At 37.0% G+C, this 114532-nt stretch overlaps 1 protein-coding gene across 3 annotated transcripts; it reads right to left on the bottom strand.

Moving 5' to 3' along the window:
- Nucleotides 1–8952: 8952 nt before the first annotated feature.
- LOC142342876 (vesicle-associated membrane protein 7-like) lies at nt 8953–96426 on the bottom strand. Of its 3 annotated transcripts, none has more exons than XM_075394515.1 (5): nt 95783–96425; nt 92684–92780; nt 86623–86727; nt 52682–52834; nt 8953–9248 (listed from the first exon to the last, which is right to left on the bottom strand). In XM_075394515.1, exons 1-5 carry the CDS (start codon nt 95941–95943, stop codon nt 9087–9089), a joined length of 678 nt encoding a protein of 225 aa, XP_075250630.1. In that variant the 5' UTR covers nt 95944–96425; the 3' UTR covers nt 8953–9086. The 3 variants fall into 3 exon arrangements, with proteins under 3 accessions (XP_075250630.1, XP_075250629.1, XP_075250631.1); XM_075394516.1 differs by lacking the exon at nt 8953–9248 and adding an exon at nt 49005–49183 and having other exon boundaries at nt 95783–96426; XM_075394514.1 differs by lacking the exons at nt 8953–9248; nt 86623–86727; nt 92684–92780; nt 95783–96425 and adding exons at nt 46629–49183; nt 73315–73548.
- Between the last annotated feature and the right edge of the window lie 18106 nt (nt 96427–114532).

Below are 114532 nucleotides of genomic sequence, written 5' to 3'. Positions count from 1 at the left end.
CCAGCAGTCCAAAAAACAATACAACATGCGCTGATAACAGTGAGCTTTGCAAAGCTATCAGAATATTGCTCCCAGTTTTTGGGCGCAAAATCAAAGTAAGCTTTATTGAGAACGATAATTTGAAGGATTCGCTATTTTTTGGACTGTAAAAAATGCATAGTTAAAACAAAATACTGTTCTGTTTGATAGAAAATAATGGTTAACATAGGGGAAATAAGCAAGAACGAATAAAAATCGTGCGTTTTATGTTTTTGAAGGACGAGCTAGTAGCCAACAGAACAAAAAGAAGCATTTAAAGTTAGAAAAATTGTTTGAGCAGACATAACTGCAGATGCAAAGCGTAAGATTGTACAATAAATACAATTTGCTATTGGTTTCTTTTGAAAAAATAAAAGCATCAAAAGCATAAATAACGCTACATGTCACATTACTTTCATTATTTGTGTCTATCACAAGCACATATACATCATAAAAAATAGTTTTCAAAAGGCACCGTTAAAAACGTATTTACTTACAAAAGAAATTTACTTCCTCAGCTTCGTCAATTTAAAAGAAAAGAAAAAAATCATTTCAATGGTGTCAACTTAGAAGAACTAACCGATTGGTGTTTTTTTTAGCCCAATTAGTATTTACAACCTGAAACAGTCACGAGCTCTTGTCATGTATTCGCATCAAGTTTCACGATCGAGTTTAGATCCATTGTTGCAAATTTACGCTCAATTGCCGTCCCGTTTTTCTGCGCATTATGAGAGTTTATGCTTCCGAATAAAAAGACCGTGTTTTTCCTTCCTCTTGACTTTAAACAACAAGATAGCCAAGGAATGTTGCATGCATCATGAAGAAAAAAATTGTCGCAAGATTATTCAAATTTTTATGACTCTTGCAATATAAGAACACAAAAAATAACCAAAAATTGAACAGGCTGTTTACTACTCCAGAAATTGATTGATAGGCGAAACTCCGGTTTAGGACTCATTTTACAACTCTTGAACAACTGCTATCGAGTTTCACAAATATGCAAAAACCTTGCAAGACTCGTAAAGTAACCATGAGCCAACTTTTCGTAATTGAAAACAACTGAACAAGACAAAGATCCACACTTAATGGTCTTCAGAAAATTTGCAAAAATGAAGTAAAATCACGGAAGCATCGTGCAGAATGGATTGACAACTTGTGTGCAGCACAAAACTCAATAAAAACGATTGGAAAATTGCTGGACTGAAAAGGCGTTGATCCACAAAAATTGACACAGAGAAGCTCTGACAGCTCAACAGAATTAATCACCTTAACTCTAATTTTTTGTTCCGGCCCCTTTTATTGGGGGGTGGAAATCTATACTCAACATTATTTATTTTTTCATTGATATTAGAGCAACTCTTTGCTCGTTATGCTGATTCTGTGTCAACACCATTATAGTGAGAGTAAAGTTTGGGACCTTTGTGGGTTGCGACCCCACAATCTCTTAATTGATTGCAAACCTGTGCTCTCCACTGAGCCAACTGGTCCACATTTTGAGAATCTTACTATGCTCTTCTATATTGAGCTATCATTTCAGGCTCCATCTCATGATCACAACTTATTTACTAGAATGTATACTCTAACAAGTAAAATTTCGATATATCGATATTCGATATTCGGCATATCGATATAATTACCGTAGACTGCTGTGAGTGGTGTCAGTAGAAAGCCCGTCGGGCGTTGAATATATAAACGAATAACCTTTTTTCGGAGTTTGTCTTCTGCTGGAAATCATTGGTGTTAATATATCTAGTGAACGTTGTGACTGATTTTTATTATTGTTTTTCAATTTTCGGAAACCAAAAAATATATACCAAAGTGCTCAATGCCTGTAAACGTTCAAATTTTGTCGCTCATTTTATAATTCAGCTGAATTTTTTGCGTGTCAAACGTTATTATATTATAAAAAAGCATTCGTGGTAAAATTTATTATAAGTTGTCAGAGTATGCGTGAAATACTTAACGCAAAAAAAATGACTTTTGCAATGTTTCCTTTAATGTAACTTCAGAATCTGAATATTGTCATCCTGAAAAAAAGACAAATCTTATGTCATGTACCTTCAGGCTAAACGTAATTGAAACAGTTTACAGCTCTCAGTTTCCATCTGATATTTTTTTACTTTGAAAATATTTATTTTAAAATTATAAACTTTATGCGTTTTTGTCGTTGTTGTTTTTTTTGTTTTCTTAATAAAACAGGTTTCAACTCGAAAAAACCTGAACTCAACTGCCCTTCAACATTTTTTCAGTTCATTTTTTGTTTTCAGTTTTTGGATGGTGTTTTGGTTTAGGAGATCATATATATTCAAATAATTTTCAATTACTCTTCTGAACCTTGCCTTTTCTGGCTGTTCATATGTCTTCATAATTTGGTCGTTTTGATGTTTATTGGAATCAAAAAACAACATTAGCAGTTTCTTAGATAAGAATTCTACGAATTGCGTAATGGTTTTGATATGTGATTACAACAGCACTTCTCAAAAAAACTTTGCAACAAAATTTCCCAAAAAACATCTTTGTTTTGGAAATGTCAGTTTCGGTTGTTTTTGTTGCTTGTTTCACAAGGTTGTTGTAAATTCAAGGTTGTTGTAAATTTACTATGAGTACAATTTAGTGCGAATTGCTTGTGATAGTTTTAGCACCCTTTGTTTTTGAAGATAATTTTTAAAAAAAAAAACATTTTTCGTTGTTATTTTTGGGCATGTAGCCATCATGTTGTCATAAATGATACTGATCTCCTTTTGAACTCTTTAATAAATTCAATGACACCTTATATAACTAAAATACAAATAAAACGTTCGGCGTATAATAAATTTGAAAGTCTTTTTTTAAACCTAACCTGCATCACTGTTCTCGTATATAAATCGACCGTGGTTTTTATGAAATTCGCTTGCAAATTATGATAAGTACTCGCCACTGTGACAACAATTCAAGATTTTGCGATAAGGAATTTCTTGTACCAGACGGAAATTTGTTTTTTAAAGTATTCATTTTAGTTTTTGATTAAGTTCCGCAGACAAAACAATGTATTGCAAAATCCTTTGAAAATATTGTGAAATCAGTTAACTCAATTTGTCCCTCTTTCGCTGTCATTTATGCAGTTTTTCTATTCTATTACTCAGCTGCCGTTTCTGGTTTAGTTGGTTGAAAACTTCAAATTCTTGTTCTATTTAACTGTTTCTTAAAAGACAGTCTATTCGACAATATGTGAGAGAATCGAATCTCTGCAAATTTGCATAAACTTGTTAGCAAAGATCACAGACTACATTTAAATATATCATTCTTACAACGATGCTCGTTAATGTGCGTTCGCACATGATGTTCCGACCCGAGTTCATCTACACTTTTGACTTGAACCCATGAACTGTCAACCAAATGAACCCATAATAAAAATAGAAGTTGAGTTTAAAAAAATGTTTAAAAACCTAACTACTTATTGAATTACATAATGCCATGTCTCATTACAGCGCTGAGGAGGACTTTCAAGAAAAACTAAGAAAAAAACAAACAACAAAAGAAGCAAAAACAGAAAATTCACGGCAAAAACTAAGTATCTAAAATTGAAGGCACCTAGTAACAACGCCAAAATGCAATCGTATAAAAACTTAACTGCAAAAGTTTAATTTGTCAATACTATACAACAGATGGTAACTTTCCTTAATGAGACAGAATAGGTAACAAAGTCGACAAAAGGAAATAATAGGGCGAAATTGGAAAAACAATCAATTTTTTTCAAACCAAATAAGTTCTAAAGTCTTAAAAATCATTAGCTTTTAACGAAATAATTATGAATAAATTTACAAAACTTTCATTATGAAACCAACAGGACATATCGTTAGTTAGATGAAGCCATAGGAACGAACCACAGAAGCAGAAAAACTCAAAAAATTAAACAAATTGCGAAAACACAAACTATTGAAGCCATTAAAATCTTTAGCTATTATCTGAATACTATGTATTCTTCCTTCCATTTTCATTCATACTAAAGAAACTAAACTTATACAGAAGGATTACATAAGTGCATTAGGGCAACATTTGAAAATCATTGTGATCTGTTATTACGCGAATGTGCTAAAAGAAGAGAAAAAGAAACACAAGTACTCCACTAAAATTTTATTTAAACGGATATTGTCCACAAATAAAATATCATTTACGACATTATATTATTGGACATTTAAATTTTTCGAAAAAAAAAATATTGTATTAGACTTCTCAATGTTGAAAATAAGATACAAGTTGATGAAAAAATCAACAAAAATTGAATAGTTAAAAAAATTATTGAAAATGTATAATATCACTTTGAGAATATTCGCTATAAAATGACTGCCTCGGGTAACATCAATCATTGAATACTCATTTACAAGCCATTGTGACCAGTCACCATTTTACGCCTACCTCCTCGATACGTCATCGATACGATAAGACATTACAATAAGTCATTGACTAAGAAAACAACAACAAAGACAGGCAAAAACCAAAAATTCAGTAGAAAAGTGCGAAGTTTAGAAAAAAGTGTTGAAGCCATTTAAACCATGAGTTTTTCTTTAAACTGTTATCTATGATCCATTAAACATCTTTTCTAAGCCAATTGGAACTAACTCTAATAGAATAATGTGATCAGATTTCAGAAGAACCACAAATAACCACAATTTTAGTTTTTGATTAAGTTCCGCAGACAAAACAATGTATTGCAAAATCCTTTGAAAATATTGTGAAATCAGTTAACTCAATTTGTCCCTCTTTCAATGTCATTTATGCAGTTTTTCTATTCTATTACTCAGCTTCCGTTTCTGGTTTAGTTGGTTGAAAACTTCAAATTCTTGTTCTATTTAACTGTTTCTTAAAAGACAGTCTATTCGACAATATGTGAGAGAATCGAATCTCTGCAAACTTGCATAAACTCTTTAGCAAAGATCACAGACTACATTTAAATATATCATTCTTACAACGATGCTCGTTAATGTGCGTTCGCACATGATGTTCCGACCCGAGTTCATCTACACTTTTGACTTGAACCCTTGAACTGTCAACCAAATGAACCCATAATAAAAATAGAAGTTGAGTTTAAAAAAAATGTTTAAAAACCTAACTACTTATTGAATTACATAATGCCATGTCTCATTACAGCGCTGAGGAGGACTTTCAAGAAAAACTAAGAAAAAAACAAACAACAAAAGAAGCAAAAACAGAAAATTCACGGCAAAAACTAAGTATCTAAAATTGAAGGCACCTAGTAACAACGCCAAAATGCAATCGTATAAAAACTTAACTGCAAAAGTTTAATTTGTCAATACTATACAACAGATGGTAACTTTCCTTAATGAGACAGAATAGGTAACAAAGTCGACAAAAGGAAATAATAAGGCGAAATTGGAAAAACAATCAATTTTTTTCAAACCAAATAAGAAGGATTACATAAGTGCATTTGGGCAACATTTGAAAATCATTGTGATCTGTTATTACGCGAATGTGCTAAAAGAAGAGAAAAAGAAACACAAGTACTCCACTAAAATTTTATTTAAACGGATATTGTCCACAAATAAAATATCATTTACGACATTATATTATTGGACATTTAAATTTTTCGAAAAAAAAATATTGTATTAGACTTCTCAATGTTGAAAATAAGATACAAGTTGATGAAAAAATCAACAAAAATTGAATAGTTAAAAAAATTATTGAAAATGTATAATATCACTTTGAGAATATTCGCTATAAAATGACTGCCTCGGGTAACATCAATCATTGAATACTCATTTACAAGCCATTGTGACCAGTCACCATTTTACGCCTACCTCGATACGTCATCGATACGATAAGACATTACAATAAGTCATTGACTAAGAAAACAACAACAAAGACAGGCAAAAACCAAAAATTCAGTAGAAAAGTGCGAAGTTTAGAAAAAAGTGTTGAAGCCATTTAAACCATGAGCTTTTCTTTAAACTGTTATCTATGATCCATTAAACATCTTTTCTAAGCCAATTGGAACTAACTCTAATAGAATAATGTGATCAGATTTCAGAAGAACCACAAATAAATACAAAAAATATCCAAATGTCCAAAAAATTTATGAAAACTCGCGCATCGATTTTATTAAAGCAATAGTTAGAAGATAAAGCCGTAAATTAGATTATTTTTGTTTAAGTTGGAAAGAAGGAGTTCCGGTAATTACTGAGGCGTTCGTACAGTTCAAGAAGATAAATTTACGATTGGTTAATGTTCAAAAAACTTTTTCGAAATTATTTTTTGAAGTCTTAACAGCCATAAAGTTCAATAGCTTTCAAAAAAAGTCAACAAATAAGCTCAGGTTTTACTCAATAGAAGAACAAAAATGTTTATCAAGCATGGCTAATCAATGAAATATCACACAATAAGTCTTCTGACTATGGAACAGAAACAAATACAGAAACCAATAATTCATTAGATAAGACCGAGAAGAGAGTGTCGCAGCCATTTAAAACGTATTTTTTATCAAAAAATTTAATCTATGCTCCATTTAACGAATTCTCAAAACCAATGGGAGCTATCAATGTTAGGATTATGTGATAAGATTTCAATAGGAACCAAAAACACAAAAATATCCAAAAAATTAAAATTTTTTTGAAATCTTGTGGCATCGAAGTCAAAAAACCAGGAGTTAGAAAAAAATGGTAAGCAAAATAGTTTAGTTTGCTGTAGAAAGAAAGGAAGGGGATCTGGTCATTACTGAGAAATTCTTACATTTCCTGAAAATAAGATTAAAATTGGTTAATGTTAAAAAATTTTTTTTGAAAAATTGTTTTTAAAGTCTTAACAGACAATAAGATCAATAGCTTTCAACAGAAGTCAACAAAAACGCTCAGTTATGACTTGACAGAAGAACGCAGATGTTTTTCATGCTTTAGTAATCAATAAGAGATCACAATAAATCTTATGACTATGAAAACGACAACAAATACAGGCAAAAACCAAAAAATCAGTAGAAAAGTGAGAGAAGAAAGTGTCGAAGCAATTTAAATCATAAGCTTTTCTCTGAAAACTTTATCTATGATCCATTGAACGTCTTCCCTAAACCAACGGGAGCTATCCAATTTAGGATAATGTGATAACATTTCAAAAGGATTCTAAAATACGAAAATATCCAAAAATTTTAAAAATTTTTTTTGAAATCTTGTGGCATCGAAGTCTTAAAACCAATAAGTAGAAGATAAAACTGCTCAACAGGTTAACTTTGGTTGCACTAGAAAGGATGGGGATCCTCTCAGTACTGAGACTGACTTACAGTTAACAAAATTAAATTTATGATCGGTTAATTTTCAAAAAAAAAATTTCGAAAAATTATATATAAAGGCTTAACAATCATTAGCTGTTCAATCAAAGCACTGAATAGCTTCACTAATGCTCATTACGAAACCCATTGCACTCTTAGTAAACGATTCTATGCCATTCAGTAAAACCTCAAAAAAATCAGTAAAACCTCAAAAAGAAAATCAAAAATTCATTAAAAAATACAAAAGCTCAGAGTCGAAGCCATAAAAAACATGTGCGTTCCTTGAAAACGTGTTTTTTATTCATTAGGCGTCGTTTTACTGTAAATCAGGTTTATTATTAACTAAACATTGATATGAAAAATGACCAGTCTCGAGGTGACCTAAAAATATGAAGTTTTCTAAAAAAAAACAGCTCTCAATTAGAATTCGAATTTTTTTTATAGTAAACCTCCCTATGAGACCAAAACTAGTCTTCTTTATCACCTTTTATAAATTAGTAAGTTGAAATTGATTCCTTTTGTGGCAAGAAATGTAATCTTGAATTAAAAATTTTCAAAGAAAAGATCATAATTTGAAGAAAAATTACACTAAAAGTGAACGAAATCATACCAAATATGACGTGTTCACACAAAACTTCAATCCTCGATAACTCCTCCAAAAATACAAAATTCAAAAAAAATCTTTTTAATTTCAAATTCTAGACTGGACGAGCTTTTTAATGATACCACTCACATTTCTCTACGATGAATATATCGATCGGCCAAAATTGACTGAACAAAAAAAACCTATTTGAGCATATATTTCCTTCCCCCACAAGTGGGGTCGGAACAATAAATTTTGATTATTATAGTTTTTTCCATAACTAACTACCATTAGCAAATTTAGCAGCGGAAATTCTTTATCTAACTAAAAAAAAATAGGAAATTCGATTACTTATAATTACATGAAAAATTAAAGCAGAAACTTGGTTTAAAAAATTACGAAAAAACAAGGGTGCTTCGCAAACTTGGATGTATTTTTCATTACCCAGCAGGGCCTTTAATCAGGCGTCCATAGAAAAACTCCGACGCTTATCTTGCAAGAATCTCACAAGATCGACGCTTATCTTTCAAGATCTTGCAAGCTGGATTGTAGTTTTACAAGTCTCTTGCAAGATTATTGCAAGATTTTTTAAGATAGCCGTCGGTTTTATACTAGGAGTATACAACTTTTTTTGTCAAGTAGACAGTATGGTTGATTTGAATTTTGAAAATTAAACAATTTTTAAAAAATTTTTTGTTGCATCACATCAAAATTAAATGCATTAAAAATTTTGAATGAAATGATTTTTTATTATATAATTAAAAGTTCCTGTCTTACAATTCCTGAAATCAGCTATAGTAATTAACCAAACCATTTGGTTACAAATTATACCAGAAAGCTTGAGAATAGGAAATACTTCATGGATCGTGGTAGAACGAATGGAATTTCTTCCTAATCTTCCTCGCTAAGTTCGCCTAATTTGCCGTTTTTTGGATCAAAACATCAGCCCAATGGCTGCAAAAAATACGTTCGCATATCCGAGATTTCGCTCAATATCCGATTCTCATCTAATTTTTAAAACAATTTTTTCGGTATAAATTAGCCCCCATCACGCCTTTTTCAACCTTAATGGCTCAGTCAACTTTTTTCGAAAACAGAAGCCATTATATAATTTTTTATTAAAGTCTTATATTTGATGTCGATTAGACATACAGACAAGGACTACCAAAAATAACATAACTTTAAACGCCAATTTGAAAATTTCCAATTTTTTTATTTTAATGTTGAGAGATGTTAATTGTTGCCACAGTTGGAAAAGTCAGGATGGCAAACTCCAAACACAACTGCGAACACGATGATAATGGCGAGGACTGCGATCAGGGCGACCCAGAGTTTCATGTTCTGCCAGAAGTACTTCTGTCTCACTTTGCGACTCGTAGCACGGAAAGAAGAGGACTGAAAAAACCCACAATCACGAGTGAAATTGATAATGTAACCCAATATTTGGGATATTATATCCAGGAAAAAATGCAATATTTTCATAGTATTTTTTACACCTCACTCAAATGTTTACGGTTGCGAGTCCTATTCGAGTACGTTCGCATGGTTCCACAGAAGTGAAACATGAACGCACGTTATCGATTTATTTTGCAATAGTTTGCCCCCAATTCGTTCCAATTCTAGTCAAGGCCAGTTTTTGTCCGGATTGTCTAATCACGGCCTGTTTGTTTGGATCGCATGGTTCATTTTTCTACCACTTTACAGGTGTTCTTTATTGGTATCAGAATCAAGGAATTAAAACTCTCGGAAAATTATCTCCAGCTTAAACGAGATAGGGAAAAGTGTACTCGATAGGGAGAAGCATACACAGCCGTTCAAAGTAAAAAATTTAAGATTAGCGTCACATAAAGTGAAATTAAATAAGATAAGCGGCGAGTTCTATTTAAAAAGTACTTGATTTTAGCACCGAGAATGCGAATTTAAAACTAATTTTAGCGCTTGTAAAGCTTACCTATAATCATTGCTTGCAAAGGGAATAAAAAAGTTTTATCCGACAAAACTTATTAAAGGTGAAAACACTCTTTCGTAAGCTGAATTCTTCATCCAAATCGATATAAAGCAGCGTATAGGTTATCGTAAGTACATAGCAACTTTCATCATAAAGTAGCGTGTTAGGCTTAGAACAACGTATTAACTCATCGAAGATAGCAACAACGTGTCAGCATTATCGGTGTACCAAGCAACTTGTTCTGCTAAGCAGAGGTCAACAATTCAACGTAGAAGCTTTAATACGTACATAGCAACAAGTGGAACTTAGACGGCAAGATTTTTGTTGTTCATTTAACAGGTTTTTTCGTCTGATGTCATTGACGTCAAAATCAGTTCGTATTCAATCGGCAATTGTCTAGAAAACCTAAAATATTAAGCCGAAAACCAGCTTATTCGATACATATAGGGGTTATATTTACCTAAAATTAGGTTAAATGAACTTTCTACGTATATTAGAACGTATTTAAATCTTATTTCAAAGTTTAGAATTACTCAATTGTGATTGGCTAAAATTCGTTCATTTACTAAGTAACATCCTCCGGCCCGGAAGAAGATGTTGGGAAAACTGGTACAAGTTTTACAAGCGTACGGACGAGTGAACTGGTCGACGTACGTAAAACGGCGGAGCGCGCGACGCTATCGGAGCCGTAACGGAGTACCACAATCCGAGCGGTTGGGTAGTGACCCCTAGGGTTGGTTTCCTCAACTATCCAAACCAAGTCACCGGTCTTAAGGTGTTGCTCGGCAGGCGTCTGCCACTTAGAGCTTCGGTTCAGCGTCGGTACGTACTCTTTGATCCAACGGGACCAGATCACATTAGCGTACGACTGAGCACGGGCGTAACGTTTACGATGGTAAAAGAAAGTAGTTGGGCGTTAAAGCGTTCAAATTGCACGGATCAGCGCTTACGGGTGTTAAAAAACGCGAATTGAGGGCATTCTCCACGAGACAAAAGTTAGTATGAAGTACCTCATCCATGAGGCGACGCGTGCCAAGAATAGTATACAACACGCGCTTGAAACTGCGTACCAACCTCTCCCAGATGCCACCTCGATGTGGTGCGCTGGGTGGATTGAACCTCCACTTTATACCTTTGTGAGCGAGCTCAGCTGCAATGTTGACAACGTTCTACTTTTCAATACTTTCTCGGAGTTCTTTCTCCGCTCCAATAAAGTTAGTGCGATTGTCTGACCAAATCATGGCAGGTGTACCCCTACGTGACACAAACCGCTCAACTCCCATAACACAAGAACTGGTGTCCATGGATGTAACTATCTCAACATGGAAAGCGCGAGTAGTGAGACATTTGAAGAGGAAACCCCACCTTTTCTCAGTAGTACGGCGGTCAGTAACATAGAATGGCACAAAGTAGTCAACGCCAGTGTTCGTGAAGGGAGGAGACTGGTAAGCAAGTCTCTCCTTGGGTAAGTCAGACATGATTGGTTGCATAGTAACAGCTTGGAATTCTCGGCATCTCAGGCAGTGTGCTTTGATGGAACGCAAGCATGATCTTAGTTTCAGTACTGTGTAGTGTTCCTGCACAATTGATCTTAGGTATTCAACGCCCTGATGATAATGCTTTACGTGCGTGTGTTCAAGGAACAGTTTCACAAACGGATGACGTGCATCTAAGATGATTGGGTACTTTACGTTAAACCCAACTTCAATTAACCGCTTGATGCGGCCCGAGGAACAGATTAGCCCATTTGGACTAATAAACGGTGAATGTGGAGCAATTTGGCTACTCCGTTTAACGAATTTATTGTCAAGAAGATCTTTTCTTTCGGCTTCAAAAGACTCTCCTTGCACCAAATACTGTAGATGACGCTCGGCTTCGTCAAGCTCAGTAGGGTCGGTAATGCTACCATCGGGGTTACGGTAACCGGCATGTTTCGGCAAAAGCCGGAGAACATATGCGGCAATGCGCAAGTGCTTTTGATAAGAACTAAACTTATCAAATGGGAATAACGACGGAACGGGAGTTGTCTGTTTTTTTAACAGATGTAGCGAGAGAAACAGTGTCTTCTAAAATGACTGCTTGGTTGACGCCAAGTTTGATGTTATTTATGACGTCTTTGTTCGGTTCAAACGGGAAACAAGAATAAGTTAAGAAATTTGGACCTTTGACCCAACTGCTTAGTTGCAAAATCTCAGCGGACATTCCACGCGTGCCAGCGTCAGCTGGATTATCCTTAGTTGCGACGTGGTTCCATTGGTCAACTCTGGTATACTCCAAAATTTCGCAAACACCGTTTGCAACAAAGATTGGTTGCTTTTCATTTGAGTTAATCCATTGGAGAACGGTTGTGCTGTCTGTCCACATGAATACAAGGTTAACAGTTACGGTAAGTGCTTGTGTAATTTCTCTTTTAAGTCGAGCGGCAAGTAGAGCTGCTTGTAATTCGAGTTTTGGGACAGTCATTACTTTCATTGGCGCCACGCGCGCTTTCCCCAAAACAAACGCAAGCTCTGTTCTTTCTTGGCCCGTAGGTGTTTTTACTCGGGCTCGCAAGAATGCGACCGCACTGAAAATATCCTGCGAACTGTTACCGAACATATGCAACTCTATATTATCAAAAGGTCCACTAAAGTAACTTCGGGGAATTTTGTTGTTTTCAAACTTTGGTAAGTCCGCACTCCAAACCAAAAATCTTTGAACGATGTCCTGTGGGAGCTCGTCATTCCATTGTTGTCCTGTGACACGCCAGATGTCTTTTAAGAGCAGTCGCGCACCGACCGTAAAAGGTGCGACAAGAACAATGGGGTCAAAGATTTTCGAGACAAAACTTAGGACCAAGCGTTGCGTGAGGGACTTGGCGATAGCGCAGCTTGTACCCCTACTCAAAACTAAAGTGTCATTAGTATGATTCCACTTTAACCCTAGCACATGCGATGAATCCTCCTGACATGAAACAAAAACCTTGGGCTCAGTAGACTGAAAGGAACCATCAATTCGGTCAGCCGGATTTGGTACACTGCGTACGAACTTTGTAAGCTTGAACCCACCGAGATGGAGAAGATGTACCAGTTCCTTCGATCTATTGATGGCTTTCTCTTGAGACTCCACTGAGTCAAGATAATCGTCCATTTAGACGTTTTCAAGGACGGCTTTTGCAGATTCGGGGTAAAACTTGGCATTGTCTCTCGCAGTGCGTTGTAATGCATAGTTGGCGCATGTGGGCGAGTCATTAGCCCCGAATATATGGCGCGTATATTGATACACTACAACGTTAGTTGTGGGTTCCTCCCGCCACAGAAAGCGAAGTGATGGTTGATCTGATGGTAACACGCCAACCTGTAGAAACCTTCCCTCGATGTCGGCGGAGACGGCATATGGATGTTGTCGGAAGCGAAGAAGTACGTAAATAAGATTTTGGAGCAGATCAGGGCCAGTGAGCAAAGATTTATTCAGTGACGCGCCATGAAATTTTGCTGCTCCATTGAGCATCCTACGCACCTTACCTGGTTTGTTCGGGTTTAAAACCGGATGGTGGGGCAGGTACCACTCTTTATCAGACCGGCTCTCAACCTTGTGAGCGTCCGGAAACTCAATTACAAAGCCGTTATTTAGGTCTTCCTTGATGGTACTAGTATACTTCTCTCTGAGGTCTTCATCCTTGGCCAAACGTTTTTCGAGCGATTTTAGTTGCACAAGGGGGGAGAAGTAATTATTTGGGAGCTGGATGTTGTCTGCTGCCCACAGCATTCCAACATCGTATCTCAGGCCATTGTGTATGGTGGTACTCTCAAGGATCTCGTGAGCCCTTGCGTCTGCTGCAGATCTGGAGTCGACCTGCTTGTTTGCCCCGAATGATTCAATGTCGTACCATGACTTTACTTGACTTGCTAACTCATTGTCATGTTCGATATTCACTTTAAAACACGTTGAGGTTAAACAAGAACTTGATGGTAACGGACCGCTTAAGACCCAACCTATGGGTAAGCGTATGGCAATGGGTGAACGCTTCTCATCGGCAGAGAAGTATTCTAACGGGCGGGTGGCATGATAGACATCTTGTCCGAATATCATCTCAATGTCTTTATAGAAATATGTCACGGGGTCAAGGACCGCTAAGCGTGGGTAAGTCTCTTGCAGGGCCTGTACATTAATTATATCAGAGCCGACGTTCAGACTCTCTTTAACGAAAGGGTTGATGGTAAATGGTTCAAAATCTTGATGTTCTCTTGGTCTCACAGTAATTTCAACAACCCTAGTGTCAACTACTTCTTCGGTATTAATACCCTTGACAGTTAGCTTTAGTGTTTTAGCGTGCAAACCGAGTCTATCTGCGAGACTACCGGCCACCCAAGAGTTACTGCAGGCGGTGTCACACAATACTAAAGCCTTGGTATCTAAACCGGACGAATTGACCAACTGCAATTCCGTTACCTGAAGGAGCCCCATAACATCAGTAACAGATGACATTGTTGTGGTCTTATTAGACGGCTGTTGACAAGTAGTTGCTTTACTTTGACCTGTGTTGCCAGAAGACTGGATAGTATTGGGATTTGTTGACTGTTTTGTTGGGAAAACCCTATCTTCTCCATGCAATAGTGAGTTATGCGAACTATTACACCCCTCTGCTCGGCACTTTCTTGGCTGAGGGCACTGGCGGAATGTGTGCTTGTCCCTTAAGCACGAAAAGCAAAGTTTGTTATCCGCCATCAACTTTGCTCTCTGGGTTGGAGTCTTTTCCTTGAAAACTCGACACTCCCATAGCCGGTGGTTACCTTTGCATACAATGCACCAAGAGTAAGTGTTTGTGGAAGAAGATGGAATTTGCTTCTTTGTGTCCCTTTGTTGTGAGTTTGATGCAAACACTTTTGAGGCTGTTTTGGTCTTTGTTACTGAAGTGATGTTCTCTTCAGGTTTGGCCTTGGTTGCGCTTTGTTTCATAAGATCATGGGCCTCAGCCTTTTCTTTAAGCCAATCGTTAAAATCAAGGAGGGTAGGCTTGACCCAGTGCTTCTTAACCGTAAAGAGTGACCATGACTCTTTCATGTTTGGTGGTAACTTCTGTACCGCTTGGTTAAGTAGGGAAGCGCTCTTCAAGTCAGCAACATATGATAGTGACTTGAAAACACCAACCAGGCTGGATATGGCTGCAGAATTGTTAATGATGTTATCACTATTGTGCATTTTAAGAGGCGGAAAGTTGCTTAGTTTATCCAAGTGTGCACTTACGACTGCCTGCGGCTGGCCAAATTTACGTTCCAAAGTCCTTTTTGCATCCTTGTACATTAAACCACAGTAAGCAAACTCGGCGATTGCAATCTTTGCTTTACCAGTGACGAGTGTCTTAAGGTATGTCAATTTAACGCCATCAGTGAGCGTTTGCGAGTCAATCGCGCTTTTGAGTTGACCATACCACTCGTGCCATTGTAATGGATCGCCATTATACTGAGCAAGTTTCCATTCTGGCAAGGGGTCATTTTTCTGGGTGTTTATTGCGTCAGCCAACACCCTAGTCAATGACGCATTGTCCGGTATCGGAGGGGCAGGTGCAGACACCTGAGGACCACTCCAACTCAACGGTGTGGGCCCAACATAAGGGTATGCTGGCTGAAAAACAGGAATGGTTAGACCAGGTACAGCATTACTAGTAGTCGCGATTGGGTTTTCCTGCTGTGCACCTGATGGTGGTTGCATATCAATCAAAAGGGGGTGAATTCGAATATATTCGTTGTGGAATATTAGTGCTTGAGGGTGCGATATGGTTGTGTATATTTGGAGGCAGACTATTCACGGTGGTTGTGTGTTGGTTGACTATTGACGGTCTGTGCTGTGGAAACCGCCAATGACTCATATTTGGCACAAAGTTTTGGCCAAGAGGGATAGTGGACATATTTGGGACAGGCGGAACAACAGAACGTACAACTTTGTGTACTCGGTTATTATTATTTTGAAAAGTTTCGTTGACGAGAGGCTGATTAATCAAAGGGGGTGTAGGATGGGAGCAGTGATGTTAGGTGCGAAGACTGGGTTCGGAATGGGAAGGTCGTTAGGATGAGCGGGTTCGGAGTTGTGCTGTTGAGTGTTTGGACTTGGTGGGGCGCTTGTGTGCGAGGGAACGTTTATTGCGGGGGCTGGATGATTTGTTGACGGAAAAGGAGGAAGAGTGGCGTTTGGTGCTCGGGGGACAAAATTATTTTGTTGTCGGGAGAATATACGCGGGGCCGAATCATTCTTAGGCAGACTTGATGTTTCAGGTCCCCTCGAGAATTGAAGTTGTGCGTTGGGAATTAACTCGTAGGCATTATTTTGATTTACTTGCGGTGCGAACAGCTGTGGTGGAATGGGCTGTTGAATGGGTGGTGAAGAAGCTCCTGGGGCGTGTACAGAAGGCGGGTGACTATCCGCGGTTACTTGGTTGTTTACACCTTGTTGGCCTGTTTGATCCATTTGCGCCCTTAGGTGCGCCTGAAACAACGCCTGTGTTAGCAGCAGCCAAAAATTTTACAGGTGGAGTATAATAGGGGTCGAGTTGCTGCAGGGTCTCAATGCTTAAAAAATAATTGCCTCGACAATTTTTTGGAATCGAATGCCTTGAAATGTCAGTGTTGTGATCTTACATTGCTTCGGCGTTATTGTGGCTAGGGCATTCTGGAGGGTCTTTCGTAACCTCTGGTTCACCAGTTTTCTCGTTGTTATTAAAACTTAAAGCAAGTGAGGTGTTGATCCAATCCTGAACAGCCTTTTCACTTCTCATCGAGCTCCTAGCACTTGCAGTTGTTTCAGATTGGCTACCTTTGGAAACGGCGTCCATCAATTCAAATTCTTGCAGAGAGAGTTGCCTCTGCCGACCGTTTCCTGTTGTTTTCCTCCAATGCATCTATTTCCATTTGCTTTTTCTGTTTAGCAAGGCGAATGGCTGCCTCATACTGTTTTTCAGTTTCTTCACGCTTCATCTTAGCAATTACATAATCATGTTTACGCTGACTGGATGTTTTTGACGATGTCATAATTGGGGGAAGTCTAGAACGAATGGAAGCCCTTGGTTCCTGGAACTCACTCACTTTATCATCAGCGGAGTTGATGTAGTTTCGTGCTGAAGTGAGTATGTTGTCGTTCTTAGTTGTCATTGCCTCCAAGTAAGACTCTAATGAAGGAACAAGAGCACTTGAATCCTCTGTTTTTCCAGCAAATGGAATCAGGTCCTCATTTTTGTCTACAACAGTCATAAATGCTTCGTTGCACTTTGTTACTAGGCGTTCAACTTTCACTCGCCTATTTGACTATTTATACTATGGAGGATGTCTTCATGTATAGCATGCAATTCAGTTTCACGCTTTGACCTGGCCGCGTACAATTTTTTGACATTTCGATCAAGACTATTAGACATCACGATATTATTATTTCCAATGACCAGCAAAACTACCACTGCAAACGGTTATCTATTATAAGCACACTCCAAACAAACCAAATCCACGCAAAACAAACTCAACGCAAAATGCACCAAACATAGCACACTGTAGACAGTCTTTAAAACAAACCGCCCAAGGAACAGAAAAGATCTTCGAGCCCACAGTGCCCGACAAAAACAGAAGTGGAGTGCTTAACGCTATGCACTCAGCGCGGAGGGAAGACAAAAAACACATGGGAAGTCGAGCGAGCAACGCGCGACAAAACGGAGACGTTACGGACGGGAAGTCAAACGAGCAACGCGCAACGCAACAGACGGGACGGAAACGCCGAACAAGCAACGCACGAGCAAACCGGTAACGAGACGGTCGGAACGGAAAAACGAGAAATGGGAAAATGGTACGGACGAGGCGGAAACGTCAGGCGGCGGCGCGCGACGAAAGGGGAAAACGGTACGGACGAGAAGAAGACGTCGGGCTGACGGCGCGCGACGAAACGGGAAAACGGTACGGACGACGCAGGAACGTCGGGCGGACGGCGCCCGACGAAACGGGAATACGGACTATCACGAGAGGGAGGTAGGCCACAAGCGAGGAGAAGTTCAAACGTTAGCAGACCACAGCAACAAACTCTACCAAACAAACTAGCCGTAACTCCAGAATAAACTTAAGTCACACCCTAGAGAGGAGGAGAGATGCTACTGCAAGACACAAACTAGCACAAGTCATTATGGGGCTTAATATATACAAATAACGAACTGATTTACGGCAAAGCAGTAGTATACTAAATGGGTGAAAAGAGCGAGAAATTTACTAGCCGTAACTCCAGAATAAACTTTAGACACACCCTAGCAATATTGAAACCTAAACAGTCGATCAGCATACCAACAATATTAAACAAACTACAGCAAAAGTTAAGTAATATGCAGAGATTTTGTATGTAGTCTATGAAAGCTGGAAAAGTTAAGAAACAATCTAGCCGTAACTCCAGAATAAATTTAAGTCACACCCTAGAAGGCAAAAACCTAAACCAACTAACAGTCATACAGTTACACGCAAACATACGGCAGCAAAAATCAATATATTACAACAGGGCTGCTAGTAAATTAGTGAGTTGGAAAAATCCAGGAACCAACTAGCCGTAACTCTAGAAAAAACTTAAGTCACACCCTAGAAAGCAACAAGACCAAAGCAACTAACCAGCATACTATCCTAATCAACATACTGCAACAAAAACACAACATACTTCATCATATATGACAACATGCTACATCGAAGGAAAAAATTAGGCGGAGAAAAACAACTTTGAAAGCAAGAAAAAACGGAATGATTGGAAACGAAAACGAAAAACAAAATTTTCGGGAGAGCGACGTTGATGAAAAATGAACGGAAATTGTGAATGGCGGAGTTAAGGAACGAAAAAGAAGTGGACGGTACGGTACGAAAACGAGATACTAAGATAATAAGCAGACAATTTTTTTGAGCCAGAGATTGTGAGTTTATATCTCACACCATGGTGGCCATAGAGAGGTCCAATTTCTCTGTCCAATTTTTTCAAATTTTGGTCAATTTTTTTTTGCAAATTCTTGATTACGGAACGTTAATTCTGTAAACTGGACGGTTTTTAGGCTTGAAAGTACGGTTTGTCAATATTCGGTAATGATTTTCTAAATTTTTTGATTTGCCTCGAAATTGACCAAAGATTTTCAAAATTGAACAATTCAGCATTATGTTCTCACATTTTTTCTCATATCTGAGGTCAATTTTTTGCTATTTAGCCATAATGGACCAATTTGTCTGAATTTCCCAACTATCGACCCAAAATATTCAAAATCGATGTTTTTTTCTCTTAAAAAAGTTTCTCAGCTCCCTTCTCAAAAAAAAATATTCTTTTTCGCTGAGATTTGCCAAGATAATACTACTTGCTTTTCTTTACAATCTGGCGGAAAGGGATTTGTGAATATCGGAAGCTTTGCTCAAACTCCGAACCTTGATGTTTTTTAAACTCAAAAAATTCAACTGTGGGGGTTATTGGTGACCGGTTACAAAAAAGATTACAGTCAATTATCCACTCTTATAAATACCAGTGTTTGGGGCCGAACTTGCCGTCTAAACTATCTAAATACTTTACTGCAAAAATAATATAGCATATGTTTCTGTCTTACAATTTTTTTTCTTCCGGCGCGTCCTGACAGCAATTAAAACTTTTTGTTGACTGAGCAGGTGTCACTCATCGTTGCTTTTTGGCTCACACATCTAGTCCCGGGTCGCGGCACCATATTAAAGGTGAAAACACTCTTTCGTAAGCTGAATTCTTTATCCAAATCGATATAAAGCAGCGTATAGGTTATCGTAAGTACATAGCAACTTTCATCATAAAGTAGCGTGTTAGGCTTAGAACAACGTATTAACTCATCGAAGATAGCAACAACGTGTCAGCATTATCGGTGTACCAAGCAACTTTTTCTGCTAAGCAGAGGTCAACAATTCAACGTAGAAGCTTTAAAACGTACATAGCAACAAGTGGAACTTAGACGGCAAGATTTTGTTGTTAATTTAACAGGTTTTTTCGTCTGATGTCATTGACGTCAAAATCAGTTCGTATTCAATCGGCAATTGTCTAGAAAACCTAAAATATTAAGCCGAAAACCAGCTTATTCGATACATATATTGGTTATCTTTACTTAAAATTAGGTTAAATAAACTTTTTCGGAACTTTCTACGTATATTAGAACGTATTTAAATCTTATTTCAAAGTTTAGAAATACTCAATTCTGATTGGCTAAAATTCGTTCATTTACTAAGTAACAAAACTGATCCAGAACCAGTAGTGATTGAAGGATGCGAGAAAAGGGGGGGGGGTGGCAGAACGCAATTCGGAAGAGGTTGAAATGTTTTTGCTCGAATTCGTCCTTGATATCATCAAAATTTGAGACAATCATTTCCGTGTATTATTTCCACCGCTTCCAATGTGTAATATTAAAACGGTAATTGGAACGAAAATCAAGTCTTGATCAGTACTTCTCCAGTGAAATACACGTCTTGAATTGACAAATGAGTACTGATCACGTCATATCTTAAGTCTTAAGACTCTTAAGACTTGTGAAGACATTCCAAGACTTGCTCAAGATTTGTCAATTATGAAAATTGACATAATCAGAGCTCTGATACAGTACTGATCCATGATTTGCAATTTAACTGAATCAGTACTGATTAAGACTTGACGTTCAGTCCGGGTATTCAAGTCTTCCCCAGGTGAGACCGGATGATTATCTTGCAAGATTCTGGTAGAATGAATGGTTATCTTGTAAGATTCTGGCAGAATCTTGCAAGACAACCATTCGAAATTGACTGGGTTTAATTGAGCATTTCAAAAGAATGGCGAGAACTGGTGGCGCATTAACTTTTTAAGTTGCATAAACTAATTGCATTCATGGAACAATCTGGCAATACTAACAGTTTAGGGTTTAGCATTCATGGACTCAATAAATGGACCACATCAACATAGAATTATTTAAGAATTAAAAGGTAACTTTTTTTTAAGATTTCATTGGTTCATATAGCTTGATTGTATACTGAACAAAACTATTTGAAAAGAGTTCTAGAACATTCTAGAACAGAGAAAATTGTTGAACAGATACGTTATCATAAAACAATGTAAATTTTTTAATGTAAATTTTTTCAATGTAAAGATCAATAGTTTTTGAAATCCTCGACTTGTGATTATGTCTTATAAAGGATCTCAACAATGCTATGTGGTTATTGCAGTGTTTTATAATTGTATAATTGCTCATTTTGCAGCTAGGAACACTTTTTGGTCGTAACAAGAAAAAGTAAGTTCATCTCAGCTTTTAATTGTGATAACCGCTCGCAGGAATTTTTCATCATAAAAAATTGGGCCAAAATGCAGCAAAAAATCTGTAACCTCGAAGTTGCAGGAATTTTTTTGTTGTGAAATATTAGTTCTAAAATTACAGAGGCATTGGAGTTACGAAAAAACGTTGAATCTTGAGAAAATTTTCAAAAAATGTCAATTAATTTGCTGCTAAATTTTTTAAAAATTGTGGCCTATGTTGTTATTCTCCTGAATAAAAAGGCTAATTAAAACGTCAAATACAATGTTTTATTTGCCTTGGGGGATGTACTGGAGACCAGAAAAAAAATTAAAATTTAGTTCTCTCGCTGAGCGAGTCATTAAAATGTGTGTCCATAGCATCTTAGATTTCAATGCCACACATTTGTTCAAAACTCTCAGAAAAAATTGAGAATTAGGCTTATTTATTATGAAACAAAACAGAAATGGGAGTATTTTCATCAAAGCCGAGCTGTCCGCAATTTTTTTTTACTCGCTGTGTGCAAAAACAACTAATTTTTGAATGGAATTTTAATTTGAGATTCGTACAAAACAATTACAAACTCTAATTTTAATCTTTTTTCTGTTAAAATAACAGCTTCCAGATTTACGTAGAAACCATTATACTCGTCAAGTGAAGAAGCCATTATCAGTATTTGTTGGTAACGAGTACATCATCTCAGAAATTGTGATACAGAATATGATTAAGTAATTAATTTGGGACTGCAATATTATTTGCATAGACAACACTTGGGTGTCTATGCTATGGGGCCGAAACAATGGGGTATAAATTGATATTTTTACCATGTGGTTCTCCAAATAAGTTACGACAAAAATTTAGCCCTCCTCAAGACTTTTGTCCAGCAATTGAGAGCAAGTGTTCTCGTGTCAGGGTTTCTAAATCTTTGAGCCCCTGAGAGTAAGGTTCTAAAATATGTACTTACTCTGGTTTATTCACCATTAATACTTGCGAGAAAAAAACTGACGAAAAAGAAAATAGTGAAAGTATTATTACCACAAATCAGAGTTCTGACACTTTCACATTTTCACATCAAATAACACGCTAACAAGCCAAATTTTTACAAATTAAGTACATATTATAACATAAGTGTTAGTGGCCTGAAAGACAAAGTGTCTTGGCAGGAGAACGCTGTTTCTCGTGTGTCTGCGTCTAGGTACGGAGGAGGTATACGATTTAGGTTCCAATTGATTTAGTTGTCTGCGAGCGTTTTTTGCTTTTTTATGGAACTTATTTCTTTACATGGGTGATTTGGCTCGGGCTTGGTCTTTTTTAAGTCAAGAGTTCACTCTTGATAATGTATAGGTATATCGTACCTGAACAGTGTACAATATAGATACTGCTGTGTACAATATAAATTTGCCTGCTAAAATTTCTTCAAGAATGCTTACATCCACGGGGTTCAGGTTAATTACGTGCAAAAAATTAATGGAACAATTCGTAGAAAAAAATGTCTAGAGAAATTGCAAGTTCTTTTTATTTCATCAATTTAAGCAGAAAATATGCATTCATAATGCCTAATATGAACTTTCCAAGTTAGAAAGGTATGAACCATTTCAAGGAGGAACAATTTTTTTGATATCCTTTGTTATTTTCAGAGACTCTGTTGTACTTTGTTAGAATTGAATACTAGTTTTGCGTAGCGAGTACAAAACTAGAATTCTGAGATTGGAGTTCGCGGCGCGAAATTCACTTCACTTTTGATTCCTATTTTGAAAAGCACAGCCATTAAATGAACGATTTGGGCAGCTAGTCACGAATTGCAAAACTAAAAGAATAACTAGCTAAGTTGCTGATCGGGATGCCCCGATTAAGATACCACGAAGCGAGAAATGAAAACAGGCATATAAATGAGATGATCTTCAAAGAAGCATGAAATACTTTGACAGCAATTTAAGGTTAAAACAAGAACTAATTTAGGAAAATGGCAACAAAATAAAGCACATGTTAAAATTGTATTTGACCTTCCCCTCAGTAATTGATTAAAACTGATCAACACATGCCTACCAAAATATATGTTATGGATAATAATAGCTACAGTTAATTTTTAAAAAAGTAATGCTTATTGTTTGTCTAGTTACATAAAACCCTTAGCTTGATTTGTCATTCTCTGTCGGTACGACCTCATATACTGTTACTGATAACGTTTCTTCGGAAGACGAAATCCTAGCGTACCATCTTCTTTTACAGGTGGGTGGAGGTGATACTGTTCCAATGACTGGCGACATTTTTGTCTGCCGGATTTTGCAATCCCATATCATATATTACTTCTACTACGGCTGGGATCGGCTGGGTAGAGGGAAGTTCTCGTAATAATTCGGGCTTCGTCGTGTGCAGCCGCTGGTGCTTGAAGTTTAAACTATAACATCTGTATTTGGAGTTGGGAAAGTAAATTTGCTGGTACTTACTGTAATGCTGATTGAGGTGGAGTCAGAACTGCGTAGTGTTCTTTTTGGTGGTACTGCATTTTCAATTGGGCAAATTTGTATTGCCAGAAAGTCTGGCTTTTTAAGTAAACCAACTCGCATTGCGCAGGCGGTAATTGATTTTTTCCACACGCAGCGTCTCTACTCTAGTTTTTTGTTTCCTACTTCTGCTTTCTCATCAACTGTTTAATATAAACCCCTATCTTTTCCTCTGTCAATTTTTAAGAAGTATGTGGCTCTCATCTGACAGTATAGATTTTAAGAGGGTATTTCGCTCCTCAAGTTTTGCAAACTTGCCAATTAAAGGTAATGACTGTTAAGGTTTTTGACTGTTACGATTTGTTTCCAGGCTCTGGTATTTTCGATGTTGTCGGGCTTGTTTTTTTTAGTGTTGATGCGAGAGCTGAGATCTCTTCAAGGGCTCCTAGATTTTTCTTAGACCTTTTACTTCCTTATGTTCTTCGAGTCAAATTTAACTCTATGGATTTCTCGGAGAGGGGTATAGAGCTGCACGGTTTTTGTTCGCTAGAAATCAGGATTTATCATTGCACATTTTGAACAATTTGCGACTACAGAGCCTTGAAGCTTCACTTTATACGCTTCAATATCACTCTTGTAATCGTCTGTCTTTTTTGTCTGATAGAAAAGTTTCCTTAGTCACACTTTCTTCTTCTATATAATAATAATAATAATAATAATAAAAATAATAATAATAATAATAATAATAATAATAATAATAATAATAATAATAATAATAATAATAATAATAATAATAATAATAATAATAATAATAATAATAATAATAATAATAATAATAATAATAATAATAATAATAATAATAATAATAATAATAATAATAATAATAATAATAATAATAATAATAATAATAATAATAATAATAATAATAATAATAATAATAATAATAATAATAATAATAATAATAATAATAATAATAATAATAATAATAATAATAATAATAATAATAATAATAATAATAATAATAATAATAATAATAATAATAATAATAATAATAATAATAATAATAATAATAATAATAATAATAATAATAATAATAATAATAATAATAATAATAATAATAATAATAATAATAATAATAATAATAATAATAATAATAATAATAATAAATTGTTTACGGATTACGCTTGATACAAACGGGCATTTACATAATTTATTTATTTTCAAATGTTACATGCGCTCCGAAAGGACACCATTGACCCCTATGGATCGTTTTCAGGCGCCTTTGTGTATAGCGGATAATTAGATCTTCCGGTGACAATTGTGACTGTTGTGGAGAAGTGTTTATAAATCCTAGCGGAGTATTTTGGTTCTAACACAGTTCGCTTTGACATGTGAAGTCCTCCTTGTTTTTTTTTACGGAATCGAAGCTGGTATATGACATAATTCAATTGCGGATTCCATGATAACTAATTATTGCATAGCTCTTTTTCTTTAATTAATGACGGGTGGTGTTCTTCTACAGTAGGGCTTGTTACACGACTTCTACAGTACCAGTAGGGCAATTGTCATTAGGAGCTTCTCTTAAAGCCACATTTTTTGAGAACAGACAGTTTTAACTTTATTTCCAGTTAAACAACTCGTTTGGTCGAGAAGAATTATACGGGGAACAGCACTTTTAAGATTAGAAATGTCGAGAAATTTGTAATACATTGGGTCAATTTGTCTCATCAATTATTTGAGAATTCGGATGCTTATAAAAACGGTCATTCGTGGCTAAAACAAAATTGATGTCTTTTATTGAAAATTCGACCCGAAAAATATTACTGGTTTTCTTGATTAGGTTCATTGCTTTAACTTGTGCGAAGAATTGCATTGTTGCTTTTATTAGTTTAATGTTGCTGCCAATTGCCGTACAAGGCTTACACTCTAATGCTACGACAATCAAACTTTGAATCATACGTGCTACCAGCAGTACGTGCTAAACTTATCTTTCCCCTTTTCCCTGGTGGCTAGAGTTTAGATCACCGATTAAGGTTTCAGGCAGCGTGTTTGGAATCGCTGCTTTTTGGCGAACACAAAGGTGGAGCTTACATGGAGGTCATTGCAATAGGAAAGTGTAGAATTTGTAAACATTTGTTTGAAGCACAAAAAACGGATGCTAATTGTAGATGAAGTGCCTGGTAAATGTGGTGCATGAGCCAAATGAAGTAACTCTTCTCTAGCTAGAATTTGGACAACAAGGATTGAACTTATTCGTGACCTGTTATTTCTAGAAATGTGACTTACGAAGTTAACAGTTCTAATTACTGAGGGCGGAACGCTAAATTGAGTTGTATTTTGACCTGCGAGTAAGCTATTTACCTGTTTTTACGAGGCGAAAGTTGAGTTCTGGGAATTGATTAAGTTGGAGCGATAATTGTGAGTGGGTATTTGCGTGGCAAAAAACGAACTAATTTTTTTGCACTTCTCAGTGGAAATTTCAATGCAAATGTATGAATTCAACTCAACGCTACTTGTTTTTTTTTCACCGTGCTGTGCAAGTTCCCCGTAAAACGCATGATATTGCGCTGCGCAAGTGCGATCAATCAATTTTTCGTGTTTTGCGGTTAGGACGATTCGGTTTCAATTTGCAACCGAAACTTCCTCATCATGAGTTTTCTAGCTTGCTGATGTGGGTTGCAAGAAATTTAATCAGTTGAACCCATTTTTGCACCTGGCCAGTGATCAATTGAAAATCTGTGAGGAAGAAGTCGGTCCAGCCAACAAGTGAGACGTCTGTTATATGATCTATTTGAAAAGTGATATTTGTGTATTGATAGTAGTACTCATAGTGCTCTATGATCAATGATGCTGCAAATAGTTGGCGATTTGAATCGTTTTTGAAATATTCGATGGAGAAAAATACACCTAATAGCTTTATATTTTGACACTGTAACGTTCCTTGCAAGGGCTCAAAAAAGTTAGGCAAGAGCGTCTGGTTTCCAACCATCAATTGTTAACTGTTCTAACGACACTACAAAACCTCACCGAGAGGCGCCGCACTTTCCGTGAGTTTCGAGTTTCCGGAAAAATTGGAAATTTTTAGTGACGATTTGTAATTTCTATAACATGTTTGCCAGTCTGTGTTTTCCATATAAACTTTTAATATTAATGAACGGACGAAGGAGATCACAAAGTTGAGCCAAGTTTGGCTGAAATTCACTCACCTAGTGTAAGGAGCCGAGAAATGACAAAAAAGTTTGAAGAGTTTTCTGTGGTACGATGGCCAGAATAGCCTAGGTTTTATTTTCGAGTGATAAATTTTTAATTCTTAAAATATTGTATCATAGCCAGCCATTTTAAGTTTTAGCAAAGTAAAATATAGGTAGATTAACACCCAGGTTAATGATTTTCAGTTTTCTAAGCAATCAAATACCTCCTCTTTTTCTGTACCTTTATTTAAAATTATCATTCCATCCAGGAAACAATAGGTATCTTAAAGTACTATAAATCTTTGGTCCGTGTAACAACGTGAAATCCAGTTCTGAAACGATGAGTGCCAGCCATTTGCCCGTTCATTATCTTAAATTTGAACCTGCTCCCTTTATCAGGATGCAAGTTAAGTTGGTTTTATGCATATTTAAGATCGATTGGTTAATTTAGTCAATCTTGCCATGCGAATGAAAATACATCTTGAGAAATTCAATCGAAAGGCCTAACAATGTTTGCCATTTGATACCTATTTTGTGAACTGCTTTAATGAGTACTTTTGAATCTAAAATTAGATTTTTTTCCTATCTGTTTTTTTTTTTTTACTTTTTTGCCGTTACAACCATTGTGAAACAAAATATCAATTCGAACTATTTTGTAAAAGTTCAATTTAATCTCTGTGAGCAAATTCTGTGCCGAAATTTAGCTTCCAACACGACTTTGAATTGAAAATCGTTTTGAAATTTTATTGATTATATTACCTGATGATGGAGACGACTGTGTGAGGGATAGATCTAATTTCTTGAAAAAGTTCTGTCCAATGAGGGGTTTTATTTCGTCTGAAATCATTCCTGTGCCAAAATATGCAACAGGAATGTGGCAGCTATTGCTGAAGATTTGGCTGTCATTCGTCCTTGTGTGGGAATCAGTTTCGCTGAAGAACTTCCTTGGTTCGGGTTGATTAAATTTGCAAACCCTAGTTGCTGTGGATAACTCGATGTGATTCGCATCGCGGGTGATTTGTGTATAATTTTACACGCTTCCGAAGTTCTCGAGGAGCGTAACTGTAACGTTTCCGATATTGTCTCACACTGGTTTTGATTTTCCCGACTTAGTGATTGCCATTATATTGTTGTAAGCACTACTGTATTCGGATTTGCATAGATCCTGTTGCAAGATCAATATGTTGCAAGATCAAGAAAAATTTTCAAACTTTTTCTCAATTCGCGGCTCAGTACACTAAGTAAAATTCGAACAAACCTGGCTTTGAATTTGATAATTCGAGGACGGATAAGTGCTTCTTCCACGCGATGGCAAATTATGATGTAGTTATATTATTAACAATGCAGATGGGGTTTTGCTAGCAAAAATTGTCCTTCCGTCTATCCAGATGCTAAGGACACTGGTTTCCGGTCCTAGTGCGGCCATTGTTTCTCTTGGCATAGCATTCCGGTTCCCACTATCCTTTGCAATTGTTTTTTCAGTAGAGTTTGTTGAGCTTTTTTGCGTTCTCGTTCAAAGTGGACCGATGCTCCTTGAATTGTTTCATTTTAGATAGGTTACAGTGGCATTTGAACTGCATCTGGTTACGGTACAAGTATAGTCACCTTTGGCTGGCAGTTGGATCTTAGACTGTAGTCTCTACTTGGAAAATTGAACTAACCGTATTAGGATGACCATAAACATGAAGGCCAACGGAGTTGTTGATGAACCAACAATAACGCAAATTTGCTGAGTTGTTTACTTAACACCAAAACCCACCATAATCTGATTTGTAATATTGCTATCCAGTAAACTGCCATTGAAACGTTAAAATGAAAAAAGGTGCTCGAAGAGGAGCTAAGATTATGAAGGTGTTAGTGACGAGTCGGGAAAGGAAGTTAGCAGACCGGGAACTAAAGCGGAGGATGAAATTGTTAGATATGGAAGTACGCGTGCTGATCCGTATGAAGCAGATAGCACAGGGAAGGTTGTTTGCTGCGAGGGGAGAAGAATCAAATAGCGGAAATGAATCGGAAGAGGAATGGCTAAGGATAATGAGGGCGGAAGAAAGTAAAAACTAAAACTGTATAGACTAAACTTAAACTATTATCATCATCATATCATCATCGCATCATCATCGTTATCGTGTTGTATATTTGTGCCTTAGAATTTAGTTTATTGTGGTTTCGGGACAACTTTCCGCACCGGGCTAACATGACCCGTTCCGTCGTCCGTGACCGAAAAAGCAAGATAGATCGCGGGAACCGATGGGCCAGCGTGCGTGCCCGTGTAACATTCCCAATGACCCTCTGATTGTCCGGGGGAACTAATATACACGTAAATATTAGCTGACAGCGACCGGGCAATCATCCGTAGGTCGGTCGAACTCAGCTCGGTAACGTCCTCGGTCGATTCACTCGAACGAACCCCATCGGGGAGATCAAACAAATAACGGTCTGGTCCCGATTTTCGCAGGCGTTTCACCCAGTCCTCGATAATTCCGCCAGAGTTGCGGGAACCCGTTAGAAATACTGATGGAGCAGAGCACACGCAGTTGTACCTATGATGACCAGTACGCAGAGTCTCGATTCGGAACTGGGTAACGTCAAGAGACTCGGAACTGAAACAATACGGTTACTTAATTATCATCGTATTTAAACGTAGTACGTGCAAAATACTATAATACTCACTTTTTGAACGCTGGAGAGAGCAAGTGGGTACCGTTAGAAGGTATCCCCAATCGTTTGCACAGCCGTTCTACCCGCCGCTTGTCAAGGTGAACCATAGGTCCGGTCCTACGAACGTCGACACGCTGTTGGCACTTCCGACAGCTCGCCACCACCTTCCTGCAGAATTGTCGTAACCGCTCGACGTGGCACTTCGTGCGGATAAAACTTTCCAGCTGTAAACGATCAGGGTGATCTCTATCTTGATGTTCCATGATCAAAGTAGGGAGCGCGTCTTCGCTATGGAGGACTCGTCTTCCATCTCGGTAGAGTTTCCCATCGCGAACTGTGAATAGTCGAAGCTTTGTTCGGACATGTCGTTCTTTGCGAGTAAGAAGCTTTGAAGATGTCATGGAGAGCTTTTTGTAGTGTAGTAACTTGTTATATTCATTGACATCCATTATAACTGAAAGAAAACAGAGTTTTACAAAATTCGTAATTTTGGCCAAATCTGAAAACTTTTACAAGTTGGGACCGAAAATTTGTCCACCCCCCCCCCCGGATTTTTTGAAGCCGATATGGCTGAACCAAGCTGGGGTCACCATCACCCTAGGGCAGCCCTAAGCTATTTGTAAACCAGGATTGGTAGTGCCAGCTTTACCCAGTCCGGAGCTATTAACACTTATGAGGGGAAAAAGTGATAATTTTGGGGAAAAATCCGAAATTCGCAATTTTGGAGTTTAATGAACACTAGTCATACTAGGGTGCAATAAGGCCCTGAGCCTACGCTTGATTCGGCGGAATACGAATCATACCCCCCAAACCGCCCTAAGTAAACAAAAGACCCGGAAACACATAATTCGTAAAGCAACTAAGTATAAGTCGACTTGCCGGGCAATTTGAACTTTATGCTTGTTACGGACGTACGGCGCAACCGGACCGTAACCCTACAGCACATAAGCGAACGTGCGGACGGTACCCTAGGAATTCTCCTATGTAAACAAATTGCACGTGAGAACAGAAAAATCCGGAGTTCGCATATATGTAAATTTGGCAGCCATCTTGACTGATATCTATTAGGTAAGTTTGGTATTCGACACGTTGAAGTTTTACGGCATTGGTATGACGGATTGTAAACAAAGTAGCCAATAGCATTATGGCAAGTGGAAACGTGGTGCAATAATGACGGTTATTTGGTTTGAGTAAACAAACTGTTTGCTCGGCTCAGTATAAAATCGGCTTACACTATAGGCGCAGCGCAGAAGTTGCAAATCGTGAACGAGTTAATTATCGATTGTTTCGCATAGTTTGTCGGTATTATTGAGCGAGAGGCTCTGGTTAATCGTTATTAAGCGTCGTTGCGTTTAACTTTGCCGGAGCGATTGAGCGAGAAGCTCTGAATAGTCGCTGTTACAGAATTAGAGTTATTTAGCGAGTTTTGCCTGATTTGATTGAGCGAGAAGCTCTGAGCAGTCTTTGCGGTTTAGTTACGTTACTTATCACCGATCGCTGTTGCAAGTGAGCGAGAGGTTCTGGAACTTGCGTTATTCGATCGAGCAAGCGGCTCGGATTAGTTATAGTTGGCAGAGTTGCCTGTACCGTTGAGCATTGAGCTCGGATTGGGGTCTAGCGTGTTTAAAATCGCTAGACGGTTAGTTAGGTAATAGAGCGATCGCTCTGATAGTTTGCGGGATTACCGACGTTTATAGCGGGTAGATAAGCGTGTAGAATCGTATCGTTCCGCGGGAATTTGGTTAAACGTAGAGTTTGTTGTGCTTAAGGATTACCAGTCAGTACTCTGAGTAGTTCTTAAGTGTATTCTAGTTAGTGCTGTAAACTGGTACTATAGTTGGATTACCATTGTATAGTTTGATTGTTTGTTGTTATATTTACTATTATTCCGTTAGTTACTTACGTATTTGGTTTATTAATTGAATAGTTGCACTAACTGTTTTGATCGAGCCGGAAGAGCAAATAAACGGACAAATAACAAGAACGAACCACCAAATAAAAACCTTTCGAATTGTGAGATCTAGGCGCTAGTTCCCGTTCTAGGCTGCCTAATAAAGTTCAGAATCTTACACTACTGTTCCTTACTAAGAGGGGGATCCGATGTCGGTTTGTCCCTACAACATCGATTCCTAGATGGGAAAGTTTTTTGACTGCTAGTTGCGGAGAGGATAGGCCACTACAATTATGATATTGGATTTAGCAACGCAAATTTCACTTTCCACTTTGAATGCCTGTTTTGAAAAGTAAAGCTTTAACAAGAGATATCACGGATCGGGAAATCAAACGGACACAAAAGTGAAGTAATCTGCAAAGAAGTATGAATTAGTTTGAAATGAGTTGAAGGTTAAAAATAAAAACCTTTCGAATTGTGATATCTAGGCGCTAGTTCCCGTTCTAGGCTGCCTAATAAAGTTCAGAATCTTACAGTGGCGCTCCTGGGTGGGCTTTCTTGTTAGTTATTTGAGTTACTATTTACCTTGCGTTACCTTGTTATCAATTACGAATCGATTACCAGTGGTGAGTTACTACTCCAATGGCAGAAGCAGGTGAACGAAATGCTGTCGACGAAGACGAGATCGCTAGATTTGCGGAGTTCTTCGCAGCAGCGATGAGAAGAAACAACAACACCCTGTACTCGGGTGGAGCAGTGAGACCTGAGAAATTTCCATCGAACGGTTACCCAAATTGGGAGGACTGGAAAACTCACTTTGGGCACATCGCGACAGCCAACGGGTGGGACGACGAGCAATGTCGAGTGGCACTACCGACGTGTCTCACCAGTTGGGCGTTGGACGAGTTCTCCGCGATGCCCCAATGGTACAAGACCCAGCAGGATGGACAGCCGGCCCCGACGTTGCCGAGGATGCTGGGCTACCTAGATGGCAGGATGAGCGGTTTCCACGACCGAACAACTAGCAGGTTAGAGTTTAAGGCAATGGTGCAGGGTGAGAAAGAGAGCATTAAAGACTTTGCTCGCAGACTAAGATCCATGTGCGACATAGCCTTTGCGACGTACAATGCTGCCACTACGGATGAATTCAACAGGGATCAGTTCATCGAGGGGTTGCTGGACGACGAACTGCACGACCTTCTGATGAGGGAGCAGCCACGCACCTTCCTGGAGGCACAGAATCAAGCATTGAGTTGGGAAGCTATTGGCAAGAACTCGCGGAAAAGGAGCCGCCGCCACATCGCGTCAGTGCGGTCTGCCGACGAAGTGAGGCAAACCAACTACGCTGGCCCAAGCAGGCAACCTAACGATGGAGATTATTCAAGGGACCGCAGACATACAGCCAGGGACGAGGCGGAGAGTGAGGAATAAAAATTCCCGAAGATGCATAATCGGATGCAGGCGATGGAGTCCTCGCTCAAAGAGGTACAGACGAGCATGAGTAAGATGCTGAGTTCAATTCTACCTAAACCACGGGAGGAACCCCGATCGGGCGCAGCAGCGGGGGCTGCCCCGCAGTTGTTCAACCCCTACCCCCCCCCCCCCCCCGACAGTCGTCACAGGAAGCCGTTTCAGAGAGTGAACAACCAGAACAGACAGTGGGCGAGCTGGAACAAACCTCGTGGTAGTGACTGTTGGCATTGTGGTCAAGAAGGGCACGTGAGGCGGAACTGGCCCCAGTATCGCGCTCCTTTAAACTAGGAGGGGCCGGGTCTCTGGGCGGATTCCACCCGGAGGGGTTTGTCCCGGCCGAATTCAGAAACAAGCCACAAAACTCAGGGAGCGGGCATAAGAAATACGGGAGCAAGTTTAACAGTAAACCCCAGCCCCAGCTCCATCAAGATCAAGCAAACGTCTGCTCCTACGACCCAACGCCAGCCGAAATTGCAGGGACGGTTGTGACAAGGAGACAAGCCAACAACGATGAGGATCCGGACGAAATTGATAAACCGGGTTTGTCACCCATGGTCGATGTCATAGCAGGAGGGATGGCCGTAAGGGCGCTGATTGACAGCGGTGCCACAACGAATCTACTGCACATAGGGGCTTACAAGAGGATGCCGAATCCGCCGTTGATGACGAGCTTCGCCGGGAATTTACTACTAACGAACGGCAAGAAAACACCTGTGGTCGGAAGCACGAAACTCAAAGTGAAAGTAGGCTCTATAAACGATGAACTACCCGTGTTGGTGCTAGACGAAATGAACCCGGAGCTAATCATTGGGTCGCGGACAATGGAGGAGTTCAGATGCTCACTGGACTTTGACTCAAACCAGTTTTGGACCGGGAAAGGCGACGGCTCGGCAATTCCCGTCGAAATGATCCCGCTGCAGGATCCCACACGCCTTGAAAAATGTCAAACTGCTACAGACGCAGACGATGGTCACCGGCACGACCAAACTCGTTCAGCTGACTGCCTGTTAACTTCTGCGCATGCCACACGAGGTGCCCAGCATTACCCATTCCAACCAGTCGGTAGCCCTAAAGTACCTGGAGAACAACAGGAGACCACAACTCCGACGGTGACCCAGACTGTGCAGTCAGTAGGTTGGGAGTACGACAGTGACGTGGAAAGGATCCTCCAACTTACCGACCCAGACATGGAAGATGGACCCCGAGAGCGACTCCGGGAGCTGGTCTGTAAATACCGAGATGTCTTTGCACTAAGAGACTCAGAGTTGGGGACAACCGATCTGGTCGAACACCACATCGTCACTACGGACAGCAAGCCGATTAAAATACCGGCACATAGAATTTCCCCAGCTAAACTTCACATAGTAGAAGAAGAAGTGACCTCGATGCTTGAGAGAGGGGTCATACAGCCGTCGAGCAGCCCGTATAGCGCGCCTATTGTTCTGGTGAAGAAGAAAGACGGGAGTACGCGGTTCTGTGTGGATTACCGGGCACTCAACAGCGTGACGATCAAGGACGCTTTCCCAATCCCGAAGATTGCTCAGACGTTCGACGTTCTGAGAGGAGCCAAGTTCTTCTCGTCGATGGACCTGGCAAGCGGATACTGGCAAGTGCCCATTGCCGAAGAGGATCGACACAAGACGGCGTTCGTAACCCCTGACGGTGGTCTGTACGAATACCTCAAGATGCCTTTTGAATTGTCCAACGCTCCCGGGACTTTTCAGAGGCTGATGAATGAACTCTTTAGACGACACTTGTGGAAATAGGTGCTGATTTTCCTGGACGATGTACTGGTCTACAGTGAAAATGAGGACGATCACCTACAGCGCCTTGAGATGGTGTTCCAAACACTGCGCCTAGCCAACTTGAAACTGAAACCCAAAAAGTGTCGACTGTTCCAGAAGCAAGTGATATTCTTGAGCCATGCGATTTCCGCAGACGGCGTGTCCCCCGACCCCGAGAAGGTCTCCGCCGTCAGTGACTGGCCTGTACCCAAGACCGTGAAACAAGTTGGATCTTTCGTTGGTTTCTGTAATAATTACAGGCGGTCCATTAAAGACTTCGCAAAGATTGCTCAGCCTTTGCATGAGCTGACAAAGAAGCAGGCCCGGTTCAACTGGACGGTTGAATGCCAACTAGCGTTCGATCGCCTGAGGTTTGAGCTAACAACCGCACCCATGTTGCAGTTCCCGAAATACGATAGTCCCTTCATCGTGGACACGGACGCAAGCAATGTGAGCCTAGGGGCGGTACTATCCAACATAGTGGACGGCGTGGAACAACCCATCGTCTACGCAAGCCGAACCTTGAGTCGAACAGAAGCGAACTACTCGACGACGAAAAGAGAGGCACTGGCAGTGGTCCAAGCGCTGAAGTGGTTCCGACCTTACGTCTGGGGTTTGAAATTCATTGTACGAACGGACCACGCTAGCCTGCACTGGCTGTTCAGGCAGAACTCAGATGGGCAGACATTTCGGATGTTGCAGCACCTGCAAGAGTATTATTTTCAAGTGGTGCACCGAGCGAGAAACCGCCACGTAAACGCTGACAGACTATCGAGAATGTTGGAGGACGAGCTCCCAGAGTGGCAACCAGGCGAACTGGAGGAGGCACTCGGAACTTGTCCGGTGCCAAAGTCCCTCGAGAAAGCGCTAAAAGACTTGGGGCACGATGCCGAACCTACACAGGCCGTGCGGTCAGGCGGCACTACCGGTCCGGAGGAAGCTAGGATCACATGGAGTAGGACGCAAAGCAATGTGCGGGAACTCCAGGAGAAGGACGAAGCCATCTCCCAAATCCTCTACTGGGTACAGGATGGGACCAACAAAGACCGCCCAAGCTTAGGAACCAACCTTGTGACCAGGGCAGAGGCCACCAAATATGGAGAAGAAGTACTGGCGTACTGGTCTCACTGGGACGAGCTCCTCATAAAGGATGGACTCCTGTATCGACGGAAGGAGAACGCCGAGGGAGACCTCCTGCAGCTGGTAGTACCGGGTTTTTGCAGGAAAGAGATCCTGGATCAACTGCACGCATCACCGGTCAGTGGAGGGCACCTGCACCTGGAGAAAACTCTAGGACGAGTCAAGCAACGATTCTGGTGGCCAAGGGTACGGTTTGACGTGGAGCGCAGATTAAAGGTCTGCCTGGAGTGTGCTGCTCGCACTAAAGGGGGAAAGCGCCGAAAGGCAGATCTACAAACTTTTGTAGTAGGGATACGCTTCCACACAGTGGCCGCCGACATCATGGGCCCCGTAACTCGAGCAAAGGCCACTGGTGCAAAGTATGTTCTCGCCCTAACTGAATACTTTACCAAGTATGTGGTTACAGTGCCTTCAGTGCACACCGAAGCAAGGGACGTAGCCAAAGCGATTGTGGAGAACTGGGTCCTGCAGTTCGGGGTACCCGACGTCCTACACACTGATCAGGGTAAGAACTTTGGTAGTGAATTAATCGCCGAGATGTGTAAGCTGTTAAAGATTGATAAGTCAGGCACTTCACCCTACCACCCAGAGGGAAACGGCCAGGTGGAAAGATTCAATCGCTCCATGGCCGACATGCTCTCAAAATACTGTGCCGAGTGCCCAGGCGATTGGGACGAGCTTCTCCCGTACATCACGTCACGTCCGTACATAAGACAACGAATGCGACACCCTTCAGCCTTGTTTAACGCCAAGGGTCCCAATACCCCATCGACCTCTTTTACCCGAAGTCGGACGACGGAAACCCGACCACCCCTTTCGTCGAGTGGTTAGACGGACAGTTCCGGGAAGCTCACATGCACGCCCGTGAGTTCTTAGGACACAACCAGAAGAGGCAGAAAGACCGGTTCCACAAAAAAGTGTTCGGAGAACCCTATAGGGTCGAAGACAAAGTTTGGATGTTTGCAAAACACAAACAGAAATCCAACAAATTCTACAACAATTGAGAAGGGCCCTATGTGATCCTAAAGCGCGTCTCGGAAGTGAACTATAAGATAGCGAAACCGACAGCGAAGACCAAGTGGAAAGTTGTTCACTTCAACAACCTAAAACCGTACGTTGACGAGGACAGCGACGCGAATAGGCAGCTAAGACCTCGTGGTGCAGCGACTGAACAGGACCGGATCGGAAACAAGGACCCAGCCGATGACGACGGAGCAGATGACGAGGAAGACCGCGAACCGGCGATTAGGGGAGCGCCCCCGGAAATCTCTCCCGGCCTGGCCAATGCAAAGCTCCAAGTGGAGGAGAGGCCAACAACGGGCCTTACTAGACTACGGAACGGAGTTGAGGGAATTGTTCGAAGAAGAGGAGGAAATGGCCGGCTCTGAGGTGACTCCTAACCCAAAAGCAATGGCACTGGACACCCCGCTCCCCACCAATAGGGAGCCATCAGGACTTGGAATTGGCTCAAACATACTCGTAGACCCAGACCCTAGTGCCCAACCCCTGGAAGCAGCAATAGGAGGGGAAGCAACCCCTCAGGCGACACCTAGGAAGTCAGTCGAGGACAAGACTCCCAATGTCAACGATCAACGAAATTATGCAGAGGATAAGGACACAGACGGGGAACCTTCCGAGACCCCTATTTCGCAGCCAGTCCCCAACGACTTGACACCAGAGCGAGTAGCGCTGCCAGCCCAGCCCACAACACCCCCGTCAGCCCCTATACCACCAGAAGCTGGAAATCCAATTCGGAAGCGAAACGAGCCGCGGCGAGGCACACGTGTGCGACCCCCAGTCTGACGGTTAGGGATAAACGATCGATAAAGGTCAGACTTAAACTTAAACAAACTGTATGTACTCGAACTGTAAGTTGGCAAATATCAAACCGGCGTGACCATTAGGTTAAGTTTTGGTTCTCAATTTCTATGACATTGCCAGACAGTAGGTAAACAATGAAAAGGTCATTGATTATTCGGTTATAAACTAACTCGATTTGAGCCAGTTTGATACTTGACATACTTGAAATTCAGTAACTCATCTTGATGCTAAATTTTCTGAAACTTTTGCTATTGGGAGCCGTGTTTCGGCTGACGAATCCGGAGAGCAATCACACGGCCGGAGTTGTTTTCATCGCGGAAGACCCGACCATCCTACCATAGGCCTACGAATCGATCTGGTTGCCGCTCCCGTACCCTGAAGCTCTCCCTTTCAACGAGAGTCTTCTAAGTTCCGCGCATGTTGACTTCCGGATTGGCCTAGCAGAGCAGTGGAAAGACCACGGAGGCAACATTTGTGCCGATGGACAGTTAACGGAACGAGTGCGCAATCTCACGCAGCATTACGTAGAGGACGTGGCTGAGGTAGCGCGACAAATCAACTCAATGGTGAAGCACCTCAAGGAGACCACGGCTACCACCGTCAATCACGACCAAGCGCACCAGGCACGGTCCAAACGCTGGGTGCTACCTCTTCTCGCGGGAATCGGGACAGCTTTGGTCCTGTCGCCGGTACTCAAAGATGAATTCTGTCACCTGACCACTTCCCTGGGTTTCTGCGGCGAGACAAAACACATGCGACAGCTACAGAAAGAGAATCGCCAGCTGAACGAACAGCTTAAGAGTGTCACTCTAGCCACGGGTGAGAGACTCCATCTGATTGCAAGTTCTCTGAACCGTACCCAACACCAACTCCAACGGACAACACAGGGATCCAATGGGAACTTTCGGCGAATCCAGGCCGCAATCAACCAGCTGCTGGATCACACGCACACAAAGACAGGGAACGACTACTGCGTCAGTGTGAAACCGCACACCCTCTACACGGACTTGTGGGCCCTGTCCCTATCAGCTTCGAACTTCTCGAGTGAACTCTATGATATACGGGAAGAACTGGTCACCTATCGAGCATCACTGACCGAGGTGGTTCACCAATGGCACCGAGCCATCAATGAGCTTACAGAGGGCAATCTGGCTAGCGACCTTGTAACCCCGGGAACGTTGAGGAAAGTTTTGGCCAACACCGACTATCGCCGAGGAAAACCTGTTATCCCGCCAAATTTCGTGAGTCTCTACTACCGGCTGGAGCTAGTGGGAGCCAGCTGGGCCGCCGAAGACGGTCTGTTCATTCGGCTGACAATACCGACCGCAGAGCGTCAAGGGTTGTACCAGAGCTATCGTGCGGTTGGCATACCGCAACCCATACCATCAACTGAGACAGCGAGGATCTATGCATTGACGAACGAAATCCTCCTGACCACAGACGAGCGACGAGTTTTTGTAGGAATGACGATGTCTAATTTCGTGACCCAATGCCCGCTCAGTGGCAGAGTCCGGCTCTGCAAACGCCCATTTCTCTGGAACAAACTAACGAAGGATGACTGCTTGACAAACCTCCACTTGGGTCGAGAAGACGCAGCCATCCGAACGTGTCACCACACAGTAGTGGATTTACCAAAGGAAGTCACCGCCGAGTACCTCGAAGACTCCGTGTACCTAGTTACTGCCGGATCGGACAATTACAGTTTCAGAAACTAATCCGCCACATCAAGGAAACCAGTGATAGTGCCCGGCTGTCGTAGCTGTCTGATTCAACCGCCGTGTGATGGCCACACCGAGAATTACAGCGGAAGCATGGAGTTGCGAGCCGACTGGCGTAGTTGCGGACACGGCAACGGATCCATAATTCACATCCGACAACCCAGTTTGCTAACCGCCATTTTGGGCGAACTCGACCAAGCGGAAAGACGTCTACTGGAGAGACCCGCGCCACCTCACCTGAAGCAAGACCTACAACAGCGAGTGATGGAAGTCAGTCGCTTGAAGCTGGTGACCCTACCCGAGGAGGTGGTGGACAACCGCCGCATGAAAGAGCTAGCGAAACCCCTTGCAGAGGAGGTGGTGACCAGTCACGTGAGACATGAACCTTTCAGACGCAGCACAGCTTTCGCGGGGCTAGTGACAATAGTGACAATGACTGTGATGGGCCTCAGAGTCTTAGCAGCGGCTCAGTTTGGACCTCTGACGTACCTTCAGAAGTGGTGCCGAGACCACCTGTCAAATTGTAGAAGGGAGGACTAACCGGGAGAAGTAACGGAACCGACGCCTCGTGGCCTAAAACGAGGAAAGAAAGAGACTCTACCTCAGGAGGATGACGATTGCCATGAAATGCAATGCAACGAAGGTCAAAGCTCTTCTCGGACAGGGACCAATCAACCAGACGCACCGAAGACTCCAACCCAGGGATCAGGGAAGTCGAAAGGGCCCAATAACAAGAAGCAGCCGATGACCACAGATGAAGCGATAACCTTCGTTAAGAACAGCATGAAAGGCGCTGGGGCGACTCCGAGGACTCCAGAGCATACATCCCTTTGAGCTAAGTCTGATCAAACTTCTCATTTATTTTGACCTCTAGTGATCTGTGCATCCCACAGAGGTAGGTGCTATGTAGATTATGCCTATTAACGTATAATTGCTTGTGTGTCATCGTGTACTCTAGTGCTAATCACTGACTGGTAGTCTAATATTAAGAGACCTCGAACATGATCGAACGTGCGCAACCCGTTAAGTAAGACCGGATATAACGACCTTAGTAAAACGCATTCCGTTAGGTATGGTTAGTAAACAAGCGTACACCTAGGTTCGACGAGCAAATATAACGCCGCGCAAAAGTCAACAAACGGAAACCGTACGGTCATTCTGATTACTTTTGTTACCGCGAATAGTCGAGCTAATTCACAAGAAGCGAAGTAGAAAACGGCAGATTTTAACATTCGAGAGACGTTGGAGGTGTTCCTCCACCCGATAGACTTGGACGAGGACATGCAGTATGTGCGCGACGGATTTGGGAGAGAGATCGAGCTGGACGCTGATCCGGTTGTGTTGTCACGCAAGAGGGTGCTGCTTCAACAGCACTTCTTGTCAGATCCGAGCTTCCTGGGCTCGGAGGCATTGCTCTTCATGGACCGGAGTTATGTAGGGACCTCGATGCTGACCAGCGACGAGGTCGATGCGCTGGAGTCGATAGATGATGCGAAGTACTGGAACCACCGGATGAACCTCATCGGACGTGTCACCTGGGAGACGCTGGAGCTTCAGTCTTTCTTTCGACTGACAAGTAAGGAGGAGGACATGAAGACCCTCGTCGACCTCTCGACCGCCTGGTGTAGCCCGAAGTATGGATCTCCCTTCCGCACCTTCTACTGGGACTTACGTGGACTGGGACTGCCCAGCATTGACTTGAAGGCCAAGACTCTTCGGACCCTTGTCCTGCAGGGAGTCATCAAAGCAGCGATAGAGGAGTTGCGAGAACATTACTTGCCCTTGGTGCAAGTCGGATTCGGACGGGATGACAACTAGGATAGAGTAATTGAACTAGAGAGACCATTTAGTGTAGGTTTGTGTGTTCACCTTGGACCGAAACCACAATGAACAAACATCTTACATCTAAGCTAAAAATAAGCTATCTATCATTCATTTTGATCATTACTGTTGAACTGACTGCTTGTTTCATAAAATTTCATCGATAAACATGGTGGCACTTTATTGGGAATCGAAATAGTTAGGGGACGGGTGCTTTGTGGTTACCTCTATCAGATATGAATTATTGGGAGATATAATACTGACTTCGGAACATGGAGATCAACTGAGGCTCCTGTGCTGGTCCCCAGCAAGGGGTGAGTTTCTTACACACTTGCGCCGTCATCACTTTAGCCATGGGGAAAAGAAACTGTTTCCGGTGGCTATGCATCTTGCAGAGAGGCACGGGAACGAGAATGCAAAAAGACTAAACCAACTAGTGGCACGTATGCTAAACTAAACTGACTAGCTCAAAGATTAGACTGTTATCATGAGACTGCTATCATAAGACTGTTATCACCTAGACAGTACCCTTAAAGAACTAGGGAAGTCCTCATTGTTCAATTTTCCTTTTCCGAATTCAGACCGAATTATTATCCAGGAGGATAAATGATCTAGAAGGGAGGCCTGTAAAATTGAACTAGCCGTATTAGGATGACCATAAACATAAAGGCCAACGGAGTTGTTGATGAACCAACAATAACGCAAATTTGCTGAGTTGTTTACTTAACACCAAAACCCACCATAATCTGATTTGTAATATTGCTATCCAGTAAACTGCCATTGAAACGTTAAAATGAATAAAGGTGCTCGAAGAGGAGCTAAGATTATGAAGGTGTTAGTGACGAGTCGGGAAAGGAAGTTAGCAGACCGGGAACTAAAGCGGAGGATGAAATTGTTAGATATGGAAGTACGCGTGCTGATCCGTATGAAGCAGATAGCACAGGGAAGGTTGTTTGCTGCGAGGGGAGAAGAATCAAATAGCGGAAATGAATCGGAAGAAGAATGGCTAAGGATAATGAGGGCGGAAAAAAGTAAAAACTAAAACTCTATAGACCAAACTTAAACTATTATCATCATCATATCATCATCGCATCATCATCGTTATCGTGTTGTATATTTGTGCCTTAGAATTTAGTTTATTGTGGTTTCGGGACAACTTTCCGCACCGGGCTAACATGACCCGTTCCGTCGTCCGTGACCGAAAAAGCAAGATAGATCGCGGGAACCGATGGGCCAGCGTGCGTGCCCGTGTAACATTCCCAATGACCCTCTGATTGTCCGGGGGAACTAATATACACGTAAATATTAGCTGACAGCGACCGGGCAATCATCCGTAGGTCGGTCGAACTCAGCTCGGTAACGTCCTCGGTCGATTCACTCGAACGAACCCCATCGGGGAGATCAAACAAATAACGGTCTGGTCCCGATTTTCGCAGGCGTTTCACCCAGTCCTCGATAATTCCGCCAGAGTTGCGGGAACCCGTTAGAAATACTGATAGAGCAGAGCACACGCAGTTATACCTATGATGACCAGTACGCAGAGTCTCGATTCGGAACTGGGTAAGGTCAAGAGACTCGGAACTGAAACAATACGGTTACTTAATTATCATCGTATTTAAACGTAGTACGTGCAAAATACTATAATACTCACTTTTTGAACGCTGGAGAGAGCAAGTGGGTACCGTTAGAAGGTATCCCCAATCGTTTGCACAGCCGTTCTACCCGCCGCTTGTCAAGGTGAACCATAGGTCCGGTCCTACGAACGTCGACACGCTGTTGGCACTTCCGACAGCTCGCCACCACCTTCCTGCAGAATTGTCGTAACCGCTCGACGTGGCACTTCGTGCGGATAAAACTTTCCAGCTGTAAACGATCAGGGTGATCTCTATCTTGATGTTCCATGATCAAAGTAGGGAGCGCGTCTTCGCTATGGAGGACTCGTCTTCCATCTCGGTAGAGTTTCCCATCGCGAACTGTGAATAGTCGAAGCTTTGTTCGGACATGTCGTTCTTTGCGAGTAAGAAGCTTTGAAGATGTCATGGAGAGCTTTTTGTAGTGTAGTAACTTGTTATATTCATTGACATCCATTATAACTGAAAGAAAACAGAGTTTTACAAAATTCGTAATTTTGGCCAAATCTGAAAACTTTTACAAGTTGGGACCGAAAATTTGTCCACCCCCCCCCCGATTTTTTGAAGCCGATATGGCTGAACCAAGCTGGGGTCACCGTCACCCTAGGGCAGCCCTAAGCTATTTGTAAACCAGGATTGGTAGTGCCAGCTTTACCCAGTCCGGAGCTATTAACACTTATGAGGGGAAAAAGTGATAATTTTGGGGAAAAATCCGAAATTCGCAATTTTGGAGTTTAATGAACACTAGTCATACTAGGGTGCAATAAGGCCCTGAGCCTACGCTTGATTCGGCGGAATACGAATCATACCCCCCAAACCGCACTAAGTAAACAAAAGACCCGGAAACACATAATTCGTAAAGCAACTAAGTATAAGTCGACTTGCCGGCCAATTTGAACTTTATGCTTGTTACGGACGTACGGCGCAACCGGACCGTAACCCTACAGCACATAAGCGGACGTGCGGACGGTACCCTAGGAATTCTATTATGTAAACAAATTGCACGTGAGAACAGAAAAATCCGGAGTTCGCATATATGTAAATTTGGCAGCCATCTTGACTGATATCTATTAGGTAAGTTTGGTATTCGACACGTTGAAGTTTTACGGCATTGGTATGACGGATTGTAAACAAAGTAGCCAATAGCATTATGGCAAGTGGAAACGTGGTGCAATAATGACGGTTATTTGGTTTGAGTAAACAAACTGTTTGCTCGGCTCAGTATAAAATCGGCTTACACTATAAGCGCAGCGCAGAAGTTGCAAATCGTGAACGAGTTAATTATCGATTGTTTGGCATAGTTTGCCGGTATTATTGAGCGAGAGGCTCTGGTTAATCGTTATTAAGCGTCGTTGCGTTTAACTTTGCCGGAGCGATTGAGCGAGAAGCTCTGAATAGTCGCTGTTACAGAATTAGAGTTATTTAGCGAGTTTTGCCTGATTTGATTGAGCGAGAAGCTCTGAGTAGTCTTTGCGGTTTAGTTACGTTACTGATCACCGATCGCTGTTGCAAGTGAGCGAGAGGTTCTGGAACTTGCGTTATTCGATCGAGCAAGCGGCTCGGATTAGTTATAGTTGGCAGAGTTGCCTGTACCGTTGAGCATTGAGCTCGGATTGGGGTCTAGCGTGTTTAAAATCGCTAGACGGTTAGTTAGGTAATAGAGCGATCGCTCTGATAGTTTGCGGGATTACCGACGTTTATAGCGGGTAGATAAGCGTGTAGAATCGTATCGTTCCGCGGGAATTTGGTTAAACGTAGAGTTTGTTGTGCTTAAGGATTACCAGTCAGTACTCTGAGTAGTTCTTAAGTGTATTCTAGTTAGTGCTGTAAACTGGTACTATAGTTGGATTACCATTGTATAGTTTGATTGTTTGTTGTTATATTTACTATTATTCCGTTAGTTACTTACGTATTTGGTTTATTAATTGAATAGTTGCACTAACTGTTTTGATCGAGCCGGAAGAGCAAATAAACGGACAAATAACAAGAACGAACCACCAAATAAAAACCTTTCGAATTGTGAGATCTAGGCGCTAGTTCCCGTTCTAGGCTGCCTAATAAAGTTCAGAATCTTACACTACTGTTCCTTACTAAGAGGGGGACCCGATGTCGGTTTGTCCCGACAACATCGATTCCTAGAGGGGAAAGTTTTTTGACTGCTAGTTGCGGAGAGGATAGGCCACTACAATTATGATATTGGATTTATTAACGCAAATTTCACTTTTCACTTTGAATGCCTGTTTTGAAAAGTAAAGCTTTAACAAGAGATATCACGGATCGGGAAATGAAACGGACACAAAAGTGAAATAATCTGCAAAGAAGTATGAATTAGTTTGAAATGAGTTGAAGGTTAAAATTAGAACTAAATTACGCCAAGTAATAAAATTTACTCCGGCAGGTTACAGCATATTTTTGGGTTTCGTTTGACTGACTACCTCAACGTTTGTTCTAAATCCCCTTGTTTAACATGATATCTAAGTGAGCTTTTGGACATCTGTCATCATTAGGAACTACAAATCACGTAAGCAACGCCGACAATGGTGCAAGCAGCTCCCATTGATCAAATGAAAGGCTCGAAAACAAATGAAATCAAAAAAGCTGCTTACTGTAAACAGACTAACCAGAAAAGTTTAAAAAAAATGCTATATTCAATTGATAGAAATATACAGCAATTCTGCGTGCATATCCAGTTTAAACTTTAGTCTCTGCAGATTTCGCAAACGTTGTAATATTCCTCAGTTTCAATTGAACCTTTCTGTGAGAGTAAATTTCCTAAAACTTTAGGTAAAATGTGCTGGTTTATAGATTTACCTCGAGCTTGCGTTGTGCAGGTAAATTGTACATAGGACTGCAAGAAGTTTTCAGACTGCAGGTAAGTTACCTTGCAGGTAACTTTGAGTACCCCAAAATAGGGGCATATTTCAGGTAAATTTAGCTCATGATTTAGGTAATTTGAATTTATTAACAAATCAACATGATATTTTACAGCCGATGAACGTAAAGAAAATCACAAGAGGACTTCAGATGAGCTGTTCAAGCTCTCATGAAGAGGCCCTAAGATTATAAAGAAAAAGTGCTGGAATTGGAGCTCTCAATATGTGCATTTCTCAAAATGTGTCGTAAACAACCCAATTATCTTTTAAGAAAACTTCGGCGAACCTTTTGAAAAACGATTTAAATTCTGTTTCGGTGTAATCGGATAAATTTGGGGGAATCAGATGATTTTTCGAGGTGAAGTTGTAAGCTTTCATTACTTTAAACGTTATTGAGTTTTGTCTTGCTAATGTCCTACAAAAGGGAGTTTAATAATTAAACCTGCACATTCTTCGAGGAATCATTGCATATAGATACACCTATAATAGTAGGTGTAATTAGAAAGTGGCTTCATTTGCCTCAAAATTAAATTCTAGATTGATACATTTATGAATTTCTACAAAGATTCCACAATTCGTAATATTCAACACTGATGCTTTAACATGGGAAAGTTTCCAGTGTATCTCATTTTTCTTCAAGATGAGCGCTAGTTTGAACTAACCGCAAATTGAAGGGGACTGAAAAAACTTTTTCAGTGCTGAAAAGTTCAAACCTCTGATCACCGAGGCATAAGTTCCATCATTGGTTCACAGCATTCAAGGACTCTTTTCACAAAGCGACCTGATCAAAATACGCCACTCGCTTCAGCTCTTGTCAACAATTATGTTTTGCTCCAAAATTTTAGAAAAACGCAAATATTGTCACTTAACAATTGTTTCTTGCGTTTCACATGAAGTCAACAAGCAAATTTTGTCTACTTCACTTTGGTTATAAACACAATCATGATCTAAAGCGTAAATAATTTATAGGCGCCGAAACACGAACAGATCAAAGGTTTCGGCACTTTTGAACAGTCCTTGAGGCGACTAGCGATCATAAATTTCTCAATTTTTACGCTTAAATTTTGCAAAGTTTATTTTCTCCACAAATACTCTAACAATATATTTACGTCTTGTAGCGTTTTTGACGTTGATTTGAACACAGTGTGTAAAATATATGTTTATTGTATTAAAACTTGAAAAACGTGTAATTGTAATGATCACAAACTTTAAACATCTAAATGAAAACAAATCTCAAACTTTGATGAAAGCAGCATAAATAGCTTTATGATACCAGTCAATGAACTAAAGTTTTTAAACTTAATTGTAATAAAATTTCAATTTAGACGCGGAACAACACCTCCCCGCTATTCCGATGACGTAATTTATCATCTTTTGTTGCGTAACTCCCGGTGTTTCCGATTGTCGTGCTTCGTTTCTGACCAGTCGGCAACGTGATTTCTTCCTCGGTTCCGTCATACCAAGGTCGCCTATTCTGATTGGTCGGGATTGAGGGTTTAGTTCTATCTTCGACTACCAATGACGTAACACTATCACGTTGATTCCTGCTTATAATAGGCGGATGGTTTGATTTTGAACTCCGAACAGATGTCTCGGAGTTTGATAACTGATATTCATTTCCAGCCTGCAATGCTTCATCGGTCGAATATTCTTCAGTGTGGGTGCGTTGAATCTTTGAGTTTCTTACTCTGTCGCCCCCTAGCGACTTTGATCGTAATCGCACATGACTAGCATGCTCAGGTGATGTAACCACGGTGTCGAGAGCATTGTTGTTATGCATTCCGTTACGTAAGCACTGACGCTTTGTCTGCTGGAAGATCTCGGAGCTGTTCGAGGAACTGAAATTCGAGGACGGGCCGTTGGGTAGTACAGGGTTCGAGTTTCGAGGATTAAGCGATTGCTCGGTTGGGGTGTGAGTTCTAACATCTTGACATCGGGAACCCAAAGATTTAAGCATTGTCGTTGTTTCAAACATTTGCTGACGAAGCTTTTGGTCGCAACCGACTTCTACTGAGGTCAGACAGTTCCGTGTCTTCTCAATGACATCAGCTAGATCTTGTTTGATCATGTGCAACTGCTCCAGAGTGGCGTTATTTCGTTTGTTTACTGCTAACGATTCATAAGCCGAGTTCAAATTTGTCTGAAGGTTTGTATTGTCAGAGTTTATTTGTTGAAGACGATCTTTTAGTGTGGCAACGTCGGCTTCTCTTCGTTGATAATCTGCAGCTAACTTCAAAATCTCAGCTACAACATTGTGGTCCTTTCTAGTAGCTAAATCAATAGGAGTTTCACCCGCTCTGTTGCATAATTCAATGGTCATGCCTTCGTTTATCAACGTGACTATAACTTCTAAATGTCCTGAAAAGGCTGCATAATGTAGTCCGTTGTTACCACTATCGTCGACTAAATTCTCCAAGTCATAATTGGAGCTCGGGTTTAACAAACTGCTCAATTGGTCGTTTAAACCCAGCTTGCATGCTGTTAATAACGGATGAGGGTCGTCACTCGGCGACTGAGACGAATGTGGACTTGTCATAGCGTGTTGCGAGTCGGGTCCTCCCGAACTTGATGTAATGATACTGTTTGGATGTCGAAATGGAACTCTAGAACCCAAACTCGGACCATCTCCGAAGTCCTGGGGTCTTCCTTTAGAAATCTGTCTTTCAAACGAGTGTCTGCGATCGTTACGTCTGTTTGTCCAAATGGATTCCTGATCGTGGTTTCTAGTAGTCGCGCTTCCCCCTCTGGTTCCCATCTTTGGTATAACTTGTCGAGCATGAATCGGGTTTGTTACTTTCGTTAAAACACTTGAGTTGCAGAAGTAGTTTTGGTAAGATGAGGAGCTGGCACTACTGTAAGTTGTCGCGCTTCTTCCGCTGCTGCTCGGGAACTCTCGCGAACTTCTGAACCCTCCCGAGCTCTGCAATTCTCCCGAGTTACCACTCATTCTTTCGTTTAAGCTGTTCAAATATTGGTCGTACTGTTGATCGGGAGTCGCGGCCGAAGACGAAGCGGATGACTCTTTAAGGCAGCTTTTACTTGGTACTTTTTTACCGGATCGAGTTATTACCTTCCGGCTTTCACCCTCGGAACTGCTTTCTCTCGGAGTTTTTCCAATTCCGGACGAGGTTGCCGCATCTTTGTTCGAGCGACTCGGGTTTAGATAATTGAGAAGCCCTCGGTCTTTTTTTGGCTGCTCTTTCGTTGAGTCGTCTGCAAACACGACTCGAGCTTGGTTCTCTTTCGTTGAATGGTGTGATTCGTTTTTGCTGCTTACGCTTTTCGAAAACATTGGGGTACTGGGCACAGAAGTTTTACCCGATCTGTAATTCGATCCGAAGGAACTTTGAAATGAGGACGAGGTCTGGGAAGAGGAAAAATCGGATTGGGAGTTTTGGTTTCTTCCAAATCTTTGGGCTAAATTTGGACCTATTTTTGAGGTCTTTAGGGGTTCGGAAACGACTTGATTGTAAACGGAGGTCCGTTTGTTCACGCCTGCTGCGTTTGATAAAGTGTCCAAAAGAATTTCGGGATCTGGTTGTGCGTCTAGATTATCACGGGCGTTGTGTTTATTAGGGATAACTTGTTTATTATGTTTGGTTAATAATGGAGTTGCTGATGATGATGATGATGATGATGGCGGTTTTTGATTTTGAGACATGGTTTCAATCGGTGAACCCAGACTTTGATGTGACAATCAGCTGAAGCAATTTACATTGAAGTACAATTAAACAAAATTGTGATAATCCAAGCTGCAATCTTTGCTTAACTTTCAGCTAATTCTGAAAGCCGCAATGAAAACAACAAAGCAACAATGCAAAACTTCTGGACTGTAAAAGGCTGTTCACTCAAAAAAGTTCCTTCGTTTCAAGCTACAATATTTAGCAACTTCAGTTTCAAATATTTTGAAAAAATACCCTCGTAACTGAAATAAGTGGATAAAATTGCTTTCAAAACAGTGAATCAGGTTTCAAAACAAAACTCGTTTTCTTTCGGATTGTCTTCAATGGAAAACAACTTCTGTTTGAAACAGATTTTGTGCATAAGGACATGCTTTATATCATTCATAGTTATGGTTTAAAGCGGACAATTTTAAGCATATTTCAACCACTTTAAAGGTTTAATTATTTCATCCAGCTTTATTACAATTGTGAAATAATCGGACAAATATATGGCTGTGACAACAATTAAACAGTAAAATAAATAGTGCATGAATGTGCACAGGGAGCTCAAAACGCCTCCTCTGGTCAGAAAAGATACCATGCAAAAAAGGTTTTGACTGTGAAGGTGAGCAAACAAACAAATTGGCCTACACGTGCTTAGTCCAGCCGTTAATTAGAAATAGCCACTGGCTGTCAAAATGGCAATCATCATTGGATAAACAGCTAAATAATTTCCCATGTTTTCAAAAAAAAGAAACTGAAGCAGAGCGACTTCAACGCAAAAAGTATTCCTTTTTAAAACGATTAGTTCAATGTGAAGTCGCAAAAGTACTTTAAAAATTTGCATTAGTTCGAAAAGTTCGTTTTTATGTGCGTGGTTTTTTATGCAGAATATCAGTGCATTTGGTACGCTATTTCAGAAGCGTTTGCATTCCTACAAAATGTTTTGTTTCAGCAGGTAGCATTTGCTAAAATGCCAAAATGCCAACTATTTTCTTCACCTCGGTAGTTTTCAAAAAAGATACAAATATGAAAAACTGCGGAAAATTGGAAGCTTCGAAAGTGGTCGAAGTTTTAAATTCCCGCTCAGTTCGTTTTGCTTTTATATTTTGGAGGCGAGATTTGACATACCTGAATTACTGGCGTCATGGTCATTACGAGCGTCTATCGGTTAAAAAATTTTGAGTAAATATACTCGTTTTTATTACCAGATTTCACTTTTCCATTGTTAATACACTGTGCGAGTGAAACATACTCACAAAATTCGTGGATGAAAAAGCGTTGGTCCTATATGGAAATTCCAGTCAGAGTTTTTCACGGTTACATGAACATTTACCCAATGCCATTTTACCCATTCTTCCATTTTACCCAATGCCATTTAACCCAAAGTCATTTTACCAAATGCCAACTTACCAAATCCCAAAGTAACCAATTTTGATAAAAATTACCCAATATCTTTGATCTGATTGTAATTAATGCTCTAAGACTTCTGGTTTTCGAGATACGTTTTTTTAATATGTATTGACAAATACAAATGAAAAGAGAATACAAAAGGCAAAGAAGGCTGCGAACGGGTATACAAGGCTGAAGATCGAGATAAGAAATTATAGCATCAGTTTTGAAATTGTTTACAATGTTTTTAACGTTTTCAATTATCACCCCATACTTTTTGCAGCTTCTTTTCTCATTTCCACTTATCACTTTAATTAAACTGAATTTCTCGTTTGTAGTGTCGAGCAAAATATTCTCGAGAAAGGTTCTGAGGCAGGCCTCTGACTGCCATGAAAGCCATGAGGAGATGTTGGTTGTCAACGATTTCAGATTTTCTCCGGTTCCAAAAGGTAACATTCGCTCGTTATCTTCTTTACCAGTATCATACAGACAGATTTCTTAAAAATGTGCCTGAATAACAAAATGTCTGTTTTTTAAGGGTAACTCTTTTTATTTTCTTTCACTCCTTGCCCATTGAGGCTCCTGTTGATTGCTGATCGTGTCGGAAGGGACAATTGTGTTGCAATATCTGATGCAATTGGCATTGATCATAATGTTTACTGGATTCTGCTCTGTTCTGGCATTTCTCTTCATTTTGCCCACAATTTGTTTCGCTTCTACGTGCTCAGTTCGTTGTCATTTCTGTTTCCAATTTTTTGTGAAAATCATTGCCGTCAATGATGAAAGTCAATCGGTTCCTCTGGGACGTACTCCAAGTAAGTGAACTCATACTCTTTTTATAATATTTTTCAAACTTTTCCTCAAAATGATGCCTCAAAAAGGTTTATTTAATATATTTTAGTGTATGTGGTTGTTGCGTCCTGTTAAATTTAAGTACAATTGATTACTTCATAACTTGTTAACTGTTGTTTAATGCCTGAAGGACAGCATGATAATGTTTAAACTAGGTGCACTTGGTTACTTAATACGGTGTTAATTTTTGACGGGTACCTAATTGTTCAGAATATACTGGTACTAATTATACTATTTATTGTATAGTAGGGTTATTGACACTCAGGGTAAATTCTTTTTGGGTAAAATGGCCTTGGGTAAATTGGCAGTTTGGGTAATTGGCACGGGGTAAAATGGCATTGAGTAAAATGGTATCTTATAAATTTTCCTGACACCGTTTTTCATTTTAAACTGGAAGTTGAAAAGTGAATAACCCTTTCCACCGCAGTGCGGCAGATTAATTGCAGTATAATACCTCATTTCAGTAATCTTTTAACGTTAAATGGTAAAATTGAGCGGCAAAAGGATTAAAGGGATTATAATTTTGTCTAAACCCTTACAGCCTATCGTGACTGATTTTCACAATTATTTGATTCTTTTTCGATTTTAACGCTTTCAATTGCTTTTAGGGAAACCACTTTGACAAAATTTAAGCTCTTTTCGCATTGAAAGGAAGTTGGCATCGGAAAGTGCCAGCCACGTTCTTTGTAGGTAGTTTTTTTCGGTAGTTGGGCATTAAGCTAGCCCAATTTTTCACAACGTTCTCAATGAAAATAAAAGCTATTGTTAGTCCTCTGGCACAAAAAAATTTATTAAATGAAACAGAATTTATTTAAAAGAAAGTAAACAGACAGCAAGAAAATGGGCTGAAACTATTTTCATCTTATTTCTCAGAAGTCAAAAATTCAACGGAGTGAGTGGAAAAATGTAATTGGATTTAAAGAGGATCTTTTTAATAGACTGGACTTTATATGCCCTGGTTTTAAAAATGAAACTCGTATATTAGTCTCGAATTTCCGAAAATTCCACTGTCAAATTTTGTCCATAGATTTTTTTGTTTCCGTCTGAAAAAAATATAGAGAAGATGGAAATTGCTATAAACTGGTAACCACTGTAGGCATTAATTTCAAATATGTGTATCCTGGTCAAAAATTTAAGTATTAACCACAACAGATTCAGAGGATCAGAAACAAAAATGATCTTTATCGCAGGAGGGAAAAACAAGCTTTAAATCCCCTATATGTGGCTATCTATACTATAGTTTGGTAACTTTTTGCTCCGCTATCTTCGTTATGTGTAGCTATATGAACTGACCTCGTGGCTGAGCTGTGTGGTCCTCTCCTCGAGTGACTCTAGTCTGTCTCCCCTCTCGATGGCCTTGTCAATGTTGTCCAACATTACCTGCTTCACCTCCTCCACTTTCGCATTCACTCCACTTATCTTCCCACTCGACTTGCTGTACTGTGTCTAAACACCACATACCAACCTCATCCACATATGCCCCATTTAATTCTAAATTCAATAAAAAAGCGTTTTCAGGACCTGACATGCGTGTTCCCAGATTAGGACCGCAACTCTGAAAAAACCATGCTTGACCGAAACGTGGTATGGAAAAAATGTGTTCAACCTAGAGAGCCCATCAAGTGGCCACAGCTTGAATTTAGCGAGCAGTTGGACATGCAAAAACCGGCAAAAATGCAAAAACACGTCGAATTAACTGACAGGTACAACAACCGATCCATGAAACGCTTCTTGGAGAATTTGCTACCAAATTTATGGATTCTGAGTTCTTCTAGAAGCGGGTTGTTGGGTTATGGACTTTCGCAAGCGGAATAAAAAGCGTTTTTAACTAAGTAAAAGAATTAATTTCTCAAAAATGAGAGAATAACAAAATGATATTTTACTGTAGAATTTAGAGATTTACAGGAGAGATCTGATTATTAGATCAAGATGGTGATTTGAATTTGGGGAGGAAAAAGGACACAAAAATCAGCTGTATATATACCCATTATCAGTGTGAAAAAGTCAAGATACAAAACTAATCTTAGCACCGTGATTTATAGTGGGGGTCGCAAAGGTTAACCAATATGGTTTTCTTCTGCAAATCAGTCGCAAAGGGAACCATAAATGGAATGCATTTGCACTTTTCTAAGAATTCATTCACACTTCCGGAGATATCATCATCATTTAATACATGCTGGGAAGATTTTACATCAACTAATCTAACTCTAATAATAGTTATCTAGATTCACCAATTTGAACCGAATATTGATTCTAAGCACCATTTCTTGACGATTCATTAATATAATTTCTTTGATCGAAGTCATATTGATTGTCTTTCTAATCTGGTAAGTCAAACATTCTTTCTAATTCTCACTTAGTTTAAGACTATAGTTTGATCGATGTTTTAAAAACCCCACTCAGACTTGAGCTGATTGCGTAGAGTCTGTTTTCATCAAAACTGCTCTGAATGTTTCCACTTTCGAAACGGGTAAGGACTTTGTGAAGATATCCGCTGCCATTTTGTCTGTAGGGACATAATGAATTGAAATAGTCCCATCCTCCGTCTTGTCCCGGATGAAGTGAAACTTTGTTTCGATGTGCTTGCTCCTTTTGTGCATGACTGGGTTTTGGCAGAGTCTGATACAACTTTGGCTGTCTTCGCCAATTGCTATTGGACGTTTCTGTTGGATGCCAAAATCCTCTAGAAGTTGCTTCAGGTAGAGTGCTTCCTGAACTGCTGCTGCCATGCCCTGATATTCTGCTTCTGATGAAGAAAGAGCAACTGTGGCCTGCTTCTTGACACCCCAACTGAGTGCTGCGCCACGTCCGTTGAGCTTGAAGTAATAGCCCGTTGTTGATTTTCTGTCGTTCACGTTTCCAGACCAGTCTGCATCACTTTCCCCCACTAAATCAAAACTAGCCTCTTTTGTGTAAGTAAGTTTTAAACCTTTGAACCTTGAAGATATCGCAGAAGTCGTTTTCCGCACGTCCAGTGTTGATTGGTAGGTGCATTCATGTGCCTGGACAGAATGTTGACTGTGAAAATGATGTCTGGCATCGTCTGTTTGGCCAGATACAGAAGTGATCCAACCAAGCTTCTGTAGATCCTCTGGTCCACTTCTTCGTCTCCGTTCTGTGCTGTCTGAAGTTTCAAATTCAAATCAGCTGGAGTTCTTGAGGGTTTGCATTGATCCATTTGAAACCGCTCAAGCATTGTTTCTATGTAGCGTTCTTGGTCAACTGTGACTTTGCCCTCTTCTCGTCTGATTCGTAGACCCAGAAACCAGTGTAGTCTCCCTCTGTCTTCCATGTGAAAGGTTGCTTGTAGTGCTTTCTTGACATCAGATACCACTGTCATACTGCTTGATGCTACTATGGTGTCGTCAACCCAGACCAAGATGAAGGTGTGATCCTCTGCCTCTGATCTTGCGAACAAGCAGTGATCGTTCCTGCTTCTGGTGAACCCCTGTCTCAGTAGGAAAATTGCAAGCTCTTTGTACCAGTTGTTCGCAGCCTGTTTCAAACCATAAATTGATTTATTTAGTCGACATACTAACTTCTCCCCATCTGATCCGCGTTTTACAAACTCCTGTGGCTGTTCCAGATACACTTGTTCCTCGATTGGTGAGTGCAGGAAAGCAGTCTTAACATCAAATTGGTGCATCACATGGCCCTGCTTCGCTGATAGCTGAAGTAGAATCCTGAATGTCTCTGGCTTATAGGTAGGCGCAAAAGTCTCAAAGTAGTCCAGTCCTTCCACTTGTTTGAAGCGTTTTGCCACATAGCGTGCTTTGTATTTGTCGACTTGACCACTGGGTCGCAATTTCACTTTGTAGACCCATTTGCCCGGTATGACGTCCCTGTCTGTGGGTAGTCTGACTAGGTCCCAAGTCTCATTGTCTTGGAGTGACTTGACCTCGTCATTCATTGCCCGGTACCACTGGTCCCAATCGTCACCTTGCTTGGCTTCGTAGACTGATTTGGGTTCCACATAGTCGCCCTCAGTCACAGCAAGATGGGACTTGACTTCTCCAAAAAATTGCGGAACATTCCTTTCTCGTGTCCCTCGTCTGGACTCTGCTCTGTTCCAGTGCATCTTCATTGAAGCCAACTAACTCTAACTGTGAGAAGTCTTCTGTGTCACTGTCTTCCAGTGACACTGAGTCTCTGTGACTCCCTCTTGTTGCAGTAGATCCTTCATCTAGTGCTGTTTCTCCAAAATCCGAGGCCTCTTGTCTCAGTGTTGTTTCTTGAGTATTCACGCTCCCTGCGTCATGCCACTCCTCCTTTATTGCAGTAGATGTGTGTTGTCGTTCTCTGTTGTCATCGTCTTGATGACCATCATCTGGGTGCCAGATTCCCAGTTCCGACCCACATCTCGAACTGCCATCATCTTGCATGGGTTGAGTATGTACACCAGGTATCCGTTTTCTCCTTCAGTGTAACCCACAAACTTTCCTTCCAGTGCCTTGGGTTCAAGTTTGCTGACTTCTCTGTCCCTCTTCCTCATGAAGACTGTGCAACCAAAAATAGATAATTTACTAATTGGAAGCTTAGGTTTTATAGCTCTCATCAGCTCTGCTGAGCATTTTTCTTCTCCTCGTCTCACAACCAAGTTCCTGATCCTTGCTGCGTGAAGAATTGCTGCTCCCCACATCATCTTGGGAAGTCCTGAGTCAATGAGCAAACATCTTGCCATCTCCAGCAGTGTCCTGTTGCACCTCTCAGCTAACCCATTCTGTTGTGGCGTCTCTGGTATGGTCTTTTCCTGTAGAATTCCTGCATCTAAGCAGTACGTCTTGAACTGCTCTGAGAAAAACTCCTTCGCATTGTCTTGCTTCAGCTCTTGGGCGTCCCCACACTGAGAACAAATTTCTTCAGACTGGCCAATGCTTCACTCTTTGCCTTAAGCAATTCCACAAACACAAACTTCGTGTACTGGTCTGCAAACACTATGCAGAACCGGAACCCTGGCAGTGACTCTACTCTGAAAGGTCCCATGACGTCTGTGAACACCCTCTCCAGCTTCTCTTCTGTTTGGATCTCTGCCACTCTTGGTACTGGAGTCTTTGTGATCTTGGCCAATGCACACACATTGCATACATCATCGAGTTCCCCCACTGTCTCTGGCGCATTCCTGACCACATCCACTTGATTCAAATGACCCAATCGTCTGTGCCACTTCCTTGCACTGTCAAGTTTCACGCTGTTGGAACTCATCTTGAATTCTAGAACGCTGCAGGGTAAGTAAAACAAATTATTTTCTTGTGTTAGTTTTACCCAAGTTCCCTTCTGCAGTTTCATGAAGCTGTTTCCTCTCTCGAAAGTGAAGCTATGTCCCCACTCCGTGCATCTTGAGACTGATAGGAGATTTGAAGAAAAGTTCGGCACACACAGAACATTTTCGGGTTCGCATTGGAATTCCCTTTTGTTTGAGGGTATGCTGATCCTCACACAGCCTCTGCCCACCACTCTGGAAGCCTCTCCGTTGGGATTTCTGACCACTGATTGAATGGGCACAAAGTCCAGGAACGCATCGATGTTCGTCACTATGTGATCTGTACAACCACTGTCCACTAGCATGCCTGCTGTCTTCCACTGGGTAAGAGCTGCCCAGCATTCCTCGTCTGGTGTAGCCAATGTTTGACCCATTGCCACTGACTCATGTTTGCCTCCTTCTCTTTGTTGCCTGCATGCCCTGTCTAGGTGACCTTTCTCATCACACTTTCTGCATTGTGCTGTCTTCTTCCTCCTGCAGTCCTTGGCAAAGTGTCCAGGGATCCCACACACAAAGCAGTTTCCTTTCATGGGTCCCTTCTTGAAGTCACGCTTCACTGCCAGTGCCACTGAACCACTTTGTCTCTTGTGTCTCTGCACCGTGCTCTCATGAAAGTTCTGCAGCCTTTTCCTCAACTCTGTAAAGTTCGTTGCCGGGTTGAAGCTTTCCTGTATAACAAAACTTTCATACCTCATTGGCAGACGATTGAGGACCAAGGCGTTGAATAGGGTCTCCGAGACTGCTTCCCCTGCTTCTTGTAGCCTTGTGAGCAACTCCTGTCCTCTGATGAAGAAGCTGTCCAAATCCTCAGAATCCTCGAGCTGCAGTCGAGCAAGCTGTGCCACTAAAGTCACCACTGTCGGCGTGACCACACTCTGAAATCTCTCTTGCAAAAGCTTCCAAGCCTTTGCTCCATCTCCAATGCCATCATCTCCCACACAGTCATGTCTCATCAGCATGAGGGTTGTTGCATCTAGAGTCAGTGCCAGATGGCACCACACATTGTTCCGTTTCTCCTTGATGTCTGCAACTTCCTTCTCATATGCATCCTTCAGCACCTTATGGTTCTTCTTCTCATCATTGGTTGCCCCATTGGCCAGTGGCGCAGGCTCATTGGGTTGCTCCTCTGTCCCCAGTAGTGATTTGTAGAGTCCCTTCGTCTGCATCATCGCCACAAATCTTATGCTCCAGATTGGAAAGTCCTGTGCCTTTCCTGTGTAGGTCAGCAGCTTCACTGTCTCTTGATCCATTGGAGTTTGAGCAGGCAAAACAGTTGTGAAAAGAAAAGGTACTAAGCAGAAAAGGATTATGACTGTCAACAACAAATTAGTTTTGTTTTGGAAATTAATTTTATGACTTAGAAAATTGCTGGGCCCATAACCTGTTGGGTTATGGATTTCGCAAGCGGAATAAAAAGCGTTTTTAATAAAGTAAAAGAATTAATTTCTCAAAAATGAGAGAATAACAAAATGATATTTTACAGTAGAATTTAGATTTACAGGAGAGATCTGATTATTAGATCAAGATGGTGATTTGAATTTGGGGATGAAAAAGGACTCAAAAATCAGCTGGATATATACCCATTATCGGTGTGAAAAAGTCAAGATACAAAACTAATCTTAGCACCGTAATTTATAGTGGGGGTCGCAAAGGTTACCCAATATGGTTTGCTTCTGCAAATCAGTCGCAAAGGGAACCATAAATGGAATGCATTTGCACTTTTCTAAAAATTCATTCACACTTCCGGAGATATCATCATCATTTAATACATGCTGGGAAGATTTCACATCAATTAATCTAACTCTAATAATAGTTATCTAGATTCACCAATTTGAACCGAATATTGATTCTAAGCACCATTTCTTGACGATTCATTTATATAATTTCTTTGATCGAAGTCATATTGCTTGTCTTTCTAATCTGGTAAGTCAAACTTTCTTTCTATTTCTCACTAAGTTTAAGACTATAGTTTGATCGATATTCTAACACGGGTTTTCATAAATTCGTGCCTTTGTGAGTTGCATGCGCATTTAAGAATCCAGCAGACTGTACAACAAACTTTAAAAGGCGTTGAGTACATTTTGATCAGCACTTTTTTTCATATCAGTTGAAGTCCTAGGCCAAAGTGGCTTCTAATGAGACTATCTTTGAGCTCACACTTTGAATCGTGCGTTCCAATTGCGTAATCTGATCAAAATTTCCAGCGCACAAAAGTATGGATGGTGGCGTGGACGGTTGTCTGATCAGAGATCACGATGGTCTGATAAAAGTGAGATTCAAATGCACAACAGTCTGGTCGTCTACCGTTATGGATGAAAAAATTATTGCTTTTCAGCGGGTGAACTAATTATAGTGCAATTTTTATTATCAAGTTGAACTACTTTTGCTAAAGATTAGATTAGATTAGATTTGAATTTCCAAATGCTGTATAAAAAGTACCATCCATTTGTACAATCAGCATTTGAGAGACATTAAAATAGGTCGAAATCTGTCGAGTGATTGTTTCAATCGTTTCTAACAAGCACGGAACATTATAAGTTTCTAATTTGTTATCTCTAATTTAAACATTTTTCAAGTGGAGAGAAGTTTTGCAAACCACGACAAGTATAATTTTACATTTCGACTCCAGCATTTTTCATTCATGTGTTACGTTTATTTATAGCGTGAATGCTAATGACTTCTGGGTATTGCCACATTTTTTATTTTTGTTTCAAAAAAGATGAGCAAATGATGTGAAATAGTTATCAAGAAATCGTCCTTCAACATCTAAGAACCGTCCTTTAAACCATGAGTGTAAGTCTCCAAAACAGTTTCTGTGAAACGCTGAAGGGCTCTAAGACAACTCAATGCCCTCTGGGCGCTACATGGTTTTCCCGATTTTGGACGAAAAGTCAAATGAGTCAGACGAAACACCATTCAAGCGAAAAATCACATAAAAAAGACCAGCAGGACTAATTTAATTGCTAAAAACTTCATTTGAGAGCAATTAAAAGCAAGTATTGGAGACAGTTAATGCGCGAATAATTTGCATTCAACGGCAAAAGTATTTTGGACATGACGCACTGTATCGTTTAGATGTCTCAATAAACATAGAGGCAAATGAACAGGTGACATATAAAAACGTTTCCTGTTAAGTTTGACAAAATCGGAAAAATTTTTTCAAAGTTACTTTTCAACCGAGACCAAAACTCTTATCAATCGCTTTCACAGTGATCGAGCGCTTTGAAAATCAATAGAGCAAATAAATGGTTCAGCTATACTTCTAGAGATTAAGCTATACGTTCTAGAGTTTGTTTAACCCATGGTTGGACCGAAACGTGTTATATTTCCACATCCAAAGAAACTGTTGAATTTAATTTTGATTACGCGATAGAAAAAAGGCGTCTTTTGACAAGTGACTTGTCGGTGAGACCTGTACTAGTTTTTCATGATACAAATTTGGTCTGACAGAAGTTTCCACTGACCTCAATTTAATTCAAGTAGATTGACAAACTAATGAACCTTTGTAATTCCCTAGTGATGAGCGGATTCAAATCTTGCAAGAATCTTGCAAGATGATTCAAAACTTTCAAGATTCTTGCAAGAATCTTGCAAGATATCAATCAAGGCAAAAAAATAAATCGGGGTACAAATGTTTTAGGAAACATCTTTGAAGCAAACTTTTGTTTATTAAACAAATTACAAAACCGAATTCAATGAAAAAAAAATTAGCTCGGATTCAAAAACTTGCAAGAATCCTGCAAGAATCTTGCAAGTTTTTGAATTCTGGAGAATTTATTTGTGTGTAATTGGTGGCTGAAACTAACTGAAACCCAAATGAAATGACTGATATCAGTTTTTTTGATCAGCAAAACTGAACTTAATTGACTTTTTTTGAACACGCCTTTTGAATGTGAAATCTTGCAAGAATCTTGCAAGTTTCTTGCAAGATTTTGAATTCAAAATTAAATTTCTGACAAATAACTAGAGACAACTCGAGGCAATCAAATCAGTGTTTTTAAAGTTCAATTTACCTAATTTAAGACAAAAACACTTTCAATCTCTTTCTCATTTTTTTTTAAAATAATTATTTTTAGAGAAACAAACATTTTTTGGAATTTTTTTGTTACTGATCCTATCGGTACTTTAGCATGTTTTTGTTGTCGTAAAATTTTCCGATTATTTATGGTGCGGTCTAAATATCTTCCTATTGAGATTTTAATAAACGTTTATGATGCCTTCAGTTGATAGCTATTGGTGTTAATGTCCTTGAAGTTTTTTCAATGGTTTCTTTTTTATTTCTTTTTTAATATTCTCAAAATTTATTTCTCTTTTAATATTCTCAATAGGATAATTATCCTATTGAGAATATTAAAAAAGAAATAAATTTTGAGGCGCATCCTCTAATTAAAGGCAGAATTTTTTAAATGAAAAGAATCGAGCGCACGGCGCAACAAACTTCAAAATTTGCTGAATACTTTCCGATCAGTTTTTTCTATTTAAGTTGAAGTCCATATCTGCTGATTAGTTTAACTGACATTATAGAAGTCCTCATAGTAATTACGAAAAATGTCGGCTATTTTTGTAGTTTTTATGATACCTGTAGAATTTGAAACAATTTACACTCCCGTTTGTTTAAATTGTTCATTTTTCTCTTGACACAAAATTGTATTGTTGGCCATTTATGTTGACCAGTATATTATCAACATAAAACTTAATTTTTTGCCATGGGTTGAGGGTATTTCTAAAACAGGGTGTTGAGGGATATGGGTTGAGGGATAATTATTTTTAGAGAAACAAACATTTTTTGGAATTTTTTTGTTACTGATCCTATCGGTACTTTAGCATGTTTTTGTTGTCGTAAAATTTTCCGATTATTTATGGTGCGGTCTAAATATCTTCCTATTGAGATTTTAATAAACGTTTATGATGCCTTCAGTTGATAGCTATTGGTGTTAATGTCCTTGAAGTTTTTTCAATGATTTCTTTTTTATTTCTTTTTTAATATTCTCAAAATTTTTTTCTTTTTTAATATTCTCAATAGGATAATTATCCTATTGAGAATATTAAAAAAGAAATAAATTTTGAGGCGCATCCTCTAATTAAAGGCAGAATTTTTTAAATGAAAAGAATCGAGCGCACGGCGCAACAAACTTCAAAATTTGCTGAATACTTTCCGATCAGTTTTTTCTATTTAAGTTGAAGTCCATATCTGCTGATTAGTTTAACTGACATTATAGAAGTCCTCATAGTAATTACGAAAAATGTCGGCTATTTTTGTAGTTTTTATGATACCTGTAGAATTTGAAACAATTTACACTCCCGTTTGTTTAAATTGTTCATTTTTCTCTTGACACAAAATTGTATTGTTGGCCATTTATGTTGACCAGTATATTATCAACATAAAACTTAATTTTTTGCCATGGGTTGAGGGTATTTCTAAAACAGAATTCAAGTTATGTCTAAACGACGAAAAGTCGAGAACGATATGACACGCTTCGGTGAAACAACATACAATACAGAATGTAGACAAAAAAGTTTTATTATCGTTTTATCTACAGATTAGCGTTTGTGAAATGGTAAATGGAGCCTGAAAAACACAAAAGAGAAAAAAACTGCTGTTTTTAGTAAAGCTGATGTCCATTTTATCATGAGAATTTGTTTGAAAATTTGAATTTGTTTACGGGGTGACTCTAATAAATGAAAAGCGTGTAATTTTAAACAAATCAGTTAACCTCTCTTTATTTAAACACAGCAAAATAATATTGCTTATATCAAATCTTTTTGTCCTAAAAATTTAAATGCAAATTGTGATCATCTAAGCGAATTGAACAAACGCCATTCCATTGTTAGCAATACTCTATCATAGCGGATAACACAATACTTGATAAAAAACAAAATAGTGCCCTGAGTAATCATAACACCTACCAGACTTTTGCTAAGCTTTTCAAATTCTTGAAGAAAAAGTTTTTTGAAAACACCATTAACAAATTTATGTCCGTAATGGAAAATAGTTCGATGGATAGCAATCAACAGGAGGGTATGCACCAGGGTAGTCAAACCAGTCAACTTTTTCATATGGCCACTCAAGTCTACGATGTCTACGAACCGGTAAGAGACTTTCCGAAAAAAGCTTCGACGAACGAATGCCAGAATCTCGAAATTGGTAGCAATATCATCGGAAAGCCTGAAAATGATAAATCAATTCCAATTGATTGCGCAATAAATGCTTGCAGGGGCTAGACAACAAACGAAAGATTAAGGTCTTCAAGCGATACGAGGAAAGAAATAAGAACTTTTATAATTCAAGACGTCACTAACAACATATTGAAACATGACAAATGTGCAGCGGAAAATTTTGTGGAGCACAAAAAATTGCTCAGTTTATGCTTTGAAAACTTCAAGCTTGAAGCATGTGTGATCTGCGAAATTCCTCCCTTGAAAGACATGGAACAGAACAAAGATAAAAACAATAAAATTGATGATATCATTTATTTTTTCATGCATTCTTCGTTCATCTGCTATCGCACAAAATCTTGTCTCTTAGAGCAAAAATTAAAGGCAGTGCCAGTGACGTTTTTGATGAGTACATTTCAAATGAGAGCAACAACCTTTCGTTTTTTGATAATGTGCAACTCAGTTCTCAACATTGCGTTCCTCTTTTAAAGAACTGCCTATTATGTCATCTACTAATGACATCAAGTTGCCGTATTTGTCCACAAGAGCTATATCAAAACAACGATCAATCTTATCACAGAAGCCCTAAAAACTTCAACAAACTGGCCCTGGATCCCGTCCCTGCTCCTTTCTCTTATAACTCAAATCGTTTCATAAAAACAACATCATAATCGCAGACATTAAAAAAAATTCAGCAATAACCACCATCAGCAACCTAATCAATCTAATTATCGATTCACTGGTGCTGCTGTTTCAATTAACTATAGTTATAGATTTTTCTAAATGTAAGAAGTATTCCATGCAATTTAATAGTTTTGAGTTGTTGATTTCTAAATATAATTATAAAAAATTGTAAACTTAATTGCAGCAAATGAAAGGCTTACTTACTATTCTACTCCTGTTGGCCTCAAATTTTTCCGCGTGAAGGACTAAAGAATTTGGGATACTTTAAGTTTTTTCAAAAGCTAAAAATAATTCACTTTGTTATCTTTTTACTGTTAAGTTTGTTACTGAAGAATTAATCCTTCTTATAAACAAATTTTAGCATTCTATGTTTGACAATTTTTCCTTCTCGCAATATTGAAATCAATCCCGGATCAATTTAAACTCAGTCATTATTGATACAGCTTTTGAGAATATCAAAAAATGAGTAAAAAAATTATCAATTAAATACCCAAAGCGTTGTAAACAGAAGAGCACAAATGAAATATTTGATAAACGATAATGGAGAAACCTGTACTGAGTGTTTCACAGAAACTTGGTTGGCAGATTCTGACAAAAAGAACCTTTTCAATCCCAACAAGGAATCTTTCTGTTGCTTCAGATTCGAAGAGAAAATGAAAGTGAAAAATAACTTAAAAAATAGGAGGAGTTATGATTTTAGTTCCAAAAAAATCACCAAAAAATGGATGAACTTAATCTGTTTAAATACTTTATTTTGATAGTCCTATTATGAGTGACCAATTCTCAATTGTTTTGAGTTTCAGTTAATACACCGGAAAACGGAGTTATAGCATTGAAGACTTTCGGAAAACACTTGAGTTATCATATTGGAGCAATTTTTATCAAAATTCCCAACCGAAACTTTCATGGAGAAATTTACACACATATTTATAAGAGCTTTTTTAGCTTCATGCCCCTTTATAAAAAGTGTTTCGTTTGTAGTGACAGGAATGTCTTCTCACCATCAGAGCAATGGGTATCAAAGCCGACTAAGCAGATAGGAACAAAAAACATTTCTAATCGATAAAAGCTACAGAGATTTAAATTCCAGAATTTGAAAAATCATTTGTGCATTGATGATTTTAATAGATTTCACAAAAGCCTAATTTAGGCTGCTAAAAACGGCAGAAAGAAATGGTTTCTTATTAATAAAATCCGTAATTCCAACAAAATAAAGCCAAATATACACTGCCTAAAAAATGTTTTCAATTATTTCATTTCCGAGCTCAGGAAAATTGCAAATCTGCCTAAGTACAGATTTCCCACTCTTGGCAAATACACTGGTCCAAAAAAACAAATCCATCAAAGTTCAACAATTATCGAGGAAAAATTAAAATTTTGTTTCATTAGTCTTTAAGAATGTAAAGACGCAATTACATTGTTCGAGAAACAAGTCACTGGGACAGTCATCAATTCCTACATGGGCCAGTATGGACTCTTGTCCTACTGTTGTGCCGATTATTCAACATTTGATAAGAAAACTGCATCAGTTTTTTCATTACCCAAAACAACTCAAAAAAGCGTTTACGATACCGCTTTTTAAAAATGGTGATATTGAGCAATTTAACAAATACCGTCTCATATCAATCACACCATGCCTCTCTAAAATCATAGAAACTGTTCTGTGAGATCCAATAAATGATTACCTGAACAAAAACAAATTCTTCGGTTGAAATCAATATGGCTGTCGGAAGAAACGATCTACCATAGACGATAAAACGTATAATACTGAATTTTTTAGAAAAGAGACAGATCGAAACAATTTGTTTTCAGCAGTGTTGATAGATCTCTCAAAGGCTTTCGATTCAATAAACCAATGAACACTCGAAACTAAACTGGTTAGACTAGGTTTTGAGACATCCGCAATCCAGTTTATGAAAGTTTTTCATTCGAGCGAACACAGACGGTAGTTTTACAGAACATTACATCTGATTAATTGAGAATTGACAAGGCATTTCCTCATGGTACGATTCTGGGTCTTATGATCTTCAATATTTATACCAATGATATGTTTACTTACGCTTATAGCAGTACACATTTCATGCAATATGCAGATGATAAGTAAATTCTGACCTCTGATAAAAGTCTACACGAAATTAAATCAAAACGAGCAGCCAGCGCCAATAATCTTGCAAAAGGCTCAAAGAAAATGAATTAGAGATTACGAATTAGAGAGAAATTGAATCAATTGAGATTTCAAAGTGAGGCTAAATCTTTACTTGGGAAGATGGCTCAAGTCATTGAAACAATTTACCCAATAAAAAACTCAATACCTAAAAACATGTTGAAACAACTTCTCAAAGCACTCGTTTTCATTCACTTACATTACTCTGCGGTCGTGCTACATTTAAAAGAAAAAAATTACTAACTTCTTGAGAAAACAAATCACTTGGTCTCGAAAGCAACTTTTAATAGGAAAAAATTTGATTTCACCCTGGAACTAAACAAAGAACAGTGTTATCCTGATTAATTTTTTTATAGAAAAAAGATTGTTTGCTTCTAAAAAATTAAACAAGGGTTTCTACCGTTTTTTAAAAATACACTTTGTAAACCACTCCCGACGTCGACCAATGCGGAATCAAATAGAACTTTTCTGCGAAGATAGCTCTAAAAGCAATAAGTTGCGGTTTAGATTTGTTCGTTCTGCGACACAAAAATATGGAATAACCTCCCGCAATCCGTAAAACGAAACGTCTATAAAGAAATTTTTAAATCACACTTAGTCAAATTTCAATTGAAAAGTTTTCAAGCAAATCCAGAATTTTACTCATTGGGTACTAGTTCATCGTGGTTTGATTTTAAGTTCAAGAGCGTTTCATTTGCCGGGCGTTCTTACTTACTCCTTCATTATCAAAATTTAGTTAATTGAGTTGTCTTTTGTTTGACATGATATGTTCAAAAAAACTAGTTTTGTAAAAAAAACTGGTATCAAGTAATTTGTAGTAAAATAAACTTCCGAGTCGTTATGTAGTGCTACTATTTATGTACTCTGGGTATTCAAGTGCTTCTTATTTATATAACAGATATACTACAAGAAGTGACTCTAATAAAGTTATCTACGCTGCAAGGTTAGTTGTACAAAACTTGCATATCTCTTAATCAATATGATTCATAACGCTGCCTGTAGTTATGCTTTTGCGACATGCCAAAAGGGTTGTTAAAGAAAACTCGTGCGTAGTTTCGATCCCATATTTTATCATCAAAATCATTTCAAGTATCACTCTTTCTTATAAACAGATTAGCTAGGTTCACATATAAAAAGCTACAAAATTTTTACTTATAACGTCAAACTTAACTTAAGGCAGTTCAAAAAGTTTTCCAGTTTTATGAAACATTATAGGGTTCCACTTTAAACGATGCTGATTTTTTGGAGAAGTATATGTTGACTAACCTCAAATCGAATCATCAGCAGCCAACAACTTTCTTAAGTCATTCATATATAAATACAGAATAAAATTCATGCCAATCGAGTTTTCGGCATTCGGCAGTCATTTTACTATTTCTCGCTAAAATTCAAATATTTTACTTGTTTAAAAATCACTGATCGACTAATTAACACGTGTCTCTTGTTATAGAGGAAAAGTTAATTTAATTGCAGATTAGTTACCATTCGTTAATAAAATTTAGTATAGCTAAACTACTGTTGTGCCACGAGCTCAATTAAAACTAAAAACTTATCAGATTGTAAAAACGTAAAAACGCGATCGATATCCACATCCGATAACGACGAGGACTGTTCAAGTGCAAAAACTGAATAGAAGACAATTGTGAACGCAAAATTGAACAGCTCACCTTCGTTGTTGAAAAAATGGCCATTCTTCTAATTTTCACTTATATCAAGCATGCTTGCTAAATGTGTTCAGATCCGTTACTTGTCGGTGAAAAGTTCTTTGAATCACAGTTGATTAACTGTACACGAGTGTGTTGAATAAAAATTGTTCACGCAAAAGAGCTTTTGATCAATGTGAGAGATGAAACCATAAAACTCAAGTGATTCTGTGCGCTCACTTGATCAAATCGCTCTAAATATAAGCAAACATAGGTTGAATTCGGTTGTTTGAAGTTTATAGTTGTCGTCTTTTAAGGAGGCACCGCTCAAACCATTAATTTATATTATTTATTCTGAGCGGAGCATCAATTTTTGAGTATCAATTAAAATTATGGTTCTTCTTTTTAGTTTTCGGGGGGGGGGGGAGAAACTCGAAAAACTGACGGTCCCCGGACAATGGATAATTGCTCAGAATTATTTATCAACTTTTTTCCAAAAGATGTCTTTTCTCGCAAAACAAGACCCTTATATCCCAACTGCTACCTTTTATCCAGAAAAAAAAGTAAACAACCGACAGCAGTCTGCTCGAATTACTCCCAAACGACTGGCCGGTATCAATTGTGCTATGCGCCTTAAGTTAGCTTTGGGAGGGCTTATTTTATCATTACACGTCTTACAAAGATGGTACCCCACTTTATTATAGACAACTACTAAGATTTAAAATGAACAAGGAGGCTCGTTAATGTGCGATCGCACATAAGGTTCCGACCCCGCTCATCCACAATTTTGGCATAATTGTCTACCAAATGAGGAACAGATAGAAAAACATAAAAAATCAAGTATTTTAAAAAAAACTGTATGAACGAAAAGACTGCCTCCAAAGCAAATAACTTAGTGGAGTAAAAAAACGATGCATTAGATTGATGAGATATGCTGATATTAAGAAAGCGAGCGAAGACGAACGGCAAAATCAAACAACAACAACAACAAACAAAAATTATGTCAAAAAATTTATGTCCGTTTTAAAAAACCAAACTTAATAACAAAGTCAAAATAGCGTCAGATAAAACTGAAATTAAACAAAATAACTTGTTATTAACAAGGAAAAAATATTTATTCACCAGTTCATAATAAGGCTTGGCAACAATTAGACAAAAAAGAACAGAAACTTTAAAGTTAGAAAATTTGCTGAATTTAAAAAAAAACAATTAATTTCAAAGTAATGAAAACCATTAGAATCAACTAAAACATCCCGTAGGTTTACAATTACCAATGCTTCTATAGAAGGGCACTAGGAACTGTCGGTATTCAATTTTATATGCAGTTGCAAAAAGAACAACAAATAGACAACAAACAAAAAAATCAATTAAAACTTGCCAGAAAATACTTCCGAAGCCGTAAATCCATGATTTGGCCCTCAAAAAATGTTCGATTGCACATTCGTCGACCACCGATAACGCATTATGGGACCGCGCATTAATGAATATAGGCAACACTTAGACAAAAACGAAAAAAAATGCAAAATTATGTATTACTTACTTTTTTTCGAAAAAAATTTATTTCCAAAGACATGAAAGCTATTAATTACAAAATGAAAATATTGAATAGGTTCATCCATTCTTCCAAACGAAGCCCTTGAGACCTGAAATTAGCCAGAATAAGTCTCACGTCTACAAAAAAAACGTCAAATATGACAAAAATCAAAAATTCATTTACTTTTTTTGTGAAAAACCCGTGTGGAAGCCAGTAAAGTCATAACGGTTTCTTTAAAAACATAAGATTTTGTGACACCAATCCCTTTTGACACATTCCCTTGACAAAAATAATTTCATCTTTAACCTTTAATCAACGAGACCAGGCAACAAACAGACAATAAAAGGAACAAAATTGCGAAGTAAGTGTTTTTTTATCATTTTGGAAAACAATTGTTTTCAAAGTCATGAAAGCCATCATCTATCTTCTAATATCAGAACATCGGCTCATCTACTCTTGCCAATCAAACCGGGTCATAGTACAGGAAACTAAATACGACCAAAAAAGAAAAAGTAGAAACGACAATTAAAGACAAAATTAAAAAATTCAATTAAATTCTTCGAGAAAGTATTGTCGAAGCGGTAAAGAAACACAATCTATATCTTTAAGGATTTAAATATCATCAATTGTGCGTTATTTTGAACGCGAATAGTGTGATATATGAACTGCCAATAACGCGAGAATTTGACAAAACTAGAAAACATGAAAATTGGGCAAATACCTAAAAATTAAAAAAAAAAAATTGTGAAATCTAATAATATCAAAGCCAGAACACAATAACTTAAGGAGTAAAACCGCAATAAAGACTGATTTTGAATTCAGCAGACAGAAGAAACACTCTTTGATTGCTGATTCTAAGCTACATATTTAAAAAGTTTAAACGACCACAAGTTTCAAGCAATCAACTACATAAATTGATTTGGAGCTAAACAGGAAGCCAATAGGACCTATCACTAGTGAGCTTTGATTTGAAGTGTTTTGTTGTTTAATGAGCTTTTAATATAAATAAGATCGAATTTTTTATATAAAAAACCGACTGATGACAATCCGATTTATTCTTTGGGTTGTAACGGTCCAAGATTGGTACAAAACTGGTCCTGTTAATACTGATTGTCCATAAGGAATATTCAATTTTTCGAATGTCATAGATATAGATATTTTGTTAGTTAAAAAATCAAAAAAAAAATGCCTCGTTTTTGATAATCAACGAATAAAGTTAGCAAAAAACGGCAAAGTTTTAATTTCAGAGCAATCTCAACGGAAGTTGAAGTAGAATTAGCCCCTTTTCAGTCTACAAAGATTGTGTTAGTGGTGTTTGGGTGTGCACTTCCTACAAATTGAATCAGAGTGGACTAAAGAAATTTATTTCGTGCTATTTTTGATGAAAAAGTCTGAATTTTGGGAAATACTTAGCCGGAATTTGTGACAAAAAAATTCAATAAAATGGCCGACAATACATTTTGTCTTTAAAAATAAAATAAAATTTTCTTGAAAAAAATTATTAATATTCAGCTTAATATTATTTCTATTAATATCTATTAATATATCTTCTTATTAATATCAGCTTATTATTATTATTATTATTATCATTAATATTAGTCAAAAATTCCGAAAAAAGGTAAATAAAATCAACGGAATTCACTCTATTTTCTCGAAAGTTTAAACCTCGATATCTCCCTGTAAAAAACGAAATTCAAAAAAATCTTTTTAATTCCATACTCTACACTGGACAAGCTTTCTAATGATACCAGTCTCAACTCTCTACGATGAATATATCGATCGGCCAAAATTGACTGAACAAAAAAAACCATTTGAGTATATAGTTCCTCCCCCCTCAAGAGGGGTCGGAACAAAAATGACACCATTTTTGGGCAACTTGTGATCGGCTCTATAGTATTAACTGCCGCGAATTAAGTTAATAGCTTACAATTAGATTTCGAATAATTTAGATCACGAAAAAATTATGAAGTAAAGCGTAATGAAAGTCACTCGAAAAGTCAAAACAGCAGACGGAAAGACAACTAAGCAAAAAAAATGAAAAAAAAACATAACAAGCGGAACACCGGAAATGACTCAAAATGTCGCACATTAAAAACTAAATTTAGCCGAAAAGATATCAATGTAAAAGAAACAACAGCAAAATTTATAGTCTAATATTACTCTTAAAACTTTTTCTTGAATATGCTAACAAAATTTTTCTCACAGATGAAAATAACAACTAAAACATTTTACTTAAACAAAATTCTAAATGATTTTCTAATATATCTTTAATCCAACTGAATCTAAGATTAACTCTACCTATCTTTTTTCGTTTTTTTACAAAGTTCTCCTTTAAAAATTTTTAGTAGCTCCCGTAAAAACACTAACTTTTTGTTCATTGGAATTTGATTGTTTATAAATTGAAAAACTAATCTTCCTTTTTTAAAAAAAAATTACGAGTGAAGTGAAGATCCTAAGAGAAAAGAAAAAAAATAAATTACATCTAACATACTATAGAACGAACAACCCCTAGTCAATTTAGGATGTTAATCTTGCAAGAATCTTGCAAGATCTTGCAAGATTATGCATAATCTTGCAAGATTTTCTTGCAAGATCTTGCAAGATAAACAATTTTTTGCAAGATTTTCTTGCAAGATTAACATCCTCTTGCAAGATCTTGCGAGATTAACAGCATATTTTGCAGATTTCATTAAAAGCTATTTTGTTCACAAAACTCGTCAAAAAACGTCAACATCATAGAGCGATTCAATAAAGGAGGATTTTCGATGTTAATCTTGCAAGATCTTGCAAGATGATGTTAATCTTGAAAGCATCTTGCAAGATCTTGCAAGATTAACATCCTCTTGCAAGATCTTGCAAGATTAACATCCTCTTGCAAGATCTTGCAAGATTAACAGTATTTTGCAAGAATCTTTCAAGATCTTGCAAGATTAACATCCTCTCTCGACTAGGGACTGTTCAAAAAATCATTTCAAAATTCTTGGCCCAACCCCGTGTTGGGTGTCCGCTAATGGACACCAGTTGGCCAATAACATCCCATCGAAGGACATAATCAGGGGTTTAGATTTTCTTCACTAAAATTTAATAGTTTAAAACAAAATTTTATAAAATCTTTATTGAAATACCACAAAATTCCATTACGCGCTTTGATTTTCGCATTTTTGAAAGTATGATAAAACCAACCCATTAAAATCGCTTTCTTATGGTGTAAAAAGACCAGTAAAGTGTTAGCTAAGGCCTAAAAACCGTTTAATTGCACTAATAAAGCAGAAAAGTTTGTTGAATGTTGTTTTCTGGGGCTTGAGGGTTTTTTGGAAATAATGCAATATTTCAACTACAGAGTAAAAAATGGACACTTTGTATGCAATTTTCTATTAATGATCAAAATGGTTACTCTAAGAATATATATATATATATATATATATATATATAATATATATATAAGTATATATATATGTATATATATATATATATATATATATATTATATATATATATATATTATATATATATATATATATATATATATATATATATATATACATAATATATTTATATATTTAGTGAACTTGAATAAATTGGTTTGGTATTGATGTATTGAATTCTGTCGGATGCTAAATACTCAAGTCTATAATAAAGATCAATTGCTCTTTCTATTTTCTTTAATCGTGATCAGGTAGTCTTATGGAATGGGTACTTTGCTGTTGATAGTTGTGTCAGTGTGGGACAATGGGTTTTCTCATCCCGCAAAAAATTGTCAACCTGTTTTTTACAGAGAATAACAGTATTCTCGGGATCTGAACACAATTAGGACAAATTTCGTGAACTTTGAGTCCGATATGACCCGTCTATGATGCAGAGTTTGGGTAGACCCTAAATAATTGACGCCTTTATGTTGCTCCTTCAAAAAATCCTCTCCTGTGTATGTTTTAACGCACCGTACCCCTTTACGAATTCAAAAGGTGTACATCATCATCATATCATCATTCATACAATTCTCATATAATAATGTATTTTAAAAAGGTTGACAAAATTTGCTTTAGCTTGAAGATTGAACTAAGTTGGCCTCTTTACTTATTTTCCTTTCTTGCTAAGCTTGGTTTTTATTTATCTTATTTTCTAAAGCACGGCCTCTAGCTGTAGATAATTTAGTTTCAGTCTAGACATCTGTTTGGATTAACCATGCTTCAGCCCAGATTAAAAGTATCACCACCCTTGCATTAAACAATGTCTACGCACTTACCAATACTCTCCACAAGCCTCACTTGATACCATTATACTAATAGCATATTATTATTATGACGATGACCACGACTGCAATTGGTTGTCTTGTTTTGAAAACGTCCAACTGTTTTAGCTGTTGTTTATTGCAAAAAAGTCAAATAAAAAATGAAAAGAATTCTTTCACATATCAAGCAATTTTCTTTCCTATTTCATATACTTGCAAATGAGAGGTGTAACTATGTCTGAAAGCAATGCTACCTACCTCATTCGATAATCCGATTGCCCAATAGATATGACTTGGTTATGTAACTATTTCAATAGGTACAGGCTTGGTTACGTAAGGTTGTTGAAAGCGCAATAGTTCGTTTTAGAAGGATTGTGCTCTATAGTTATAAACATTTGCTCACGGCTATTTAAGCTCGAACAATTTAGAACCTCTAACTTAATGCACAGCCGGACGTGATTTATCTTTCGACAAACAGAGTTCAAGTTAAAAAAACTGAGTGTCCAATAATTCTGTCCAATAATGAATTTCAAAACAAAATCGGACAACAACATTACGTTCCTTCAATAGGAGCAAAGTACCATTTTTGATACTTTTGATACTTTTGTGAGTATATTAGACTATTATTTTTTAACGCATCAAGCTATTAATGGATGGAATTGAGGTCGAAGGCCAACTTAATCATGAATGAGCATTGTCAATCATGTTTTCAATGAAATCAACATCTTTTGTCAGTATGAAAAAACAAAAGGCCGACTAACAAAGACTTAGTACGCAGACATTACATATCACAAGGTCAACTGCAGTTTATAAAGTAAGAAAATGATCAGATAGATTACCCGATGAGCATAAACACAAACAAGGAGGCTTGTTAATGTGCGTTTGCACGTGATGTTCTCACCCACGGTCATCCACATTTTTGACTTAACTGTCTTTTGACCTACATTTTTGCAAGGAGATAATCAAAAATAGATGTTTGTGTTCTAAAAAAATCGTTACACAACCAAACTAATAATTAAATTACTATTGCCATGCATCATTACATCGAGATCTGCCAACAAAAAGACTACGAGAACAAAAACAAATACAAAAACAAGCAAAAACAAAAATTTCACGGCAAAAACTCAAAATCTTAATTTTAAAAGCACCTAGTGATAACGTCGATTACAATCAGACAAAACTCTAACCACAAATTTACCTTTTTTCAAACTACACATTAGATTGGATTTTTCCTCAATGAGACAAAGTAACAAGTCGAAAAAAAGAAAAAATAATGAGGTGAAATTCAAAAATCAATCAATATTTTTTTAACCGAATAATTTCAAAAGTCTTAAAAGTAAATAGCTTTTAACGAAATAATTGTTGATAAACTTACTAAAAAGTCATAGTGCAACAGATAGAACCTGTCTCTCGTTAGACTAAGCCATAGGAACGGACTAAAGATGCAGAAAAGTTCAAAAAATTACTAACAACAAATTACAATGCGAAAACAAAATAGTGAAGCCATTAAAATCATTAGCTATTATCCGAAAGTTATCTACTTTTATTTCACTTTCTATTTATACCAATTCAGCAAAAATTATACTGAATGAATAAAGGAGTTCAATTGGGCCATAATCGAAAATCATTGGGATCTGTTATTACGCGATTGTTCCAAAGGAAGAGAAAAAGAAAGAAAATACACAAGTCACATAAATTTTTTTGAGAGCGCATTATGTCCAAATAACAAAACATCAATTACGTCATGAAATCAAAGTACATGTTAATTTTAGAATCCATAGAATTGTATGGGACCTCTCAATGATGAGAAAAAGTTACAAAATTGACGAAAAGAAAAACAAAAACCGTATAAAAAGTTGAAAAATCCTTAAAAATCTCTTAAAACTATAATATCATAAACTTTAAGACTATTCAAAATATGCTGACTGCTTCATGTAACGTCATTCATTCAATCCTCAACTATATGCTTATGGGACTTGTCACCACTTTACGGCTACGAAGGAGCAATAAAAAAGCAAAAGCTACAAATTCAAAAACATGAACTAGAAAGTGTAGAAGCGATTGAAAAATGATTTTTAGAATATTAGAATGGGACATTGGAATCATAAGACATCAGCATGAGTCATTGACTATGAAAAAAAATTCAGGCAAAATCTAAAAGTTAAGAAGAAAAGTGCTAGAAGAAGTTGTTGAAGCCATTGAAACCATAAGTTTTTCACTGAAAACTTTATATATGATCCTTTGAATGTCATCTCTAGGCCAATGCAACTATCAATTTAAAGATAATGTGTTAAGATTCGAAAAGGAACCAAAATTATGAAAAGATATACAAAAATTATGAAAATTAGAAAACTTGTGGATCAAAGTCATAACACCAATAGTTAGAAGATAAAACCGGTAACTAGATTAATTTTGATCAAACTAAAAAATAAGGGGGTCAGGTCAATACTGAGACTGACTTAGAGATGCTCACGAAAATAAGTTTAGGGTCAGTTAGTTTACAAAAAAATTCCGAAAAAATATTTTAAAAATCTTAGTACACTCAATTGGAGCGTATGCCTCAATTGGAGGACTTATGATTATGGAAGCACCAAAAAATTCAGGCAAAATCTAAAAGTTAAGAGGAAAAGTGCTAGAAGAAAGTGTCAAAGCCATTTAATCCATAAGCTTTTCTCTGAAAATTTTTTCCATGATCCACTGAAAGTCTTCTCTAAGCCAATTGGAGACATCAGTATATCAGGATATCAGGATAATGTGATAAGATTTCAAGAGGAAACAATAATAAGAAAACAAACAAAAATTCTTTCTGAAAATTTTTGAAATTTTGTGGCCTTGAAGTCATTTAACAAATAGTAAAAGGATAAAATTTCCTCAAAAAAAGTTTATGATCGGTTAATGTTAAAAAAGTTCTCGCAAAATCAATTTTAATTTCTTAACAGCCATTAGCTGTCCACTGAAAGCTCTAGATGGGTTCACTTAATGATCATTAGGAAACCTGTTGCTATCGTAGTTGACAAGATTATGTCATAGGACTCCAAAAGTTTTAGAAAACTTCAAAAGAAAATCAAAATTACATTTAAAATTATAAAAACTCTATTTTTATATCTATATTTATATATATATATATATATATATATATATATATATATATATATGTATATATATATATATATATATATATATATATATAATATAGATATAAAAATAGATTGTTTAAACATAAATTGTGTTTTTGCCATTTGTCAAAATTATTTATGAAGATAAATTTCTTAAAGTTCTGATTATGTTGAACTGGGTCGAAATTTGCCAATTTTTAAAAAATTAAAGCTGTCTAACAAAATAGTTTTTTTAGGAGGTAAATTATTTCTTCAAAATGACAAACAATAGTTTGCTTGGGTTTCACTCGAGTAATTGTTTTAATACAAAGAGAAAGATCCTCACTGTTTTGGATTTTGTTTACTTGGGTTTCTCATACAAAAATGAGGACAGATAAAAGGATATGCCAATTGGCTTTTAAAGAAATAAGATTTACCCCAATTTAAAAACATATTTGCAATCATTGCAGCTCACAACTTTTAAATCGATGAACGGGTTAATTACATGAAAAAAAAACAAATTTAGAACTTAGGACAGAAATAAAAAAATAACGGAAAAAGCTTAACAATGTGCTGTGACAGCTTAAAAAAAACTTAACTGACTACTGTTCAAAAAATTTTTCTCATAAGACTGGTGAGAGGCTTGGAAGTAAATTTTAGTAGAAGAGGAGCCGAAAAATTTGTGGAGAAAGCTAGTGCTATTAGGATTTGAAAAAATATCTCTATTGTATCAAGAGAACTAGAAAACAAATTGTTGAACAAGAAAATATCTGATTGCGAGGTTACTAAAACTTGACCATTACAAAATGTCCGACGTTCTACATTTGTGGTATTATATTGTGGGCGCTTATGATTGCAAATACATGCAATAACCAAACTGGAATGTCTCAGAAACATTTGTGCCTTGGTATCGATGATATTAATAGAAATAGATGTGATTTTAGGGACATTTCGTCTGAACTGTTATTTTAAAGGCTGTGAAAGTGCAGCAAAAACTATAAAAAGGAAACGATGCCGTATTTTCCTCCCAATATTTCTTTCAAATTAAGTTAAATTTTTTCCCGTATATGAGGACCTAGTCATGTCATAAGGTAGTAAATCAATAACAAGATGAAAACTTGAAAAGTCCTCAATGTTTTACCGCCTTCAGCATGTTCTCGCCAAAACGGTTACAAGTTGGATTTTCACAAAAATGGAGCCAAAAATTCGGGATTCATGACACTCCTCGAGGAAAACGCATAAAACTAACAACTTGTGACCCCACAGTTCGCTTAAATCCATATTTTTGCAAAAAAGGAGACAACAATAAAGTCACTGACTAAACAAACACCTAGAGCCGATAAAAATCAAACAATTGAATTTTTCCAATTTAGCAGCGATTTCACGCAAGCGGTTTATTGGCCAGATGTTCTTGAAACAAATTAAAACCCAAAGGTCCACGGAGTTTTTTTTCATTGAAAAAAATACCAAAAAATTACTCCTATAGAAAAAAAAAGTTGAATTGGCATTAAAAATGCATGCAAAAAATATGGTGAATTTTCGCTTATGGTTGAGTTCTTTATCCTATATCACACTAATTCGCTTCACAATTCTAATAATCTACAAAAGTAAGACATTTTGTCACTATTCTTTAAAAATTTTTAGAATTTAGAGACTTATTTGTTCAAGAAAGCCAAGAAAGCTGTTTTATTTCGAAGATATTCAGTTAGATAAAGAACAGTTTTCTAATTTTTGCGTGATTATATGTGATAACTGTTAGAAATTTGATGTTGACTGTTTAGATGAAATGATTGCTAGGGCAACCTAATATATATTGTGCTTGGCATACAATAAAAAAGCTCTAATTGTTCAAAGAATGCTTGACTTGACAAATTAAGCATTGAGGAACAAGAAAAGAGGCAAATGGGCTGTAACATTGTGTTATATATTCGCATTATCTTGTTCTGAAATATGTAAAAGTTGAAACATTTAAGTATTTCCCTACAATTTGTTCACACTTTCTTGAAAAAAAATTTAAGGCAAAACTATTGCTTGAAGGAAGTCAAAAGACCTAATAACAGACTTCAGTTTTTGGAAAACCGTCAAGTTAGGTCAGATTTTCTAAGGAAACTCACTTTCAAAGGTTAAAAGCATGTGTTCCTTCCCATGTTATCTTGTGGGAAGGAACACTGTTTTAAGCCATGTTTCGTGCTATATGTTTTTTATTTTTATTTAAGGGCAGTTATAGTTTAAATAATTTTTGTAAGAAAAACGGGTAACCTCAAAAATGGACATATCGACTAATTTTACGCTCGTGGATGTAATGCAAATAACAGTAAACATAGGATAACTAACTATATCTTTTGCCACTCCTCTAACATTGCCGGCTCAATCCCATTACAATCCCCCTCTCCATCATAGCGAATACATAACGCATAGACCCCTCCCCCAAATCAAGTAATTATTCCCCGGGGTTGAAAAGTGTCTCTGATTTCATACACGGATCATATATGATTCCATGCAATCCATACTTCGTACGATCCTAGTATTAAACCGAAAAATCATATATGATCCCTGTATTCCCTGTATGATTACCAAGAAATCATACAAGATCCTGGTATGATTACCAAGATTCATACACTTTTTTACCTGCAATTTAAATTTCAATGTTTATACACAAGGTATCAATTATGTCATTCTCAGGCATCACTTTGTGAACCTCCAAAACACCCTGAAATGAATTATTTTTTGCAAAATTGGGTGCTGATTGAAAAATAGGTTCGTCGATAAGACGAAATTTTTCATATTCTTTGAAGCAAGTTTATACATAAAAAAATCTCAATTATTAGAATTATGCAACATAATTGTTTGCATCTAACATTTAAATCATTTTCCAAATACGTATAAAAACCAAAATTATGGTTTTAACGCACCAAAAATCAAATGCCCACTGCACATACGATATAATAAACTTAAAAGCCCTCTGACTACAATATACGGGAAATTTTGGCATCAATCAATGTTTTGTGTACCATATATAACCTTGAATGATTTCTATTTTTTTCGATTTCTACTAAAATTGAAAATTATAAAGTTCACCGGCATTCACTTTTTTGTATGATTCCTTTATAATTTCTAAGAAATCATATCAGATCTTTGTGTGACTACTAAGAAGTCGTACAAATCATATATGACCTAGTGTGATTACAGAGAATCATACCCTAGTTCAAAACTAATGCCAAATCTGCAAACATTTGCAAATTTTTGCTCAATAATGCCAAATTTGTAAAAATTTGCAAATTATCTCTTCACAAGGTCAAATTTGCAAAATTTTGCAAATTAATGTTATTTTTGCAAAATTTTGCAAACGATGGACCGAGTTCGTTCCGGTAGAGCTCTGCTTAATTTATCAATGTGGCTTATTTTCCTAAAAATTTCTCAGTGATTGCTTGATTTAATTGAAAAATGTTCTCCTTGTAAACGATTTGTGTGGTACAATCACCCTACAAGGCCAACTGCGAACTATAAGAGACACAAATATTCAACCGTGTTTGCAATTAATGAATTATTTTACAAAATTTGCAAATTTCTTTATAAATAATTGACATTACGTTAAAACTAGGGTAGTATGAAATCGAAGAAATCAAAGAAAGTTGTATGATCGGTGACCCGCAACCATAATAGGGCTGTAGCTTTGTTGGGAGGGGGGCTATAATGGGAAAGGGAAAAACCCACATTAGCAGTTATCAAAGGTTTTTAACTCAATATCTTTTTTACCGCCATGCTTTGATTATATCAATCAACCAAGTCTAGGAATTAATTCTTCGACTGCTAAATAGCGGAAAACGTATTCAAATAAAATTTTCAAGACATAAAAGTTTGTTTAATAATTTTTTGTGGTTTTAGACAAACATGTTTTGTTTGTCCAGCGTTGCTGGTAAGAACACAAAGTAATGTGATTTGAAAGCATTTATGGTACATTATGCGGTTGAGTGCACTCTAGATAACAGATTTGGCTTCGCACCTCTCGACAAATTAGTTTACCTTTTCAAACCAAAATATCAATCAGCTTACAAATTACTTTATAGCCAACCCCCACATCAACTCGTGGGCTTATTACGAACCGTTAAATGCTTGTGAGTTTGATACTCATTATGTGTTATAGACACAAGCTCATTAAAATAACAAAATGAAAGTTAATCTTGCGTGATTCAAGAAGCCTGTCTCTTATATCATTCTTAAGAGTAATTAAACCATGAAATGTATATCTAAAGTGAACAATAACAAAAATTAAACTCATCTTGGTGAAAACAATGACCAACACATATCAATCTCTCGATTTAAATATTCGATCCCCTCTTTGACAACAATTTGGCAATATCCATGATTCGATACTGTCAATTCTTAATCTGACATAACAAATAACTTGTATGTTATTCTAGTCGCCCAATAAAACTTTTCAATTTAGATTAATTCACTGTCAGTACAATCCGGAGCCATCGCTGTCCAGATGAAAACCACAAAAGTTTCTAGTAAAAATCGGTATTAAAAAAGAACTAAATCTTGTCTAAAACAAAGTCAAACGGTATTGGTTGACCTTGATGGCTCGGATCTTTTCTGTTTGCCCCCCCCCCCACTCCTATATGATCAGTCTGTTTACTTCCCCAAATATGTTCTTTTTTGTCCTTAGAAATCCTTCAGTTTAGGCACAATAAATTGCTGATATCGTTAGACGATTGGAGGGATTTTTGTTACCGGTTGTCAAAAAAAAATTACTGCCACAAAGCTAATCCTATGCAAAATAAGCACAAAAATTGTAAAAACCCGCATTATTATTTGTCTGCATACGTTTTAAACAAATTGGAATTACTGTAAATGTGCGTTAATTTCAAAAGTTTAATTGCATCAATAAATTATGTCGTTTGTGCATAAGTGATTATGTAAGAGTACGAAATGCAGATAATATACTATAGCATGTATAGGGGGGTTCAAATGGACGTGGGGGGGGGGGGGGGGGGGGGACACAGAAAAGATCCGATAGTTCAATGTGAGGCATGAAAAGCCACATTTAGCATCACATCCATATCGTAGTTGCGCAACTGGCTAGTGAGATATAAATGATAAGATGAGAACTGTGGGAATGAGTCTTAGTGATAAATAAAAGAATTTAAAATGTTGCCAGCAAAACTGCAAACGAATACTTTTATTTCTCTTGGAAAATTCTTTTAAAATTTTAAAGGAAGTTTTAACTTAAGTCAATCTCACCCGACAAGAGATTGAAAAACGGAAACTGATTATTTATTTTCAAATTAAATGGAATTTTCCATAGTTGTCCGTTAAATTGCCAATGACCAGTGAATGATCAGCGGGGCAACTTTATTTAGAGGGGCGGGCTGTAGCCTAGATAATTTGTTATGGGTGCAAAAAATTCGGACAAATGTGGGTTTCAAATCCCTCACTTCCATCTTAACAGACTGAAGCATTTTAAATTAATCTATGAGCGCCGCACGTTAGATCTTACGCAAGTTACTAAGAAGAAAATTGTTTTCAGATAAAAATGTAGCTTATATATAAGTACTGAAATTGGAATTTTTAAATAACGCTGATTCAAAAAGTGTCCATCTTTATATTTTTAAGAGCAATTTATGTCGGTAATTAAAAAAATCAAAAGATTTCCATTACAATGAGTACTTTACCCCTTAAACATAAAGTAAGTGACAACGCTGCTATCTGGTGCATCTGGTGTCAGCCGACAAGTTTTATTATCTCGCTCACTTGAATCCGAGTGAAACCAAACGTGATAATGTTGATAAAAAACATGTTAGAACATGGGAAAATTTTTCAAGGTTTTTCTCTAATACTTGCTATGAAAACAGTAATATATGGATAAAATTGTACAGTTTTTGTGTGTGCTTCAAGAAGTGAAGCGATTAAAACGTGCAATGATTTTGCTCAAGAACCTCAGTACCGGGACACCTATTTTTAGCTCCACATATTAACTACTGCCATTTATCAATTTCATGTTATGACTTACATAAATTTTTTGTTTAAATCACTCAGTTGATCAATACGTTCGTAAAGATCAAGAGGTTGGCGAGCGAAGAAAATTAATTGACAAATCTTGAAAAAAACTTAACAAAATCATAACAAGAAATTGTAGTGAATCTAAGTTATCACATGTTTGATATGGCATGAAAATTTCCGCAAAGATATTCATCATCTTAAATGTATTATGACTTCGAATTTTTCAGTTGTTAGTTTGAAAGCATCCGCAAATTTCTTCATATAACATTTGTTTGGACTCTTAAAACTATCAGCAAAACCTGATAATTACTAGCCCAAATATATCCCGTTTTGCTTGGTTTTAAAACTAAATATTCTTGTGTCATATAAATTTTATCTTGTTGAACATTACTAAGGATCCGTTTTCTTGAATAAGAATAAATCTTGCTGAGAGTTTACACTTTTATGAAAAAAAACTAGTTCCTAACTAAATTTGAAAAACAGATAACAAAAATCTGCCAAAATGTTTCAAATGGTATACACTAAATAGTACCTAAAATCAGATTTTACGATGAATGATAAGGTAAAGCAAAAATCAAGATTTAACGAGCAATATTAAACAAGGAGGCTCGGTAATGTGCGATTGCACATAAGGTTCCGACCACCTCATCCACAATTTTGGCATAATTGTCTACCAAATTAGGAACAGGTAGAAAACCTAAAAATTATTTTTAGGAATCTCAAAAAAACCCAAAAAACCCCGAAAAAACACAAGCAATTTTCAAAAAAATAGTGTATGAACAAACAGATAGCCTCCAAAGCAAATAACTCATTGGAGTAAAAAAATGTTGCGTTAGATTAATGAGATATGTCAATATTAAGAAAGCGAATGAAGACGAACAGCAAAATCAAACAACAACAAACAGTAATTAGATCAAAAACTTTATGTCAGTTTTAAAAAACAAAACCTAATGACAAAGTCAACATGCCGTCAGATAAAACTATAGAAAAACAAAATAACTTATAAATCACCAGAAAACATATGGGACCAGTCCATAAAAACGTTCGGTAACAATTAGAAAAAAGAACAAAAACAGTAAAGTTAAAAAATTCGCTTATTTTTTTAAAACAATTAACTTCAAAATGATAAAAACCATTAGAAATTGGGTAAAATATCCTAAAAATTATACGATTACCAATGCTTCTATATTTGGGCATTAAGACCCGTCCTTATTCATTTTTTAATGCGGCTAAAAAGAACAACAAAAAGACCACAAACAAAAATTCAACTAAAATTTGCAAAAAAACGTTGTCGAAGCCGCAAGGCCAAATTTTGGCCCTCAAAATTTTTTTCAATTGGGCCTTCTTCAGAAACCGATAGTGTAGTATGTGGTCTTTCATAAATGAGACTAGCTAACAAGTAGACAAAAAAGATAAAAGAGCAAAGGTAATCAATAATTTTGATTTTTTTGAAACAAAACTATTTCCAAAGTCATGAAAGCCATTAATTACCGATTGAAATACATCAAATGGTTCGTTAAAAGAAGCTATAGAGACCTGCAATAATCTAGAATATGTCTTGCGTCAATAAAAAGAACGTCAGTTATGACAAAAATCAAATTAATTTACTTTTTTTTTGTGAAAAACCTGTGTCGAAGCCAGTAAGGTCATTACGAATTCTTTCAAAATGTTAGATTCTGTGACATCAATACTTTTTGACACCTTCCTTTGACAACAATAATGTCATATTTGACCTGCAATTAACGAGACTAGGTAACAAAAAATAAGAAAAAGCACAAAACTGCGAAGTTTAAAAGTTTTTTTTTTATTTTGGAGAACAATTGTTTAGTTCTAAGTCATGAAAGCCATGAGCTGTCTACTAAGATTAGAACACGGGCTCATTTATTCAATTTTTTGAAAATCATTGAAGCCTGGAAATTTAATACGACTAAAAAGACAACAGTAAAAACAACAGTTAAAGACAAAATTAAAAAATTCAATTAAATTCTTTAAGAAAGAAGTGTCGGAGCCGTTAAAACTACTATCTATATCTTTCCGAAATTTAAAATGTTCAATTGTGTTTTATCGTGAACCCCAATAATGTGATATGAGAACCGTCAGTGATGTAATAATGTGACAAGACTAGAAAACATGAAAAACTGGCAAATATCTAAAAATAAAGAAATCTGAAATCTAGTAGTATCAAAGCCAAAAAACTATAACTTAAGGCTTAAAACCGCAATAATGAATTAGTTTTAAACCAGTAGAAAGGAGAATTTTTCTTTCTTTGCCAACACTAAGCTACAAGTTGACCAACTTAAGAAAAAATATAGAGGCAAATTTAAGTAGGGCATTATTTGTTTTAAAGTCAATTCTTTTTAAAAGTCAACAAAACCATAAGCTCTCATATAAAAAACTAAATGAATTAGCATGGAGCTGCTGAGGAAACCAATTGTACCTATCACTCCTGAGCTTTGATTTGATATGTTCTCTTCTATAAATAATATTAAAAAATCAATTCTTTTTGGATTGTAACAGTCCAAGATTGGACCAAAACTAGCCTTGCTAATTCTCATCGTCCATTTTATGAATGCTACAGATATAGATAATTTGTTAATTTAAACTTCTGCGTTTTTGATAATCAACGAGTAACGTTAGCAAAAAACGGCGAAGTTCTAATTACAGAGCACTCTCAACAGAAGTGGAAGTAGGAATAACCCCTTTGAGTCTACAAAAATAGTATTAGCGTTATTTGGGGTTGTACTCCCGCAAATTTACTCAAAGTGGACTAAAGAAGCTTACTACGTGCTGTTTTTGATGGAAAAAGTCTGCATTTTGAAATTATCAGCAAGAAATTTTGACACAAAAATTAATCAAAATAGTCAACATTACGTTTTTGTCTTTGAATACAAAATCAAGAACACTATTCTTAAAAGTTTTAGAAATTGTTTTTCAAGCTTCACGAAAATTTAGGCAAAAATTCCGGAAAATATGAATAAAAACAACGGAATTCATTCTACTTTTCTCGGAAGATTAAACTTCGATAACTCCCTGTAAAAAACGAAAGTTGAAAAAATCTTTTTTATTTCATATTCCTCTATATTTTGTGCACACAAAAGTCAATTTGGAAGGGAAATCTAAAAGGGTCTCCCCATTGTATGATTCTCCATATTAAACCCAATTTTTTCAACTGAAGCCAGGAAAATTTTTCATTGTTATTGAATCATGCAAATGGCATTTACAAGATGCCTTTAATTTGTCAAAATTCACAGAGTCGTTCATATCCTGGCAAAGTGCGTCATGTTTTGGTTTACTGGGAGCGCTTCATAAGCACATTAACATTGGATCATGGAGAATTAGCATGGAGCTGCTGAGGAAGCCAATTGTACCTATCACTCCTGAGCTTTGATTTGATATGTTCTCTTCTATAAATAATATTAAAAAAATCAATTCTTTTTGGATTGTAACAGTCCAAGATTGGTCCAAAACTAGCCTTGCTAATTCTCATCGTCCATTTTATGAATGCTACAGATATAGATAATTTGTTAATTTAAATTTCTGCGTTTTTGATAATCAACGAGTAAAGTTAGCAAAAAACGGAAAAGTTCTAATTACAGAGCACTCTCAACAGAAGTGGAAGCAGGAATAACCCCCTTTGAGTCTAAAAAATTGTATTAGTGTTGCTTGGGGTTTTACTCCCGCAAATTTAATCAAAGTGGACTAAAGAAGCTTACTACGTGCTGTTTTTGATGGAAAAAATCTGCATTTTGAAATTATCAGCAAGAAATTTTGACAAAAAAATTAATCAAAATAGTCAACATTACGTTTTTGTCTTTGAAAACAAAACCAAGAACAATATTCTTAAAATTTTTAGAAATTTTTTTTCAAGATTGACGAAAATTTAGGCAAAAATTCCGGAAAGTGTGAATAAAAACAACGGAATTCATTCTACTTTTCTCGGAAGATTAAACTTCGATAACTCCCTGTAAAAAACGAAAGTTGAAAAAATCTTTTTTATTTCATATTCCTCTATATTTCTGTGCACACAAAAGTCAATTTGGAAGGGAAATCTAAAATGGTCTCCCCATTGTATGATTCTCCATATTAAACCCAATTTTTTCAACTGAAGCCAGGAAAATTTTTCATTGTTATTGAATCATGCAAATGGCATTCACAAGATGTCTTTAATTTGTCAAAATCACAGAGTCATTCATATCCTGGCAAGGTGTATCATGTTTTGGTTTACTGGGAGCGCTTCATAAGCACATTAACATCAATTTTTCACTCCTAAAGAATAAATTGCTTTTCGCACTACCTATCAAAGATCAGTTGAGCCGATCTGTTTTGAGCACAACGCTGTTATGCTCGCCTTAGATTTTTGACATGAAAAATGAGTAAATGAATGGATCAGTTTCGATGTTTCAAAAATTTTTCAGATAAAAAGTCCAGAATAACTTGGACTAAGTAGCAAAACTTTGTCGTCACTTACCATCAACTGTTTGAGAACTGGTCTGAATTCGTAGTTCAGTTGCAGCTCAGATGCCGTCTGACTTCGCGCAACCAGACTCTCGGAGGCATTGAATCTCTTGTGCACCTGACGAAGAAACAAATATACTGAAAACGGAGAGAAAATCTCAAAGTTCAATGCATTACAAGTTTATTTTCATCAGAATCTCGGAATCTTTTGCAAAATATATTTTTTAAATTTTTCTAGGATTCCGTTTTCTACTCTTAAGACCTAGAGGAAGACTTTTAAGTCGCATTTCCTTTAGCCTTTCCTTCCTTCCCCCTTTGAGCAATCAATACCATACAAGGGAAATGAAAATGAGAAAATCTTCTATTGATTATAAAGCAAAATTGAATGATATGGAATCAACGAAATTCAGAGGCAATTAAAATCCATTCTGGCAAGTATAAGCCGATATCGCTGATAAAGCGTTTATTCAACCGTGGCAACGATACCAATGTAATGTGCTGCTTTATGTTCGAGAAGGTAAAATAAAAAAATAAAAAAAAACACTTGGCTAACTTGATCAAAACTGACAATAAATCTCATAATACTACTTTCTGATATTTTGAATTGAAACTAATAGGTTTGGTGAGTTAAAATAAAAAAAAACAATTTCTCAGATCTGGGACATTTCTTGAAAAAAGAAAAAGTGTCAATAGCTGTATTAGATTCTGTTTGTTTGAAGTTTGCAACGAACTTTCTGAATTAGAATTTCATTCCATTTTTTATGTAATGTCAGTTTGGAAGGGATTTCAAATCAAGTCCCCCGAGTTGTTGAGACATGGCCATGGTCCTATTACGTGGCCAATGTCCGAAAAAAAATTCAAAAAATTTCGCGTTTTGAGTTCTTTTGCGTTTTGCGATTTGAGGAGTCCAGTGACCAAAACGTGTCCTCATTTCTCACGATTCATATCTCACTTTTGACAATGGAATTCAGCTTGGCAAAATGTGGAAATAAGTTACTCATATCGTTACTTCATTGAATTAAATGTCTTTAAAAGGGATTCAGGAAAAAAGTTTACTTTCAAATATTTTCTTTAACAAAACTTACAAGGCGATGCATGACCTTGCAGAAATTCTCGGCACCTTTTGCAAAACATTTTTTAAAATTCTTCCAGGATTCAGTTTTTTACTCTTAAGAAATAGAGGAAGGCTCTTAAGTCACATTTCCTTTACCGTTTTCTAAGTTCCACCTTTGAGCAATCAAAACTATACAAAGGAAATGAAATTGAAAAATCCTCCATTGGTTATAAAAAGAAACCTGAATGATATGAAACCACAGCAATTCAGAGGCAATTAAAATCCACTCTGGCAAGTAAAAACCGATACCGCTGATAAAACGTTTATTAAACCGTGGTAACGATACCAACGTAATGTGCTGCTTTTTATCGAACAGGTAAACATAAAAAATCTATAACACTTGGCTAACATGGTCAAAACTGACATAAATCTCAGAACAATAATTTCTGAAATTTTGAATTGAAACTAATAGGTTTTGTGAGTTATAATAAGAAATCAATTTCCCAAATCTGCAATTTTTCTTGAAAGTAGAAATAGTGTCAGTAGCTGTATTAATTTCTGTATGTATGTTTGCTTCAAGCTTGCAACGATCTTTCTAAATTGGAGGTTTATTCCATCTTCTTTTAACGTTAGTTTTTCGACAATGTAAAATATTTTTGTTAGCCATGGTATTTCAACTAAAGCATTCAATGTCTACCAAAACACTGTTCAAGATAATTGGTTCGGTTGTGAAGGGGTTTCAAATCAAGTCTCTCGAGTTGTTAAGACATGGCCACAGTCCCATTACGTGGCAAATGTCCAAAAAAATTTTCATTAAATTTCGCGTTTCGAGTTTTTTGTGGCGTCATAGCGTAGAGGTAAAGTGTGTGATTCACACGCCAATGATTGAGAGTTCAATATCCTGCCTCCGTGGAGCTGTCTGTGTAAGGATGAGCTCTTACGTAACCACAGCTTCAGGTTGACCATAGCCTGACCAATGTTGGCTGCAATAATGGTACCACGTGAACGTCTCAGACGCAAAAAATTGGCCATATTCACCAAAAAAAGTGCATTCATGCTCACCAAATGAACAGTCTGAGATGAGGGGAATAACTGAAAAAGGACAGCTGAGAACAGGCTACTAGTAATACACTGCAGACTGAAAGCCTAATTCGCTGCGATTACGCGGAAACACATTTATTTATTTTGCGTTTTGCGTTTTGAGTAATCCAGTGACCAAAACGTGTCCTCATTTTTCACAATTCATAAGTTACTTATATTGTGGAAAAGGCATTTTATCACGAGTACTGTGTTAGATGATTTTGTTCATTGGGAGAAAAATTTTGCATCTTTGACATGACCACTCCTTTTATTGTCATCTTTAAGATCGAAGCAATTCACCTGGAGCTACCCACTGACTTCCAGGACTTGTTGTTATAGCGTTCTACAAATTACCAAGAGATTTCTTGCGATGTTTCGTTGCTTAGATTGAATTGTTCTTTGAAATGATACCATAGACATGATCTTAATATGCCTGTTAAATATGACAATATCGTTTCACAAATAACGTTTAAGTTAAGAACACGAACTAGCCAAGCTTTCGATATCAAAACATGATTTGGGACAATTCAAGCAATCGGAGAGAAAAACTCACAACAGGACTAGAGCTTGCGCTTTCGTATGTTTGGCCCTTCAAGATGCATTACGTGCCAGTTACCTAACGTGAGGTTAATGTGGGATTATTTAAAAGATAAGTATTTAATTTGACATATAGCGCAGACAATACATGATTTGAGCCAATCAAATGTCAAATGAACAATGCGACATTCATCATATTATTCTTACTACACAAATGAAACAAAAAGTCATACGCAATATAAAACTCAATTGTATTTTGTGAATGAATATACTCGTATTCGTATTAAACGCCTCTTGAGCAATGCATTGACTAGACAAATCTAGATGGCTGCTAATCTGTAGGCAGACAAACTTTGATAAGAAACGTTAACTCAATTTATGGTAAAATCTAAATTTGCATGTAAACCTGACTGGCAGAATTTGCATTTTTCAACAAATTTTTATCCTGTTACTATAATTTGACACACTGTGGTAGAGAAAACCTTAATCTAGAGGTTTTTAACCCTAAATATTGCATGTCATATCATTCATCACAGTTTTCTTTCAAAATGGTATGTCGGCAACGCTGGCAGGACAAAAATAGTAAAAACACAATTTTTCCGATATTGACGATGATGAAAAAGATAGGGAGTAATTTTAAATTTCCGTAAATTTTAAATATGATGTGAAAACATGGTGTAAAGCTAAGTCCACGCATTGAACAGTCCACGCCTTGTTGCCAATTACAACAAAAATTTTCCTTGTTTTCTAGATATTTGAAAAACGATAACAAAAAGGTAAACAACTGCTGTCCTTAGATTAAAAATAATGTTGTCGTAAATGCTCAATTTCAAGAGCCGATTTACCAGTATCTGATCCTCCCTTTTCAAACAGTACCGTTCCTTCAGCTTACCGGAATGCGAACTCAGATATTGATAGTTATAGATTGCACAAAGCCAAAGATGTTTTACAAATCAAGACTTAATACTTCTTCGAGAAAACTGGCAATTGGAAAGTTTCACTCAAATATTAATCGAGTTTTCCAAAAACAACAATCCTGGTCATCTAAGCAAAAGATACATATTGGTCGCATAGTACTTGAATAAATTTCAGACTAGTTTGATATTACCAATCCCTGTTTGATAGGGATTTGGTGATCAGCCGATTGTTGACACTATCAAAACTAAAACTTTTTAAATTATAAAAATGAACATAATTATTTCTCAAACATTTCAATACTGGAAGCAGACCTAATGATGTCACAAACACATTCCTGAAAAAAACAAAAGCCGAGCAACGCATTTAGCAGTAGCGGACGTTAAATGACCATCAGCTACATCGATTTAAAGAATGCAAACATAAAAAAATTACAACAATAAATCTTAATTATCGAAGGCGATGGTTTTTTTGAAATTATGTCATGTAAAATCAATGAAAATTTCTTCACTATTTCAAGATTCAACTAGTAATCATGTTGAGGTTTTGTGTCTTCAAAACTACGCGATCTAATTGTTAGAGTTTACATTCTAGTAAGTAAGCTGTGATCATAAGATGGTGCTTGAAATGGTAGCTGAATATATAAGAGCATAGTGAGACTCTCGCAGTGTGGAACAATTGGCTTAGTAGAGGGCACAGGATTGCAATCAATTAAGAGATTTTGGGGCCGCAACCAACAAAGGTAGCAAATTTTATTCTCACTGTAAAGATCTCATAACAATCAAAGAGATGCTCTAACAGTAATTTCCTTTGCCTAACGAATTTAATATATCTGATCATACATATAATACTGGATTCTGACCAAAAATAACTACTACATGGTAAAACATTACCTCTAAAACTTGATGCAATCATGTTTTCTTCTCTTTAAAAGCAAATACTGAACTTCTTTTTCAAATAATTTTCAGGTGTTAGGTTTTGTAAAAAAAAATGAAGTAAGAGCAATATTTGAATGTAGTTTTTTTTCACGTAGAGAGATTATCAAAAAACGAATAACTCAACAGTTTAAATCAGTTTAACTCAATCAGTCAAACAAAATGCTACAACGATTATGAGTGAAACTAATACGAGTTTAAGGGCAGAAGTAGCATAAGTAAATGACTAGTAGTAACACTAGGGGGGGGGGTCACGCACTGTAAAAAAACGACCCCCTCTAAATCGTTACATTTGGCCACTAAAATTCTTTAGAAAAGCCCTTAAGCGCGATGGGACAAAATATTTATCGAAAATAAACGTAACAATTTTCGGCCAAAATGAGGGGGTCGTTTTTCTACAGTGCGTGACCCCCCCCCCCCCCGTGGTATGCTACTAGTCATTTACTTATACTACTGGCAGAACAAAAACTCTTATACCTTGTATCCATTGTAAACATTCAGGACGCCGAAATCATGAGAATAATTTCAACAGAGTTCCGCAATTTTCAGGTGTTAGGTTTTGTTGTAGCATATTTACTTATAAGTAGTATAAGTAGTTGTAGTAGCTGTAGTAATGTGAACTCATGAGAATAATTTCAACAGAGTTCCGCAATTTTCAGGTGTTAGGTTTTGTTGTAGCATATTTACTTATAAGTAGTATAAGTAACTCAATCAGTCAAACAAAATGCTACAACGATTATGAGTGAAACTAATACGAGTTTAAGGGCAGAAGTAGTATAAGTAAATGACTAGTAGTAACACTAGGGGGGGGGGGGTCACGCACTGCAAAAAAACAACCCCCTCTAAATCGTTACATTTGGCCACTAAAATTCTTTAGAATTTTAGAAAGTAGAAAGTAGAAAAATAAATTTATCGAAAATAAACGTAACAATTTTCGGCCAAAATGAGGGGGTCGTAGAAAGTAGAAAAATGAATTTATCGAAAATAAACGTAACAATTTTCGACCAAAATGAGGGGGTCGTTTTTCTACAGTGCGTGACCCCCCCCCCCCCCCCCCCCCCCGTGGTATGCTACTAGTCATTTACTTATACTACTGGCAGAACAAAAACTCTTATACCTTTTATCCATTGTAAACATTCAGGACGCCGAACTCATGAGAATAATTTCAACAGAGTTCCGCATTTTTTGAGGCCAATATTTTAACCCCCCCCCCCCCCCCCCTTTTTCACAACCAAGTCTCAATTTACTCTACTTATTATTCATCTCAAATTTGCGTGATGAAAAAATTAGAAAGGTAAAATCTCCGTGAAATTCTTTTAACAAATCAAAACCTAAACCTGTTCTGATCCATTTCAAGACACCATACACGATGCAAATTTAACGACTGCGCCAAAATACCCAATACCAAACACTAAATTTATTCTTTGACCTTAACGTTCAATAACCTGATAATTTCAACAAATATTGAGCCTCTTTTGGGTATCACGTATTGACACTGATCTTAACAAATGCCAACTTGTTTTGCATCAGTAACACCACACCACACTACTTACATCTTCCAGGAACTTGTACGACTGTTCTACAGAGTAGGCGGAATCTGTGATCGTAATGGCAACTATACTGTCCTTTATCAAACAGTGCAGTCGATATCTAAACACACCGGGCACACTTATAACCAGCCAGTTATAAGTATAACAAATAAGAATAAAGAATATTAACTAAGCGAAATTGTAATTTGAAAAAATAAAAGCAACTGTAGTTTGAAAGTATTTTTAACTATTAATGAATTAAGCCAATTGTTATTTTTTTAAGTGGTGAGGTCGCAAATATAACTGATAATCAAATTTAACAGGTCATTATAGAATATAAACCCCACCGCTGAAAGTATTGAATTTGAAATTATGATGGTGATTTTGATAAAATTCGACGTAAATCTGAAAGGTAGTCCTGGTATTTTTTGACGGTGATAAGAGCGAATAGTAGATTTGATTGTTTTGAAGATCGCTTTACACCGGAGGCAAGTAATGTACTACGCGCAGTTATTACTAAAGAGGTTATAAGTTGCTCCAACACAGCATGTATTCAGTCTGTGCTATCTATCTATCTTTGCTTACTATCACTTATTTTTTGTAACGTATCAGCTGTTTTTTGAGCTTCACTAACTTTACAAAGCAAAAAGTGCGTTTTAGAAGTCCAATTTAAAACTATCTGAATATAACCCATTGTTCTTTGAGTTTTTTGACCAATTTTTCAGTCTCAACGTGTACATTTAATACTCAATATGACTATCTTTATCATCATAGTTCAAGTTTTGAAAAACGATACACATTTTGATACTTTTTGTGATTTTTGTGTGTAATCCACTATCAAAAATTGTGTATATATATCAATACGAAGTTTAAGTTAAAAAACTTGATTACAAAGCAAAAATGAAAGCTAGCACAAAGCTGCAGTTAATTTATGACGTGACTAAATTACGCTCAAGATATACTTGAAACTGCTAGCGTTTGTTTTTTATTAAGTTTTGATTGGCCATTTTTCAGCTCAATATTATGCCAATAGTCGTTGAAAAATGAATAAAAAGTAGCTTTTCATCATGGCTTTATAACGACTCGTAAAATTATTCAATGTTTGGGTGAGAAATTTGTAAGCATTACGGTCAGTTCTTTCAAAAAATGACCTTTTGATGGTAAAATCTTCAAGGTACATTACAAACCAAAACTAATATAAAATATAAATGCGTGTTTTGTTTGCTATGTGACAAAAAGAAGATTATTTACTTGGTATGAAAGCTATTACACGTAAACACAGCTGCGTTTTGATTAGAAACACTTTTATCATGTAGATTTCTCTTTCAATCTTTGCTAAAATCTAATTGATTTTTTCCTCTGTTTAGACGTATTAGACTACTGTTCAATAAATTCTGTTAGATTAGCTAAACAAGCACCGTACAGCTTTGAAAGAGCGCGATTTGGCTTTACTCTAGCGTAAAATGACGATTTTAAGTCGAGCCGCTCGATGGCGCCTTATCGTTTCACGCGTCGAATTCGTACCTCATATCACATTATGATGGGACAGTTTTTAATCATTATCTGTAGATAATAAATGGCTCATTAAAACAAAATGACCCACGTTTAGATGGTCATAAAAACACACAATTGAATGACGACAATTAAGCGATATCTAATGCTAGCATGTATTGTGCTAAAACTCTACGACATAATGTGATTTTTGTAAGCTATACTGTTTGAACAAAACATGGCCGAGACATGAAAGGTCGTGATGTTGTTTTTTCAACCATTATTTCTCCCTTTCTATGGGGAGAGGGGTCAGGATCTTTATGCTACCCTCGCTTTTCTCTCAATTAAGTCAATATATGTCCCATCGATATCTTTTTCGGAGAGATCCATGCAGTTGAAAAGCTATTAAAAAGGTGAATCGACGCTTGATGAGATTTTAAAATTTTGTTTTTTTTATAGGATAAATGCAGCTCAAATTTAAAAAAAAGATCACTTTCTTTTTTTCACGCCACCAAATTGCTGAAAATCGCTCCATTTTTATTCAATTTTGTCTGTAACGCAGGCTGAGGTGCCTGACTAAAAGTCGATATGTCCAGACCACAAGGGGGCATCGTACATTCAAATTTACATGTTCTGGGAAGCTTATTTGTACATTTTGTAGATAAGTACTCTGGGATATTTATCTGACTTCAAAAGAAAATAAAGAAAAAAGGTAAGTTAAAGCAAGTCCAACAATCATGACGGAATATAGAAAAATTTATCGTACATATTTACCAGACGCAATTATTCAAATATAAAAACTTTGCAGAAATTGAGTTTTTTTCGCGGCAATGAAGTATAAACTCAGGCCCCCTGTAACTGTTTTTTGGGAAATGCAGTTCTGTTCTTCTATTTTTCTAAATATTAAGAAAAATCGAAATTAGTGATATTAAATACTTTAACTCGCGTTTGGTATTTTGTTTTTTTGTTCTATATTTGTAAACTTGGAAGTATTTTTGAGATCAAGACTAGTTCGGTGCGCGCATTCGATTTTTTTTTCGATTTTAGTAAACAATTCACAAGTGCAGCCCTTGAGAACTAAACAAGGGTAATGAATAATGAACGTTCCTTAGAACCAAGAACTTTCTCAAAAGAGCTGTGGTGTGATTTGGAAACACATCTCCCAATAATTCGAAAGGGTTTGAGTTCTGATTGCCATTTTTTAAGAAGTTGGTATCTTTTTTTAAAGTGAGCGCGTTGTCAAGGAGAACACCCAAGAATGTGGTATATGTTGAATGCCCAACACATTGTCCATCGATAGTAAGATTCAATTAGTTTAGGTTCAATAACGTTCAACTAGAAGAGATGGCGCTTGTTGCACTGAAGATTACAAAAAGTCGGCCACTTTGTCATTGAGCACTAGCAGTTGTCATTTTGTCCTTGATCATAAGATTTGGTTCATTGAGATTCGTGCAAATTTTTCTGCCAAAAGTGCGTGTTTTTCTAGATTTTTAACGCGATTCTAGAAAAAGTCAAACATGCAGTTTATTATTATTGCCTAAAAATTATTACCTAAATCATTACGTCCTACAATGCGGCAAAAGTTGGCTAGATGAAAAGCAAAATTGTCGGTCAAAGTTATAACAAACTAACTCTCCATAAACTCTCGAGTCCTTGAGCACCCCAATGGTTGACTGTCGTGAAATAACAGAGAGGAGGTGCTGGGATGCCACAGACATGAGACTACCCTCAGTCCCAACAGTGCAATCTGCCAATATCACACTCTCATATCCAAGAGCAGAGTAGTACAGCATTATGGTGACGTCACACACAGTCGCAGTAGTCGACTTGAGTAAAATGTAAATAGTTGATTGGATTTTAAAACGTGGGTCTATAAACGTGGGTGAGATGGGACTATAAACTGTGACAACCTAGAAAGACAGATAAAAAAGATTCCAAAATAGATAATTTTTTCTTGTTATTTTTGATTGGTAGTCGAAGCTGATAGTTTATAGAATTAAGATGTTGAAAACAGCTAAAGTTTTCTATTAAACTTTTGGTGTAGCTTTTATTAGCTGTATTCTGTGAAAATTTGAGTTTTTTTTTAAACTGGGACAATATCAAAACTCTTGATTGAAAACTTTGATGAATGATAGATAGTTAGTGAATAATGAAAGCTGAGTGCCCTAAATTCAAATGAACAGAAATCGTAGTCTATGAATTAGTGAATAGAATGTTGCTCTAATGCAAACCAACAGAAGAGTATCGCTATTTAATTCTTCATAAAAGCTGAATAAGTTTGAACGGCGTTTGCGCATAATCTATAGCAAATTCAAAAGCTAATAACAAAACAGCAAAGTCAAGAGAAAGCTGCCACACGTTCTCAGTTTGTCGCTCTTTGACATACCAACGACTTATTGTTTGTCCCAAACATCAATTGAACCAACTTTGAAGTGCAAATTTTGTGCTCTACTAATGCTTCTTGTCAAATATAATCGATGCTGTGTTGTAACCAAGGTTGAGGCGCTTGAACCAAGCCAGCTCTGCCCTAGTCAAGGCCTCCACTTTGTACTGAAAAGTCTATAAGGGGGGGGGGGGGTGGGGGGTAGGGGGACCACCTAATTGATCAAGAATTGATCAATTAGGTGAACATGAACCTCTGAATTATATGTACAACTCAAATGAAGAAGGAGGTTTGATAATGTTCGTTCGTACATAAAGTTCCGACCCCGCTAATCCACATTTTTGGTATAATTGTCCACCTAATGAGGAACAGAAAGAAAACCCCCAAAAATTCAAGTATTTTTCAAAAACTTTTTTTGAACAAAAGTATCGCCTCGAACGCAAATTTTTCAGCGGAGTAAAAAAAAAGAATTAGATTGATGAGATCTACCAATACTAAGAAAGCGATGTTAGACGAACAACAAAATCAAACAACAACAACAAATATTAATTAAATCCAAAAGTTTATATCCATTTTTCTAAAGAGAAAATGAATTACAAAGACAATATAGCGTCACGTAAAATTGAAACTGATCAAAATAACTTGTACTTTACTAAAAAAGATATGGGACCAGTCTATAATAAGGCTCGGTTACAATTAGACAAAAAACAGCAAATTTAATAAATTAGTTATATTCTTTAAAAACAATTCATTTCAAAGTTATAAAAACCCTTAGATATCGACTGAAAACATCCAAATGCCTTGTTATAACCGATGTCTATATAAGAAGGCGTTAAGACCTGTCTTTAATAAATTTTTCATGCGGTTACAAAAAGAACAACAATTAGAGACAACAAACGAAAAATCAATAGGATCTTGCGAGATAACAATGTCAAAGACGTAAAGCCAAATTTTGACCCTCAAAATATGTTTGGCTGCGCCTTCTTCGAATGCCAATAAAACGGTATGTGACCTCTCATTAATGAGACTTGGTACAAAATAACAAAAAAGAGAAAAAGTGAAAAAATTAAGAAATAATTTTAAATTTTTCGAAAACATTTTTTTTAAAGTCATCGAAGTCATTAGCTAAAAACGAAGTAATTAAATAAGATCAATTGTTCATCAAGAAAAAGCCTGGATACCCGTGGCTATCCAGATTATGTCTTACTTTTACAAAAAAGAAATACGAACGAAATAAAAAAAATTAATTTGCAAATAACCCGTGTCCAAGCCAGTACAGTTATAACGAATTGTATTTAAACTTTAGATTTTTAATCACTTGTGCCCTATTGTCATATGTGAACTGTAATTAATGAGACTAGGTAACAATGACACGCACACAAAAAAAGGAAAATGCGAAATTACAATAGTGTTTTTTACAACAATCGTTTTCAAGGTTTTGAAAGCCATCACCATCAGCTCTGTATTCAATTCAGAATATAGGCTTATCAAGCCCCTCCATATAAAACCAATGAGACCCGTCATTCTACAGGAAACATCAATTGAGTAAAAGTTAAAATGAAAACGACAGATAAGGAAAAATGTAAAAAAAACTAAATTAATTTCTTCGAGAAAGTGGCGTCGAAGCCGTAAAAACCATAATTGTAAAACCATAACCGTAAAAGCACCTTTAAAGTTTTTTGATATATACAATTTTAACTTGTTTTGATTGCCATTTATGTTAATTGTTATTAAATTGATAATGCAAAAAACCGAGAAAACGGCGTTAAAATTGGTCAAACTCCTATAATAAAAAAATTTTGCTAAATTTGGTAGTATCAAAACCAGAAAACAAAAAATTAACGCATAAAACTGCAAAAAAAGTTAAATTGTATTTCAGTAGACATAAGGTGCAAATTGTCAAAATTAAGATAAAAACATTGGTCAAATTCTAAAAGCCATTGTTTATTTAAATATCAAATACTTTTAAAAGCCAAAACAACCGCAAGCTTTCGAGTAAAAAATAGCTACATTATTTTGGAACTGCTTAGAAAATCAATTGGACCTATGAACCGAAAGCTTTGATTTGTATTATTCTCTTCTTTAATTAACGTAAATAAAAATCGATTTTCTTTTAAAAAAAAGACCAGATGTTTTCAATCAGAATTTTTTTTGGATTGTAACAGTCCAATATTGGACGATAACTAGCCTTTCTATTGCTGTTCCTGCATCAAAAAGACACAATTGTGTTTCAATTGTTATAGATATAGATATTTTGTTAGAAAGAAAATAATTGCTTTGCTACGTTTTTGGTAATCAGCGAGAAAAGTAAGAAAACAATTTCAGAGCACTCTCAAAGAATTGGAAGTAGGACTAGCTCCTCTTGGAGTTTACAGAGATTGTGTTTTTCTTTCCGACAAAATTAATAAAAATGAACCGAAGAAAATTTCTTCGTGCAAATTTTGATGAAAAATTTTGAATTTTGAAGTATTTAGCCAAATTTTTAGCAAAAAAAATAAATCAAAATATTCAACAAATTTTTCCCTTGAAAATCAAATCAACAACATCAATGTTATCATCTTTAACGTATTTTAGCAAAACTTACTAAATTTTAGGCAAAACTACCGGAAAATATGAATAAGAAAAACGCAAATCAGTCTCAAAATTCACAAAAATTTAAACCTCGATAACTCGCATTAGAAAATGAGAACTTTAATTCCCTGTTCTACGCTGGAGCGGCCTTTTAATGGTACCACTCACCACTCTCTACGATGAATATCTTGACAGGTCAAAATTGACGGAACAAAAAAACTCATTTGAGTGTATTTTTCCTCTCCCCTCAAGAGGGGTCGGAACCATTAAAAATGTAGAAAACAGGATTCTTCGTTATTATCAGTATATTCTATTTACTAATATTGCCTAATTTTTTCATTGAGAATTCACTTGAAAGCATTTGCCCAAGATGCGGACCATATGTTTTACAAAATTTATTTCTTAAAAATTTTTATAAAACTGATTGTCTTAGCGGTTGCAATGTACTAACTAAGCACTCTAATCTAAAAGAGTCAAAAGTTAGGTTCCAAAGGTGACAAGTTAAAGTTGACTAGGAGTGAAAACTCCGGCCTCTTTTCTCATAATTTTTACCTGTTATTTGTTCAGGAAAAAAAAAGAGTATGGTACCAAAAGCAATATTCTGCCTGTAATTAGAAGAGCTGATTTGTGACATCTTCTTCAGCAATTTCTGTGTTGAAAAGTGCAATATTGGCAATTACAGCAGTTTCTCCTTTGAACCCTGAGAGCACTGATGTTAATACACTTACAAAATGGACAAGGAACTGGCCATCTTTTTTTTTTTTTTTAATCTTCAAAAATGTAAATTTAAAGTTATAACCACAAAAAGAGCGTTTGGTTAAATATTTACATTTTCAAAATCGCCTCGTAAATATATGAATAGTTTGGTCTTTATACTTCAGTAGAAAAATTTCCTAAAGCCTCTTACTTGTCTATCTATTGGAACACGTTCATGCAGTTTGACCATTTCGCTGCTTAGTTTTTCCTTAAATTTGTTTTTAGTTTTCTCTTCTCGGATTTCAATTGGCAAATTATTCCATTTCCTAGAAAAATTTCTGATCAGTGACCTGTCACTCCATTTGGATTGGCACTTATTCTTTGGAAAAAACTGGACAGTTCTGCAGTTTTTGGTCAATTCGTACTTTTCAAGAATCCTGAGAGAGGAGTTTTTGGTTTCTCGACTACTCTGTTTATATTGTGAGAGGAGGTCAAAAAATTTAAGAAGACAAACTTTTTCCAACAGGACAATTTTGTCAACTGTGAATTTTAAAAGAAAGTCGACGAAGAACGGGATCAAGTCATCATGAACAGCTCGAAATCACACAAAAGCACGTACAATTCCTGAATGAAGATACAGAAGGAAAGAGACTTTTTTTCGCACTTTGTCAACATTAATTTTGTCTCAAAATCAATCCTGAAGGAAATGACTCTCATCTAATTTCTCTTCCGACAGAAGAGAATGCATAGCTAAGAAACAGTTGGTTTGTTTGTGTGAAAAAGACAGCGAAAAGAACATTGACCTTGTTGAAAATAAGGATGGCCGCGTACACAAAAACGCTTGATAATTTACTATCTGAACTAGAAAATAAAGAAGAAAACTCGTTGATTCCTCAAATTCTGCGTATATTACAAACGGAACTTGTGCATAAGGCTGAAGAGATTGCCAAATTAAAAGAAGATGTCAGTTATTTGTCCAAGAAGATTAACGAACAGGAACGTTATAACTCTAAAAATTGCCTTATAATTACCAACTTACCTCTTGTGTCTGGTGATTCCTACTTTAAGGACGTTGTTACATTCTTGAGAGATTACCTGGGAATTATGATAAATGAAACAGACCTTCAAGCTTGCCATCCACTGGGACCAATGACAAATCGCAACAAACCACCAAATGTCATAGTAAGGTTTTTACACTTCTTTACCAAAGATAGAGTCTGGGCGAGGAAATATCAATTGAAAGGAAAAATAAACCCTTTAAATGGAACCCCATTTACCTTCGTGAGAGACTTACAAAAGTGGACTCAGAATTAATGGACTATGCACGAGGACCTGGTTGTGTTACGACATCTTTGAACTCTGCTCCACAGATAATGGTTAAGTTTAATGGCGGTAAGAAAGCACATACAATTGTTGATTACAAGGATGTTGATGAACTCTATGCACATGGAAAAGCAATAACCAAAAGAGTATATAATAGACAACCAGATCTAAACAATGTGACAGTGCCTGTATCAGTTCAACCAACGCAAACTTCTACGGTGATTGAATTTGGGCATGCTCAAAATGACAATGTAGAGGTGGTTCAAGAGGGCAGGAAGGGATTGAAGAGGGGTACGGAAAGTTCGCCCAATAGAAGCTTCCAGGAACTCATGCAGAAGCTGAAAAATGCAAAAGAAGATCCTCAAAAATTACAGGAATTGGCAGAACAACTTAGTAATGATGATCAATTTGATAATGTTTAAGATGATAACAAAAGGCCTAAAACTTTGGCATGCGCGACGCGCACATAAAGCTGTTTGCGGAATATATTTTTGAACAGGCCTGGTAATAAACTGTCTCTCCAACAAACCAAACCAAATAATTTCTAAATGAAATTTTTGCTCATCAATTGTCGGTCACTTTATCAGAATTTTTACTCAATAGAAAACCATATAAATAGTTTTGACAAAAAAGCCGATTTTATAATATTAACGGAAACATGGCTGAAAAATGACGAAATTTTCAACTTGATGGTTATAATTTCAATGGCAGAGAACGTAAACGGAAAAAAGGTGGTGGTATAGGAGTTTTTTCTAAAACTAATATCAAAATTGTTGTTCAAAAAGTAGCTTCAAATATTCAATTAATCTGTTTAAAAATACTGGAACTTGACGTACAGATAATTGTTGTGTATAATCCACCAAATAAAAATAAAAATGAGTTTTTAGTAGAACTTGAAAATGAATTGGATGTTATTATGAATACAGGAGGTAGGTTTGTTTTCTGTGGTGACCTAAATATAGATATTTTGAAAAACAGTGTTTGTTCAAAAAAGTACCAAAAATTACTAAAATTCCATAGTTTAAATTTGAAGAATAAGGAGAATCCAACTAGAATAACTGGACAATCATCAACTTTAATTGATCATATAGCGTCTAATATGCATGCGGAGGTAACTTATGATGATGAACCTATTTCGGATCAAAAAATAGTAATTAGCACTTTTCCTGAAATAAGTCAAGAGAATGTGAAATTGCAACATTCTAGTGTTATAAAAATCAGACCGATCAAAATGTTTGAGAGACCGAAACATAGGAATAATTTATTAACATGGCTGCAACTTAATCTGAAATATCTTTTTGAAAATAGATTTCCTAATCTTGATGAAAAATGGAACAAATTTAACGGTTTGCTTTCAAAGAGCCAAGATTTGTTTTGTCCCCTAAAAACGATCAAAAAAAGAAAATCACCGGATTTCATACCGAGTAAAAATTTGAAGAAAGAGATGGAAAAGCGAAATAAACTAAGAAGTACTTATTTTCTGACTAAAACTGAAGAAAACAAAAAAGCATATACTATGCAACGGAATAAGGTTAATAGGCTTGTAAACGATGAAAAAAAGAACTCAACAGCTGAAAAAGTGAAGAAGGGACTGAACATCTATAAAATTTACAGATCTACTATTGGGAAAAAAGATAGTGTTATATATCCCACAGATGCACAGAATAAAGTTGCAGCCATGAATCAATTTTTTGCTAGCATAGGGGGCTCTCTCTCTCTTTCGTTTCCAAGGAACAGTAAAAACTTTTTTCCAGAAAGAAATGTAAACTCGGTAGTTTTTCCACCAGTCACCGAGTCTGAAGTGCAGAAGTATTTTGATAACATGAAAAACAAAACATCTTGTGGTTTTGATGAAATAAGTAATCGTTTTCTAAAAATAGTTTCGCATGTAATTGTTCAATATTTGGTAACCTTGATAATTGAGAGCTTTATTTCGGGAAATTTTCCTTCTTGTTTAAAAACAGCAAAAGTTATACCAATTTTTAAAAAAGGTGATAAAAATGATTTTGGAAATTATAGGCCGATATCATTATTGTCAGCGTTGAGCAAGATAATTGAGAGAGCCATCCATGCTAGAATTGTTAACTTCTTTGACAAAAATAACTTGTGGTACTCAATGCAATATGGTTTCAGGAGCAAAAGAGGAACAGTAGATGCAATAATAGAGCTTCTAGAACAAATAAGTAATGAAAAAACACACTGTGAAGCAATTTTACTGGATTTAACAAAAGCATTTGATACAGTTAAAATATCTCTGCTTGTAGAAAAACTTGAAAAATATGGCATAAGGGGTATATGTTTGAAATTGTTACAATCGTATCTAGATTCAAGAAAACAATATTTACAAATTTTTTATGCTATCTCTGAAACGATTCCAATTTTGCATGGAGTACCTCAAGGTTCAGTTTTAGGCCCTTTGCTATTCATAATTTATATAAATGATCTACCCGAAGTTTTAAACGCTAGCCATACTTACTTATTTGCCGATGATACAGCAGCATTGATAAAAAGGGAAACAAAGCGCATACTGACTTTCAGGATGACATTGGAAATATTGAAAAATGGACAAAAAATGATTATTTGGTTATTAATCCTAAAAAATCTAAGTATCTTTGTTTTTCGACAAATAAGGTGACTAACAAAACTGTGAATATATGTTGCAAGACTATAAAAAATGAAAAGTTTGCTAAATATTTAGGAGTTCTTATAGATGACAAATTCAGTTTTTTAGAACATGTGTCCTATGTATGTAAAAAAATATCAATACAAGTAGGGTTAATCAGACAAATGAAAGACATTCTTATAAGAGATCATATTTTACTTTTTTATAATGTGTACATCAAATTAAGAATACAGTATGCTATATTGGCTTATGGCAATTGTAAATTTACTCAAATTGATGATATTGTAAAAATTCAAAAACGAAGTGTTCGAACCATTTTTTCGGTGAAAAAATTTGATTCTGTCAGCAAAATTATGATTCAAAATAAAATATATACAGCTCATGAGTTATATGCATACAATTTATTAAAAACAATTGTCAAAAACAAGACTAAGATCTGTCCAGGAACGTGTACTTCAAAGTTGCTAGAAGATGATAGTCAAAATACATACCAAACTAGGTACAAAACTAAAGGTCTGCTCTCTGAAAGTTCATGTCCGAATAAAAGTTTTAGTGTTCTTAAATCTAGAATTCGTAAATTATATAATATCTTAATTAAAAATGATCTATTGCCAGAAAACTTACATAATTTCACCAAAAATGAATTAAATCAGTTTTACCATAGGTTTAGGGACAACAATATACTAGGAAACTTCGGGTTGATCAAGTATATCTTCAAATAATTTTGATGCTTCTCTATTTGATAAATTTCATACATTTGAGTTCTCAGGGTATGCAGCTGTCGGTCTTTCTGACAGTTAACAGATTTTATCTGTTATGCACTATCCTTTATGGTAATTTTACATATTTATATGATTTGTAAAATACGTTCCATATGAATTAAATTATTATGATTATTATAATGTTGACGAAAGATCGAAACACAAATTTTAAGCTATGGCTCGGAGGCACTTTGATTGTAAATTAATTGCATTGATTTTGTTTTATTCGTTATTGTTGAAAACATAAATTGTGTACGAACCAATAGAAAGTGCTAAGAGTTGCAAAAGAATGAAATCTCAATTGAACTATCAGCAGGTTGTAGGTTATCTTTGAGCATAAACATACAAAACAAAATTTTTGGATTCTGGAAACCGGTTCTTTCTTAAAAGCGTTTCATTATTGGTACTTTATTTGTTTAACAATTGAATTACGTGATCTGAAGAAAAGATTAAAAAAATTTTAAATGGCCTCTACTATTATCAACGTCAATGTATTTTTTGTACAAGTTTTTCATCCGTCATCAAAAATTATCAGTCTGCCAATTACTGGTTACCGAAACAAGCTGGACTTTTATGAAAATCTTTTCCCTGACTTCATTGGGTGTCAAAAAAAGAAAATTTTGTATTTTTTAAACATATGCAGCCGAAAAATTATAAATTGATCAAAGAGGCAAAGGTTTGAAAAAATTGTTCACATTGGCCGAAAATGAACCAAAAAAGGCATCGAAAATCAAGGTGTAATAAATTTGTTCCACATGACAAATTGTTCAATTTTTGTCTGTACTGTAACCGTGAAGGCAAAGAACTGTAAATTGATATCACATGAATTGGTTTGAGAAGCATTGAAAAGCCAAAAAATTATCTGAGTACAGATTTTGGGATATCGCAAAGTGGATACAAAACAAGGAAACACTTGTCAAGAGATACTTGCAACAGTTGACCAGCAAGCACAGAAGTATAGAAGCTGCGGCTTCACGACCGTCTAAGATTTCCAAGACTTCATGAGGAATTTTGCGAGAAATGAATTATGGCAAAACTACTTCCTCAAATGATCTAAAGTGCATTCTTTGAGCAATTTACAGCTTTCTGTTAGAATATGTTTTATTAAACTAATAGTTACAAACCAATCCAAACGATTCGATACACAAATTTCAGAAAGAAACTTTTCAAATTCTTGAATTTTTAGAGTAAAATTTGAGGTGGATAATGAAGTGTTGTATTGAATACGAGTACTTACTTACAGTAATCACTGTCTAAATTAGCTCATAACTGTATGTGTTACTGAAGTAAGCAAAAGAGCAAAATAACACAACCACTTTCAATCAGTACATAAGTCGTTGCAATTGCAATCGGAATGGAGTTGCAGGCAGCTTTGAAGTAAACAACAGTGAAGACTGCCCTAGACATCTGTTGGCTGTTGCGCCTGGTAATGTGTGATACATATGGATACCTAAATATATATCGAAACCTTTATGTGTACTAAATTATTTACCCTCTATATCTATAATTATATCATGTGTTTTATAAACTAAAAGTTATGACTTCTATTTATTCACCTATATTAATATTCCCGTTAGTCTACTAAATTATTTCATATTTTGTTCATACCAGTTTATTATTAGTAATCATAATCTCAGTTAGTCAATCTGAATTCAAGTTACTCTGCAAACACTCTTCATAATCCTAAGTTAATCTTAGCAGTGGATCCGCGTCGCGTTTCCAATAAACAGAATTCGCAATACACAATCAGTTGTGTATTCGCCCAGCACTTGCTACTAAATTCTTAAGACAAAGCATTTGCACCGCGAATCCTAAACTGTTCAGTAAGAAAAGATATAACATTGAAGTGGACCTTCTCTTGGTAGACCCTCCAGAACATGTTCTCTTACCTCCTGAACCAGCATATGAGGACGCAGCGGACAACCCGACGGCACAATCAGAACGAGATCGACGTACCCGCAATGAGCAGGCAAAAACAGCGTGGACAAACCAATGTCAACGTGTCATTACAGTCGGCGTACTTTGTGGTGACAAACCATGGAAGTTATGTGATCGAAAAGCATCCTCTCTGATGTACTTGAGCTTAGGCATGGAAGGGCGGCGTGTATTCAGCTCAAAAAATTCAACCATCAACCTCGAAACAATCTCATCGAAGGATCTTTGGGACGTTCTAAATACAACCTTCATTCGGATCCATAATATAACCTTCGATAGATACCTCTTCCTCACACGAAAACAACAAAAGGGAGAACCTATTGAGAAGTTCTATGGACATCTCAAAGAACTTTCGGAAAACTGTGATCTAGGAGATAAAGGGGACACTATCATCCGGGACGTCTTTATCGCGAATATGCAAAATGAAGACATTCAGAAGGAACTTCTTAAAGAAACAGTAGACCCGGAAAAAGCATTGGCAATAGCAATTAATATTGAGATGGGTACACTCAACCAACTAAAAATGAACGCAAGCAAAACTGAGTCACAGTCAACGGTTAACCAAGTACATTGGACACGTATCGCGAATGCTACCCCTTTCTCCAATATGAACACAACAGCACGGAAAAAGCCTACAACCTGTCATTTCTGTGGATCTAATTGGACCTCCGACCACCGTAATAAATGTCCCGCTCGGGGAAAAAGATGCAATAACTGTGGTATTGAAAACCACTTCGCAAAGGTTTGTCGCAAACCTAAAGATCCCAATTCGTACCCAAAACCTAGACCGCGGGTCAATAACGTAGAAAAAGACGATCAAAATGAAGATGTCAATCAAATTTCGGCCAATTTTGATCCCGATTTGGAGTCAAACTATTCTTCAGATGAAGATAACTGTGTAGCAGTAATATCTTCAACAGATTCCGCAACTTCGGTGGACGCAACCAATCTCCCTGTAACTCTCGGCAATACATCAACAAATGTTTTGGTGGATTCGGGCAGCGTATGCATAATAATAAATGAATCCTTGGCGAACTCAATCATTTCCCATGACCCAAAATCGAAGTGGATACGCGAAGCGAATCCTAAACAATTGAAAACATTTTCAAATGAACCTATTCATACGGTGGGCATCCTCCAAACTTCCATTCAAAGCAGCAATTGGTACGCGAATCCAATCGAAATTCAAGTAGTGGCGGACGGACATCGTTCTCTATTGGGTAAAGATTTGTTTCCAGCTCTTGGACTTTCAATACATCAATCAAGTAATCAAGTAACAATCAATCAGGTAGATCAAGAATATTGCCCAATCAAAAAACAGATTGCTATTGATTACCCCGACCTAATCTCCAGAATTGGTAAGTCCAAAGTACATACAGTTCGTTCAAAACTCCACAAACATTATACCCCATCAAACCAAAAAGGCCGCCGTGTTCCTATAAATTTCTTAGACAAAGTATCCGCTGAACTAAAGAAACTTTCTGAACAAGGACACATTGAAAAATTACAAGAATGTTCGGATAAAAACTTCATTTCTCCCATTGTAATTACGGTCAAAAAGGACAAATCTGAAAAATTAGCTCTTGATTCGAAAATATTAAAAAAAGCGATCCACAAAAACAAGTATCAAATGCCAAAGATAGATAGTCTCATCGATTCAATTTCACAACATATTTATAACTCAAATCTGGGAGATAATGTCTATTTTTCAACAATCGATCTAAAATATGCCTATAGCCAATTAAAGCTGCATCCAGATACTGCACGTCATTGTAATTTTAATATCATTTGCGGCGAAGCAACAGGTACGTATAGTTTTAAAACGGAATTTTATGGCCTTACAGATATGCCGGCCGAGTTTCAAAAGGCAATGGATTACACATTGGTTGGACTGACTAACACATACTGTTTTCTGGATGACATAATTGTAGTTAGCAAAGGCACCCAGGAATCGCACCTCAAATACGTATACAAATGTCTCCAAAAACTTGAAGCAGATAACCTTAGAATTAATTTAAGCAAATGCCACTTCGCAAAACATCAAATAAATTGGCTTGGCTTTACATTCTCACAAAGTGGTGTTAAACCTATCGAATCTAAAACAGCGGCAATTGCGGAAATCAAAGCCCCAAAAACATTGAAACAATTACGGTCATTTTTAGGTAGCGTTCATCATCTAAGCAAATTTATACCTAATCTTGCCAAAATATGCCACCCTCTTCGACCTTTACTAAAGAAAAACGAAAAATTTATTTGGAATGAGAATCATCAATTACATTTTGAACATATCAAAACTGTTATTGCAAACGCTACAGAAAGTACTCATTTTAATCCAACACTGGAAACGCGCATCAAATGCGATGCATCCCGCCAAGGCTTAGGCGATGCACTTGAACAATTAGATTGTGAAGGGTGGAAAACAATAGCTTTTGCATCTCGTTTTCTTAAAAGCAATGAAGAACGCTATAGTGTAAATGAACTCGAATTACTTGGGGTGGTTTGGGCCATTGAATATTTTAAATATTATCTATTTGGGAAAACTTCCACAGTTTTAACAGATCACAAAGCACTTCTTTCAGTCTTAAAATCACACCGCTCTAATAAATCCTACAACAGTAGATTAACACGATGGATTGACCGTTTGTTACCATTTGATTTTAACATCGAACATATTCCTAGTACCCGAATGGGCTTGGTTGATTATATTTCGCGACAACCAAATCAGAACGCTAAAAGTGTCAATCAATACGATGAGGAATTTATGGTAGCAACAATTTCCCGTATCCGCGACGCGATTACATCTTTATTTAGTAACGCATATAAAATTCCTTTCCAAAAGCGGCACATAACTAGTAATTATAAGCAACAAGTACACCCGACGCGAGTCCACTCTTGCAAACCTGCTAAAATTAGCGCGCATAATTCAAATGCCTCAATTAACCCATTCATTCCTCGAGCACAAGTAAACAATTACAATTCTGAATTCATTTCTAACTTTAATTGCCGTGCAAATCAATTGCTTCAATCTGATACCACACTCGCATCGCGAATCCAGTCGCAAAATTCTAATTGCCATTTGATAGCTAGCTCCACACAGCAAGTACTTCACATCAACATGTCAGCAAAAGAGGCACCCCAAAACAATCCATCAACTTCACCACACACCCCAAGAGTGACATTTCGCACCCAATCCACCCCATCTCATCTACCAGAGCCGGACCCAGCAACACCCAAGCATCATCATCACCCGAGGAATATGACATCGAGCTCTCTCGGGAAGAGGTATTTGAAAACAACCTCAACCAACTCTTCACTAAATCTTTCCTGGCGGTACTCACGAGCAAAGACGCGGTGTTGAAAGAGATCCGCGATTGTGTAATGCAGGATGACGAGGCCCGCTGTAAAGAAGTGAGCACATACATCCACTCCTTTTGGAAGGATTTACACGTGAAATCTGGGTGTCTGTGTGTTGACCAACGCGTGGCCATTCCAAACTCTATTAAGGAGGCGGTGCTCGAATCCATACACATGACGCACCCGGGTAGTTGGGGGATGATATCTCTCTCTCAATATGCATGGTGGCCCTACATGCATAGGGAAATTTTAGCAAAAACATCTGATTGCGTCCCGTGTACGGATATTGGTAAGAATCTGAAACCTATTATACCAAAATCTAAATGGCACCCACACAAAGCTTGTCAAGAACCAAACGAAGAAATACAGATTGATTTTGGGGGTCCGATAATTAATGATAAAGACAAAGACATTTATTTCTTAACATGTATTGACCGTTATTCAAAATACCCAACTGTTAGAATATTCGAAAATGCTAATGGGGTAAACGTAGTAAAATTTCTTCGTGATTATGCATATACTCATGGAATCCCGCGAACAATACGCTTAGACCAAGCAACTTGTCTTGTAGGTAAACAAGTTACAAACTATTGTAACGAAAATAATATCGACATTCTCGACGCTCCGGTCGGTGATCATAGAGCTATTGGATTGGTGGAGCGAATGATCCAAACAATTAAAAGACGTTTATCTTGCATGAAAGCCGAAAATAAAGATACATTTTCCACAGCTAAAGCAATAAAACAAATAGTCTCTGATTTACGATTAACTAAGCAGAAAACAACAAAGATAACACCTTTTGAAGCTCATTTCGGTCGCCCTGCAAATACTCCTTTAAGGAACATTAGCACACTTCCATCAAGTCAAAATCTAACTTATGAAAAAATTGTTAATCACTATTTGGATGCTGAAACAGTTTCTGCGGAGGATTTGCTGGACGAAAATGGATGGATCAGTGCCAACAGAAGTGACATTGAGATAGAGCAGAAGATGTGCCAGGCCTCCTTAGACGCAGGTCAACGCTATCGGGAGTCCGACAATAAAGAGTCCCGTTTCATAACTCATCCGCAGATCACAGACCCTATCCCCAGGACAGAACAGTCCCTTAATGTCAAACTGGCTCGAAAATTACCACAAAAGAAACGAGCAAAAAGACAACTGGCGGGTCTGTACGAAGTGCTAAAGCCTGGATCCTTCGTCACCAAGTCGTCACCAACAACGACGATAATCAATGAGCCTGGCAGAACCCCAGTGAAAGTCCGAGATAGTGATCTCGCAAAATTTGGGACTAAAGCAGAAAGATCCACCAATTTGTGGGTATATGCCCAGCGACGCCCTGCCCCTTACGAAAAAACCACAGAATTTAAGATCGCGAAGCATAGTAACGATCTTAAGAAACAGAAGAGGGGCGAAATCAAAATTAGACATCGCCAACGTGATACTACATCAGTAGTATCATCTGTGAATTCGAACGTATCGCGTGCGCTAACGGTACGCAAGCCGACTAAACCACAATTCAAAAGACGCCTTAATGTCCCCACAGCTGATATCCAAGAAGACGTACCAGCTCAAAACCAGCCCCTCATTTCGATTGTACCGGCTCCACCTACACCTGCATCACAAGTACCCTCCGAACAGACACAGGACAACCAAACGAAAGGCCGCAAGCGCAATCGACCCCAATTCTATGGCTTCACAGATGCCGAAATTTCTCCTACAAGTTCTCTGGCTTCAACAAGTTCTGCTCAACCAAAGAAGCGCAAAAATAAAAAAGAGAAGAAACGATCAAAACAGTCAGATTCGGTGGTAGCTCTCATCCAAACGGCGGAACAATCTAGAATCCCGTCGGTTTGGGATGCCGAAAATGAAATTTAAGCCCAAAAACTCAGCAAAACTGTTTTAAACTACATTCATTTATTTAGTCTTGTTCCCGCTCTTCTGATCCAAATTTAATGTTAATTATACTTTTAATTGATTACAGTTCATCCTAAATTGTCAGCCTTTAATTTCTTTCAGTATTCGCCCTGCGAATCAATTTAATTCTGTGTGTGCATTTAAATTATTCAGTACAATGTATTCACTTTACATGCTTAAAGTTTGACGCGTATTCGCCTTACATTTACACAATTATTTAACAATAGTAGTACCTTTACATTTTGAGTTAAGTTATGTTCATCTCATTCAATTTCATGCTTTGTGTTGATACTAAAAAATTGTAAATACATTAAAATTTTTTTTTGTCACGAGGGAAATGTGATACATATGGATCCCTAAATATATATCGAAACCTTTATGTGTACTAAATTATTTACCCTCTATATCTATAATTATATCATGTGTTTTATAAACTAAAAGTTATGACTTCTATTTATTCACCTATATTAATATTCCCGTTAGTCTACTAAATTATTTCATATTTTGTTCATACCAGTTTATTATTAGTAATCATAATCTCAGTTAGTCAATCTGAATTCAAGTTACTCTGCAAACACTCTTCATAATCCTAAGTTAATCTTAGCAGTGGATCCGCGTCGCGTTTCCAATAAACAGAATTCGCAATACACAATCAGTTGTGTATTCGCCCAGCACTTGCTACTAAATTCTTAAGACAAAGCATTCGCACCGCGAATCCTAAACTGTTCAGTAAGAAAAGATATAACATAATGTTTGGAGATTTGAAAATTTTTGAAGACACATTAAAACTGGAAAAAGTTGCAGGATAATAATTAATACACTGTCGGACTGAATTCAACTTTATTTGAAAAAAAAATAATTCCAATCATCCTAAAATAATTACCAAGATAATTATCATCCTATAATAATTAGAAAAGTGTAACTTCAATGAAGTAAAGCCTTGATAGCAAATCCCCTGAGAATGCAGAGTGTTATAGCACCCTGAGTTATCAATTTTTCTAGAGTACATCTTAATATATCTAAATTTTTCAGATGGTAGTTGTAGTCCCAGTCAAAAGGCATCATTTTTTGAAATAAATATTACCTCCTATTATACTGAGTGGTTAGAATAATCAGAGCTCCAGCTAAGTTGTAATTTGACTCTTGGTTTTATTTTAATTCATCGACGTTCTCTAGGCTTACCTTATTATGTTCTCGCTCACCTTATCAGAAAATTATCCCTGAGTTGACAACATCATGACATACCCTGAGTTGAATTTTAATCATAGAATTGTCATATTATGCAACATTGACTTCATAAATCAAAAAAGTTTTAAATGATCGCTAAAACTACAAATTGTCATAAATGAAAGTTCTAAGACTGCAAGTTCTCCATAAATAGAAGTTCTATGGTTACCAGTTATCCATAACAACAAACAGGATGTATTTTAAGAGTCTGAGTTCTGAGGGCTATATTTATCCTAAAAATCGTTAAATGAAAGTACTGATTATGTGTAATGCCTATATGATGGGTTACAACGTTTCATTTGTGAAAAAACCTTACGATTAATAGATAACTAACTTTTTGGCTTATGAAGCTCTATGACTATGACTTCTCCATAGATTGACGCACAAATTCTTTGCCCGAGACTAAAATGTCTTTGGATGGTAGAATCAGTAATTTCTGAAAAAAATTGTAACCTTTGACTTCTCAGTTCCATCTTGAAAATGTTTTGTATGACTACAAATTTCCCATAACTAAGCGATCACGAAAATAAATTTTTTAAACTTCTACCCAATTTTTTATAAAATATTTTATTTGCGTTAGGTTTTTGTGCTTTGTAGACTTATTTTGAAAACATCTTTTTTTAAACCTTTCATTCAAGACAATTTTTATGACTACAACTTTTCATAGAAGCCATAGGATGAAATTGTAGTTTTGTAATTTTTTGAACTAGGGGGGCAACCCGGGTCAACGGACATTACTTCAAAAGGGACCAGTACAAAGACTCAATCAAAAATTTGAATAAACAATTTTTGTTCATTTCTGATATTGCTGGAATACTCCAAGGAGCAACAATGTGATGATAAATCCTTGTTAGACTATTTAACTCCCCTTCTCCTTCTATTTACTCATGACAGGCACAGCTCGTTTTAATCTGTTTCACAAAAGATACAAAATTGTGTCGCAGCCGCCAAGGTTCTTTTTATGAAAAGTCAGGCAATCATTGACTTACTTCTTACTTGGTCGGATTGCAACTGAGAACAGACTGAGCAGCAATGCATCAAATTTTTATTTTTTACCCGGAGCAACGCCAGACCAGGAGAGCTCAAGATGGGGGTGAAAACCTTATTCGGCTGTTTAGTAATAACGATCTTGAAATTGAGTTAAGTGGAACAGTGCACTCTCCAAAACTCCAAGCAGTGTGAAACTTCGCTATTTAGCTCATGTATTTTAGAAATTTTACTCTATAGACCTCAGATATGTTCCCGTGATATTAGACATCTCTGTATGACTGAACTATTAAATTTTGTAAGTTGAATCTGCTGCAAAGTTTTGCAATCGTTTGCAGTGGTTATTCAGCTATCTAGTTCAGGGATATCTCCTTTGCAGATAGCATATTATTAAACCGAAGGAAATGTTCCTTGCTTTCGTTTCGTTCTATCCATAACAGGAGAAGCTTCATCAAGTTCGGAGAATATTCTAACCAAAAAATTGGTCAGATGTTGAGAGAAAAAATTACCGAAATAAACTTCTTTTTTAACATGTCGAAAATGAAAGCCAATCTTCATAAAAGTTGCTCCTTCAGTTTTTTTTCTTGTATAATCACAGTATGTTAAAC

The sequence above is a fragment of the Convolutriloba macropyga genome, chromosome 7 (assembly GCF_964194025.1).
Source record: "Convolutriloba macropyga chromosome 7, txConMacr16.3, whole genome shotgun sequence".
NCBI lineage: Eukaryota > Metazoa > Xenacoelomorpha > Acoela > Convolutidae > Convolutriloba > Convolutriloba macropyga.
Note: the sequence above shows the minus strand (reverse complement) of the source record. Positions and strands in the feature narration are given on the sequence as shown.

Bases quoted from the DNA above. Each gene is read 5' to 3' on its own strand.
- LOC142342876 (XM_075394514.1), bottom strand. From the start codon at position 49,143: ATGTCTCAAAATCAAAAACCGCCATCATCATCATCATCATCATCAGCA.